Source organism: Rattus rattus, chromosome 6 (assembly GCF_011064425.1).
Source record: "Rattus rattus isolate New Zealand chromosome 6, Rrattus_CSIRO_v1, whole genome shotgun sequence".
NCBI classification, from domain to species: Eukaryota; Metazoa; Chordata; class Mammalia; order Rodentia; family Muridae; genus Rattus; species Rattus rattus.
The window spans coordinates 114,641,737-114,785,915 of NC_046159.1; the positions used below are offsets into that span (position 1 = coordinate 114,641,737).

Below are 144,179 nucleotides of genomic sequence, written 5' to 3' on the forward strand. Positions count from 1 at the left end.
CTCAAGGCTCACCCCCCAGTGACACACTTCATCCAACAAGGCCATACCTCCTAATAGTACTTCTCTCTATGGGCCTATGGGGAACCATTTTCTTTCAAACCACCACATTATTTAAGGGCAAAAAAATAAATTTTTACTGAAAATAAATAAAATCTAGACGTCAGAGATAAACTCCAAGTTTGTGATCATGAGTTAAGCAGGTAAATGTTTATCTCATTTGTCACGGCCTAGAAAAAGTGAGAGGCTAATTATAGAAGGCTCATATACAACTCTTCTATTCCTAAACTAGAAATCCATTAGCTAAAGAACTGTGTATTTTGCACTATTGTAAATGTGTCCTATGGAATATTAATAAATAGTGTACAAAAGGAGAATTACACCATGAAATAAATTTAGGAAACACAGAATTACCCTAAATTAAGCACGCCTATCAATTCTTTGATGCTGATACATACCAATTTCTACGGTGTAAATGGAATACGTTTTATTTCCTGATTTTTTTGACAATGTCCTTTCATCTAGAAGGCTCTTGTGAAGGATGTTTATATAATTTATTGCCCATACCAGTACAATTTTAAGAGAGAGAGAGAAGGGAAACTCCTATGAATTACGATAGAGGAACTGTTTCACGCTGAGACCGTGCGAGGGAAACCAGGATGTGAGGAAACTCTGCTCTTACAAGATTTGTTTACTTTGCAATAGACTCCAAAAAGCTGTACTAGAGTTATCAAGTTATAAAACTTATGCTAATCTATATCCAATATTTGTATTTATGGTAATAACAACAACAGCTGTCATGGTCCTAAGAACATTAGACATAATGCTGTACTTTTTTTTTTCAATTTAACTCTAGGGTCCTCAATATGTATACAGCTCTTTCCCTTCAACTATGTAATTTGAAGGATAAGATTATCCTGCTGGAGAGAATAGCACACAAGGGAATTACTCACTCAGCAGTTAAGATGATAATTAAAGAATGCTCTCTTCTTGCCCGAAAGACATCCCACTCAAGACGCTGAGACTACAAGACCAACAATAGTCTCTTTCTCTTCTGTTCTGAAGACGGACCACATGGTAACTGGTTCCAAGCAGAGAATGATAGCAGGTCTCAGGTTTTGATCTGAAGGGCAAGAAGCTGCGTGGCAGAATCACCACTTACAGGTAGCCCACGTTCCAGGCTGGCACTGTCCCTAGAATCCCAAGGAGAGGCACAATTCAACAGTACATGTTCAATAGACACCTTCTTTAAACAATGAGAGTTCATTTTAACGACAGTTAAAGCAGCATGCCGTGGGGCTATTACTTCAACAGACGGCAGCCCAGAAATAGTAATGAGATATTGGAGGTTCCTTTTCAGGCACACTTGTGAAACTTGGTGTGTGTTTTACATGTATAGCACATCACAGTTCTGGCTGCCTGTCTCCTGGCTACTGTACTCGAAAGAGAGGTGTAAAATCCCTTTGATACTTCCTGTTAGCCATCCAGATGACTTCAGTTGTTCTTATTCAGTAATCTCAAGAAACCTTTACTAGCTACAGAAGAAGAAGAAGAAGAAGAAGAAGAAGAAGAAGAAGAAGAAGAAGAAGAAGAAGAAGAAGAAGAAGAAGAAGAAGAAGAGAAGAAGAAGAAGAAGAAGGTGAAGGAGGAGGAGGAGGAGAAGGTGAAGGAGGAGGAGGAGGAGAAGGAGGGGAGGAGGAGAAGGAGGAGGAGGAAGGTGGAGGAGGAGGTGGAGGAGGTGGAGGAGGAGGAGGAGGAGGAGGAGGAGGAGGAGGAGGAGGAGGAGGAGGAGGAGGAGGAGGAGGAGGAGGAGGAGAAGGTGGAGGAGGAGGAGGAGGAGGACGAGGAGGAGGAGGAGGACGAGGAGGACGAGGAGGAGGAGGAAGATGCCACTGGGAAAAATAGTGATAGTTGACATTTCTTATTTTCCAAATGACAGCCACTATACCAAGTGTTTGCAAACATCATTTTATACAATTCTTTCCTTTTAAAACCTGCACCACTGGTGAAACAGCGCAAAAAGAGGCTCTGATACGGTTCTCAAGCTTTGGGGGCCGTGTTCTCCCATTTTGTAAAATAGGAATCTAAGGCTTCAAGAGATTCAATAACTTGTCCTGGGTTTTCAAATAACTGCCCAGATAGAGCAGGCCTATGCAATTGGTAAGAGCAAGAACCGTGTAGCTGGGGTCTTTGCTTCAATTGACTTGCTCAAATCCTCCTCGGAAATAATTTTTGGCAGCTTGTTTGACAAGAGCAACTGATTGCCTCAATGTAACAATACGATAAATACGTTAATGTAACAATCCGACTGGAAACCTGTCACAAATGAGCTAAATCAATCCGTGGGTTTATTACATTTGTTTTAACTTCAAAAACTTCTGTAAGATGTTTCCCAAAGGCCAAGACAATAAGCAATTCGGATCCCTGCTTCAGATAGGCAGCCAAGACAAATGAGTTTAAACTGGGTAGGAGATCATTACATAAACTATAAAAGACTAATTAATTCAGGCTTTAGGTAATTATGACAGTTCAGGCAATTAAGATTGATTGGCATCAGTAAAGCACACTTACTTTAAAAATGTCATGATGATGTCTAACACAGACTAATTTACCTTTTTAATTTAAAAAAAAAAAAAAGCTTGTTTGTCACCCCATTCCATAGTATTGGAACATGATAAAAAAAAAAAACTTGTAAAACAATTTTACTTTAAAACTGTTTTTAAAATACTCAAAACAAGGATCACTCAAACCATGTAGCTTCAAAACTAAAAGGAAGATGACAGTTCACTTGTTATGCCTCTCCACCTTACTGTGACACTTTAAAACGAATTTACGTTCTCTTATTATTTCGCGATTTGATATTTTGTTGTTTTTTTTGTTGTTGTTGTTGTTTTGTTTTTTAAAATATAGGAAAGAAAACTCTCAAGCCTATAAAAATGATGCTTTGGCTTTGACTTAGTTTGTGAACCTCAGTTTCAGGTCTTCTTCATTACCATTGTCCGGAGATATTTCTGGGATATAAAAATGTCAGCATTGCATTTGACCTTAAAAATGAAACTCAAGACGGATGATCAAATGTGAATGCAGATCGCTCCTGAGAGACACAGCCAGAATACAGCAAATACAGAGGCGTATGCCAGCAGGAAACCACTGAACTGAGAACAGGACCCCTGTTGAAGGAATCAGAGAAAGAATTGGAAGAGCTTGAAGGAGCTCGAGACCCCATATGTACAGCAATGCCAACCAACCAGAGCTTCCAGGGACTAAGCCACTACCCAAAGACTATACATGGACTGACCCTGGACTCTGACCTTGTAGGTAGCAATGAATATCCTAGTAAGAGCACCAGTGGAAGGGGAAGCCCTGGGTCCTGCTAAGACTGAACCCCCAGTGAACTAGACTGTTGGGGAGAGGGCGGCAATAGGGGGAGGGTTGGGAGGGGAACACCCATAAGGAAGGGAGGGGGGGGAGGGGATGTTTACCGAAACCGGGAAAGGGAATAACACCTGAAATGTATATAAGAAATACTCAAGGGTTGGGGATTTAGCTCAGTGGTAGAGCGCTGTTTGCCTAGGAAGGGCAAGGCCCTGGGTTCTGTCCCCAGCTCCAAAAAAAAAAAGAACCAAAAAAAAAAAAAAAAAAAAAAAAAAAAAAAAAGAAAAGAAATACTCAAGTTAATAATAATAAAAAATAAAAAAAAAAAAAAAACAGTTCTCAAATTCAGTTTGCAACCCCGGATCTGAATCACGGGGCCTTGTGCTTGGCTGGCAAGCGCTCGCCCACACAGCTACATCCACAGCCCAGCTTAGGTCTCAAATTTATTGAGAGGCTCCCTCATTTGGGCTGATGGGGTTTATACCTACCGATGCTTACACAGTGAAATTAATACAGACGGTTTTCTTTCAATTTTTATTTTGTTTTGAAATAATAACAGACCAGTTGAAATATGGGATGCAAAACCTTCCATAAGCCAAGTAAAAATTAACATAAATAATATATTTGTATATAAATAGCTTTCATTTTGACTATAAAAACAAGTTCCTGAATAGGAATGGTTTGTACTTCTTCATAATATGTCATTAATGTTTACTTAGTAAGGATTTTTGGGGGGTTTTATGTTTTTGTTTGTTTAAGTATCCATGGCATTTAATCTGTTAGAATATATTGTTAGAAATGTGAAGGAGTAATTTCAAGAAAACGTCATCAGTATAAACTGAAAGTATGGGCATGTGTTTGATGAGGAATTTGGTAGACAGGTTTCCTCAGTTGGTTGTTGCCTAGTTACAGTGAAAACTGGTGCATTTATGTGCCAAAGCCCAACGTACTTCACCTTCGCAAAATAGACACGGACACAATGCCTCTGATCCATGAACCCTGAGGTCTCCATGCTGAGGTCACTTCTGATATTCTGTCAAAAAGACTCCTTACCTCCACTTTATCAGTCACAAAGTAGCCTCAAAAGATGTGTAAGACCATTGTTCTTGACACAAAAATATCATGAAGGACAAAAGAAAAGGAAAACTAGAAACGAGTCCAGATTAAAGAAAGCTGGGGGAGTTGGAACGCGTTGCCTGGTGTGCTCCTGAGAGAGACACTTGCTGAGTGTTGACTGTGTGCTCTACAACATCGCCACAGATACTTACACTGTGAGTGCTAAGCTTTGTGAACGTTTTCAGTGCCTTAGGACTTTGCCGGAGAATATTCTTATTTTTAGCGAATGTGAGTTTTTAAGTAAAGAAATGTATCACAGCTATCTTTCAAGTGGTTCACAAAAACATAAATATGAAAATAGCTCGATAAGAAGAAAGAGAGGAAGAAAGAAGAAGTGAAAAAGCATATTTGTCCAGAGGAGATTAATTGGTATTTTTTTCTTGAAAAGTTTACAAGAATTTCATGCCATTGTCATGGCAATGTAATAATAATAATGTAATAGATTGTCTTCAGTAGAGATTTTACTTCAAACCAGGTGTAGTAGCCCATGTCAGTTTCCACTACTTGAGTAGCTGATGCAGGGAGCCTGCCACATGAGAGAATGAGCTCCTGTAGCCTAAAGATGCATACACATTTACATATTTTTAAATACATAATCTACATATTTTAAAAGTACCCAAACAATAATTGGTAATTTTAGCAATCAGCTAATACTTCCCCTTATTATTAAAATGACAAAGACTTAAAGAAATAAATGCAAACATTATTGACTAGATCTGTCTTTCTAAAATTTTCCATTTTAAAAATATAAAACAAGGAGATGGAAGTATGAGCCCAAAGTAGAATGAAAACAACCCTGTTATTCATTAGCACCTCCCCTGAACTAAATTCTTTTTATAACAATATACATTTGGCTTACAATCGAGGCTAAGCACAAGCTAAAAGTAGCAGCTCCCAGGTGTATAGAAATAAAAAATAAAATCTGAACAAATTCAAATATGTGTGTGTGTGTGTGTGTGTGTGTGTGTGTGTGTGCGCGCGCGCGCGCGCGCGCGCACTAAAATCTACCAGGTTCTACCAGTCACTCAAGCACCAAAAAAAATAAAAACAGAAGACCTTTCCTTAAGAAAATGTTAATATTAGCAAGTCAGAGTTTTATATTAATTAATTAAAAATAAAATAAGTGCATACAATTCGATGCTTGAAGGCTGAGTGTTGGTCAGCTTCATCCAGTGGAAGTGTCTAACACAGGTCATATATGAAATTTCTATTTTTCTAAGAGTCACATTGAAGTAAATTAAAGGGACATCTGAAGTGATTTATTAGTATGTTTTATTTAAACTAATGTATCAAAAATACTTTAAAATTGAATAAATGCAGAGATATTCCTATTTTACATGATGTTTATTCTGTCTTAAAGTTCTCACTTATACTTTATACTTAACTCAGAAGAGACACATCCTCAGTATTCAAAAAGTACTTGTGGCCAGTCCCAGTGTACACCATACAAACTGGACCCATATAGCCTTTTATACATTTAATCCAAATTCCCCATAGTCTAACTATCTTGTGGATACAAATGAGATTTGGTGGTTGCTTGAATTTTAATGGGCTCATAGTTCATCAGAAATATGTCTTATGGGAATTTCTGCTGCAAAAATTTCCCCTTTCTAGTTACACTTTCAGAATTTCCTGTGGATCTTTCTTTTACCAGCCATAGCTGAAAAGTCCTTTGGAGGTTTACATCATCCCCGACAAAAATTATGTCTCCAGGACATCCTAAGGACCAAAAATGGTACCACAACTCTCTGTGCTATCAAAACACATAGATCCAAACAGAGAAATGCCCCTCCCCTCTGTTGGATTCTACCCAACATACTTCTCCTCTGGGTTCTGGTTTAATACGAGGTCAGGGAAGAACTAAAGTCATCTTCCATCACGATTATTTCTAAATCTCAGTATACCGTAGACAAATCCTCTGTAGCCATTTTGTAGTCCAAACAAAAGTCTTCATTCCACCTGTCCCACATAAATTATCCCCCCTGCATACTCTGCCACTTTTCAAAAACCTGTCCAGTAATTGTACATATAAAAGACTGTAGTCCTACCACAGATATATTTGCACATCTGTGTTCATTGCCACTTCATTCACAATAGCTATAAGAGAGAACCAGCCTATATTATCCATTAACTGGTGAATAGATATACAGGGTGGGATTGTACTCAACTGTAAAGAGAAATAAAATTGTAAAACTTTCAGGTAGATGGATAGAATTGGAAAAGCTTTATACTGAGTAAGGTAACCCAGGCACAGAATAACAGATGTCACACGTTCTCTTTCATATGTAGGTCCTAGCTTCAAACCTTTAATGCTGTATACCTCAATTCGGAGTGCTTGTGGAAGCCAGGAAAAGCAGAAAGAGGCCATTGAGAGAGGAATGTTGTACTGGAGGGGGAACAATAGAAGGTGGGTAATAGGAAAGTGGAGATTGGAAGTTCTGGGGTGGAAAGCTTTAGGTAAAATGGGGAATGGGGAAGACAAAGTGGTTGAAGAAAGATAAACCAAGAAGAAGGGGGTATGGACAAACCGTGTGGAGACTTATCATGTTACCAAAGTTAATAATATAATTTATAATACAAAAACTAATGCCCTGCATGGCTAGAAGAAACTGCTCTAAGGAGCTAGAGGTTATTAAACAAAAATCCCAGTGTCAAGAGTAGAATGCCTTCTAATTGTTAGTCAGAAACGTCCCATAGGCTTCTACAACAAGACTCCTGCAGCGTCTCCTGGTTTCCCACTAGAACTAAAAAAGACCTTATTGTTATAACACACCTTGGTTGCATGATACAGAGACATCAGCTTGAACTGAGCAAGATGTTTTTTCTTCCTGGTTAGCTTTTGCAGTCCCAGAAAGTAGTAAGCAGGCAGCTGGGAAGGAAAGGGCATCATAGTCTTACCCAGCTCTGAACTCTGATCTTCAAGACCAACCTTCCGGAAAGATGTGCAACAGGGGCATTACTGCCCGTTAGGAACGGCCAGCTGTTCTCTGAGGCTGACTCCCAGGAGGGGAAATCATTTTTTTTTTTGCCATGAGGTGTGTTTATCAATCATACAAATAATTTTCTATAATATCCCAGGGCAAACCGGTGAAATTTGGCAGTCCGATTAGTTGAGGGGGGGGGGGGTCTCCTTCAGAGACCCACGGGCCGGTGGCATCGGCGTGGAGTGCCCGGGTTCACAGTGCAGCTTGTGGCTCGCGTCCTTCTTGCCGGTGGCTCTTCCTCCACATCACGAGAGGGTCTTGGAGATGAAGGGGTGGGGTGGGGGAAGTCTTCCTAGGCTTTTAGGAGATTTCACTCCTCTTTTCCTGTTCAATGGTCTCTTTGATCGACAGGGTGTTCTTCTGCGTCTCGGTTTTCTTCAGCTTGGCCTTATTGAAGCTGGCGATTTCCCCCATGTCCGTCTTGTCTGCCATTTTCTTACAACTCGTGGATTCTCATTCTGAGCTCGCGCTCCAGGTACTCCCACTCACGTTGCTGCAGCAAGAGACCAGAAATAATCTTTTACTATAAACCTGGTCAAAGACTCAATAGCAGGAGAGATTATAGGTGGAACTGAATAGTGTTGCTTAGCTGTATCAAACATAGTATCAAACTGCCTTCTAAATATATATAGTTTTACCAACAGATACAAATCTGCTTTCCGCCCTAATCAGAGAAGCCTGTCTTTCCTCTTATGCAGTGAGGACTCAGGGATGAACAAGATGCTGAGAATAAGTAATGTTCAGCATAAACAAGACATTTAGACTGCTCCCTCTAATGCTCAAGAAACACTGTGGAAGCAGCCCAGAAAAGATTGTTAGGCCCAGAGGACAGGGAGAAGGGCTGTGAAGTGGAATCTTCCGTACATCACAAACCCAGGATCTGCAGAGGCCTGTACTGAATCTGAGCAAGAATGGGCCTGCTAACAGTCAGGAATAGATGGAGGAGGTCCTCAGGGGTCCCACCCCTCACTGCTGAACCATTGCCACTGATAAATTTATGGACAGAGGGAAGCATTATCTTCAATAGTGTGTCTTCTGATGTAGTTTCAGTACAACAGTCACATGGCTGTCCCTGCTTAAACTGGATGGGTCTCGAAAGGCCTGGTAGGAATGAGGATGATTAATTGGTGTCTTAGTTAGGGTTTTATTGTTGTGAAAAGACACCATGACCAATTCTTATAAAGGAAAATATTTTATTGGTGCCGGCTTACAGGTTCAAAGGTTTAGTCTATTATCATCATTGCTAGAAGTGTGGTAGCATGCGGGCAGACATGGTGCTGGGGAAGGGAATGAGAGTTCTACGTTTTGATGTGGAAGCAACAGAAGGAGACTGCCACATTAGGCTTAGCTTGAGCATATGAGAGCTCAAAACCCAACTCCACAATGATAACACTTCCTCTGACAAGGTCAAACCTACTCCAGCAAGGTCACACCTCCTAACAGTGCCACTCCCTAAGGGCCAAGCATTCAAATACATTAGTCTATAGGGGGCCATTTCTATTCAAACCACCACAATAGGAGAGGAGGAAGATTTAAAGGGGGGAAGGAGTAACTAAAGCACATTATATACAAGTTTGAAATTGTCAAATAACAAACTAACTAAAGAGACCCATTAGGGAAATATACTCAAGACAAAAAAAAAAAAATGCAGACATTTATATAGCTGTCCCCTGAGAGACACAGCCAGAGCATTTCAAATACAGAGACGAATGCTAGCAGCAAAAAAATGAACTGAGAACGGGATTCCAGTTGGAGGAATTAGAGAAAGGATCAAAAGAGCTGAAGGGGCTTGAAACCCCATAAGAACAATTCCAACCAACCAGAGTTCCCAAGGACTAAACCCCTACCCAAAGACTATACACGGACTGACCCATGGCTCCAGCTGCATATGTAGCAGAGGATGGCCTTGTTGGGCACCAATGGGAGGAGAAACCCTTGGCCCTGCCAAGGTTGGAGCATCCCCCAATGTAGGGGAATGTCTGGTGGGGAAAGGAGGTGGTTGGGGAGGGGAACTCCCTTATAGAAGAAGAGGAGAAGGATGGGATAGGGGGCTCATGTCTGGGAAACCAGGAAAGGGAATAACATTTGAAATGTAAATTGTTTAAAAAATCCAATCAAAGAAAAAAAAAAAAAGAAAGAAAGAAAGAAAGAAAAGAAAAGAAAATGGGACAGCCCCCCACACACCAAAAAAAAAAAAAAAAAAAAAAAAAAAAAAAAAACCAAACAAACAGAAAAAAAAATAAAAGGAGCAAGCCAGGAAGCTGCAAGTCTCCATTGGTTTCTGCTTCCAGATCCTGCCTTAAGTTCCTGCCTTGGCTTCCCTTGATGATGGACCCATAAGCTAAAATAAACCCTTTCCTCCCCAGTTTGCTTTTGGTCATGGTCCTAATCACATCAATAGACAAAAGTGTGAATGACCCCTTATTCTTAATTGCATGGGAGTAAGACAGAGGCCTGCTGCTATTTTCCTGTTATAACTAAAATTCACTCTCTCCTGACACTCTAGTTTCCCGAGGTGAACCTGTAGGAAGAGTGTTTACCAGGAAATCTCCCCTGCGCATAACTAAGTCATGCCTGCTGCGTATGGAATCACAGTAAGGCTTTGCCTCTCACTCTGGATAACCATAAGGAGAATTTTTTAAAAAGCAGACATGTGGGGTTGGGGATTTAGCTCAGTGGTAGAGCGCTTGCCTAGCAAGCACAAGGCCCTGGGTTCAGCCCCCAGCTCCGAAAAAAAAAGAAAAGGAAAAAAAAAAAAAAAAGCAGACATGTGAAACTTACCTTACTTCGTAAAGTGTTTTCCTGAAAACCTTACAAAAATGGAAAGGTTCTAAATTGATACCTATGAAAATGTTTTCTGGGCCATTAAGTACTGGATATGCCCGGGAGAACGCTTCTGATTCCTTGTCTTTCATTCCCAAACAGATGACCTGTCTGATTCCTTGAGGCAGCAGCTCGTCCATCTCCTGTTCTAGCAGGCTTTTCATATGAGTGCTGGTGACCTTGGCTAGCTTACAAACTGAGCTGAAACAGTAATTTCTTTTGGTTTCTTGCTCAGTGGAGAGAACACACACACACACACACACACACACACACACACACACACACACACACACGCTCCAGAGATTTGAATAAAGGAAGCTGAAGCTAAGCCCTTGCCACAGACTGGTTGCTCTCAGAATTGTACATACAGAACAGATATGAGCCTGGCCTATTTTGCAATGTGATAGATATGAATGAGGAATAACAATAGAACCATTGGTTACTTTGAATCTGAAATATAACAAGAACATGGTCTCTTCTGGCATTTAAAAAAAGATGTGTAAGTGTTCTATTTTTGTTTTTCTATTTGGGGGTTTTTGTGGGTTCTTGTTTCATTTTGAGACTGAAATTCCTGTAAGCCAATCTGGCCTTGAACTCCATTATGTAGCTAAAGACAACCTTGAATTCCCAGTCATTCTGCCCCTACCTCCCAGATAGTGTGATTACAGGAATGCACTACCATACCCGGCTTTCTGTAAATGCTCCATGAAGTGTTCTCTCCTTCTGTCACCACAGCTGTTCCGTAGCACCTCCAATGTACCAAGAAGGAAGCTCGACTTCAGGAATGCAGACTTTCCTATTCTCACGGTGCTCAAGAGAGAGACACGAGAACCAATAAGAGACAAGTCTTTCAAACCTGTCCACTGCAGAAGTGTGCAAAGGGAAGAAATCTAACCCAGAGAAAGCTTCCTGGAAACAAGGACACCTAAGGCGAGACATTAAGTTTCAGCTGGAGGAAAGGATGAAGAAGGAAGCAGGAGTCAAGTAATGGTGTAGAGACCAAAAAGAAAACTTGTTCAAAGAACTGAAGAGTTTGTGGGAGGAAAGAATGTTGCATGTATGAGGGTGACACGTGTATGAGACAGATCAGGAAAAGATTTGAGGAATGCCAATGAACTTGGATTCATCATGAAAGGCACGGAAGCTGCTGAAGTGTCTGATACAATCTGATTGGCATCTCGGACTGCTCCTCTGACTGTAGAATTGAGTATGATTCGGAGGAAGAGGGACAATCCATTAGTTAACAGCTACAGTATCTCAATACAAGTGTTAGGAATCTCATACAGGTCTCGGTCACCAAGGCTCATAAGCAGCCAGGAAGAAGAGGCAACATGTGTGAGGAGCAGTTACTGAGGTCCAAACAAGGGAGCCCTTGAATACATCATAAGAGCAAGAGCCGGGTTTGTGAGGGAGGGTGCTGTTCACCCTCCATTTACCACACTGCCTGGCAGGCTGGCATGTGTGGCAGGTCTGAGGCAAACGTTTGGTGAATGAATGGATGACTGCGGATTGTTTCCTGAAACACTGACTACTTTTATTAAAGCATAATTGTGTAATGGTGTTTGCTCGAAAGTCTCTGCCTCTACAGTATTGTATGCTGAGTTTCCTGAACCCGATGGTCTCTAGTGTGAATTGTTAATTAGTCATTTGTCACCTTGTCATGACTTATGTTCCTCCTGAGCAGGGTTGCTACACGGCTCTGTGTCATTGCATCCTGCTTACCTCACTCCCTGTGCCTTACCTACATTCCTCTCTCACCCAGAAACCCCTGACTCACTACCCCTACCTTTCTTCCCAGAACAGTCCAGCCTGGTGGCCATCTCGTCTAGTAAGCCCTTTGTGGGTTGTTCTATTTCGTTTGGTTTCATGTAGTAAAGGATGATTTATCGGTCCAAATACACCTCTACGTCAGTGGTTTGCAAGTGTAACAGTGTTTGTTCCATCCCTATATAGCCTGCATCAGCCTCCCAAGGACTGCGTATATTACTAGCAGAGCCTTGTCTCTTCAAAAACTATGTTGGTCATTTTCGAGCTTCTTTCTTAGATGCTCTTGAGGCCCTCAGTCTCAGGACTTAAGGTTGAAGTCCTGAGACTTACTAAATATATTCATATACTTGATGTTGGAGCTGCCAGATAAAATATACAATGTCCAACTAAAATTTGAATGAAGAGAGCAGGTAGGGCTTAATAATCTAGGTGATTATTTGCAAAGGGGCTGTTCTAAACTGTAGCGCAGTCGGATGTCTGCACCTCAAAATGTCTCGTGGTAGATGATTAACTGCAGTGGACACAGGAATCCCTCACCCAACTCTTTTTTTCCAGGAGAACTTGTTGCTCCAGGTGATTGAAGAACCACTGGCAAACAGGTTTCAGTTGCCAGTTCCTTCAGGATTTTTCTGGTTGCAGAGTAAAGGCTATACCTCTCTTGGTAGCAGGCATTAATGACAGCGTCTGTCTTGAGAATGCTTTGAAAGGCCATCGTGTCCCCAGAAATCTCCCTGGAGAGGCCAAAGCTGCTGTTGCACCTGCTTCCTTACTCAAACCTGACTCTGGCCTCCTCCTGCTTCACCTCCCACCTCTGGTCTCCTCCTGCTTCACCTGCTGCCTCTTCCACAGTGTAGATTTTATAGCCACTCTTCTATGATGGCCTAATCATGAAACTCCATCTCAGAATTGACTTTCTAAGGAATACGGCCTGCTGTGTTAACTTTTTGAAATTGAAAACCATGTTGTTAATCATTTTAACTCCCCAAACCATAACATTGTAGTTTGAACATAGAGACAGGTTAACAAAACACTATACTCTTACTTGAGCCCATGGTTCTCCTTAAGGAAAAACCAGACTAAACAAAGATAAGTTTAAAACTGCATGGAGTGTCCTCATTGTGACTGTGTCATAGCAATGTTCTTCTGAAGCATTGCTCTATTGTTATGTTGGATTTATACACTGACATATAATTTAAAATGTCAAAATGATATGGCATATACTTAGAAAGGCTCAAGGAAAAACACTCTATAAAAAGGAAACTCGTAAAAAAGCTTGGAAAGATTATCCAAGTCTTAGAATAGAAATAAGGGTTCCTTTATTTGCTTAGTATCATAACCACAAGGAGCTGCAATATCCCCAGAGAGCTATCACTAAAATAAATCACTTTCCCCTTTGGTGATGGACTAATGTCCCTTTGTAAAACTCAAATTTCATGGAGCATGTTCTCCTTGGCTGACTTAGGTCACATGCTCACACATTTACAGATGAAAGCACCTTCTTTACAAACATTTCTTACCCAGACTACATGCAATAAAGAGTGTGGTTCCTCAAAGGACACCTCAAGTGTTCCTAATAAGATTAGGGTGGAACAGGTACATACTGGTGAATCCTCCTGCCTTACACAAGTTTGTCAGGTGACATGAGCGAAGGACATCCTGAGACTCTGAACAACATTCCAAAATGCTTGCTCCCAGGATGAATCAAGACATCATCATAGTAGCCAGTACCCAGGCGAGGCAACATAAGCTCTACACAGTGTCACATAGTCACCAGTGTGAAAGGAGTGGCCTGTCTTCTTACAACAGGTTTTTAAGACAAACTAAAACACAGAAAACAGAGATACCTAGATTTTTAGCAACCAAGCACGTGCTTAAATTACTGAGTTAGGACTTGTTAGTTTTGATCATGGGAATTTTAATCATAAACATAACACTTGTTTTTATTGCAAGAATACAATATTATATCTCTTATAATTCTATATGATCTAGGTGGATGCCTGAAATAAAATTACCTACTCTAATTTGCTTACTGAATTTACTTATATGCTTAATATTGGAGCTGCCACATAAAATAAACAATATTCAATTAAATTTTAGTTACAGATCAATAGAAAATGATTTTTTTAGTATAAACTCTCCCAAACAATGCAGAGGGCATGATTGATACTGAAGACTATATTGCTGTCTATTTGAAATTCAAATTAGGTATCCTGCTTTCTTCTTCTCAATCTATCACCCCTGTTTTATGATACACACATTGTTGTGTTTTACAAAACAGATAAGGAGAGAAGGAGTATATTTGATAGAAGGGGCAGTATGGTGTGCGGAAAGGGAGTGTCACTGTGGGCCCATACTGAGGCATCCCTTCCCCCTGAGGGTCCAGCCATTCATGCTATAGTATAGTAGAGTTTATTCAGGGCATGGGGAGGGGTGTTGAAAGAAAGGCAGAGAGATGGGGAAAGGGAGAGAGAGAGAGAGAGAGAGAGAGAGAGAGAGAGAGAGAGAGAGAAGAGGAATAGAGAAGTAGAAGCCAGCCATGAGCATGTGGAGAAAGACGGGGGAGGGGAATGGGGAGTGGGGGAGGAGCAGGAGGACAGAGCAAGAACAAGAGAGTTAGAGTGAAGGAGGGGGCAAGCAGCCCCTTTAATAGTGAGTCAGGCACACCTGACTAAATGCCAACACACATGACTCTTTTTGTTGTGTAGCATTCATTGTCCTTACTGCTGCTATGCCCCTGCCCTCGGGAACATCAGCGGAGACCCTGGAGAGGGGAGTGGGATGGATGGGACAAGAGGCTCGAGAAATGGAGACAAGACAGTATTCTGATCAAGTCTCACTTAATCGAGCAAAAAGCACTTGCTTATAAGCAGAAAAATATCACACAACACAAACTGGTAGTCAGGGTAACGATAAACATACGTCACATCAGAAACCAATGGCCTAAGTTTTGATTTCCCAGAAACGTCTTACCTACAATAAGTTTCAATTTCCTGAAATCTCTAACTAACAATAGAGTTAAACTCATTCTTGTGTAGAAGAAAGCTAGCAGAAAGTCTCCAGTATTCATGGCGGGTGGTAACCCCTAAGTATGCTACTTGGAAACAAGGGCCCACGAAGCAGAAAACACCTAGCTCAGGCAAAGAAAGGCATAAGCAGGCCGAGCGGACCCTGCTAGTCATAGTCTTCCTTCCCTTTAGAAAACCCTCTCCATTTATGAAGGTATTCTAAATGTGACCAAATGTTTGAAAGTGCTCATGTCACTGTGTATCAGATTTTGCTGTTAGCATCCTGGCAAACAGAAATAAGGCAGGCAATAGGGGAAAGACACAATACTCTCTGACGATTAACAGAAAAGGAGTATCTCAATGCTTCTGGGAGGTCCATTCACTTTCTACAACTCAACTTGAAAACAAGAGTCTTATTTTGTACTTTTACAGAGGGACATACTCTACAATAGTATTATTAAATTTTCTGGTTCCTTTTCTCCTTACAGCAATTATCTATTGAAATCCACAGTGTTTAAATTGTACCCTGGTGCATTTGCTTCTGTAAGGGATGTAAGTTAATATGGTACAACCATGTAGCCTTCCCAGGATGGAATTCAATGAATAAACAAACTGTGGTTACATAGGGGATCCAGTGGAGAGCACTTCTGTCCATAACCTTTGTAAATGCTTCATCTCTTACTGGGTTTTGAAAGTAGCTGAATAAGGTATAATTAGGGGGGTGCTGTTCATGACAGTCTTAGAATGCTGGTATTCTATATTGGTAATTGAGGACAGATCCATGTGCTTTAGAAATCAAGAGAACAAAAACAGCTATTACTGAAGACATGAAAAAGATATTTTTGTCAACTCAAAGAGTCCTGTGTCATGAGCCTTTCCTATTAAGTATAATATGAACATAATGTCCTCAAGAACAGAACATAAGTTGTTAGAAAGCTGTGTACCATGGACCTTTTCAACTAGGAATTATAGAAAGCATTGGAAAGAAGGAAAATAAGACCCAGTTATTACAAAAGTTATAAGAGGGAAACTCAGCAAGAGACAAGAGAGGGAACCATCAGGAGCTGACCTTGTAAGGCATATCTTTGGAAGGCAATTAAAATAGGTTAAGGAATAGAGACAGCAAATAAAATCTAAGTAACATAAAAGACTTATAGGATGTGTTAGAGTGGATAAGGCTTGAGGTTCCATGTCCTTGTCACAATGTTGCTTATAAAGGAAGCAGAAAGAATGCATTGTTTGTTACTTTTAGGTAGAAAATAGATCATTCATAGTCTTGATTTAAATAAGTGTGCTTATCAAAGGGAAGGCCTGTACTCCTGGAGTTACAAAATGGTTGAAGAAATGTTGACTATAGAAGGGCCCTTCACAAAAGCAGTTGCTCTTTGATTCCAATCTGATAAGTGAACTATCTAAATATATATATTTTCTCTTACTAAACAAGCATTCTGTTGTTTTCATTTTGAATGGATAAGTTATTTATAGCAGACATTATTTCTGAGAAATTTCTGTAAATTGAGGAGGGAATTACAGACCACAATCACAGCAATCTGTAATTAATCAGATACTATGATGTTTTGCATATGTTTGGCCCAGGGAGTGTCACTATTTGAATGTGTGGCCTTGTTGGAAAAAGTGTGTCACTATGGGGGTAGGCTTGGAGACCCTCTTCCTAGCTGACTGGGGATGCTCTGTCTGTTCCTGGATGAAGATGTAGAACTCATCTCCTCCTGCACCATGCCTGCCTGGATGTTGTGATGCCACAAGGCTCCTGCCTTGATAATAGACTGAATCTCTGAACCTGTAAGCCAGCCCCAATTAAATGTTGTCCATTTATAAAACTTACATTGGTCATGGTGACTGTTCACAGCAATAAGACCCTAACTAAGACAGAAGTTGGTACCAGGAGAGGGGTAAGAGCCTACCCAGCTAAGTTAGCTCCAGGCAACTTAGTACAAACCTTTAATCCTAGGAGGCAAAGACAAGCAGATCTCTGAGTTCAAGGCCAGCCTAGAACAGAGTAAGTTCTAGGCGAAGAAAAACTTAAATCCAGGTGTGATGGTATACACCTCTAATCCCAGGAGACAGACATACAGATCTCTAAATTCAAGGTCGATCTACAGAGCAAGATCCAGGACAGCCAAGCTTGGGCAGTGTAGGAGTTAGAAAGAGGAAGCTAGTGATAATGTAGTAGAACAAGTGGGCCATGTTCCAGTTCCTGCCAGCAGCAGAACTCAGCAGCTTCATCCATGTGTCCCTGGCTTTATATTCAAGAGGAGAAGGAGACTACTGGGACAATTGATGCTGGTTAGCTGGAGCTAAGAAAGGGATCAGCATCACTGAGGTAAAAATCTTCTGGTTTTTTGAGAGCTGTGTTCCAGAGATGCCAAGGTTGTACCTCGTGCTGTGGCTGGACTTGGTAATGTGAAGTCACCCAGGTGGTACTGGTTTTGAAGGTATGAAGGGGTCATGAAGAGCAGCTGAGGCTGGGCACTGTGAGAAGCCACGGAAGGCCATTGGTGAAGGTGCACCCTCAGTTGCAACTGAAGGGGTCATGCAAAGGAGTTGAGGCTTGGCACCATGAAGAGAGCCTGTGAGAGGCTACTGGTAAAGCCTAGTTGCAACGGAAGACCCCAATGTATTGGAGATGCCAGTACCAGGGGATGATCACCAAGAACAGCTGAGGCAGTGGAGTGGATCAAGCTGAGTGCAACAGAGGAAACCTGAGTGCAGAGATGGAAAAGTGAAGCCAGCCCTTTGTGGATCCAAGACATTGAAACAAGTTGTAACATCGAAGCTGCCTTGGAGACCCAAAGATGTTAAAGATGACAGAGCCACAGGCTACCTGCTGAGGAAAGCTGCTAACAGGGAGCAGAACCAACTCAGGAGAAAGAAGTTTGTTGTGGTCAACAAAGATGAAAAAGGAGTTGAAGCTCTGAAGACTGCTTTGACATCAGACATGGAGAAGGCAGAGCTTGAAGTTTGCCCAGCTGGTCGCCTGTCTTAATTCAGGGATTACAGTTAAGTGATTGGATGGATCTTGGAAGAGACTTGAACTTTGGACTTTTAACATTGTTGATACTGCTATAGACTATGGGGACTTTGGGAGTTGGACTAAATGTGCACTTTTATTATGCTATGTTTATGTATGACCTCCATGGACTTATGTGTTTAAACAAGACTTTGGAGGCCAGGGAGTGGAATGTGTTGTTTACATATGCTTGGCCCAGGGAGTGGCACTATTAGAAGGTGTGGCCTTGTTGGAAGAAATGTGTCACTGTGGGGGTGGGCTTGGAGACCCTCCTCCTAGCTGCCTCAGGATGCTCAGGCTGTTCCTGAATTCCTTCAGTTGAAGATGTAGAACTCAGTTCCTCCGGCACCATGCCTGCCTGGATGTTGCGATGCTGCCATGCTCCTGCCTTGATGATAATGGACTGAACCTCTGAACCGGTAAGCCCTTTATAAAACTTACATTGGTCATGGTGTCTGTTCACAGCAATAGAATCCTAACTAAGACAAATACCCTCTACTGATGTGGATGAAGACTAAAAACAGGGGTTCTAGTTAAGCATTTAACAATGCTTGAATGGGGGTATAAGTGTAACTGCACCCCAGTTCCCAAATAATAGCCTGTTATTTATTTAAATGCCTAGACCATAAGCTAGGCTTGCTCCCCAACTAGTTTTTAACTCATTTAACCCATTTAAACTATTCTCTACCTACCACATGACTGGTTAGTTATCTCTCCTCAGTTTCATTTATCTCACTTTCTCCAAGTCTGGGGCAAATCTCCCACCTCTCATCTCCTAGAGTTCCAATTTTTCTACCAGAACTTCTGTCTTCTATTTTTGCTGACAGGCCATCAGATTTTTATTGACAGGTGATGTTTCTGTATTGTATTGTATTGTATTGTATTGTATTGTATTGTATTGTATTGTGTTATATTGTATTGTATTGTGTTATATTATATTCAAGAGATTATCTTTACACATAAGAATAAATGAAAAGCTGTATTTGCAAAAAGCTTATAAGTAAGCTTTGGCATGATGTGGTAGCTAGCAATTAAAGGATAGGGATGGGGTGAGGATATGAAGACAGCATAATTTTAAACCTAATTAAAGGGCTTGGTGGAATTTGTTATTCAATAAGACAGAACATACTTGAAAGGGAAGATTTGGAATAAAGTCTATTAGTTCATATTTTTTCTATGAGGACATTAAAGAACCTATCAGGTTGTGGCTGCTGCTCTGGTCCTCAGGAAAGATATCTGGAGTGAGATCTGGGAATCAAGCTGTTAATAATTAATAATAAAGGTATAGGTTCTGCTGTCAACAGACCATACTTGAATCAGCTCTCTCACTGACACTGTGCAGGTTATTGTGAAATGTTACTAATAAAGCCTATAGAACACCATGGAAGAATAAATTCAGTGAGAGTGTAGCTAAGGCATTCAATGTAGGGTCTGGTAGATGGTACATATTTAGTAGTAATTGCTTATATTGTTTGTCAAGTAGAATGAACAAAATGACCTCTCACTAAATACTGTGTTTGGCTTTCTTATAGTCAAAGCCAAATAAAAGAGCAAGATGATAGAACTATATGGTTATCAATATTTAAGATGTAAAGCCACAGAGAAGACTGTGAGTTAACATTTAACTATCAGTGACAGACAACATTATTGATAAATACAAGACAGCATGCAAAGAAAAGGTTATATTCTCAATACCACATAACTGAAGTCTCAAAGAGTTTTAATGATCTAATAGTCATCATTAATGTTCTTAGTTAAAAGACTATTGGTGGCAGAAGTGAGACTTCATTGCTTAAAGAAAAAAATGGAAAACTGAAAGTGGTAGATTAGTCTTTAGAAATTGGCTATGTATAGAAAAATACAGGTAATAAGTAATCAAGATAGTTCATTTAATTATCTAAATTCCTTGATTATTTTAAGGAAAGCAATTTTATTTAATGTGATAGGTATTTGAATGACATTTATATAATACATTTACCACAAAAAAAATCAATGAATTTTTTAATGACATCAGGTAATGGAGGAAAGCCTGGATCTGTGGACAGAGCAAGATACAGAGAAATCTGGATTTAACAAAACAGAAGGTTTGAAGAAATTCGGTGTTTGTCCCAGTATGCCTGGAGAAGGCAGACCAGCTGGGGGCTGAAGTTTCTTTTATTCACTTGAAGAATTACAAGGGATCTCAAAGAATTATGGAGTTCTATCCTGGCAATGTTCTATTTAAAGCATGATATAGAAGATAAAATATGCCTGAGAACTGACTGAATTAGGGTTCTCTAGAGGAACAAAACTTTTAGAATTATGTATATTCTTGTCTCTATATAATATATCATATTATATATTTACATTATATACAATAGCACACATATACACAAACACACACATACACACATACACACAAACATATATATATATATGGGAGGGGGAGGGAAAGAGAAAGGAGGGATGAATTTATTAGAATGGTTTACAGGCTGTCGTCTAGCTAGTCCAACAATGGCTGTCTACCAATAGAAAGTCTAAAATACAGAAGTTGTTCAGTCCCTGAGGACTGGGTGTCTGAGCTTGTCTTCAGTAGACACTGGAATCCTGAAGAAGTAGGCTCTAATGCCAGTGAAGGAATGGACTTGCCAGTGAAAGGAAGCAGTCAGAGTAAGCAAACTTCCTTCCCTCATGTCTTTTATCTAACTGCCTCCATAAGGTGTGGCCCAGATTCCCAACCTCAAAAGATCTGTAATTAAAGGCCTGTCTTCCCACCTTCAAATATATGAATTAAAATAGGTCTTCCCACTTCAAATGACTTAGTTAGGAAAGCATTCCTCAAGGGTATGTCCAGCCACTTGAGTATTAGTTAATTCCAGACGCAGTCAAATTGACAATCATGGAGTAAGCTACCACACTGCCACACTGACTATAAGTCAGCCCACCACTGGAAAAAAAAACAAACAGAAATAGTGATATATGCAGTATATGCATGTATGTAGATATATTTCAGAGACCATAAAAAAATACAGATGAAAACTGACCCAAGCTAACTAGAGAAAAGGGGAATTTATCGGAAGGAAGGTTACTGTAAGACTCACGGGTCAGCTCATTTTGGTGCAGAGGTCATCTCTATTAGAGCATCTTTCATCTCGGCATCATCCTAGTTCAGTGCTAAAATAACATAACGATGAAACTAATTGTTAGGAAGGAAGTGGTAAACGTATTAGGCTCTTAGTCATATAGACGATTTCATAGGGAATATACTATAAATAGCAATAGATAGAGGACTCAGGTACCCCTCAACATTTCTAGAGGGCCAGTGCTTTGAAATACATAAAAATAGGTATAGCCCCTCTTTGGGTAGGTATGGCAATAGGTTGTTGTGCTTCAACCTGTTTATCCAATGATCACAAAACTGATATTTAAGAGTAGAGGCCACAGCAGAATAAGGCCATGCATTAAAGCGGTCTGTCGATATCCCAGAAGACATGGTAAATCTACAGTGCTTGAACAGTAGCATGGGCTTGGCCTAAAACCGAAAACTGTCAAAGTATGTCTTATGGTTTCATTGCTTTGAAGAGACAACCATGACCATTGTAATGTTTATAAAGGAAAACATTTAATTAGAGTGACTTACAGTTTCAGAGGTTTAGTCCATTGTTGTCATGACAGGGAGCATGGCAGCATGCAGGCTGACATGGTGCTGGAAATAGAGCTGGTAGTTCTACAGCTTGATATACCCAGCAAGGACAGTCTGTGTACCACACTGGGCATAGTTTGAGTATAGGAGAACTCAAAGCCCATCCTCCAACAATGCCACACCTCCTAATAATGCCCAAACACATGAGTCTATGAGGGCCATTCCTATCCAAACTACCACAGAGCAATATTCTTCTTGTATCTGTCAAACATTATAATGTGTATCTGTATCCGTCCTATAATTACATAAGAATTGGGTCAACATGTCCAGGCAGTTCTGCTGCTATGTTTGCTGTTCTTGCCATCCCAATAGAGCATAGAGATACAAAATCATTTCATTATAGGAGTAACTCCTTAGAAACTGGTTAATATTCAACACGTGTCTTCCTCACTATCTTAGAGAACGAATGAGATGTGAAAAGTGAGTGTAATTTAACTATTTAACTGTAATAAAATTCTTTGTGACATTAACTTACCTGTGTGTCTGTGTGTGGGTTCATGTGTGCCAAGGCCTACAACCAGAGGTCAAAGAACAACTTGCAGGAGCTGATTCTCTCCATCTGCCAGGTGGGTCCCAGTGACAGAACTCAGGTTGTCAGGCTTCGTGGAAAGTGCCTTTATCCACTGAGCCATCTTGCTGGCCCATAATTTAACTTTTTAAACTGTTCGTAAAACATTTTCTTGGTAATGATCCTTTTACTTGTGTGTAATAAAAAAAAAGCCTCTGGGAAAGACGAAAACAAAGGAGGGGGAATTTATGTAAGCTGTGTAGTATTTACATAGTTTTTCTCATAATCAGAAGGAGAAAGTGAAAGCAGGACTCCTGAAAACCCAGAGCCTGGAACTGTACAGCTTAGGGGACTGCTGGCTGCTCTTCCTTGACTTTCCATTCCTCTCTGTTTCTCCCTATAAATTTATTCCATTTTGCTCTATGGGTTAGAAACTACTTTATCATTTGCTCTTGTGTACAGAAAATAGAGCATATCGCTCAAGTTTTCATATCGTAACCTACTGCAATTAGTATCCGGCAACATAACATATATAGTGCGTGTGATTCCCAGGTCTAGCGAGACAAAATTGATTGACCCAAGTAGGGTTGGATGTACAGCCTCCTTCAGTATCCTGTGACCTGAGGGTGAGGCCACAAACTATAATGGTGGTTACTACTGTTAAGTATTCACTACATGAAATTCACAAGGAGCATCACATATGATATCATTTGTTATAAACAAATGATCTCAAAAGTTAGCTAAACAGAAACTCTTAAGAGGCTCAAGGAAATGAAGGAGATAGGACACATGCTACTCTCTCTGAATGACACTTAGGTCTAGGAACTCAGAACCCAAACTGTAGCCTCCCACTTCTTTCTTTAGCAATTATTGCCGTACCTGCCCTTGGCAGCTATTCCCGTTGAAACAGCTTCTGCCCTTCCTCTGCTCTGATGTGAACTGTAGAGAGCTGATTCTACAGAGCACATTTCCCAGTTTGTACTCGAGGCACGGTCAGTTGGGTTAAGCCCAGGAGAGGATCTAGCAGGACTCTGGAGGAGAAGAGAAAGAAAGAAGCTGGGAAACATTTCTGTCTTCTTGCCTGAGGTGCATTTACTTCTGTATGAGTCTACTGTATGGACCAGTAAGTTTGTACCTTCTATTCAGTCACTCCAAGTCTTCCTCCAGCTTCAGCATTGCAGTGACTTTCTCCTGATGCTGATCTCTGCTTTCTTCACAGTCTTTACTACAAAGTCTATCACCTTTGAAAATAAAGTTCTGGACTAAATCAATTCTTTTCCACCACATAAAATAGTCTGTAACTTTCCAATTGCAACCTGATCACTCTCACTACAAATGACTTCCCTTTTCTTTTTTCATGTCCAAGTTTCTCTGAGGCAGTAACTGGAGTTTTTAGGACAAAAGCTTAGGCTCCAGAAGTCCCACCAAAACTAGGCTAGGCTACTTGTCCCCAGTATGACAATCTAATGTGATGCATGATATAATGCAGAAAAGGGAGAGTTATCCAACTCGACCACTCTGGGAAGAGGAAAACATCCAAGTCCACTTTCAAGGTACTTTAAGAATTGTGTGGAAGGAATACATGATTGAGCAGTCCAGGCTAAGGTGTGGTCTGGCTGATCTTGTTGAAATTCTGGTTCAACAGGTGATCTGCCAGTCCTTATCAGTATCGGGCCCCAAGGGCATCATCAATCTGGTTCCTTCAAGATGACCCCACAGTATAGCCTCACCTTTGTAAGTAATTATCTCATTTAAAAGGTGGTCTGTTTTACAGAGTTGTGTTTGGATCTCAAGGTGACTCAAAAGGAAAGCTTACAGACAGCAGCCTAGCTCTTTGTTTGCAGCCCAAGTAAAGGAAATAGAGTTTTCACTCTGCTTTCAGTTGTACTGTGAGCCCACAGAAGGAGTCAATGTTCTTTTAGCAAACTCGGCTTCTTTCAAAACCTCGGATGTTAGAGAGCTAGGGCTGAAGGCAAGAGTATAAACCTAGATAGAAGCTTTGTGAACTCCATAGACCGTGTTCTACTTATCACTGGGAGCAAGCAACATCAGTTTCCAGTAACTATTGGTCTGAGGAACTCATGTTTTGATTTAGTGAAAGGACGCTGTCTATTCGGGTCTTCTTTTTCACTAAGCACATGTGTATGCTGCCATCCTTGCATGACTGAGCCACAGTTGACTGAACCCCTTCTTATTGCCTCAGGCTTCTGGATGTCACTATGCTACACAAAGTCTTTATGGGGACTAATAAAATTTACCCACTCCTGCCAGAGTTACTATGAGAGTCCACACTTTGGCTGGCATAGTTGAACATATATTCTGTCCCTATAAATTGTTCACCTTGCGTAGATTGTAACCTATTTGACAAAGTTCTGAGTGTTTCCTGCTTATCGCATGGCTGTTTCGGCCTTCCTGGCTAATAGGAGCCACCACCCAAGCTGATCCTCCCCCATACTGACCTTCTTGTCACAAGATAATTCTTCTGCTGAATGATTCATGCCAGAGCTACAAGAACGTATCCACGACCACATTGCCATTTGTGTTGGTTTTCTCTTCACTATCCACTGTCTTTAATTTCCTCCCTTGTGTTTTCTGAAGAATATTTACTCAATAAACATGTGTGCCTGAATCCCCGTCTCAGAGTTTGCCTCTAAAACAGTTGTTCTCAACCTGTAGGTTGCAAGCCTTTTGGTCAAACAGCCTTTTCACATGGGTCACCTAAGACCATCAGAAAACACAGATACTTAAATTAAGATCTCATAACAGTAGTAAAATTGCAGTTAGGAAGTAGTAGCAGAAATAATTTTGTGGTGGGAGTCACCACAATATGAGGTTGTAGCATTAGAAAGGTTGAGAACCACTGGTCCTAGGAACCTGACCTAAGTGTTAAATTTGATTCCTTTTGAAATTCTAGCAAAGGACAAAGAGAAAGGAAATATCAACTCATCAGTTACTCTTGGTAATCTAGGATTAAGATTCAGAGGTCTAATCCTAATATTGTAAGTTTGTGACTAGTGATAGGAACTGTGAGTTATCAGAAGGAGATAGGAGATAAAAATAGGAAAAAAATTTAGTTTTCTTTTTTTCTTTCCTTTCTTTCTCTTTGGAAATTAGTTTTCAAACTTGTTCTGTTCTCTGTTGGGCCTCCAGGTTCAAGGTAGTCGTGTGTTCATAGTACAAAGGTAATGGCGCAACATCTTTTATGTGGGAGGCTTTTAGATTTTGGTTACTGAGCACCAGCCAGGCAATGTAGCAGGTTACTATTTCATAGCAACTTTATGTCCCACAACAATCTCCCGAGATACATTTACATCCATGGTACTAATGGGCAAAGTCAAGTACAATGAAGTTTAGTAACGTGACCACTACAAAACCAATTTTCAAACCAGATCTGACTATACTGTCATTTGTTTCTCTATATTATGCTGGGCTTTTTTTTTAAAGAAAAATTTAAACATATGTAATCAGCAGCTTTTGTTATATAACAAACCAAATATATCCACATATTCCTACCCACTATTCTGTCTTTTCTGTTTTTAGGCACAGGTAAATGAGGAGTTTGGACTGCATAATTGCTAAGGTCCCTGCCCACTGTAATGCATTGTTTTTAAATAAAGATATCAAGTCAAGTGAGTTCCGAACAAGAATAAGGAAACTCCTCTAACATGATCACTGACTCTGGCTAAATCATGTTACTGCTGAATGTTTTTTATGTGTTTCATGTAGTCTTTTACTACCCTGCCTTAGTTTCAGGAATGGGCCTTGTCACCAGCCCTAGCCCAGTTTCCCTTGAATCCACGGATAAAAGACACACACATGTGCATGCACACGCACACAAACACACAGACACACAGACACACATACACACAGACACACACACACACACACACACACACACACACACACACACACACACACACACAGTTGTTCCTTTTCAACTTGCCCTTTTTTTCAATTGTTCTTTTTCAGTTGCTGGGTGCTACTATCTCCTGCCTGGAAAACCTTGCCCTCAACAATATTCTTATCTCTGTTCCTCTCATCTGCCCTAAACCTTAGAGGCTCTAACCACCTGCCTGTAGGAGTGGCCTGTGTTGTGCTTCTCCCGAGACCTCACATGGCTGCTTGGTTCTCTCTCCAAAGCAGGGGGAACTCTCCTCTCCACCATTGCATCTGTCTGTTTTTCCTCCAGTGACCCAGAAGTCCTGCCTATTCCTTCCACCCAGTAATTGGCCCATGGCTTCCTTGATGACAGATCAAGAACCAATTGGAGAACAGGACCTTAGCAGCAGAACCACCCCTACATTTATTTATTAAAACAACCACAAAAAAATAATAATAATGTTAAATTCTAGCCACAGCAATTGGCTCATCATCACTATTTAGTAATAACATGTAAGGAGGAATGCAAGATGTCATCAGGAAGACACAACTGGAAATCAGGTATTATTTGTGTTTGCTACTCTATCTTACTGCTCTCTCTGCAAAAGAGACCTCTTCCTAAGTCAGTCAGCCTCTGAAGCTCCATCTGTTTGCAATTAAATTAACTTGCTGTTCAGTCCCTTTTGAATATCCTTCCTTTCCCTTGGGAATTTCTGACATAAGAAACTGGAGATCCCTAATGTTAAGATGTAAATCTCCAGCTCTCTTGTAGTTAGGGCACAGGTCTGCACAAAAACTAAAACTAAATATACTTGACACACTTAATCAAGAGTTTCATGAAATCTTAGTCACCTAATACCTATTCATTCCTGCTCTGAAGTAATTAAGTGGAGGGCATTTAAATTTAGTAGACCGTAATTTTTACTACCCCATGCAACAGTAGAGAAAGGCTTAAAGTACAATTTTATACATTAAGTTCATACTGCCAAAAATACTATTTGTAATTGCAAGTGTTACAGCTCTGAGGGGAAAGGTATCCTGGCAGTCAGCAGCCAAGGAATTCCACAAAGTCACATGGCACAAGAAACCTCACACAAGAGATTTACTGAGAAAAACACAAGAGAGCGGCTGCCTCTGCTCAGGGGAGAAACAGCAGAGAACTGGAAGGAAGAGTTTATGTAGGGTCTCCAGCAGGCAGAACTTTCTAGGGTAGCCTGGGATTGGTGGGATTTTGTGGCCTGATCTTGAGGGGAGCTCAGGGACTGGTGGGATTCTGTACCCTGACTTTAAGCTTTTCACTCTGTAGGGTGGAGCTTGGGTGTTTTGTTCTGTAGGTAAAGTCTGGAAGTTGGAGGTCTTCAGGGATGGGGCCAACACTTGACACTCTCTCTCTCTCTCTCTCTCTCTCTCTCTCTCTCTCTCTCTCTCTCTCTCTCTCTCGGGGCTTACAGTAATCATAAAAAGCAATATTATCTATATTTTTCCATGCATTGTTCTTATCCAGTATGTTTCAAAATGTTGGCTATTTTCTAAAGGCAAAATGGTAATGTTGGTTTTAGCAATAAAATCTTGAGGTGAAAATAATCCTAGTGGTCATAAATTCATTCATTTCAAAATTATTAAATAGAATCACATAGTGAGTGTCTCAGGAATTTTATTAAGACTGTGGGGCTAGTTACTATCTGAACTTAGAACAATGAGTTCCTGTTCATTTTAGCAGCTGTTTTGCCAGATGTTAATAAAGAAGATATTCAGCATATAGATTCTACCCTTTCTTAAGTCTTGAACCAGACAAGAATCCCAGTTATTTATCATGAAGACCCATCCCACAAAAGTATGTGATTCAGACATGGCCAGTGTATAGCTATATGTTTTACATGCTTGGGTGGTATATTCAAGTCCCTGAAGTATCCTCTTCCAGGATACCATCAAAAATCTCCAAGAACCTTGCAGTTCATAGGTTAGTGAGTCCTTTATGAGAGTTACTAACTCAGGTCCAGTTTGCGCATATGCATTTGAATGTCTAGATGATGCTTATGGTTCTAGAACTATCTTATTTCAAAGCTACTCATCCATCTTCCCCCAGGCCCTGTTTTCTCTTTTCATTTTGTTTAATTTACTCATTTTCAATACTTTTGGGATTCCTATCTCCAATTTCTAATATTAGTGGTGTAGTTTCTATCTGCAAAAAGTGGATGAATTCAGGAAGTCTGAAGTTTGACCACCAAACATCCCAGACAGAAAACAGAAAAATAACATTTTTTTTTTTAGTTCTAAATGATGTGGGTTTTAGATAAAAGGAACCTATTTGATGCCTAATAAAATGAATTCCATGGCAAGGCTAAATACATTAATGGGTAAAAGTTACATACAAATATGCCTGAAACATTTCAGTCACTGTAACAAAATACCCGAAAAGGGTTATTTTGGTAAATGGCTTGGGAGTTGCTGTCCACAGTCATTTGGCCCAGTTGCTATGGACCTGAATTGTATAGCACACTGAAGCAGGGCCATATTACAAACAATGCTGCTCATCTTTTGGTGACAGGAGAAAGTGGAAGATCCCTTCTAGTAATCCTCCTAGTAATCCTTCTAATGCGATACAAGGAAAAAACAATACAGATATTGTAAGACACAAGAAACACAGAAAGGAAGTGAAGGAATTCCAGCCAGTAAGAAAGAATACAAACAGCAGCCAGGCAACCACAGTTAAGATTATTATGGGATGCTGGGGGACAAATAGAGTCCAGATAACAGTATTGAGAAATAATTTAGAAACGGACTTTCACAGCTTTTAAAAAATATAGAAATGTAAAAAGAAAATGTGAAGATATGCTTGGGCGAACAGCAAAATTTATTACAACATAATCACTGCAGGGCTTGACGTTTTTAGAAAATAATGTTATTCTCTGTGTTGATGCTTACACACAACTTCTAGCAAAACTCTAGTGGAAGAAAATAAATGGTGAAATGGTAGTGTCTGGGAGGTAAACCCTCATCCTTTTTTAATAGGAAGCTCACAGATAATTCTTTACATTGATTAATCGATTCACATCATGCTGAAATACTCTTAAGAAATGCATCTATAAATGCCAGCTGTATCACGAAGTTCAAAGCAGATGTCTCTGAGGACCATGGCTGGGAATTAGGAAGGAAGCACAGGTTTTCTTTCCGGCTTTGTGGAAATATGTAAAATCTCAATTTATTGGCATTTACTTTTTATGAAAATAGAAATTGACTTTTTCAAAGGTCTTCAGTGTTATTTGTCTCTCCCCATATCATCATACTCTCTTCTCTACCCTCCTTCAGATCCCTTACCCCAAAATAACACTTCCTATTCATTATTCCCTTTTAACCCTTCATACAAGAGTGTTCTATCTCCTCTCTGAATCCTTTCTCTGTGGTGGTTTCTTTCATGACCTCTATTGTAATTCATATGAAACACACAGTATCTGTGGTAAAGAGTCAAAGTTAGCACCCAGAGAAGAGAGAAAATGTGATATATGTCTATCTGTGTCTGGGCTACCTCAGAATGATTGTTTTCATCTTCATCTATTTGCCTGCTTATTTAATGACTTCATTTTTTAATAGCTGAATCACATCTCATTGTGTAAATGTATATGTTTTTATTAGCCATTCATCAGTTGATAGGCATCTAGGCTCTTCCATTTCCTGGATACTGTGAATAGAGAAGCAATGAATACGAATGAGCAGGTATCACTATCCATGAGTTGTATGGCTGGGTCATGATGCTCATTCAGTGTTAGCTTTTCGAAGAACTTCCACGTTGATTCCCATAGTGGCTGCACAAGCTTACACTCCCACCAGTAGTGAGTAAGTGTTCTCCTTCCCCTACATCCATGACAGTATTTACTGTTTTGTTTTGTTTTTATTAGTCATTCTGACCAGGATGAGATGAAATCTCAAAGTAGTTTTAATTTGCCCTGATGGCTAAGGATGTTGATCATTAAAAAAAAAAAAAAAAGGTAAAGTTTTTCAGTCACTTCTCCATCTTTTAAGAACACTTTAATTGTGCCTCATTTTTTAAAATGGGTTTATATATTCCAGATACTAATCTCTGTTAGATGTACAGTTGGTAAAGCATTTTTTCCATTTTGTATGCTGTCTCTTTACTTGAATGATGGCATACAGAAAGCTTTTAGTTTCATGAGGCCATTTATTATTGATTTTAATGCCTATGACAACAGGTTCCTATTTAGAACATAATTCCTATGTCAATGAGTTCAAATGTTTCTCTACATTTTTTTCCTTTATTAGAGTTAGATATAAAAATCTTATGTTAAGGTCTACTGGAATTGAGTTTTGTGCACAGAGGTGCAGATCAAGTTTCATTTTTCTACATGTACTTTTCAAGTTTAACCAGCACAATTTGTGAAGATGTGTATTCACATTTCTCCATTGTGTATTGTTGGCTTCTTTGTCAAAAATCAGGTGACTTGTAGGAGTGTGGATGTAGGCCTTCAATTCTCTTTCACTAATCAATGAGTCTGTTTTTATGCCAGCACCATGATGTATTACTTGAAATCCTTGAGGGTATGTGGTGGTTTGAATATGCTTGGCCCATGCTGTGGCACTACTAGGTATGGCCTTGTTGGAGGAAGTGTGTCACTTTGGGGCTGGCCTTGGAGACCCTCCTCCTAGCTGTATGTGAGACAATCTTCACCTGGCTGCCTTCTGATCAAGATGTAGAACTGTCAGCTCCTTCCCCAGAACCATGACTGCCTGGATGCTGTCATGCTCCCACCTTGATAATAATAGACTGACCCTCTCAACTTGTAAGACAGCCCCAATTAACTGTTGTCCTTTCTAAGAGTTGCCTTGACTGTGGTGTCTCTTCATAGCATTGAAACCTTAAGACAGAGTGGTACCTCTAGCCCTTGCACTGTTGTTTAGCATTGCCTTGGCTATCCCAAGTCTTCTGTATTTCTGTGTGAAATTTATGATTACTTCTTCAATTTCTGTAAAGAACTGTATTGAAATTTTGTTGGGGATAATGTTAAATCTGTAGATTGCTTTTTGGTTTCATAGTATATATTCTGTCAACACATGAGAAGGGAAGCTCTTTTCATTTCCTGGTATCATCAGTATCTTCTTCACTTTATTTTTCAGAACAAGTCTTTCACTGCCTTTGTTAGATTTATTTCAAGATATGTTTTTTTGAGGCTATTGTGAAGGGTACTGTCTGAGGTAGTGTTCTGTTGCTGTGAAGAGATACCATGACTAAGACAACTCTGTTAAAATAAAGCATTTAGTTGGGGCTTGTTTACACTTTCAGGACTTAGTCCATTATCATCATAGCAGGGAGGATGGAGGCAAGCAGACATGTGGCTGGAGAAGCAGCTGAGAGTTCTACAGACAGCTCTACAGGCAGCAGGAAGAGGCAACATCAGGCCTTCTCCCAGTGACACACTTCATCCATAGAAACCATAGCTACTTGAACAAGGCCACACCTCCTAATTCTTCTCAAGAAGTACCGCTCCCTAATGACTAGGTATCCAAATATATGAACATATAGGGGCCATTCTTATTCAAACAACCATACCCTATAACAGTAATGATGTCCCTTCTAGATACCAGATGTTAACAAAAAGTGCCAGGAAACCAGTTACTTTTTCTGAAGTTGTTGGCCATTGTGATCCTATAAACAACCAAACATCACAGGCTATTGACATTGTTCTTTGTTATGCCCTAGAGCTATGAGCCTATTGCTTAAGACACCATATATTTGAGTCATAAAACATGGAGTGATCAGGTTGGTACTGACCTGACTCATTACTACTGGTTAGCTTTCATAGTTCTATGCATACTAGTGCAGGAGAAAAATAATCATCAATACTATCCAGGTGACTCCTGTGAGCCATAGTGACTGGTTTGGCAAGACCCTCCATTAGTGTAATAAGGGAACCAAATCATGGGAGAATTCACTTTGTGACTAGATTTAAAGTCCACTCCATGAGATGAATCCCATACCTGATACCTTCTTCACTGGATCAAGAACCTATAGCTACTACACAAGCCATAGGCATGAGGGGTAAATCTTCAATTGTTGTTTTGCTAAATAGATATAGTATTGGACAATTCCTAATGGCTTATCTTTACATTTGGGTACTTTAGCTCTCAACCCTCATCAGAGAAGCTTCTATTTACCATAGACGTTGTTTAACATGGAGACCTACAACTTGTCAAAGTGCCAGAAATCAGAAACTACAGAACTGTTATCCCTCATCCTTCGCTTCCTCCAGCATTTGCTCAGTTATCCCTGTGATAGAGGGGATGGGGAGAGTGTAAGGGTCAGAGATAGTAGATGACAAGAAAACCATATGATTGGACAGCAGGGCATCTGCACATATAAATTTACAGTAATTGATACAGCATACACAGAATCTATGTAAGCTTAAGCCATGCCAAATCCCAGCATGGAGATAAGTGTTAGGCATAAAATCCTATCCCTAACCATTGAGCTATTAGCAACTGTTAGCTGCTGGGAGAACTTAAGAATGCAGCCCCTGGTAAGTTGACAATGCATGTGTGGAAAACTATACATGCAAGAATATTTGGGCAGCAAAATTTTGTATTGGTGGCTTTAAAATTAATAACTTTGAAAAGGACACAAAGTTGGGTGGGAATGACAGGGGAGGTAGAGGTAGATATGGAAAGAGTTGAGGGAGGGGTGCATATCAATCAAAATACATTGTATGAAAGTCTCAAATAAGTAATAAAAAATTAAAAATACAAAGTAATTTTTAAGTTATATGTAGATGAGACCATAAAGCTATCAGTGAAGCTATGTAGACATATGGCACCTTCACGCTATCTAAGAAACCATTTGCTAACTCACCTATAAACGCACATTATAATGGAGAGCTAATGTCTCTGTTCTCTCATTTGGAATAACTAAAGTAATAGCTACTGAATTTTCAATAAAGTTAAAGACCAGCAGCGGGAACAGATAAGCAGTATCCTGAGAGCTATAGCATGCCTAGTACTTCAAACCGCTTCTTGAGTATAAGCATGTATTAGGTATCTGGGGACTAGACCAGAGAGTTGCAATAGCTATCATAGGTAATTCACGAATATTAAGAATTCAATTTCTCATTAAAATCAATGAGGAATGTGGATGGGCTGCGATAACCTATCAATTCTTTACAAATAACCTACAAAATGACTTAGACTTAAAATGCGTTGGAACAGGAGAAAGGAAGATCCTCAGCTTTATTTTTTGATAATAAAACGCCCCGTATTTAACTAGAAAAATATGTACTAGAACAAATTCTCTTGGGTTTCCACATTTATACAATGCTTACATAGAAATGTGCAGATAGTGTACAGTGTGGACATTTTACACCCATGGCACTCAGAGGCTGCAGGGAAAGAAGTGGTATCCATCTTCTCTGAAGCACCTGTACCTGCTGCCCCTTCGGCTCTGTAAATCGGTTCTCCCACAGCTGGGCAACACGCCAGTACCAGCAGTTTTGGCCACACTGGCTGAATGCCTTGGAACCCTATGTGTTGCTGTTACCAGTTCTCTCACAGAGCAGGGTGTCACTATATTTTATTAACCTGCACCAGGGCAGTGGTGTGTTTCAGAGGACTTGGACATCCACAATGACAACTGTAAAGAAGAGAATTGGTTAACTGAAGAACAGATGAGAAATGGCCAAGTGTAGTCATGGTAGGATGGGCAGCATCTGAAAATATCCCCTCACTTCCATAAATACGTTACTAAAAGGTTTTCTGTCAATATGAGGGGCTCACCTTAAAGGATCATAGCAAAGAAAGCTGTAGGAAAAAAAAAAAGTTCTAGGATGGAGTTTAGTGTAGGGAAGGGAAACCACATGAAAAGTGAAATGCAAGAGTTACTTTTGTATTTGTTCTATGTCCAGACATTTTAATGTAGTAGCTATACTTTATATAAAGATAAAAACCCCTATTCTTTTTAGCCTAACAAACTTCAAAAACATCCAGCTGAAGAAGAATCAAGTGCTTATTTTTTGGGCCAAATCCAATCTCTCAAACTGGGCAAAAAGAATTTGAGATAAGAAAGTGACTTGCCAAAGAAAACAGTGAACTCTGTCTTGTGCTCTGCAAGAGAAGTTATGCTATCAAGAATAAACGTCAGAGGACTGGCTAGGCTTCTTGAAACAAATATTGCTGATATGTCTTGATACCGGGATGAATGAAGAAAACAGTATCCTTTGTGTATGGTAAGGAGGAACTTCCCCAGTACTTTGCTCGAATGTTCGAATGTGTAAGGAAGTCGTATTTCCAACAACATGTTCATGCTTACACTTTCTTGCTTTATGACTATCGAGGTATTGGGGAAAGTCCTGAGGGGGGGGGCGTAGAAATAAGAACTCAAGTTGAAATTTTGTGGACAAAGTACTATATTTAAAATTTGTGGAAGACATAAAGAAATAAGTTGGGATTAAGGGAAAAGCATGATGATAATGACAATTTTTAATCTTCAAGTCTGAAGAAACCAGGCAGCAGTGCATGAAAGCTGTACTTAAGTCCTAAAGATTTCGTGAGAAGGGAAAAAGCAGACAATTCAAGGAAGCACGGGCTGGGGAGTGTGTGTGAAATGACTGGAACTCCATAGGTCTTTCCTAACAGGTTCTGAACCCACACCAGCCCACAGCTTTGCTTTTCACAACTTTCTCTCACATCTGTCTTCAAAGCAGTCCGTGGTCTAGGAGAGCTGGTATTTTTAGTTTTTAAAAAAAATGTTCATTCTAATTCTGTGTACATTTTAAAATGAAAATAGAATGACATCACTTTCCCCTCCCCCCTCCAGCCCCACCCAGGTATCCTCCTCCAGCCCCTCCTATGTCACCTCCCTTGCACATTCTCAAAATAGTTTTAATTGCTTTTTTTTTTTTTTGGCTTGTGGTTGTGTGTGTGTGTGTGTGTGTGTGTGTGTGTGTGTGTGTAGAACCAAGGACCTTACACACATTAAGCAGGCATTCCCTGGCCTAGGTCCTAGCTAGCTTCTTGGGTTTTACTAATTAACAGGCCTGTCTAGAATTATAATAGCAGTTTGGGTATTTTAGCATAATGGACTAAAACAATCTGTTTGGCAAAATCTGTAGCCTGATCACTAAGAAAGAGAATATGTTCCAAACTTACTGACATAGATTTGAGAATTGTGTAAGGCTGTGAATTAAAAGTTTTTTTTTTAAAATCAGGCTTATATAAAATGAATGCAAAAATACATACTTCAGTACTTGATCCTCTAGACGAAGAAATATATAACAGACCACAAGCAAAGATGGTGAAATTTGAGACAGGACTTGGGTACTCACTATGTATCAAGTACATGGTTTTCTCTCTACATTTTTAAAGTAGTCTAACTGTCCCAACTTCCACTATACTACCTCTGTGAAACAGTGATTTCATTTTACAGATGAGGAACCTGAGACAGAGAAACAATTCCTGAATGCCTTTAAACGGTCTAACTGCAACTTTAACCTTGAGAGACCACAGCCTATGTTTTTGGATAAGAAAGTTTTTTATGTTTTCAAATGTCAGGGCCGAATCATTTCTTGAGAACTTGTGATGATCTCGGCTGACGCTGTGCTTTCAGTTAATAAGAGGTGCATTTTTAATAAATCATAAACTGACTTACCTTCCAGTTTTGTCAGCCCCGTGGCTCAAGCATTTCTTGTACTTCTAATGGTGCCTTTTACAAACCTATTACTTTATAAAGTTTGGCCACTTTTAAAGATTAGTTTTTCCATTCACATCAAGATTTGTTTAATTTGAATCCATATACTATGTGAGGACTAAGAGTAAACTCGCACATTCTCTGTTGTAGTCTTGTTCCTCATCCCCCAATTTCATTATGGGTATTACGAGCAGCTTTACAACTTTGCTTTCGGGCCGTTCATAATGGTTTACCAGTGTACTGAGAGCTATCAGAAATTTACCAGTTTGTCATAAAAGTTGTTAATAGTAGGTGTACATTATATAGAACTTGCTGTAATCTGATTTGTCATTTCTACAGTCCATTTTTTTAAACTAAAGCTTCTTAGTTTTCCATTCAACCGTACTATTTTAGATTAACCCTTAATATTATGAGACACGACGAAGTCCCATTATTTACTTGTGCTGAGAATATAGCTCAGCTGGCTGAGAACGCACCAGGCCCTAGGTCCCAGCACCTAGGCTACAGAACCATGAAATTAACTCATAAGGGGGAAAAAAAAAAAGTAAGGTATATTCCTATACGACATTCACAAACGCGTGTTTCATCTTGAATTAAAGAGACAACAAGGTGTTTCGAATTTGATACAGAGAAAGATGGAGAGGGATGGTTTCCAATTCACAAGGCAAGAAAAGAAAATGGTATTCAGGGATCATCGGAGCGTAAATACTACCCAAACCTATCCTACGAGATCCGCCAGAAGGGCAGTGGACGTATTTTGTGAGTCTGTTTCCAACATCTATGAAGATGTCTTTTCTGATCTCGGCAAACGCCTGTCCCTCTACGCCCCGGTGGCGGCCAGTACTAAGTTCGAGAAACCAGAGGCACCTGCCGCTCTGACCGAAACCACGCCGGCCGACCTTTCTCTCCAGCTAACCTAGACCTTCCTCACAGGCGGCCTGAGAGTCCCAGTTCGGAGCCTGACAAACACCGCGCGAAGTGGACGCTCCGCAAAGCGGAGCGGTGCTACAAGATGCAACCGGCCTCGGTCTAAGTCTGCGCACGCGCGAGGTGGCACGGGGGGCGGGGGAAACTAGGCAGTAATAAGACCTCAACCCTGCTGTGCCTTGTCGCTCCCGGAAGGGGGCGGGGCCTGGCGCGGACACGCCCCGGCGCGCAGCAAGCGAGGGGGTGTTCGGCCGTGCCGAGTTTCCGGCGCGCTCCCCCGCGTCCCGCGTCCCGTGGTCTCGTCCGCCCCTGCTGCCATGTTGGATTGTGCGGCTACTGCCGCCGCCGCCGCCGCCGCCGCTGCCGCCGCCAGAGGACTGGAGGAGTAAGGAGTTTAGCGCAGCCGCTGGAGTGCGAGGACAACGACCATCCGGCCCGAGCCAAGCAGGGCGGGAGTCCGGAGCTTCCCTGTCGGCGCGCGGCCTGAAGGCGCCCGCCGTCAGCTCCTTCCCTCGGCCTCCGCGCGCCGGAGGAGCGACGGGATGCTGCGTCTGTAACTGCCGGCTCGCGCCCCTGTCACCCGGAGTGGGACCGAGTGCTCGCCCACCACCAGAAGAGACGGCCCTGGACACTCCACCCCACCGGCGACACCATGAGCTCGGGCCAGCAGCCCCCGCGGAGGGTCACCAACGTGGGCTCCCTGCTGCTCACCCCGCAAGAGAACGAGTCTCTTTTCTCCTTCCTCGGCAAGAAATGTGTGGTCAGTGACCGAGACCCCTGTCGCCATCCCCAACGTCTCCTTGGCGGGTTCGGGCTGGGGTACTCAAGAGTAGGATAGAGAAGGGGGCGGGCTCGGCACCGCTGGAGTGCTACTGGGGGCCAGGCCTCCAGCCTCCCGGGCCCTGGTGCTCCCCTCACCCTGCGTCCCGGGAGCAGGCCTGTCCGGGCTGGGAGTCGCTTCCCCCAGCTGCTGGAAAACAAGGGAGTGTCACCTCCGTAGGCCTGCCCAGAAGCCCTGGTCGGCCGGGCCGGGTCCATGCCCTTGCTGCAGGTTCAAACTTTACTCTGGACCACAAGGGGATTTTCTTCGTGCATCAGCTGCTTAATCTCAGAACAGAATCCCAGCATTGGCCCTTGCTTCACTTCCTACTTCTGGATCTGGGTTATCTTCTTTAACAATGCTAGAGGTTTTGGGAGTGAATAGATGGGCAAAGAAGCGAAAAGGATTTTCCGTTCCCCTTAGGATTCCAGGAGAAGATAAAGTAGAGTGAAGGTTCACGGACACTTCGGATCAGAGCAAGGGCAGGAAATGCGCCTGCTCCCCATGCAAAAAAAACGGGGTTTATTTCTCCAGCAGAAACTAGGCCTAGTTTCTACTCTCCGCCCCACTGTTTTTTTGTGTTTTTTTTTTTTTCCTTTTTTTTTCTTTTTCTTTTCTCCCTTGCGGTGGTGGTGGTGGTGCTGCTGCTGCTGCTGCTGCTGCTGCTTTCTCCGAAGCCATGCTTAGGGAAGCGGCAGATTCTATTGGCCTTTGGGATCAAAAGTGGTTCTGAGTTTGGTGCTGTGAGGCCCATCCCAAGCCCAGATGGCGGATTGGGAGCGAGCAGTTCTGTGGGAAGGGGAATGGGTACTGTTGACGGAAGCATTCATTACATTGGCTGCAGGCATTTCTGCGGGTGGGGAGGTTTTCCTTGGTGAAGGCCTTATCTTGATCTTCCTGAGGTGACTGAGTTGAAAAGGGGATTGTTGAAATGCTGGCTGGCTCCCTTTCTGCCATCTGTTTGTTGGCTCTCTTAGAGCGGAGCAAGTACCTCTGGAACCCAAGAAACACCCAGAGAAGTTTCAGCCGAGCAGAACTATTTCATATCTTCACTTAGCAATATTAGATATGTCAAAATCAGACTACACTTGCTGAAGGAGTTAAGAGTAGACAATTTCTGGAAAGTTACCAGATTAATTGTTAACTTCATGAGCTTCTGTCCATGTCTACTTTTGGAAACCAAATCATTCCATTGGACTTAAGATTTATTTCTTGTTCTAAAATTTAGGTTTTAAAGAACATTGCATCCACTGACTAGAAGTAGAAAACAGTGGTTCAAAAAAGAAGAAAAGGAATTTGGGAGAAAACTTTAAAGATAAACCAAGTCCTTCTTCCTCTATAGTTCTTTAAACAAGTGAGAAAATGGAGCTCTTGGCCCCAAGTCACATAGTAATTTAGGAATGTAACTGGAACTATATGCCCAGTTACTTTGTACTTTCCACTACAGCATGTTGTTTTGTGAGGATTCTTTCCCCTTACTGATTTGTCTCTCAAAGTGGTGTTAAGTGGTGTTAATGTAAGTTTCTTAAAGGAGCATTAATTTTTGCATGTTTTTCAGTTCAGGGAAATCTCCAGGTTTTTTAATGTGAGCTGCCTTGTGAGCAGGGTAAAGGTCAGCTTTGCTGGTTTGGTACCTTTAGTCTACCGTCTACCAAATATTAAGTAGCTTACCGTTCACATACCAGGCCCTTGAACTTCAGGCATTGCAGACATTCGTGTTCTAATACACACATTGCTCAGAGCTGAACTGTAATGTTTATCCAGGGTTTCAAGGAAATGACAGATGTGGGAATATATTTCCATAGACAAAGGTAACATGGCTCACTGTAAGCACAAGTAGTCAGTGCGCAATTTCTCTACACCATATATTATTAATCAACTTTACCTTTTGAATTGCAGTAACTTAAAGCCACATTGTTGTTGCCTTCTCTTGTGAAAATTAACTGTAAAATATGTAGCCCTTGGCTTAATAGAGAGCAATGTGAAAGTTGGTGTTCTGGAGTCATCTTTGAGGCTTTGCTATCTTTTTTTTGAGCTTAAAACAACAGTGAAAAAGCATTCTCATAAATCGAGCAGTAAATTTATAGGTTAGACCTAATATAGTAAGCGGATACATTCAGAGCTCTATCTACAAAGTTAAGAAACGAAACCATTTTCTGGTGCCAGATTTGAAGCAAGTTCTTCATTCCTTCTTTCATCGAACAAACCTGCATTGGGTAATTGAATGTTGAGGTCAAAAATCAAGATTGATGCTTGCCCTCAGGGAACTTGGTGTCTGAAGAGGGAAAGAACATGTAAACTGATGAGTCAGTCAGTCCTTCACAAGACAGACGATAGCTTTGTAGTCTAGTCAGGCAACTTTGAACAAGCCCCTTAACCTTCCTGTTCTATCTTTTCCTACTTGTAAAATTAGAATGCTGTCTTGTGCAGTGGTTGTGTGGGTTGGGAGTATATATAAATATCTGAAAACTTGTTAGAAACAGAAGGAGAACTATAGAGCGATGGGAAAATAAGGGAAAGTTCGATAGAATGGGCAACATCTGAACAAGATTAACAGGTGCTCACTAGGTTAATAGATGATATGGAAAATCATTTATTACTAGTAATATAATTACGTGGAAATTAGGAGAGTTTGTTAGGAGACAGATTTTTGCCTGTATTTATGTATGTATTGGGATTATTGTAGAAATTATTAAACGTGTGTGGGTAGGTCCAATTCCTTCATAATTAGGTTTCTTAGGTCTAAGGTAGACCTTGATCATTTCTTTCTTTATTTTTCTCTATTTTTTTTAAATGAGGCTTAGTGGGGAGATTGATATATACTACAGTTTGAGAGCAGAAGTTCATTTCTGTAGGTAATTCTAGAATTGTCACATTGGAAACATTTGATGTCACATTGGCAGTCATAGGTTTTCTTTTGATTGAGTTTGTGTTTTGTGAGTTAAACAAGTTCTTTTAGTGCAGCATTTCTTTGTCTTAAGATGTCAAGGTACATTTCATAACTAAGACAGGTTCAGTTGAGGAATATGTGGGGGAGCCACATATAGGTCAGGGTTCACGTTGATAGTATACTTGGGGTAAGGCGGAGGCAGTGAAGAAATAAACTGTGGATGGTGAGAGGAGTGACAGAGGAGGTCCAGTAGGTATTTGTAGATGCCCCCATAAAATAAGAATGAGCCTGAACTAAAACAGTTAGAGGAGTCAAAGGATTCCCAGAATGGTTATGTCCCACTTAGATGTAGATGGTGAGTAAGGTAAGGGAATTGCAGTAAAGGCAGACATTAAAGGAGAGCAGAGAAGTATGTAGACACACACATTTCTCATTTTCAGGAAATAATTGGTTTTATGGAAGAAGTGACTCTTAGAAATGAATCTGTTGCTATGTATATATAATTTTAATAAATAGACTTTATGGAAATTCAGATTTCATTTAAAGTTAAACATAATAAGTGAATGTGTGTTCTAACTTACATGGAATTAATAGTTCAGCTATCTTTACCTGGAAGTATAGTTTCATAAACTTAAAGAACAAGATTCACTTACTGTAAAGTACTGTTGACTTTCAGGTAGAGTGACAGCTAACTTGTGTAAGGAGCGCGTGCATTCATCTTTGCTATGGAGTTTAATATGTGTAGTCCCACGGAAAACCTGTAGCTAGTCCTAGCCAGCCTCCTTTTTCTGAATGGTTTGAGGCTGGCAAGGGTTGGCCTGCCATACTCACCTGGGGTTTTTTTGTTTTGTTTTGTTTGTGTTTTTTTGTCTGTCTGTCTGTCTGTCTCTCTCTCTCTCTCTCTCTCCCTCCCTCCCCTTCCCCCCTCCCTCCCTCCTCTCTCTCCTCTCTCCATTCTGTTTCTTTCTTGTCTTGTTTTTCACTATTAAACTATTAAATTTCTTTTTATCAATAAGTGTTTTGCCTTAATTCCCTTTACTTCCTCAGCCCTTGCTTTTATTACTCATCTTCATTAGTTAAATTGTGTTTCCTCACTTTGTGTGCAGTTCTGAGAGATGGACCTAACTAACACCTTGGCATGTTTCTATAATTTTCACATCACAGGTGAGTGAATATTTCTTGATTGAATAATTATAATTGGTCGTTTGATTCAGACTTAGGAACCTAGTCAGCATTTCTCACTGCTTGATCAAATTGTAAAACCTTCATATTGTTGGCAGAAATTATTACCTAGAGTTCAGTCTTTCTTCATTAAGCAAAGTGGTTTCATTCCCTTGCTAAGCTAATATCTTCTTGCCTGAATTAGGGCAAGAGTGGTAGAAGAAAGTAGGATATGCCTTTCACTTTGAGCAATGAGAAAAGAAAGCTAAGATTCACTGGATTTGGAATATACAACCATGAAAAGTGACCTCCTTTGGCACAGGAAGACGGTAAAGACCAAAGTATGATAGTGTGAACTATAGGACAGAGAAGGGAAGAGTAGAGCCTACATTGTAAAGCCTGCTCATTCTTTGTTCTGTAGAATTGGCACATTTCCCAACCTTCGCATCTAGGTCTATTAAAAAGGTCTCACTAAGGGGTTTTAAAGAATTTCATAGTTAGGTAAACCATATAAGAATGGGTGCCACTATAAAGTACTTTAGGAATTTATAGAAGCATATGCAGAAAGTTGTTACTGAAATTACTGTGTTTGTTCACATTTTCCATTGATAGCAAACAGATTTTAGAGCACAGATAGCTCTGAGTTAGGTAAGTCAGTTATAGCAGTTTAAGTCACTTAAGTATGAAGTCTATAAAGAAGAACCTTTGAATAGACTTCTCTAAGGAGTTTTGAGCCTCCATACTTGTTTCTCTTAAGCCCATCCCTACCCCTTTGTTCTGCCACTGTTGGGCCAATTCTTTTTCTGTTGTGGACAGTGTTGGGTATTTTATTTAATATACTTCATTGCAAAAGTTATCCTTTAGCTTTAAAGTACTACTTACAATTTATACCAACTTGTTCAGTCGAGAAATAAAGTCTACTAGAATGATCCAGAAGACTTGGCTAGAACCCTCATTGTCACCTGTGTTAGTCTGTTGGCTGAAGTTCTGAAGGGATAAATTCCATCCTATAGTGCTGCTGAACAGTTTCGTGGTGTCTGCAGTATTTTTTGTATTCAGAAACAGAGTGTATAGATTTATTGAGGCAAGGCCTCTGTAGCCCAGACTAGCCTCAAACTTGGGATGTAGGTGTGGCTGAATTTTAATTCCTGATCTTGCCCCTCTAACTCCAGAGTTATGGGATTGCAGATGTGTAACTATGACAGCCTAACCTTTAGGGTGTAAAGTATGATATATTTCAAGTCTATAAAACCTGGGAAGAGTAAGATTCAAATGAAACACATGATGATAATATCCCATTTATTTTATTTCTGTCCATATTCCACAGAATATTAAATAAATGATTTTAATGGACATATGGTGCTTGCTTTTTTCAATTTTAGTTAGAAAACTATTTTAAAAGCATAGTCAGAGTTGAGCTTTGTTTTATATTATTTTATAGCTCTAAAAGTCACAGCTTTCTTCCCACATTTAACCTAGTATTATGAACACAATTCCATTTTTACTATAAAGATTCTGGAAGCAACACAAGTCAGTACATTCTTATTTACCTTTATAAGGTGTGCAGTTATTTGCAAGTGTAATTTTTATTGGCTTACAAATAACCTAAAATAGTAATTCTTTAACTGGTACTAGTTATCAAATAGAAGATTTTTGGTTTCTTCAACTGTGTTCATAAATAGTGCATAACAAGAATAAATCTCGTTTGTTTACTACATCACTATCAATACTTATAGGTGAGGATTCCATCAATTTAATAAATGGTAGTGAAAAAAATAAATAGCAAACTCCACCCTCACTTTTTAGTTTTGTGTGTAGGTATATGACACAGTGATAACTGGCCTAACATATGGAAAGGTTTGGGTTCTCAGGTTAGTCAGAAATAGGAAAACTTCCTTTGGAAAGTAGGGTCAAGTGAAAGATACGCAGTAAGTTTATAGTTTAATTTCATTACCATTTCAGTATTCTAGACTCTAGCATTCATTTTAGTAGTAATTTGTTTAGACATTCAACTTGTCATTGAAGATTTACTAAAGGAATCACATTTGTAAAAGAAATGCTCATTAAAGATTTGCTAGATTGAAGCAAAGGGGAAGTGATAAAGAAGTCCAGGCATACATGATAATATAGTAGAATTATCACAAAAACTATATGCTCAGTAACAGTTTAAAAGTCTTTATTTACGGTTGGGGATTTAGCTCAGTGGTAGAGCGCTTGACTAGCAAGCACAAGGCCCTGGGTTCGGTCCCCAGCTCCGAAAAAAAGAAAAAAAAAGTGTTTATTTACAAAGTTAAACATTTATCTTAGGGTTGAAAAAGCTGGGATTATTCACAGGCAAAATACTTACCAGTCCTGTAGTTCCAAATTTAAAAAATAAGAAAATTAAATCTTTACATACTATGATGATTGAAGTGTAGAAGAACACTCAGGGTTACAGAGGGGAACGGTGAGTCCTTGTTTGACTTGGCCAGCACTGGAGCAGGATGACATGCTACTTTTCTGGTTGCTGCGACAAAATGCCTGACAAGAGCAACTTGCAAAACAAAATATTTATTTTGGCTCACAGTGTGAGGGCACAGCTCATCTTAGTGCGGTGTGGCAGTCGGAGCAGGTTAGCTGTGCTAGCAGGCCAGCGGGAGTGAGGATGGGCTGCACAGATGTTACTTCTGCCTCACTTCCTCCTTTGTGATCTTTATTCAGTCAGGACAGGACACAGTGATAACTGGCCTAGCATATGGAAGGGTTTGGGTTCTCAGCTTAGTCAGAACCCCTTGGATGTTGCTCATTTAGGATAGCTTAGCCTTCTTCCTTTAAAGCTGTCTGGCACATAGGCATTCCCATAATCTCTCTCCTGTCATTCCAAACCCAGTGAAGAAACACAGGAGATAATGATCACAGGTGTTTTTCCATAAGCAGTTTGAAGGACTAGCGAGATGCTTAATTTAAATAAAAAAAAACCCAAAAACTAGTACTTTATATGTTACACAGATTATCTTTTTTATGCTAGAGGTTTGTTTCCTTGTCCATTTATACCTATTTCATTCTTTTATTCTTGCATTTAATGCCATATTACTACATTGTATGAAGGTATAGTTAATATAACAGGTGCTATATATAATCAAGTACCATAAACCAGGTAGTTTATAGAGCAGTGATTCATTGTTCTCAAGCTTGAAATCTAAAATCAAAGTACCAGCAGAGTTTGTTCCTTCTGGAGAAACTGGGAGTGAATCTTCCATACCTGTCTTCTAACCTCTAGTAGTTACTTGCAATCCTTAAGGTCCCGTCTCCATCCATTCTTTGCTTTACAAATAACATGGCATGTTATACTCATTTTGTCCTCTCCATTTACAAGGACACCAATCATACAGTGCTAGGATCAGCCTTAATGACCTTATTTTAACTCGGTTATACTTGTAAAGGCCCCCTTCCCAAATAGGATTACCTTCATAGGTGTGAGGGTTAGCATTTCAGTGTAACTTTCAAGAGGACACAATTCAGCTTGATATCAGTATGTATTTTGACTTTCAAAAGAAAGTTTCTGTAATAAACATTCAAATGTGTCCTCTCCAGTATTTATGTAGAGTAAGTTGTAAGAAATAAAGCTAGAACCACATAGGCAGACAACTGCCTAAATGTCCTGCAAACAGTTGTCACAAACTACCTTTCATCAGCAGGAGGGATTTTAGAAACGTCTTACTGGTGAAAGAACCTCTCTGCTGGATTTGTAGGTCTAGTGAAACTGAACAGCTTTCATATCTGTTGAGCATGCACATTCTTCTTAGGCTAGTTATTTTCTCTCAGTAATTTGGAAGAACTATTGATTGGTATTGGGTAGTAGTTCGTATCATACTGTTTTTAGTAATTTGTGGTTTACCTTTTGCTAAAATTACCTTGATGCTAATGGTCATTGAATAAATATTAAATTTTCCTTTGAGTGTTACTGTAATCTTACATCTTTTTCTCCCTTCTGTTTCAAAAGCTTTATTTTCATTTAGTTCAAGGTTTGGGGGCTCGGGGGCTCCAGGAGACTTACAGAGTTATTTAGTGGCAGGAAAGATTCAGGCATGAGCTGGCCGCTGTAGCGCAGGACCTCTGGTAGTACTTAAGGATGATGTACTTCTTAATCTTCCCCAGGGACAGCTGGGGCCTGGCCAACCTCAGCTTCTCAAGCTCACCTCCGCATCCTGGAAGTAGCTCTTATGGAAGTTGTAGAAATGAGAGATCTTTAGGTCAAAACCCAGGTCACGAAGATCCAAGCCCTGGTTCAGGTTCTCTAGCACATTGGTTTTACTCCCACACAATCTTGAGAAGGCTTCTGTACCTCCTGAACAGCCTATCAGGTACTTTGCATCTTGTATAGACAATCCTTGAGCCCTCTTTTCTTCTCAGGAGTTTAGGAAGAAGTGATCCATCACATTGCCTGAAAGTGTAGCCTAGAGAGAAGCATCTGTAGGTGTACTGAAGTTACAAAATACCCAGCAGTTTATTGTAAACTCCACCTCTGATCATAAGTGATCTGCAGTGTGGAAGATATCCACAACTAGATGCTGGCGACTGTTTCTGGGGTAGGCGAGAAGGTGCTGCTGGAGAGAGTGGAAGGTAGCTGAAAGTTTAAAAGGAGGGAGTCAGTCCCAAGTCTGTTCTGTACAAACATTGTTGAAGCAAGACACAGATGTAGGGTCTTGGATGACCTGCCTTGTTATATCAATATTTTTACTGAATATATTAACTAATTTATATTTCACCTTTTGAAAATGGTACTTGAAATTTGGGGGTTTTCAAGTGATCTTAAAGCTAACTTTATATTCTCTTCTGTTTCTTTCATTTGCTTGCTTGTCTATAGCTAGTGTAGCTTTACAGTGATGATGCAGCTCGATTAGAGTAAGGCTTTTATTACACTTCAGTGTTTCCTGTTACATTATTTTGCTTGTACTTAGTACCGAGTACTAAGTAGTCTTAGTAGAGAAGAGTATGCTCTTTCACTAGAAAATAGTGGTTTGATTTACAGTGGCATTGGATTTTAGGTTAATTACAAAGAATTGGTAACACTGAAGCTTCTTACTGGTTTTGCTTCCTGTTGCTGTGATAAAGGAAGACTTAACAAGAAGCAACTTAGGTAGGAAGATTTACTTTAGCTAACAATTTAGATTACAGTCCATCGTAGCAGGGAAGTCAAGTCAGCAGATACTTAAGTCAGTCAATAGATCCACAGTCAAAATCAGAAAGAAATTAATGTATGCATACTAACTGCTCATATTGCTTTCTCTATCCTAATTCAGGACCCAAACCCAGACGTTAGTGCCACCTACTTTGAGGCTGGTTCTTCTCAGATCAATTAACATAACTAAGATTTTCCCAATAGCCATGTCCACAGGCCAGTCCAACTAGACAACCCATCAGTTAGACACTCTAGTCAGGTGATCATAGATTGTGCCAAAGTGATAGTTAAAATTCATGTTTCCTTTACAGTTTTGTAATTTTCTTAGGCAATAGACATTTCTTTAAGTACAAAAGTATTGCTCAGCCCTACTTGTTTAAATAATATTTAAACATGCGTATGTGTACAAAGACACTTCACTGCCCAGAGTTAACAGAGCATTCTTCCTGGTTTTCCCGTGTGGATTAGGCTCCTCAGTGGCTTCACTCCCAGCCATTTTTACCCATATTACAAATATGTATGTATATCTACATTCTAAAAGCAGGTGTATGAAAAACATATCTATCCCATGCTTTTTTAAGAGTATTTTTTATTATGTAGTCTTAAATGGATGAACGCATACTAAAGTAACAGATTGACGTGTACCGTGGCTATCAACAGACAACCATCTTGATTGTTCTGTATCTCCACTCACTCTGTCTATCATACAGTCATTCTGGTGAAAGACTGATCACTATTACTATCTTTTGAAACAATCAGCTTTTTAGAACAATCAGCTTTTAGTTTCATTGATTTTAGTTTCATTGATTGATCCTACTGTTTTGTTTTTTATTCTATTAATTTCTATTCTGGTCTTATAATTTCCTTGTGCTTACTTTGCATTTTCCAGGTTTTTCTATAATAGCAGTTATTGAACTAATTGATGCCTATACTCTTATTTTTTACAAAGTGAGTATAGGGGTGGAAAGCTGGCTTATCAGTTAAGAGTATTTGCTACTCTTGGAGAAGACTTGGGTTCAATTCCCAGCACCCATATGGCAACGCACAGCTGCCTGTGCCTCTAGTTCTAGGGGATCTAAGGCCCTCTTCTGACCTTGGGCTTCTAAAGCACATGGTATCCATACATACATTCAGGCAAGTACACATACGATAACAAGTATTTTTCTTTTAGTAAAAATTTATTGCTACATGTTTTCTTCTAAGTGCTATATGGTAGGTTCTCACTTATGTTATAGTGTATCAAATTGGACCAATGGTGTTCAAGTCTGCTTTACCCTTGCTATTTTAAGGCTGCTTTATGTAATTTTTATTGCCTCAAATACTTTAGAACTATTAGGTGTATCAGTATTTACAATTGTTATGTCATGTTGACTTGGCCCTTTTGGCATTGTGAAGTGACCTTTGGGACTCAGAATACTTTTCTCTAAATCAGCTTTGTTTGAAATGAATATTACCCTGCAGCTTCCTTTAGCGTGGAGTTACAGTCTTTTCACGTTCTTCCTTAGTCTCCGTGTCTTTTTCCCTGGTGTGCATTTCTTGTAGGCATGCTAATAGCTGTCCTTACTATCTGAAAGAGTGAGGTTTTTCCCACAAATAATAGTCATTTTTCTGACTACTTTTCATATTTTTCTGCTATTAGTTGTATTTTTGAGGAATCTATTAATGATGTTCCTTTGTATAGTTTGTTTAATGTTTTTGTGCTGGCTTTTGTTATTTATTGCTTGGGCATATAGTTTGTACTAGTTTGTCAACTTTGAAAAAATTTCAGACATTGTTTTAAATGCCACCCTGCCCTCATGTATGTCAGTCACACATGTGTTATCTCCAGTAATATTTCATCTGGCCTTGAACTCAAAGAGATCTACCTACCTCTGCCTCCCAAGTGCTGGAACTGAAGGCTTTTGCCTCCCCCCCCCCACCTGCCTAACATGTCTAATCTAGTATATGGAATACAATATGATGTCCTTGTATTCTATTTTTCTTGACTGGCTTTGCTGTCAGGTAGAGCTATGTTCCTTTTTTTTCTTTTTTCTTTTTCTTTTTTTTTTTTTTCAATGCTTGGGAAATTTTAATTAATGCCAAGTATTCTAAAGTTTAACTAGCTTTATATTTTTGATAATGTTTTTAAATATTTTATGTTGGTACACATTCACATATACTGTGCGCATGTGCTATCACCCCCATATAAATTTGCTGCTGTCTTGGTTACTGTTATTTTACTATGAAGAGACACCATAACCAAGGCAACTCATAAAAGAAAATATTTAATTGGTGCTTACAGTTTCAGAGGATGACTCTATGATCATCGTGGTTAGAGCTTGATGGCAGCAGCTGAGAGGCCACACCTTAACAGACAAGTAGAAGACAGAGAGAGGGAGAGAGATGGGGACTAGTGTGGGCCTTTGGAATCTCAGACTCCACTCCCCAGTGACATAACTCCAACAAGGCCACACCTAATCTTCCCACAGCAGTTCTACCAACTGGGGTCCTAGTATTCAAATATATGAGCCTATGGGGGCCTTCTCATTCACACCTCCACGGCTGCCACTATTTTCACTTACGTCAAAAGCTATAATCAGTTTAAAAGCTGTTGTCATTGAATAGGTTTATTTTACTAATCAAATTATTAACTCTTGTTACATCAATTTAAAAATATATTACATTTTCCATTTAGCATCCTTTGTATATATTTGAATTTCTGCCTGTCTTGGTTCCTTTTCCTTTTTAAAAATAAAAGTCACATTATTGAAAATAATTTACAAGTATAGCATATTATGTAGTTGTATTAATGTAGCTACTCCAACAAACTCTTGCCCAGATTCAGAGTCTATGTATCTCAGCATTCGTTCCTTTTCTTGTGTCTGTAATCATAAGTGATTTACATAAGGAAAGGTTTATTTAGACTCACTCCATTAGGATGTAGTCCTGCATTGGAGGGGAAGTGTCATGGCAGCAGGACCTCAACGTTGATGGTCATGTTGCATTTTAACCAGAAAACAGTGCTGCATATGCTGCTGCTCATCTCTCTTTGTCCCTGTTAAATTGGAGACCCAGAGCCATAGAATTAAGGACGACGACTCCTGTGTTGAGGGGTGGATAACCTATCAGTTACCCTGATCTAGAAAATACTTCACAGGTATGCCTCGAGATAAGTTTCTGTGGAGAGTCTAAGTTTTTATGTTTACTTACTTTGTGTGGGGGTTGGAGAGGGCACAGTGTGAGTGCCACAGTGGGTGTGGAGGTCAGAGGACAGTCTGAGGGCGTCAGTTTATGCTTTGTACCATATGAGTCCCAGGGATGGAATTCAGGTCCTCAGGCTTGGCAGCCCGGGCCTTTAACCCACAGAGCCAGCTACAGCTCTACACAGCTCTCTGCAGAGATTCTAAATTCCAGCAAGTCGACAACCAAAATTCATGATCTCAGTGATCTTAATTACTTTCCTACTCTGAAGAACTTTTGGCATTTGGTAAATCAGTCTTACTGGTAGAAAATTCCCTTAATTTGTGTTTGAAAAATTATTTACCTTTGATAAAACAGTTTGCTGAATACAGAATTTTAGGTTGAGGAAGTTTTTCCTAACATTTTAAGTACTTCTTTATTCTGAATGTTTGCATGATTTCTGAAGACAGTTCGTTTTAATTCTTGTCCATATCCTAGAATGAGAGAACAGTTCTTCAATGAACTTGTCTTCAATATGTGCTTCAGGAACCCATTATTGGAATATATGGAGATGGGAATTAGCTCGTGCATGCACTCATGCACATTCTTACCAGAGGACTCATGTTAGTGTAGCATTTTATGCTGATTTCGGTAGTGTTCCATAAGCTCTCTCAGCCCAACCTGTTCCTTTCTAAAAACAAGCTTCTTCACAGAGTGCTAGGAAACAGCTGAAAGTAATCCAGAAAGTTATGCAATACGCAGCTGGGAGGTTTTGGAAAAACTCTGATAGCAGTCAGGTGACTTATTTTAAAATCACTTTTCTTATTAAAAACAGCGCTCACTATTAAAGATTTACTATTGTAATGGCTATATAGTGCCTGGTAGCACTAACCATGCAGCTTTAGACAGTTCAAAGGTTATTAATTCAAACTGAGATGTTCAGTATGATGAGGTATGCTCTGAATTTCAAGAATGAGCACAGAAAGAATGCATCATGCTACATCATGACACCTTATTAATGCCGACATGCAGGAACTTTGCTTTATTTAAATAAAGTCATTTCACTTCTCTGTTTACATCATGACTACTTAAACATTTGAAGCCTTGTTTAGCTACCATGAACTGGGTGTACTCGGGCAGGTTACAGAGTGAAGTCAACATCAAAGCCGTAACAACCTGGGACTCTTACACAGAAGTAGTGCTTATGTTTTTGTTCTGACCTTAACAGGCTTTGTTTTCTATGAATTACTAAAAGACAGCCCACACATACTCACTCTCAGATGACACACCCTGCAGGCACACTCGTCCTTTCTTTTATGGACATTGTTTCATGTCGGTGAGCGTGTCATTACCAAAGGACATAATATGTGGACTGAATGCTTCCTGAGGGAAACATTAAGTCCGTGCATTCAAACACAGGGTTGTGTTACAGGAAAGTGGCTTTTTTGATTTGGTCTTCTTATTTTGTTTCTGTTTTAGGGGTGTGGAGGTAGGGGTGGGGCTGATAGAAGTGGGAGATAGAAATCAGAAAAACAGGATCCCTGAGGTAAACTGACTGCTGAGTCATTAAGCTCAGGGTTCAGCAGGTAACCCTGCCTCATTACCAACAGTAGAAAGGGATGAAGAAGGTACCCAACTGTTAGTGTCCATGTGCACACACATGCAAATGTGTATACTACATGCACATGTACAACATTTTTTAAAGTATAAGTAATAAAATGTAAAATACACAGATGACAAATGATATACTATGGAGCCATTACCTTTAAAATAAGCTTAAGGATATCTGATGGCTCAAATAGAGTGTTTCTATCCAATTGTTTTCTTTTCTTGTCATTAAGGCTTTGTTTTGCCTGCTTTGACCTTTTTCACTCAGCATATTTTAATATTCATCTATTTTACTACCTAGGCTTTCATTCTTTGCTCAGTAATAGTCCATTGATGAATATCTTATGGTATGTTTGTTTATTCTCATATTTAAATCTGTGGTTTTGAGTGGGGTTGCATACAATGTTTTTGGCTGTTACAGAGCTGCCATAATTATTTCACAGATTTTTTTTTTGTACATCTTTGTTTCTAGTGAATACCTGAAAGAATTCCATTACCAAAGGGTGGACAAATATTTCTCTCTATAAAGAACTGTCAGCCAGAGGCCTTGCCAATTTTGGCCTTCCAGTGAAGTTCATCTGTTTTCTCTTCAACATTTGGTGTGGTCTGTGATTTGGTTGCTGGTAGTGAATATGGACTATGGAAGTGATTCTTACTTGTTCCTTCTTGAGGACTGCTGAAGTCGATGTCTACTGACCATTTGGGCGTTTTGTTTTTTATTCATTGGCTTGTCTGCTGTTTGTAATGCTTTCTAACCGTGTGTGTGTGTGTGTGTGTGTGTGTGTGTGTGTGTGTGTGTGTGTGTGTGTGTGTGTGTGTGTGTGTGTGTGTGTGTGTGTGTGTGTGGCAGCACTTAGAATGTGTTTAACTTTGTCTCACCTAGGTTGTTCCAGTGATGTCTTGTCTTTTGGTTGGCTACTCATTTTAATAACATAAAGACTACTCTTCTTTTTAAAAAATGGCTTTTGATTTCTAGGATGTGTTGGCCTATGCTGAATTCACAGTGACAGCCTCTTAAAGTTTAGTGGTTCTAAGTTTGTCTATTTAATTTTATTATTCACCTTTTTGTTTTCATACAGAGTGCAGAAAAGAGTCCTGTGGGGTGATTTTAGGAATCTTTCATTGCAGATATGTTTTTTTCTGTTTACTAATTGAGTAGGGCAGTTTGTAAGGCTTTCCTTCATTGAGTTAGAGTACTTTCTTAGGGCTTTTTCTCTTGCTTAATGGATTTTATTGGTCCTGTTAATTTGTGTTTTTAAATTTTTTGTTAGTATAATATTGATTTGATTATTGGATACTTATCCTAAATCTTAAAATAAGTTATGATAAGTCATTTTTTTTCTATTTAAGGTTGTCTTAGCAATTCTAGGTGATTTGAACATTTGTCTAAATTTTAAAATTTGTCTCTCAGACTTTTTCAGAAATGGGTGGTTTGATCGCCATGATAATCTACTCATCAGTTGGGAGTCACTATAACATTGTAGAGTCTTCTAGTTTATAAACATAATCTCTCAGTATCTACTTTTAAAATTGTTGATTGCTGCTGGAGATGACATTTTATTTAATATATAATATATAAATACACATATATACTGCATATACTGTATTGACTTCGTATCCTTTAACCTAGCTAAGTTCTAGGGGCTATAGAGATGGCTTACTTACTGGTTAAGAGAGATTACACCTCTTAAAGAGGAGCTAAGTTTGATTTCCAACACCGGGATTCAGTTCCCCTTTCTGGACTACAAAACTGCACATGCCCCCCCCGCCCTCCCCCACAAACACACACACACTCCCCTAAAGTAATTAAGTGTAATAGGTTTTAGTAGACTATAATTTTAATCCACATAATCATGTCTTCTACGAAGAATGCAATTTTACTTCTTTATTTTCTAATCTTTGTGACTTTCATTTATTTTTCTTACTTGTATTATGGACTTGTAATAACAATACAGGTGGTACGAGTGCACACTTTCTTGGTATAAATGGACAAAGCAAGGTGTGTATGGTTTTTCCATCAAATTGAAAACTCCCTTTTGTCATGAGTAGCTATTAAATTTTGTCACATCATTCTCTTGTTTCTGAGATGACCGTACTCATTTTTTTCTTCATCCTGTTGTTAAGCCAACTTGTCTTCCTGGGTAAGTAAATTGTGTGTGATTATGATTAATATTTTGTGTTGGTACAGAATTGTGGGGTCCACTGTGAGGCAGTTTGGTTCTCAGGTCCACGTCCTTTAGTTGGTACTTCTATCAAGGACTGAGCAGATTAGTAAACATGATTTAATTTCTTCTTGTTTAAACCAGTTTTTTCTAGTGCTAATAATTAAGAAGCACAAGTAAGTTTCTCAGCACATCTTGATATAAGTTCTAATCTTGTTACAAATTCCATTCTAAATAGTCGTTAATAGTTTTATTTGGAATTCTGTAGAGAAAAAAATCTTAAGGTATTTCAGAGAAGTAGTTTCATTTCTGTTTTAGAAATACCAAAAGTAAATAAAAAGCAGGGCTTCATAAGTGTAAAATGGGTGTAAGCCTCACCTTCTGCATCTGCACATTCTGTGCCTCTACCAGGGCATGGCTCCTCCATGGCAGTGCACTCGCCTAGCAGGCCTGAGACCTTATGTTCAATACCTAACACCTCAGGGAGTGGGGAAAGGGGGACGAGGGCAGGTTACATGGTTTCCTTTTAACTCATTTCCTTCCTTTACATCCATTTTATCAAATAAAAAACCTGTTGCATTTTTTAACATGAATTTGTATATTAATACATATCAGGCAAGAGAAATTCATGAAGCAGAATAAACTGGAGGCAGAAGGGGCTATTATAATATCTCTGGCAAAAAAGTGTAAATTTCAGGTCTTGTTGGTACAGTGCTATACTCCTTACGGGAGAATTGCAATCTCCTCCTCATCCCCTTTTAGAAAATAGCAGAACAGCAAATACTTTCTGTGTTGATACAGAGCAGGGCTGAGCATTGTGGGTTCCATCCTGCGGCAATTTGAATATCAAAGCTACTCCCTTCTGTGACAACAAGCATATTATTAAACATGTTTGATTTCCTCTTGTATGAAGCTTGATTTTTCTAGACCTGCTCGCTAAATAGAAAATGCAAGTAAAGTTAAGCAGCATATATAGAAGGTGGAACGACATATTGTTGAGCACTGGTTTCTTTCAAGAGTTCAATGAGTGTACTTTAGAATGTCTTTAAGAACTGTAGTCTTAGCTAAAGTATTTTTAAAAAAACACACACACACAAATAATGAAACTGACTATGACTGGCTTAATCAAAAAGGAATTTATTGACCACAACAGGGTCTAATGGAATCCAAAACAAAGTAACAGCAAATCTTGAGCCACAGCAGGAGGCTGGGACACTCTGAACAAAACCGTAGGAATCAGTGGAACCTTGCTCAGCTCTCTCATGATTGTTCATTGCTGTCATAAGCCATTGCTACTAGCATTAAGAAGTTACTGGGAGCTGATCTGAGTTGAAAGAAAGAAAAGAAGCGAAGAACGCAAGCCCTTACCTTTATTCGGGACCATTAAAGGTTGTCTTTCTGTGGTTATTTGCTCTCAGATTAACATTACTTCTCTATGTCCTTCCACTTGGACTTTCTGTGGAAGTCCAACAAATTAAACATGGTTATAGATATATGTAGGTACCTGTCTGTGGCTATATTTAAGGGCTTGAGTAATAGAGAGTTACAAAACATGGAATGGCAAATAAAGGCAGAACTTAAAGCCAATTACTTTTACCTTTCCCTATTCTGGGTAATCACATTTACGAGTTGAAAAGACTTGGCCTTCATTATAGATAGGCCTTTTTACCTACAGTAGACAAAGCTTGCTTATAACTTTAGTCTCTGTGGCTACCTAGCATGGTATTAAGCTATCCTTTTAATTTCTAAGCATGTGGCTCAAATGCTACTTAACTTTTTCCTAGATTGTAGTTTGTCAGTAAGATGATCTTTTCTTTTGCAAGACTAATACCATGATGTGACTTGAATAGGTCATTAAGTTTTCAAACTCTAAACATTTGATTCAAAAGCAAAATTTCTATGTAAAAATTAACAAAAGTTTTTCTATTAGTCTGCATTTCCCAGTTGTTCTTCCCTCTTTAAACCAATCACACACAAAAGGACTAGGATGTGGCACTGGTGACTAGTTTTACCTTCATGCTTGCTTAGGGCAAATGCATAGAACTTTCTTCATCCTTTGCACGTTTGTTAATATACTCTTGCCTTTCATTTTACATCTTGTTTGACTCACATAACCTTTGTCATTACTTAAAAAGCATCTTTCCTTCCTTTCTTTAAAACCACGTATAATACCGTTATCCTGCTAAACTGGTTTGTTTAATGGATTAAGCAAATTTTTTTTTTTTTAGTTATAGTGAAAATTTCAGTTGTATATAATTTTGGATAATTTTGAGGTTGAAAGATTTAAACTAGTGTAGGAATTTTAAATCCCTAATGATTTTGCTAAAAGTATTTCTTTTCTAACATGGGTTACCCTTTATTTACATTTGCTTAAATAGACCAAATACTTGGTGTTGAGAGTTATTTCATTCAGTGTGATTTGGAAAATGAATTTAGTTCATTTTACCTAGATAAAAAAATTCTCATTTTCTAATTGCATCCTTTTTGTTTTAAGGCAGTGTAAGTGTCTTTTGTGTCCTGAAGTTTTAGTTTGGAGGGACTCCCCTCAAAATGTATCAACGTTAAATATATTAAATATTTATTTACCAAAATTCAGACTCATAATGTTATAATGCCTTGCTGCTCTTATTAAGTGGACATGTATTGTGTACTTGATAACATGTATGATGAGATGACAGGAGCACTTTGATTCTGGCATCCTGCAATAATCAGATCTTTCCAGCATCCACCATGCCTGCCTCTCACCTTGTTGTCCCAAACTACTGTGCCCACAGGGAGTACATGAGAAAAGCAATAGTAGTTACCTCCACTACCACCCCATCCCCACCCCCACCCTCCCCTCAAGGCCTTGGTATCAGGATTTAAATTCTAACTGGTAATGTTAACCTTCGGTGAGTTGAGTTGGAAACCCTTGGAGACCACCTTTATTTCCTGAAATTTCCAATCCAAACTTGAGGCTTTACCATAATCCAACAAACCTGCCTTAGAGCACTTAGTTCCCAGATAAAAGACAGCATTGGATCTGAGCAGATATCAACCCTCTATGGCTATTTTGTCTGCTTCCTTGTAAATAACCCCGAAATAAGACTTGCCATGTTCCATCTGGGCCATTCTTCTGTTTGCCAGCTCTCATGGTCATGTTTCCATGATTCATCTACCCCACGGTGCCTTCTCTCAACCTCTTTTCCCCCTCTGGTCTCTGTGTCAGACCCAGCTCTAGGCTGTAGGTATCTTTATTCAACCAGTAGTTTTAAATGAAGGAGCAAGGTTGCATAGCATCACTTGGTATATGTGAGAATCCCCTAGTCCCTAGGGGCAACTGGGCTTTACACATGCTCCACTATGTTCATAGCAGCCTTATTTATAATAGCCAGAAGCTGGAAAGAACCCAGATGCCCTTCAACAGAGGAATGCATATAGAAAATGTGGTACATTTATACAATGGAATACTACTCAGCTATCAAAAACATTGACTTTCTGAAATTCATAGGCGAATGGATGGAACTGAAAAATACCATCCTCAGGGAGGTAACCCAATCACAGAAAAACACACATGGTATGCACTCATTGATAAGTGGATATTAGCCCAAATGCTCGAATTACCCTAGATGCACAGAACACATGAAAATCAAGAAGGATGACCAAAATGCAGATGCTTCACTCCTTCTTTAAAAGGGGAACAAGAATACCCTTGGGAGGGGATAAGGAGGCAAAGTTTAGAACAGAAGCTGAAGGAACACCCATTCAGAGCCTGCCCCATATGTGGCCCATACATATACAGCCACCAAACTAGATAAGATGGATGAAGCAAAGAAGTGCAGGCCGACAGGAACTGGATGTAGATCTCTCCTGAGAGACACAGCCAGAATACGGCAAACACATAGGCAAATGCCAGCAGCAAACCACTGAACTGAGAATGGGACCCCCGTTGAAGGAATCAGAGAAAGGACTGAAAGAGCTGAAGGGGATCCCATATGAACAATAATGCCAATCAACCAGAGCTTCCAGGGACTAAGCCACTACCCAAAGACTATACATGGACTGACCCTGGCTCCAACCTCATAGGTAGCAATGAATATCCTAGTAAGAGCACCAGTGGAAGGGGAAGCCCTTGGTCCTGCCAAGACTGAACCCCCAGTGAATGTGATTGTTGGGGGAGGACAGTAAGGGGAGGAGGATGGGGAGGGGAACACCCATAGAGAAGGAGAGTGGGAGGAATTAGGGGGATGTTGGCATGGAAACTGGGAAAGGGAATAACATTTGAAATGTAAATAAGAAATACCCAATTTAATACAGATGGAAAAAAAGAATAGAATTACAACACATACAAAAAGACCAAACCTCAACAGTACCCCTCTACGTGTGTCTAAGATGACTGACTCTAGTGGAAACCCAGGAGACAACAGCAAGCCTTGCCATTGGTAGTTGACAGTGACTCTTATTGTGGGTGCAGGTAATTTAAAAGTCTTAAAGGTGATGTGCAATTTGTTATAAATTTGCATTTTCAGAACCTCCTGAGACTTGAGTAAGGGTTGTAACTTTTCAGTGATCACGCTCTATATAATAGCATACTGCTATCAGTGAGGCTTTTTGTCTATAAAGTGTTTCTTTAGAAATGTCTTCTCACGTCAGATTTGTTCTGGTAATGGTAGTAAGGCCAAGGCCTGAAGTTTTTGTGATTTATTGCAAATTGAAAGTACATGTCTGTTATAAGCAAGATAGAGAAAAAAAGCTAGAACTATTTGTTAGAGGTGATAGGTTCTCTAGTATAAGTGGTCTTCAGTGTCCCTTACCCATTGCTGCAAACAAGCCACCTACTTCTTCATGACTTGAAACCGTGCCAGTTGATTTCTCACCATTTGGCAAATGAGCTCATCTTTGATGGCACCTAGTTTTCTTTGATCCCAGGTTTTTAGAGCAACTCTGCCTTCCAGGAAAACAAACAGATCACAATGTACAAATACTTTCCAAACATTTGTGCTCAAAGTACCCAAGCACCTTCCTCTTCTGTCCCCTGATCCATTGATTTACATCTTTTAGGTGAAACAGTACTTTGGGAAACCCTTCCTTTTATAGTTAGGTTTTTATGTTTTTCTTGCACAACCACATTTCTCCTCTGTAACAGTTACAGTGTTCTTAGACTACATGTTCACAAGGATTACGTCTGTGCAGTTTGCTTCTGTTTTCAACTCCATTTGGAATACTTAACCACTATCCTGCATATGTAGTAGATACTTAATTAGCAAACACTTGGTACGTCAGTATTCTTCCATAGTAGTTTTACATAGTTGATATGCAGTGATGGAGTGCTTGAAGATCATTTAGTGGCTGTTTCGTCTGGCTCCGTTTTCCTCACTGAGATTCATTTGTTGTCAGTTTTGCTTTTCCTCTCCCGCCGCAGCTTCGGCTTCACTTTTGTTGCTCTTGCTGTTTTTATGTTCTAAGTTTCCAGATTCTATTTTGAGGTCGATGTTAAACAAAATGTAGTGTCTACTTTAAAACTTCTCCACTGAGATTGATCACTTTATAAGAATTCGACCAACTCTTTTGTATTTGCTTAGTTTTCGGCTTCTTTTTGTATTCTATGGGGTAGTATTTCATTCCCGGTAATGATGAGTTTACTTCATGTATAGGTGTGGAGCATAGTATCAGTATCAAAATCAGAACATGCTATTTTTAATTAAATATGTCTATGTTTACGTACAGAGTATGGCTAGACTATAAGTATGGGTTTGCAAATATATTTCAGGTGCTATGGAAAATTACAGTCTTTTACCGGATACGAAATCCCTGTGGGAAGTTATTCTATCTTGGAGTAAGACCTGCGACATAACAGAGGAGTAGATACATAGGGAAGTTGTAGAGAAAGAGCTGTGATTGCAGCCTGCAGAGCCAGCCCAGGAAGGGCAGTGGGAAGAAAATCTCCTCACTTCCCGGGGTCCACCTCTCCTCCTCTTTGTTTCTGACATGAAAGTTCTCAGCAGGAAGGCTTCGCTGACTTAACTCAGTACTGAGTTATCTGGAATACATAAGGCTCCAATGGTTGGGTTCTGTAAACATGGTTGTAGTGCATTTGTCTCCTGCTTAACAGATTCATAATCACCTTTCTTAGATTATTAAGACTTGAATGTCTATCCCAAAGTACTAGTCCCTAGGTTGTTTTTCATTAATAACCTTGATCGTGAAAGATAAGCAGGAGAGTTGATTACCTTCAATTACCTTAAAAACATGGAAGGAATCGTACAGATTTAATTAAAGTGCTGTTAATCTAATTCAAGGGATACTTGCTTTATTTTATTACCTGGAATTTATATATTAAATATATTGTATGTGCTAGCATATGGTTTATTATGAATAAATGAGGAAAGGTTTTATAAAATGGTATAATGTACCATTTTAAGTTTTGACAGCTTGAAGTAGAAAATGGAGTGGATAAATTTATACTGATAACAAATTTTTGAAAATATTTCTGAAAATTGCTTATTGTTGGGTTTTTCATAGAGTGTGCGTGTGTGAGAGAGAGAGAGAGAGAGAGAGAGAGAGAGAGAGAGAGAGAGAGAGAGAGAGACAGACTATGTGGAAAATTAAAGCCTTGAGTCTTCATTGCATATGCAAATGTTTTAAATTTTTTGTTGCTTTTATTGTCTTTGCATTTGTATACACATCCGGGTAATGTTCTATAGTCTTCGTATTGATGCTTTACAAAGGGACTTCTGCCAATAGAGTTTCAGCTTCTAGAAAGAAAGAAAGAAAGAAAGAAAGAAAGAAAGAAAGAAAGAAAGAAAGAAAGAAAGAAAGAAAGGTTTTAGTAAGATAAATAGAAAGATTGTCGGGTGTCTTGGTATCTTGTGGCTTGATTGTTTTTTGGTTTTTGTTTTTCTCTTCAGAAATATATCTGGGCAGCACTGCATCGAAAATCTTTAATCTCTAAAGTTTCACTAATATACAAATTCTAGTGGCTTTTGCCCCCTTCCCCCACTGAGTGGTATTTGATGCTGTCTTTCTTTCTTTGTTGAAGTTTTCTTTTAATGAGGATGCAAGTGGTTCTCACTCTTCATAATGCTGCAGTTCTTTAATACAGTTTTTTATGTTGCGGTGACCCCCAACCATAAAATAATTTAGTTGTTGCTTCATAATTGTAATTTTGCTATTCAGTAAATAGTAATGTAAATATCGGATGTGCAAACTATCTAAAATGTGACCTGCAAAAGGGTCATGCTGCAGGTTGGGAACTGGTATAGGGGCAGGCAGTACAGGCCTGGCTCATCAGTGAGTGTGTGAGTGTGTGCTCACATTCTTCAGTGTCATATGTACACTGGTGTCCCAGCTAACATGCTGTTCATGTTCAAGGCTGTCTTCATAATCTTTAATAATGTTTCCTGTGGAGATCTCCCCGTTCTCTACATGAAGCTTAGGTGAATTTTTTTAATTAAAAATACAGCATTGAACATAGTAACCTAGAATGTCTATATAAACTTGTAGTTCTTAGTTGTCTACTGATCTTACATTCCTGATTTTGACATAATTAAAGATTTATTTATATAATAGTTAAAAGAAGTTCTTTTGCTAGAAGGAAGTTTCCAGATGTAATTACATGGTACCAATATAATATACCTCCAAGTCTCCTGCTTTATACAGTGCCCATTTTTTATTGAACTTACATATCATAGTTACTTAATCTGATCCTACTTGCGATCATTTAGATTGTATGTGTTTAAAATCTCAGGATTCATGAAGTGGAAGGGAACTGGTGGAAAGAAAAGGATCATTTGGGAGGGAGAACAAGAAAGGGTTATGGGAAGTACATATTATCAAAGTACATTTTGTGCCTTATGAAAATGTTATAATGGAACCCACTACTATGTAATTAAACTGGGAAATGACTCATGAAATAATTTACTTTAATATTTACATTTAAAAATAATTATTTTCATAGCTGGTTCTGTATTTTGGTTTAGGAATGAGATTAGTGGTCTAGAAGCTATTATTGTTATTTTCAGATTTGTTAGTGCCGTCTCTGTATGTGAGTGCCACTTTAAGAGAAATAAGTAGCTACCTTCAGAACTTTAACATTAAAAACTGTCCTATTGTTTTATAGAAGTCGGCTTTTCCTGATAGGATTGCCCCACCATTTAAATGTCCATGCCCTCAAAATGCAGTATAATTAAGGGGGTGTGAGAATATATTATATAATATAGTATAATATTGCATATTTTAGCTTTCTCACTTAGAGTTTATCTATCTGATTCATCATTTGTCTGCCCTTAGTGTTGTGATTCTTGAGTGTAATGTGAGGTTAAAATGGCAGTAACAATGATGATTACATGGGCTTGGTATTTGTAAGTGCATATTTCTAGATAACAGTTTAAGAATCAATAAATGTGACTTTTCAGTGATTATTGGTATGGGTATTAAATTAGTTATAACTTCAAAAAGAAGCGACTTAAGATAATTAGTGTTCCCTTTCTGGAAGCTAGCACAGTTGGGTGGTCCAGGCTTAGTGCTTCAGAGGGTTGTAGTCAGGATGTCCACAGGGGCTGTGAGCATTGTTTGGAAGTTAATGGCTGTTCACTTGATCTTTTGCAGACTATGTCTTCAGCAGTGGTGCAGTTATATGCAGCTGATCGGAACTGTATGTGGTCAAAGAAGTGCAGTGGTGTTGCTTGTCTTGTTAAGGACAATCCTCAGAGATCTTATTTTTTAAGAATATTTGACATTAAGGTAAGTTTTGTTTTCATTTCATTTTAACATTTTTGGTGGTTAAGTTGTTGTCTGCCTTGGTTATAGTTTAGTGTAGATGTTCTGATTGTCCTCTGTGTGTTTACATTGGTATCATTAAGAGTGAGGTTTGTTGTTGATACCTAAATATGAATATTGGAACAGAGTTGGAGCCCAGATAAGAATATTGAGACATTCTCTTACCTAAAGTCATCTGCTTTAAGACACAGTTTTTTGTTTTTTCTTTAACATTTTGTAATATTCAACATGATACTCTATGCATTGCTCGCAAATCTAAATCTTAGCAGTGTTTCCTTTGAGTCGGGTCAGAAAAGAATATAGAATATGAAGAAGTATCTGCGAACTTGACAGGTTTTGCTTATGTTAGTCTAAAAGGTGAGTTTTTTTGTTATATTGGTTTTAGGGTTGTTTTTTTTTTTTTTCTGACTTATGAGACAGGGTTTCTCTGTGTAGCCCTGGCTGTCTTGTAACTCCCTTTGTAGACCAGCTGGCCTTGAATTTACAAAATTGGCAAAATTTACTTGCCAATTCCTCCAGAGGGTTGTGATAAAAGGTGTGCATCACTGCACAGCTAAACTTGGTTGGTCTGTCTTCCTTCCTTCCTTCCTTCCTTCCTTCCTTCCTTCCTTCCTTCCTTCCTTCCTTTCACTTTATCTTTTACTTACTCACTACATCCAGCTCACTGCCCACCTCCCAGGAACCCCCCCTCTCACAGCCCTTCCCCCCTCCCCCTCCCCTTTTCCTCTGTGTAGGTGGGGGACCCCCTGGGTATCTCTCCACCCTGGTGCTTGAAGCAAGGTTAGGCTGGGTTTCTTTCAGGGTAGAGTGACCTTATCTTTTCAAATGAAATGATCACATCCTGCAGACACAGTTTTAAAAGGAAAAAAGATCCTGAAACAAACCTTTAGTTTTGCATAACTTTTATTACACATTGTTACTTTATTACACATTGTTGGTTTGTTTATTACTGTTCTTACTATACTTCAAGCATACATTAAACTTTATTGTAAATATTTTTCTACAGGGAAAGCTGTAGATAGGTTCCAGATATCAGTGGAATGCCTTAGATTGTGTACCTCTGATAAACGTGGACTGCACTAGTGATGTATTTTATCTTCTCACTGCATCAAATATAATAGTACTTTTTACTTAGGCCTTTTTGTCTTGGACTTTCCTCACAGCCTCTTATTCATCTTGCTCATAAGTTAGTCCTTTCAGGGAACAGCAAATATTTTAGCTTTGTATATACTGTTACTTATAAAGTGATCATTTTGCTAAAGGGAAGTCTCTGTGCCTGTAAAAATACTAAACCTCCTCCATAGTTAGTATGTAAATGTGGCAATAAGTAGAATAGGACAGAAATAAATCTGCAAATAAAACCTGACATTGAGCCTGCGCACTGCTACTGTGTGGTATTTCTCTGGATCCTAACTTGTTTACCTTTTAGAAAGCATTGCATTGAATGTGAAATTTAAGTTATGGTACTTTAATTAATGCTTCTTAAAATCTGTGACTCCTAACACACATCTGAGAGATGTGGCATGTTCCCATCACCAGCACTGACTGACTGTGACAGTCCTTTTAGGGAAGAAAGAATATGGTGCATAGTCTGAAAGAGAACCTGCAAGTAGCTTTGTATTTCAACAATCGTATCAGCAGTAAGACGCACTCTTCCACAACAGAGTAACTATACCACTGCACTAAAAAGAGAGATGCCCACTGTAGCAGTCATACATAAATTTATAGCAGATTTCTTTTGGTTCTTTCTGTCTTTTTATTAAATTATACTTTATCTACTTATTAGAGTTTATCAAAGAACTTCCAAAAAGATTTAATCTCCATTCTTTAGGGACTGTTCATTTACAGAGTAGGACACCATGTCATAATCACAGTTGTGGGCCGCATGCTTTTTTTCCAGTGATGCATACATTGCCCGCTGCCTTCATGGTTTCTTCTCCTTGGCCTCAAGTAGGGCAGGTCTTGCAGCCTCCAAATCTAGCACTCTTCTCAATGAGCAGTGATGTGTGTTTATGAGCAAAGCTCCTCAGTGCTGACAACCTCAGCTGTTGATTTTTCATATTTTAAATTTGTGATGTAGTTGGAGTTTTGGGTTTCAAATCGGCAGTGATTACATTTTTCTCACTATTTAATTCTGATTGGAGGTAGCCATTGCTTACTAATTATAATTACCCACCTTTGGCATGAAGAATAAGTAGATTTCTTACATTGTGTCTGTAGATGTGGTAGTATATAGAACTCTCATCTCTTGGTTAAATTTGTTATGTTTCAATCACCTGCCTTGCTGCTGCATGGTTGATAGTACTTGAACTGATGTCTCCTTAGGCCACTCTGCAGAGGTCTAGAATTCAGAGTATTACCGAACAGCCCAGAGACAGTGTATTGGATTATTCTGCATCTGTAATTGAGGAAAAGGGTAACAGTATTACTGTGACATTTGGTAGAACATGACCAAAAGCTTAGCTAACGGAGCTACACAGTGGAGCATCTATCTCACTTGCTTAGAGTGATGTCCCTATTCCAGTGAGCCTAGTTCTGTACTCCGCTAAGTGCTGTACTTGGAAATGCTTGCCCTGCTGATGAAACCACTTATAAACAGGTTCCATTTAGTTATTGTATTGTGTATGTTATATGTATATGACAAGTATATGTTCCTAAAAGTCTTTGTTTATAAAAACAGTTCCTTTAAGGAGTTGTCTCCTTTTAATCCTAGAATTTTTTTAGTAGATTTTAACTTTTCTTCTTTTTCTAGGATGGGAAATTACTGTGGGAACAAGAGCTATACAATAACTTTGTATATAATAGTCCTAGAGGATATTTTCATACCTTTGCTGGAGATGTAAGTCCTATTTTCTTTTTATCTTGATAATTTTCCTATTGGCTGCTGTCTTAATTATTTTTCTGTTGCTGTGAAGAAATACCACAGATAAGGCAACTTACAGAGGAAAGGATTTCTTTGGAGCTAACAGTTTGAGAGGGTGAGTCTGTGACCATCATGACAATAATCACAGCTACAGTGAACTCAGGAGCAGTAACTGAGAGCTTACCTCTAATCCACAAGCATGGGGCAAAAAGAGCTGACTGGGAATGAGTCCGGTTTTTGGAACCTCAGGGCCCACCCACAGTGTGCCTAACAGTCCAGTTAGGCCACATTTCAACTGGGAACTAGGCAGTGAAGCCAGTGACCTTACAGGGGCCATTTTCATTCAAACCACCACAGTTGCCTTTGTTCATCTATGTTGTTTATAAAGTTCTGTTGAAATCAAATGTAATTTTTTTTTGCTGAAGACAAAGTATTTAGTTGTTAAGTTTTTGCCAAGTAAGGAAGCTTTTCTGATAGTCTTACTTTACCTTTTCTGAGCTTTTTGCCTTGAAGTTACTTAAAATGTAACTTTGCTCCTGTGTGCTTCCGTGGATTGTCATTATTTTTGGTTTATAAAGCTAAGTTCATGAACTTTCTTGTTTGTTCTTTTTGATGGAAATACTTCAGACTTGTCAAGTAGCTCTTAATTTTGCCAATGAAGAAGAAGCAAAAAAGTTCCGAAAAGCAGTTACAGACCTGTTGGGTCGACGACAAAGGAAATCTGGTAAATACCTCCTTGCTTTTCCTTTTGCATTCTATACATCACATGAACCAGCAAACTAGTTATCAGGCAGATGTGATTCTCAAAGTCAAATCGTGGTCCAAACTGGCAGCCTAGGTTCTGCTGAGGTGGCTTCCCAGACTGGGAGCAAGGCTCATGCAGAGTACGCTCGCTGACCAAAGTCAGAAAAGCTGCTATAAAACATTGGATCCTTCTGACCAAGTCAGAAATCCTGTTTAAAAAAATTATCGAAGAAGAACTGTTTTCACTCTTCGACATCTTCAGATAATTCAGCTCTCACTAGAGAAAATTCTAAAGAACTGCTATTGCTTTCTGCCAGCGCATCTCATGCAAGCCAAAATCGGTTTTCTATTTACATATCAATGAAGTTATTTATTCTAGGTTCCCTTTTGATTATTCTATGAATCAGTATCCCATGACCCCCCACCCCATCCCCAGCCCTTTGATTCTTAGGAGACAGCAAGCATACATTTTTTCTTAACATTGCAAAAAAATTTAGAGACCCTGTCCCAAAATTACCATTTCCACCATGACTGAGTATAACCTTGCTCTATCCCAAGCTGACCTTGAACTCAGGAATCTGCCTGCATTGGCATCTGCCTGTCTGTACCTTTCTGACAAGCTGGCTCATAGCATACATAGCACTTGTTCCTTTAGATTCTTAAAGCACCTCATAATTCATATTGCATTTTTTTGCATAGTTGAGAAATTACATATTTTGTAACTCATGTATTTAGAGCTCTTTCCCATAGCTGTAAGGGCTGTCTAGAAGGTCCCAGCCTGTATCATTTTGCTGAGACATTAGCTACATCTTCAACTCCTGGACTCATGCTGTTACTAACCTTTATGGCGTCATTAATGTTTACAGGGAGGACATTTCTTTGGGGGGGGGGGTCCTCCACTGCTAGAACTGGTTCCAGAAAACCTGTACATTATCACACAAACAAGCCTTATGCTCAAAGCAGCCATCGATAGTCATGGAGGCTCACCCCTGTCCCAGGGGCAGGAGCCATCTCACTCTGTCCCGGCCAAGGCCACACTGGTTCAGCATGTTACTGTGTGAACTGTGGGCATCTGGCTTTATCATCCATATGCATACAGGCAATGGCTAGTGTTTGTCCCGGCACAGTTAGTGTTGTGGCAAAGCTCATATAGCCTGAATATTTATTGTCTAGCTTTCTCTACAACAAATTTCCATGGTACCTACTTCAAAAGAAATATTTTAATTTCAGTAACCTTTTTTACAAATAAAATTTTATGTTCAGCCACTCCTAAATTTGCATTAATGGCATTCAAAAAACATATTTAAGTATATTTTGCAGTTTTAGTCTTTTTTAAATTATTACAAGAAAAAATAATTATTTAATATTGCCAAATACTCAGTGTTCAAATATCCCAATATATTATCAGTATGTTTTTTAAACTTTTTATTGTGAATTTCACATCATGTACCCCAATCCCACACATCTCTGTCTATCCAAAGCTGTTCTCTACCCTTGCAACCTCCCCCCAGATGAAAACAAAGACTAAAAAACAAAATGAAACAAAACAAAACAAAACCTCATCACAGAAAGTGCAGCACGTCACACAGGTACCCTTTGGTCCAAACAGCTTTCCTTGCAAGTGTTCACTGCAGTGAGTCATTGTTCCGGTCTGAGGCCTGTGGCTCCTGTGTGTGCTCTTAATACTGGATCCTCACTGGGACTTCTTCTCTTCCCCATCTCCTCTTCCCTTTCTTCCTGTCCCTCTTCTTCTCCTCCCTCCCCCTTCCCCTCCCCCTCCCCCTCCCCCTCCCCTTCTCTGTCACCTGCAAAGCCTTTTCATGAAATCTGGAATCCTAACTCCAGACTTCACACTTGCCAGGCAAGCACCATTATGTACTGTGTTGTCTCTCTGAATCTCTAGGGTTGGGTTTAGTGACATTTTGTGATGAGTATCTAGTGGACCTTTGTGAAATGCTTTAGTCAGAATAACTGACATTTTTGAAGTAGAGGAATTGTCCTGCATATAGTGGCTGTCTAAACTTTTAATTGTTTCAGCTGCAGAGAACATGGCCTTAAGGGTACTGCTGAGTTGGTCACTGTTGGCTGACTCTTCATACCTTGTCTCTTCCTTTTTTTACCTTAGTCACAGGGTTCTAGCTAGTAAACAACTGATGTGTTTTCTTTTTCTCACTATATACCATTTGTAACCTTTTATCTCTCTAAGGCTGTCTCTTTAGTCTTACTAGTTCCACGTTTTTGAAGTAGTTCTGGGATACAGTTATAGATTTAATTGTCCTAAGTAATCGCTTGCAGTTCACTAAGTTATATGTCCTCTTCAGTATGTGTTAGGATTTGAACACCACTCCTTGTTGCAGTATGAGTCGTCCTATGACACTAAGACATCCCACCCTCCACATATTAACACTGTTGTGTTAATAGCGCTCTGCAAAGGTCTCACAGGAGCCGCAGACTCTTGGTTACTCAGCCAAGCCGTTCTGATTTGTTTCACTTACATGCTTCTAACTCAGGTTATAGTCTGCAGAAATTGCTCCAGAAACTTACCTTTTATTTATCTAAGCATATTTTATATTTAAGTAATAACCATTTTGCATGCAGAGATTAATGTCACTATGAAAACTAAATATTAACAGTATAGAAATTACTCCGTTAAATGATCAGATTTGTTGCTTCATCTGATCATGAGATGGAATATTATGTCTATATATTCCATTAGTAAGGACTTTTAATTTAGCCACCAATTGAGCATTACTGATGGGGTTTGTTATTTATGAGCTCATTATTTTATTACACTAGTCACTGATATTTCTTATAATTTCAGAAAAGTTTATATTAGAAAAATATGTAGAAATTATATTTGTTTAAAATTCTTTAACCCAGTAGGTCATGGTTGTGCATGCCTATAACCTGAGCACTTAGGAGGCAGTTGCAGGAGAATTGTTTATGGATATAAAGGTCAGCCTGACCAACATAGAAATTTCTACGTCAGCCAGTGCCACCTAGCAAGACCTGCCTCCAACAAACAAAAAGTTGAAGGGGGTGGGGGGCCTTTGTCTCTTGCATTAATTTGGCAATTTCACTTTCGATCCTCTGTGTGTGTGTGTGTGTGTGTGTGTGTGTGTGTGTGTGTGTGTGTGTGTGTGTGCGTGCGTGCGTGTGCGCGCGCACGCGTCTCAAATGCCCCTTAATTTTATCTGGCTCTCCCCATGTTCCCTCCCACTCCCTTCCCATTTCCACTGGATCTTCCCCGAAAACCTCACCTATCCATCCATAAATATTTATTGTTTTCCTTTCCTAATGAGATCTCTCTGTTCGCTTTAGTCCCTTACCCAAGACCTACCCTCTGTGGTTCATTGTATTAACTGTAGCTTATTTCTCATTAGCTTAACAGCTGCTCTCCACGTGTCATTGGTTTCCTAGTCTGTTGTCCGTTGCTTCCCTTGCTATCTCTGCACACAGTCCTTTGAATGTAGGTTTCATCATGTCACTTGTCCTCCCAACTGAGACTTGCTCCAGCTCACAGACTTACACTGTGAGGCTTATCATGACAAATCCCTGACAGATGTGTTGACCGGCTCCTTTCCCTGTGTACCCCAGTCCAGCCTTCATGGCATCACTCACATTGTAATCTTAAGTTCTGAGTAAGTTTTTTATTTTATTTGGATATCTTCATACTTGTCTGTTCTTCAAAAGGATTCCTTAACCATCTACACATTACCTCAAGAGTAAGAGTTTAATGAAGTACATTACAAAGTTTTTACTTTTATTAGATATATATATATATATGTCTGTTTTTAATGCTTTTTTTTATTCTAACAGAAAAAAGACGAGATGCTCCAAATGGTAAGCTTTTTATGATTATTGATAAAAAAGTTTTAAATTACAGTTTAATTCTTGTAGACTGTATATTTATTAATACTGTTTTATTTTCGGGTAATAGATGAAAAATAAGAATATATAATAAGTTGCTCCACTGTTAAGATGGGAGGGGGATTCTTCCCCAAGTGACCTGACTCATGAGTAAGCCTTAATCACTATTATGTTAAAATGACTTTAAAGGAGAATTCCAGGCTTAGAAGATATGTAGCAGAGGCAAAAGAAACAGCTAAGTCCTGGGTCATTCATTCATGTATGAACCTTTAATGCAGTTTAGATTTTTCCTAATACATGTCAGTATTGTAATGTTTGGGATGTTTATTATATTGTGTTTGGTGAGCATATATTGAGTACTAGTTGTAAAGACTTTGTAGGGGGAACCATCTAATTTTGAGAAAACAACTTGAAATATTAAAATGCATGAAATCATATAATTAAAATTTTTGGAAACATTTATTTCAATATCCACATGTATTTATAAACAGGCACCTAATTTCTGTGAATAGATACAATTTGAATATTCCTACTGAGAGACTCATAATTTTCATGTCTTTCTTGGATTGTTTGTTGGGTGGGTGGTTGATTTTTGAAACCACCTCTACACAGCCCTGACTGTTCTAGAACTCACTATATAGATCAGGCTGGCCTTGAACTCACAGAGATCCTCTTGCCTCTACCTCCCAAGTGCTGGCATTAAAGGCTGCTCTTGGTTTTAAGTCTTTAGTTTTATAGTTTTAACCTTTTGATGTAATAGTACTAACTTGTTTTTATTCAATAAGTGAGGAAGGGTTTTTGGTTTTGTTTTTTCATAGTATTGTTAAAGGGCAAAATTATGCTGCCAGTATTGCCGATATATTCATCCTTTCAACTTATAAAAATATACAGTGTACCAACATATCACATATACAGTAGTGAGTGGTGAGTTTTAATGTTTTTTTTTTTTTTTTTTTTTCCAGTCCAGCAAGTTTTGCACTCTCCACTGTGAGCAGTAGCTTTGTTTTAGCATTACTGCATTTTGGTATGTCACCACTAGGTGGCAGTGGACACCGTAACTATGGTTGCTCTGTTAGCTTATCAGCTCTTTTAAAACTAGAACTGTCAAAGAGACACTTTATGTAGTAGTTACATATAGTCCTAAAATGTAGTTTGGTTATCTGCCTCAGTAGGCCTCTGTGCCACCTCTTTCTCAGCCCTGTAACCTTAGTACAATGCTCTGTTTTCATTATAATTAAAAGCTTGAGTTCCTTTAGATTTGAAATTAAGATTATGATTAAAATGAACTGTCTGCTGTCCATAAACATACTGAAACCTCTTTTCTTGTGACAGTTGTCTTGGATTAGGAAGGAGTAGCTCATATCTTCCTGTCCTCCTCACTCGCTTGCTTTTGGTTTTCTGTTTGTTGTCGTTCATGCAGACCAGTCTGATCTTAAGCTCAGGTTGGCCTTCCTAGCTTCCTGTTCATTCTTAAACTTTCTTCAGAAATACATGAGCTGCTTTTCCAAATAAGATATAAATCAGGAATTCAGATACCTTTAATGATTCCAGTACAATTGAGACTTTAAACATAATTGAAGAATTTTAGTCAAATGATATAATCACTTGTATATCAGCTAATAATTTAGCAGCTCTCAACCTGAGAGTTGTGACCCCTTTGGCAATAGTAGCAAAATTATGATTATGGAGTAGCAACGAAAATGATTTTATGGTTGGGGGTCATGAGAATGAGGAACTGTATTTAAAGGGTTGCAGCATTAGGAAGGTTAAGAACTACTGCTATATTTTATTAGGGTTTCTACTTAATACTTTATAATTGTGTTGGGGGTTCCTAAGGTGACTCCCATAGTTAGAGGCTCATAAGGGGAATTCATGAGACTCACTAGAGAGTCGTTCTTATTGAAAATATCCAGTGTAGCGAAGAGATGGCAAGCAAAATAAGCACAGAAAACTAGACGGGATGGATTCCATCGATCTCTGTCTGGTGCCACAGACAATGGGCTGCAGCTTCCTGGAGTCTTAATTGTGGAACTATATACAGTGTGGTCTAAAGGAAAGGCTCATTAGAAAAGCTTATCAGATACAGTGCCTTGTGTTCATGTAGCAGATTACCATGATTCCAGGTCCTTCCTGCAGGAAGAAAGCAATAGTAAGTGTAATTGATTGTTGGCACGAGGTTTGAGCACAGTGAGTCCGCCCGCCCTCTCAGGGAATGAATGGAGAGAGAGGTTTCACAGTTTTATGTCCTCACTAATCAGCCAAGATGCTGCCTGTCCTAATTAAGTTTTTATTGCTGTGGTAAAACAGCATGACCAGGCAACTTATAAAAGATACTTAATTTAGGGCTCATGACTGTAGCGTGAGGTTAGAGTCCATGACCATCACAGTGGAGAACATGCAGCAAATAGGCCAGCATAGTGGCTGGGGCAGGAACCGAGAGCTTACATCTTGATCTGAGGGCAAGAGCCCTCTTGAAATCTCAAAGCCCTCCTGCAGTGACGTACCTCCTACAACAAGGCCATTCCTCCCCCCAACAAGGCCACACTTCCTAATCAACCCCAAAGAGTTTCACCAATGCAGACGTAAGCATTCAAATGTATATTTCATTCAAAACAATGCAAAAGTCTCAACTTTGATTCCTATCTATAACTAGTAGCGATATTTTGAAACATTTTGAAAATCGTCATTAATATAATGAACTTAAGGGAAACTTGGCTTCAGAGAAGAATTTGTCAGAGAATTGTGTATTAAAGAATGTGCTGACTTAAAGTTTGAGAGATACAAGAATTTTTAAGTCGAATACATTATACAGCAAATTATAAATTATGATTCTATAAGATTATTTTCTTAATGTGTCTCTCAGACCATTTTGGCTCTCTTTATAGGTCCCAATCTACCCATGGCTACAGTTGACATAAAAAATCCAGAAATCACAACAAACAGGTTTTATGGCTCACAAGTCAACAACATCTCCCATACCAAAGAAAAGAAGAAAGGAAAAGCTAAAAAGAAGAGATTAACCAAGGCAGATATTGGAACACCAAGTAATTTCCAGTAAGACTGTCTTCTGTGTTCTCATCATTAGAAAAAGAAAAGAGCGGCCTTGCTGTGTGCCAGGCTGGCCTTGCATCTGGGGTGTCCGCCTTAGCTTCCAGAGCAGTAGGTGGTTACGGGGTGCACTACTGCACCCAGCTTGACCTTCATTCTTTTATGTACGCTGGGCTGTTCTAGACTTTTAACTAATTACAGAATTTTGGTTTAGGAGGTTCTTTGTTAATAGTTGCCATAAAATATCTGTTGTGGTAGAATATTCCAACAAAGAACAACTTAGAGGAGGAAGTTTACTTTGGTTACTTTTCTTACGGGAAGGTCAGCCATCATGATGGAGAAACTTGGCTTCGTACTGGAGTGTGAGAGCAGCCTGGCATTTGAGATGCAGAGAGAACAGGAAGTGGGGCCATGCTAGAAAACTTCAGTCTGTCACCAGAGATGTACTCCTCTAGCAAGGCTCTGCTCATAAAGGTTTTGCCACCTTTCAGATGATACCACTAGCTGGGTCCGATACATGAACCTTTGGGGGGCATATCATATGTAAAATATAAGGGAATGACGTGTATGCTCATCAGTTTGGGTTTTTGTTTTGTTTGTTTTCCTATTTTGCACAGAATGAATAGATTAAGAAAAAGTAAGAACTCCAAAGGAGCAGGCTTCCAGGGAAGAACACCCATGTCTATCCCTTTTTAATAGTTAGAGATATTTGGGGGTTTTATGTTGTTTCTTGAGACAGTTTGGATCTTCTGTGTCACCCAAGTTGGCCTAGAATTCCAAGTATACAGTGTGTACTAACAAGCCAGTTTTGTTCCATAAATCTGACAGTTTACTTCTCTATCCATTTGAAAAAAAAATTAGATATAACTGTTTTTTAAATCCTTGAAAATAATGTTTTTTTTTCACTTTGATGTATAAGTAGCGTGAAAGATGTCTGCAAGAATTGTCTAGAAACAAAAGAAATTGGGCTGTATACAACAAATTTCAAGTATTTTTATGCATTATTTCACAAGTCCTTGTTTGCGTTTACTTTTCTGATTTTATCTATTTTCCATGCTAGGCACATTGGACATGTTGGTTGGGATCCAAATACAGGTTTTGATGTAAGTATCTTTCTAAGCTGTATTTCCTATTACTCACAGCACACAGATGTGCTATGGCTTATCCTTGGATTTTTATTTACAGTTTTTTAAATACTATGTATTAGAATTTGAATGTTCTGTGTTTGTATGCTGCTGAGGTTTGAGTTCATAGTATTGTTTTGTCATAGTTGCTAAGTCCCTTAAGGGAAAATTTCTGTATTCCTTCATTATGTGCTTTGAATGCAAAGAGAAAAAAGTGAGTTTTGTTAAGTAATGATGTCAAAAGAATATCTATCAAATTATTGGCAAAATAGTACCTTCAGATTCTTAGTATGGAGTTATAGAATAGTCTAGTTTGTTTCGAAACCGAGTATTCTTTGAGATACTGTCAAGAACCTCTGGAATACCACAAAAAGGTCCTTGCCTTCAAATTTTCAGACTGTGGTAATTCAGGATTAAAGCAAATCTTGTTTAGGATAGGTTGGAATAGATGAACACAAGGTCTAATCTTGAATGCACTAATAAAAATATGAATAGAGTGCCCTCTTTGAAAGCATGGAAGAGATACGATAACATAGAAAGTCTTTTATCTTTCATAATAGAAAATTTAGTATTAGCATTTAAATTGCATGACCATTTTAAAAGTCTATGAGTTTAACACAGGTAAATTTTAAGTTTTGCCGTGATTGTTTTGAACACAACTGCCTACTCAGAAGTTGTTTTATCTGTTGTAGCTAAATAATTTGGATCCAGAATTGAAGAATCTTTTTGATATGTGTGGGATCTCTGAGGCCCAACTTAAAGACAGAGAAACATCAAAAGTTATTTATGACTTTATTGAAAAAACAGGAGGTGTAGAAGCTGTTAAAAATGAACTCCGAAGGCAAGGTAACTTTTTATTTTGACTTTTTTTTTTCTGTTTCTTTTAAATTTTCTAAGATTATCTTTATGGTGAAAAACTAAGCACCCCTCCTTGAGCAGAGTCTTTGAATTTGTGTATGACAAATTCAGCTCAGCGTCACTGCATCTTTCATTATTTTGGTGTAACAGAAGCCTTGAGCTAGACATGGGAAGATGACCTTTACCCAGCACCTGGGAGGTAGAGCAGGCAAATTCCTGTCTTCGAGGCCCACCTGGTCTACATAGATAACTGCATAGAGAGACTTGTCTTCAAACAAACAAAAACATGAGTGATTATTAGCCTAAAAGTCACCATGTAATCTCTATAACACATTTTCAGAATATAAATTATGTAAAATCTTTCTAATTTGAAACATAAAATTTTGCTTTGTTTTGGCTAGGGTATAATAAAAATCTCTTGGCTCCAGAGATCACAGTTTACACCTGGATGTTGAGTAGTTTAAAGAACGTTGTGTTTTGGGTGATTCCCAACATTAGGACAGCCAGATGCAAGGACAATAGGTAGCCTTTGCTGTCACAGTCAGCACGTCACACCATCTGCATTTGGAACCAAGTTTCTCCTCTTTGTACTGACACTAGGGAGCTGAGCTAATGCTCCAGTTCAGTGTCCTTACATCTGACTGTCATTTGAAAGTGGGTATTTAATTACCTTTGTCTGCTTTTTAACTGCTGGCCCTCATTTTAATGAACGTGATCTTCCCTTTCGTAGTCAGTAAGGTTTAGAATCTTTAGGGCCAACTCTGAGAGCAAACAACTTCCAGGTCATATTGCTGCTGTATAACCACAGCCAGTTCAGTAGATACTTGGATTGAGCTGATCTATCTGACTAGCAGGCAAGTCACCCTTCAAGTGGTGTAGATTTAAAACATCTGTGGTTACATTTAGTCGTTTTCCAAGCTGTACAGTCATGACTTATATCCAGGTAAAGGACGATAGATCCTAAGGACTAGACAGACAGACAGACAGACAGACAGACAGATCTCTCTGCTGCACCCATGGTGCCCTGGGTTACTCGCCTCTGTTAGCATGTAGTCACACTCAGCATTATTGGACCATCTACATCGCTGTCTTATGGTTTTTGTACCTAAAGAAAAGTAGATCGTACTAACTGGTGTGGGTTTTTTAACCTTTTTAAAGGTATTTTAGAGACAGTTTGTAAGGCCTTTCCTTAATTGAGTTACCCTACAAACAAAAAGTCACAAGCTTTAAAACATTGCCACCAAATGTCAAGAGGAAGAGATTTTTATATTTCAGGAACCTGTTACATACTAAAGGGTGGTTTTATTTTGTTTATATTTTATTTGTAATTATGTGTTGATGTATTGTGGTAAAGGGTGGTTATGCCTGTAAGTGCAGGGCTTGCAAAAGGCAGAAGAGGACATTGAATCCCTGAGAACCAGAGTTTCATCAGCCAGTTGTAAGCTGTCCAACATGGGTTAAGAATTGAGGGGTTGGGAATTTAGCTCAGTGGTAGAGCGCAAGGCCCTGGGTTCAGTCCTCAGCTCCAAAAAATAAAATAAAATAAAATAAATAAATAAAAAATAAAAAAGAATTGAGCTAAGATCCTCTGAAGCAGTTCACAACTCTTTAGTCAGTGAACTCTCCATCCCAGGGAAATTTTTTTTTTATAGAGAGATAAATTAATGATTTATTTTTTAGAGTGAGCACATTTATAAATTAGTATTCAAAGATATGAAAAACAGAATGGAGATGTTAATAAAATTTGTTTTAACCTACTTAGTAAATCTTTTATCATTTATTTTATAGAATCATGAAATCAGATTTATAAAGACAAGCAAATTTGTGATTTCCATCATATCCCCATGTGTAGCTCTTACGTATTAAGTCCATTATCTTATAACAATCTGTTCCTCAGGTCCACCACAGTGGAGCGGTATGTATGTGGAATGGTATTTGGACCACTACTCTGAATTTTGCATGATTTGCTGTGTTGGTTTTTGGAGTAGCTAGCGTTTACATGTGCTGCCTTCAAAACTAATGTTTTGATCATAAAGGTGTTTTTGTATGTAGTTTTTTTGTTTTTGGTTTTCAAAGACAGTCTTTCACTGTCACTGTATACCCCTGACTGTCCTGCAACTCCCTCTGTAGAAGAGGTTAGCCTCGAACTCATAGAAATCTGCCTATTCTGCCTCCAGTGTACTGGAATTAAAGGTTCATGTCTCCATCGCCCAGTACATAAAGATTCATGTGTAATAAAAGAAACATTTCTGGGTTGGGGATTTAGCTCAGTGGTAGAGCGCTTGCCTAGGAAGCACAAGGCCCTGGGTTCGGTCCCCAGCTCCGAAAAAAAGAACCAAAAAAAAAAAAAAAAACATTTCTAGAAGTATAAATATCTTCTATAATCTTATATAATGTAGATTATTTATTGAAGTTCTCTACTAGTAAACAGCTCTTGCTCACAGCACTCATGTTTTACTGACACTATACTATTTTATAATTGATTACACATTTGCTTTTCAGTAACCTGTATAGATATGTTTATATTGCCTAGAATAAAGGAAGATGTGCAAAAGAATTCTTATTCACCACATGGAATTGTCATCTCAGAGGCTTACTGCTAAGCTCACCCTTTCTAGTTTTTTCTGAACTCTGGCTGGCTGGCTGTTTAAACTCAGCTGAGCTGGCCCTGTCTCCTCCGAGCTGACTGATCCAAACTGGCTTCCTACAGAATTGCTCTGCTTAGCCGCCTCCTTACTTTGGCAGTGTACTCCACTCTTCTGGCTCTTTTACATTCTCTGGCTTGTTGTGTCTTCACCTGTGTCTAGTTTGCTCTCTTTGTAACTGTCTGTAAAACTGTCCTGGTAAAACTGCTACCCACTAACTGCTCTGTGCTCCTCCTCTCTCCCTCCCCCTCACTCCCTCTTTCTCTCCTCTTCCTCCCTACTCCTCTCTCCCTCTTTCATGAGAGGCGCTCTTAAGTAGACTCTCTTCCCTGTGCTGTTCACATGAGAGTTGGGAGAGTGGGCATATGCTATCTCTGACTCATCTGTCATATTTTCTTCTTTGATTTGTCACTTTGTCTGCCCCTCAATTAGACAACATTACTGCTTCCTTCTATAACCTAGCCTTACTTTCATTGTTGGGGATTAAAAATGTGTACTAAGGGTATGTCTGCATTCTCGCTGGATCACATAGACCTAGAAAGTCTTCGGATATGATCCCTTGCCAGAGCAACCATGCTACTGGATTAAAATTATCTACAAGGGTGGAGCAATATTAGTGAGAACAATATCATATATTCATTTAAGCACTTGACAATATTCCCATAAATTTATACTAGATAACATTTTTCTGTTATATTTTTATGAGATAACTTGGCATTGGTTCCTAAAAGTATTATGAATTCTTTAATACTATATGACCTTGTAATATTAAATAAGAAATTACATAAGAATTATTACATAAGAAATATAATTACCTACTGGTATTCTTAATAATACTGATGTTGGTCTGAAATAATAATTTTCAAATATGTCATCTTTTTATGTGCCATGAACACAAAGGTATTTTTCCCTTCCTATAAGATTGAGTGTTCTGTAGATTAATCAAGGATATTTATTTATATTTATGTATGTATTGTATATTATATATTTTATGTGTGTGTGTGTAGATTAGAAGCATACTTTTTTGTAACATTCATGTCTTCCTCTTTGTTCATTTTCTTTCTTTTAATTTTAAAAATACCAGTTCTCATTCTCCTTCTGGTATTTGTGAACATTTAAAAGATCCTCACACTGGCGGCTGCTGCTTGGGTAACTGGCATCTTGGTGCATCTGACTGTCCTGACTGTGTGTCTTTACTCTTCTGTTAATTCTTTCACAGTTGTCCCTGTGATGTGGTGTGTCTGTAATAAATAGAATACAAATGATAAAAAGTAAGGATTGGTGATAGATTATTTTTAAAAATGCAGTGAAGTTTTCTGTCAGCTAAGACAGCAGAAGTGGAGAGATGGCTCGGTAGCAAGAACACTGGCTGCTCATGCAGAAGACGTAGGCTTGATTCCCACCACTCTCATGGCGGCTCACAGCTGTAACTCCAGTTCCAGGGATCTGATACTCTTCTCTGACATCCATGGCAAACAGAATACATGCAGGCAGAATATCATACACACGAAACAGAATATGAGTGGAGAAATGATGTAGTACTTAATGTTATATTGATTTGTATATGTCATTGGTAAAATCATGTCTCTAGAAACACAAGATTTAATCCTTAATGGATTTATTCATATTTTCCAATATATTTTGGTATTATAGTTCTTTTGGATTTGTTTTCCTAATACATCTTACATCTTCACTAAAGTAGACTAAGAATAGAAATATGACCACTGGGGTGGTGATAGTTTTTTTTATTAATAACTACAATATAATTTTAGTTTATAAAAAATTAGTTGATTTAGTTTATAAAAATGTTTCCTAATAATCAATCCAGATCTAAATAAGTAATTGAACATTTAACCAAACAGCCATTGTCTGGTGGTAATATCATGCCTAGGCTCATGTCCTGTTTTTGGTAATATTAAACACAATATTATAAAGTAAAAGGATATATGTAAATTAGATAATGAAATTATGTTTTGACAGAAAGTGTTATGTTTGGGTTAAACTCTGATTGATGTTAATAAATTCTGATAAATTTTGCCATACTATAATTTTGTATCTAAATTTATTTTATGTAAAATATAAATAATCTAAAGGGAAGGTTATCGTTAATTACTATCAAAATGTCATTAATTACTATCAATGTAAGCTAATGCTTATAAGCAAAGTGTTTAATTACATTGTTATATAAAGTAAAATGTATATTTTCTTAAATATTTGTGTGTGCATGTGTGCATGTTGCTGGGATCAACCCTAGCGCATGCTAGACAAAGTTTTACCAATTAGCACTATCACTTTGTTATACAGTTGTGTACCATGTGCATGCCATGCAGGGCTGTGACTCTACTGCAGAGTCTCACAGGCAGTTGGGAGCTGTTTGATGTAGGTACCGGAACTCAACTGAAATCCTAGGCAAGAACAAACGCAGCTTATTACTACTGAGCTCTCTCCAGCCGTGTGTGGTAAAGTAAGTTGCTTTATTAAATGTTTATGCTTTCATTCTTTTCTCTGCTCTTATTTCAGCACCACCACCTCCTCCACCCTCAAGGGGAGGACCTCCCCCTCCTCCTCCCCCTCCTCACAGCTCAGGCCCTCCTCCCCCTCCTGCCCGTGGAAGGGGGGCTCCTCCCCCGCCACCATCAAGAGCTCCTACTGCTGCGCCTCCACCTCCACCTCCTTCTAGGCCTGGTGTTGTCGTTCCTCCACCTCCTCCAAACAGGATGTACCCTCCTCCACCACCAGCTCTGCCTTCCTCAGCACCTTCAGGCCCACCACCACCTCCGCCTCTGTCTATGGCAGGGTCCACAGCACCACCACCTCCTCCACCACCTCCCCCTCCACCAGGGCCACCACCTCCCCCTGGCCTGCCTTCTGATGGTGACCATCAAGTTCCAGCTTCTTCAGGAAACAAAGCAGCTCTTTTGGATCAAATTAGAGAGGGTGCTCAGCTAAAAAAAGTGGAACAGAATAGTCGGCCCGTGTCCTGCTCAGGAAGGGATGCACTTCTAGACCAGATACGACAGGGCATTCAGTTGAAATCCGTAAGTAATGTGACCTTTTTATTTTTGATTTATTTGTTTGTTTTTGATATTATGGGCTTTTACCACAACTCATTATAGGGTGTCTATCTTAGAGACTTACTCTTACCCTTTTATAATTTTTACAATGTTTGTGTACAAAGAAAGATACACATTTTGGACGAATATCTATAGTTATATAATCCATACATAACATAAAAATATAAAGTATCTGTTACCATAGAAAGTTACCTTCCAACAGTCGCTGATCTGATAGCTTTGGGCTAGCTTTGTCTAAATTCTAAATTTCACAAAGATGGAATCTTACATTGTGTTTGCAATTCATTGTTCTAGATTTTTAAATAAAAGATCTTTTTTAAGAAACTACCTACTAAACTAAGGAGAATTTATAACAGCCCTGTTTGGAAATCAGACTCCACAGAAAATTGAAAGAGTTTTCAACTTTGAAATTCACAGCAGTGATGGTGTCTGTTTGGATTTAGCGAAAATAAGATCATTTTGTCATCTTTTAAAGGTTAAGAGAACTTCCCATATTGCACTTCGATCACAGATAAGCTGTCTTACCTTGCTGTATGTGTGCTAGAGGAGGTCCTAATGCTTCTGTGACAAGTACTCTGCCCTCTGAGCTATCAGCCCCGCACAGATTTTTGCCAAAGATTTATAATTGAGTTTAATAAGTTTCTTCTCCAAGGTGTCTGATGGCCAAGAGTCCACACCACCAACCCCCGCGCCCACTTCAGGAATTGTGGGTGCGCTGATGGAAGTGATGCAGAAAAGGAGCAAAGCCATTCATTCCTCAGGTACATCCACGTGACCTCAAAGGAGCAAGTGGGGTGCTTTTCTATGATATAAACAAAAAGGCTCTGCAATTTCTTTTTGTTTATGATTTTCTTTGTGACTATTTTGTCTGCTAATTGTGCAGCTCACTGATAGGAGTTCACAGCATGATTAATCGTATAGTTTCCTCATTGTCTGGTCTGCCTAAAATTTGATAGATACCAGGACAACATAGCCATACATAAACTAGAAGAAAGACTGTAAGAAGTGATGAATTCATTTCCTATACTGGCCAATGAAATCTTTGATAAGCAGGGTAAACACAGTGATGGACAGAAATACCCAGTGGAACAAGGACAAACTACTGAATAGAGATTCTGACCTGCAAAAGAATACAGTTAAACTCTTGTCATTCATCCTGCACAAAAGTCTTTTAAATCAAAAGACCTTAATTTAAAACTTGGAATGCTAAGCCAGGCTGTGTGGCTAATTTCTTTAATCCCAGCATGTGGAAGAGTCAAGTGGATCTCTGAGTTTGAGGCCAGCTGGTCTGTTCCAGGGCAGCTGGGGCTACAGAGAGAAACCCTGTTTTTGAAAGAAAAAAAAATGCTGGAGAGAGGAGCTTAGACTTCTTTTGCTTTTCTCTATCTTCTGTAACGTTTCAGGTTGTGACACTAGGCAATCTGTGTTGTAGGGGAAGAGCAGATACTCTGTTCTTGTCACGCTCACACACACAGTGTCACACCTGCGCCACTTTCTGTCTCTTTATTGTTTTAATATCCTCTCTTATACACTTGGCCTTCATAAGTTTTATGAGGTATAGATATTATGGAAAATTGATAGATGGTGGACATGTGCTCATAGAATTGGATGCCATCTAAATCTGAATTCATTCAGAGAGTAATGACTGTCCTCCTGCTGTTCAGGATGCTGTGGTACGTAGCAGACCAAGTCTTAGCTGTCATGGAGCTTGTATTTGACTCTGAAGACACAAATTCATAGACAGGAAGGGGAAATGAAGGAGACTGTGATTCTGGGGAAGATTACACAGGATGGTCAGGAATAACCTCTCGGGGTGGTTCTGCGTGGGATCTAAATGATAGGACAGAAGAAAGAGCTATTTCCAGTGATGAAATGTGAAAGAGAAGTTCAGTGGGGGTGAAGGAAAAAGAGGGAAACGGTCATACTAGAAAATGGGTGAGGACGACGGGGTGGAGGGGGGGTCGTTAGAGAGGGCGGGAGGACTGGGCAAGTCATGTGTAATCTGAGGTAGATCTACTGGAGAAGAGCAACAACTGGGGCAAAAACCGTGACAGTAGGTGTGGGCTGTGGTAAACAGGGAGAGACTTGATGGAAGGAGAGGAAAAAAGAATTATTAACAACTCATATGCCTGTTCACCTGAAAGAATGGTGATGTCATTAAAATGGAGTAACAGAATTCAGGAAGAAAAACAGGTTGTGGGAAGAGGACCAAAACTAAAATTGTAGGTTTGCAAATTAATGTGTGAACCCAAAATTTATAAAACTAACCCAAGTTTCATTTGACTCAATAAAAAGGCACTAATTGAAATCTTTTTCACGTACGTAGTTAGGGGCTAAACCCCAACCAGTGGATCTCCTGTTCTCATCTTTGATCACCATCCATAGTCTATAGATTGATTTTATTGGACTAATTTTAAACCATCTTAGTAAGTAGATAGTTAAATGTTTGTTAGGAGTTAGTTAGTTGGAAAGATGACTTGAATTATTTATGTGTGCTTTACTCCTGATTTTGGGTTTACTTTTAGATGAAGATGAAGATGATGATGATGAAGAAGATTTTGAGGATGATGATGAGTGGGAAGACTGATCTATATATTATATATATATTTTTAAGGTGAAATACTAAACACTACTTCCTGTCTATTGATCTGTAAAATTATCATGTAAATGTTCTACCAATTTGCTGTATATTTTTGTTGCCTTTTTTGCTTTTTTTTTTTAAATTAATCTGTGCAATACCTCATTTAATCTGTAAAGGTTTGTTATAATCCTATATAAAGCTACTCCCTGTTGCTGTGTGCAAGTTTACAACAGGATGCTCACGTGATTTGTGAATATTTTCATTCTATCAACAAGGGAGTTTAATTATGTGTGAGACTGACACAAACCTTAATGTAATTTAGTTAGAATGCCAGAAGGAGAACACTATTTTCATACCCTACTTTTTCTGTACCTAAATTTTCTTAATAAAATTTAGTATAGCACTACATTCTTTTTCAAGTGATGGAAATTTAGTTTCTTTAGCCCCTTCATTTTGAATATGATGCCACATATGAATGTTGAAGCTGATACATTGCACAATACCCTAGACACCACTACACTGATGCAGTTTTTCAAATTCTAGTATTATGTGTTGCTTAACATCACTACAGAGATGCTGCTGAAGAGAGACGGCAGCGGTGGCGCACACCTCCAGTGCAGTAGCGCCTGCCGTTGGTAAGCAGTGGCATCGCATCCACAGGCAGGAACCCTGACGAGGCCTCACTCATGTGCCTGTCCTTGACCAAAGTGATTTTTATGCTGTGGCAAATGTGACAGGCTCTTTTTAGCAGAGTTTAACACTCGACATAGTTTCCGGTAGCATTTTTCGAGGTAGTTTCGTGCATCTAAACAACTGTCATGCCCATATTTGACTCAGAGGGGTGTCGGAACAGTGCTGCAATGGAATGCAGTTATCTTTGTATTTTGCACTTTGTGGGCATCGCTGTATTCAAAGTACCAACCGCCAGAGTCGGAGTTTTTGGCAGAAATATGCACGAATGCTAACCCTTGCGTATACCATATGTTTTTATTTTGATGGCCGCTCCAAGTTTTTGTCAAGTACCACGTGTATGTAGAGTTTACATTTTTCTTAAAAGATTGATTGTCCCAATGGCAAATTTCTTAGAATACATAACTGATTTGATAGATTTTTTTTAAATAAAACTTTACAGCCTGCACAGTTGTACGCATACTATATGGTATGTTAAAATTAGGGTTTCCTTGCCACTTTACAGTACACTAATCTGCCTAAAGGTTTCATATTTACAGTGATAATTATCTTACCTACCTACTTTAAATAAATTTTAGGTAGATGATTACCTGATTTAAGTGCAGACATTTTTCTCACATTGAGTTGAATGCAGAATGTAGCTTCAAATGTATTCATTATAGTCACAATATCCAACTAAAAATTATGCTATCTAGAAATATACCGACCAAAATCTAGTATTGACATGATCTTGACAGGCTGGACCTGCGAGATATGGTTTGAATTTTAACCAGTTTATCACATAACCTCTAGAGACCATGCATATAGTTATTGTCAGGAATAATTTAAAAGGTTGAGTTGCTGAAAGCAGTTAAGTGGTGCAGTAAGATAGTTAAGTTATTCAAAGAATGTTCCCCTCCTCGCAAGAGTAATTAAAGCACATCTGAAAGATTCTCAATGCTGTGTTTCCTGTAAAAACAGTGCTCTCTGCTGCTGGGAACTCTTTCTGCTTACTGTCTTTTCATGTGGCTTGAGCTCTGTGAGACCGTGCGGATGAGGCTGGACGGCTACTACCCACACAGTTAGGGGTCTATAGGTCGGAACTACTTTAAATAAATAGCATCGGACGTTCATATTTCTTTTTCTTTTTGATGTGAAGAAAAAAAATTAATGCCTAAAAATGTCTTTGAGATAATGCCAATTCCGATGGCCCTTACCTTTTGACCAAGAAGAAGTTTGGGATTTTTCCAGCTAATTTGCTGTTTGATCAGAAGCTTGTCTAGAGAGCTTCTGAGTTCTTTGAGTTGCATATACATTGGGGGGATATTATTTGCCAAAGGTAAAATTGAGTTTATTCTTTTTCATACAGAAAAGGCTTTTGCTTTTTACTTTGTTTAAAGTCTAAATTACAGGAGCTGTGGGGTTCAGTCCAGGCATGAAGACTAATCCACTCTGAGTCAAGTGTCAGTTGTACAGCTCCGTCCCCCACGTCTTGCACTATGGATGCCACTCTTCCTGTGCGTCATCTGGAAGTCTCATGGATATATCCAGCTCTGTGCTTGTCTGGTAGCCTTTGCGTTTAACAAACTAGCATGAGGCCTTTTATATCTTAAATGCTATGTGATAGACAATTTCAACTAGCCACATATTGTATTATGAAATTCATAAAGATTTTCAATCATCCAATTCCATTTATCAACTGAAATTTTGTTTAGTATGTGAATTTTTTTGAAATGTATAGTAAATAAGATGTTGCACTGGTGGCAATTCATCATGGAACATAATAAAATTAATTTGACTCAAATAGTATAAAATAGTGTGTCTCATTTGTTTATTAAGACGTTCAAATAAGTTGACAGTTTTAATTGTGGAGTCTAGCCAAGAGTGCACAGAAGTGCCAGGTAATGTTTGAGGTCCCGGTACTGCATGTCCTAAGTAAGAGGTAGTGTCATTAAGTAAACCTGCTGAGTAAAAGAATTTTGGGAAACCTGGTGGCAGGCAGTTCAGCACCTACTGTGAAGCCATGTGGTATAGTAATTCTACATAGAACCTTGACAGTGCAAGCTCACACTGTCGGGACTCTTTCAAACCAAAGAAGTTGGAGTCTTCTAGACAGAATGATACTGGAGTTCACTAGGAATTTAATAAATGCCAATCATAGTGGTTCATGTGGGATAAAGTTTTTAACAGACAGTACTAAAGGTGATGCACACTTAAACAAGAAGCTTAGTTTTTGGTGTGATATTTTGTTCCACTGACCCTGGCCCAAGTTGGCGTCTGAAGGTGAAGTTATGCTGCGATCCAGAGTACAGAATGTGGCAGAACACCTTTCAAGAGCTTTGTTCTCTGAAGATGTTTTTGTGGCACAAATGTGACCACTTAATGTAGTAAACTGTTAAAAGAGTTGTGAGAGCAGTGTGCCTCAGAATTATCCTGTCCTGTTATATTTATCTACAGAAAAGGTGAGAACTTCTCCAGTGCTTGGCACACATCTCCACTCTACAGCAGAGTTTTCTCTCATCTCTTGTCCTTTAATACACGCTTTTAAAAAAAAGAAAAAGAAAAAGAAAATTGCTCGGGGTTGGAGTGGCGAGAGGCTAAGAGCACGGCTCTTCTAGAGGCCCCAGGTTCAGTACCTTGCTCACAGCTGTCTGTAGCTCCAGTTCTAACAAACAACTGGCCTCATTTGTCCTCCTCACGCGCGCACCTGACTCATGTGGCGCACAGACATACATAAACCAAAAACAACGAACACATAAAATATTTTTAAAGAAATTTAAATCAAGAGGTGATTAGAGAAAGATTTAGTAAGCAGCTCATTACAGATCTGATAGGTATGTGGTTAGAAATTTCACTTCATCTAACTGAGTGCTGATAGAAGCCACTAGCATCTGCCCAAAAAAGCTGGAGTGAGCCTTTGCCTGGAGCATGTGCTAGTGTTTTGGCTCAGAGATGACAGTCACCCTACATTGCCCAGACACTTAGTCATCATAAGGTTCTTAGGAGTTGAAATGAGGTTGAGCTTTTGATTGTACGTCCAAATTATTTCATTAGTGTTTTGTAGGCCATAGTAGGCAGTGTTTTTACTTAGATGTAAGTATTCTATAAACTCTTATAATAAACCTACCTGAAAAAGAACTAGTTTGCAAAGTATGTATCTGAATAATTTTTAATCAACAGAGGCACTGTCAAAGACTGGGAGTTCTTCCAAGGAGCCCAGGAACAACATGGATATTTGATCCCAATGTCCTAGTTTTACTGAGAGAAGGGACATTCTAATTTGATTGCATGCACTTCATTCAAGTTTATTAGAGAAGAAACCGGGAAGTAAGTGAAACCTTGTATGTCATGTTGAAAGAAACAATTGGGGTAAAAGGGATTATACTGGAAAATGTCTACTGGGAAACAATACTGATTATATTTAGAGGTCTGTGGAACCCCATTAGCCAACAGGCTAAAGGCTTTTGGCTTAGGGCAGCATACGGTGCCTACTCGGGGTATTGTCCCCCACTTTATAACCTCCATTTAAATAACTTACACATATGTGTATATTTTAGGAAGCTTCTCCAGAGGTAGGTTTCCAAATGGCATTCTCAAAAGGCCTTTAGTGTTACCCTTCCCATATTTCCTCTCTGCACTACCCTCCCACTGCTTACCCATCTACTACTACCTATTCTAGTCCCCTTCCTACCTATAACATGGTGAACTTGTTAAGTTAGTAGGAAGAAATAGACATGAGAAAACATGCTGTATCCTGTCTTCATAACTTCCCAAGTGTCTGAATATCTTTTAAATCAAAGACAAATGTGCGTGAATACACATGTGACTTACAAGCCATTAGAAGTAATTACTGTTACTATAAGCTGAGAGTAAACACCAGAATTAACTCCCTTCATTCCAAGAACTACCCCTTAAAACAGTGACTCTCAGCCTTCCTAGTGCTGTGACCCTTTAAATACAGTTTCCATGTTGTGGTGACCCCCAACCATAAGATTATTGTGTTGCTACTTCGTAACTATAATGTTGCTACTGTTAAGAAATCATAATGCAAATATTTGATATGAAACCCCCTGTGAAAGGGTCATTTGCGGTCCCAAGCGGTCCTGACCCACAGGTTGAGAACCAGTGCTCTATATGATCATGGTAATAGGTCAAATCGATATGACCATATATAATACTAATCCCATAGGGGAACTTTTTTGAGGGTGAGAGGGTTGAGTCTAGGACTAGGCTGCCCTTGAATTCAGAGATCTGCCTCTACCTCCCAAAAGCTAGGATTAAAGGCATGAACCGCCACACCCAGACTACGAGGAACTTTCTATAAATTGCTTCAGGCTCTTAGCATGTTTTAGTAATTTAGTAAATTACCTTGACCCAGGATTGCAGGTGGGCTCATGATCAAGAAAGAGCAACAGAAAGACATTGATTTGTGACGTGAGAACCAGGTGATTGACACTAAATATTAGGTATACATTAACAAAGATAATTTCTGGTGGACATTGTTCTCTCACAGTCCCTGAGGTGGTCTATCCTATTTTAGCCATAATAATGAAACTCGCCAAAGTTAAATAATAAATCAGTACAAAGCCCAGTCCTAAGGCACAAGTGACCTTAGCTATCATCAGTAATCTAGGTAAGGGATGGGAATGTCATTTCAGCACCTTTAGGTGTAGAAGCTTTGAGGTTTTCGTGCTTCTGGAAATAAAAGATCTGAGGGAATTGCCTTCACACTCTGTTTGCAAAATGAAACAAAATGCACCAGAAAGCCAAACCCACAGCCTCACAAAGGGAAGTGAATTCTAAGGATGGCCCAGGTTATTCTGAGTAGATTGTTTGCCTTTGTAATTATCATTTTTTAATACTTTTGTCTTTGATCGTCCCTGACGCCATTCCCTTTGTCACAGTTAAAGCATTTTTCCATTTGCACTACCAGATGAGGTAACTCAAATGCCTAATAATCGGTTACATAAGAATTGCATAAGAATATATTTGAAATTGCCTCAGGGTCCTTTTGGGGAATTTAAAATAAACCCTGACAGTATCTCTTAAGAATTTCTTACCAATTCCATATTCTTCTAGCAACTAAATGCCAGTTTTTAGAGAGGTTTGGTTTAATCTGTTTTAACTAACAGTTACTTAATTCCGTTTTGGTTGGGGGTTCTTTTTGGTATGTATGTATGTATGTATGTATGTATGTATGTATTGAAAGTCAATTTTTACTAGGGACACTATGGGAAAATAACTTAATTCATCTCAAGTTCTGACAGCTTAAGATTGCAGTTGGTATATATGTATATATGTATGTATGTATGTATGTATGTATGTATATATGTATGTATTGAAAGGCGATTTTTATTAGCAACACTCTCTATAGGAAAATAACTTAATTCATCTCGAATTCTGACAGCTTAAGGTTGTAGTCAGGTGCTCTGAATTCCTGGGGAGTCACCAAAGCTTCATGGCAGCATTCAGAGAAATAATGTTGATATTGCCTCGATTCCCCTGAAGTGAGATGTTTTTGCTGTCTGCTGGTCTGCAGCCCAAACATCTCTCAGTTAGGAAAGTGTTGAAAAGTCAGAAGCCATAGAAGGCTAAAGTAACTTCTAGGAAAACATTCACAAATATGTATAAACAAATGTAGATTTCCTCTGACTTTTCTATTTTAATGTAATTTATTTGCTAACTCTATATCTGGGTCAAGGACTACTAGTTGAATTTTCTGGTCTCTTAATTTCATTGTTGTTGTTGTTGTCTAGCCTCTTTAATTTCATTATTGTTGTTGTTGTTGTTGTTGCTGCTGCTGCTGCTTTTTAATCTTGTATAATGTCATGTTAAACCCTACTTTGGATGAGGATTATTCTGTGATAAACCTTCAGAAGACAACTTGCAAAATTGTAACCTAAAGTGACTCTAGACCATTTGTCGATGTTTATGTAACAGTGAGTAATGGGTCATCAGATTTCATTCAGGAAGAGTTTAGTACTCATGCCAATGACTTACTCTGATGAGAGTGGATTGGAATGCTATTCAATTGGGAGCCTAACTGTTAAAATTTAATTCTATGACTCCAAAATGTTTATGTTGTTAACAAACATTCACTTGGGGGTAATTAACCCTACAGCTAATTACACAGTTTCAGTTGGGAACAAAGTTATTGTCTAAAATCCAGTGCAGAAAAGCCAGTCTCAAAAGCCTCCGTCTTAGGTGCAAATTTGCTTAATGACCTTGAACCATAAGGCTTTAAGGATTAGGTAGCTTACCTCGGGATGGCTTCTTTTGAGAACTAGGTTTTCACTTTCCAGTTGTAAGGACTGGAGTCAATGCAGCATCCGAGCTGTATCCCGACCACTGCCACAGGCTACACTTGGAAACAGGGTGGATTCACTGAGAAGGACCCTGAAATGTACACAGAAGTGCTTTCCTGGCTGCTCCCTAGTGGCAGTCTCTGGAAAACTTAATGGCCATCAATAGACTTTACCCTGTTTGGGACTATGACCAATCCTATATCCTCAGATTTCAGCCACTATCCTTTTCAACTAGCAATAACAACTTTGAATTTGTGAACTGAACACAGCTCACCTGTTTTCAGCTCGTACGCCATGTGCCGAGACTTGGCTATGCCCCCTTCCTTTTGGTAGCGATCTACAATGCTAACCTTCACTGTGAGGAACCAAGATACTACAAGGAGCTCAAAGCTGCTCCTGAACAACCCAATCAGTGATGGCTTTGCTCTGGACATCCTTTGTGCATCCCCATGCCTGTTAGGAATGTCCCTGTTGGGACCTGGGAGGTACTGGTTTAGCTGGGGTGGCTGACTGGCAAGCCTCCAGGATCATGTCTCCCACTCTCAGTGCTGGGATGACCACAACAGGCTTTTGTGCAGGCTCTAATGCCAAGCCACATTCCCAACTGAACCCTCACCTCAGCCCTGAAGCATCTACGTGGGGGAAATTCCACTTAAATGTTGACTTTAAATCAAACTGTTGCTTTACAGAATAACGTTAAATATTGATATCTGGCCCCATTCCATACCACCTTCAAACTGAAGTATCATCTCACATCATCGAACTTTCGGGGTGTTTGCTTGCTTGCTTGCTTTTCTCTAAAGACTGCTAACATGTATTTAAAAATCCAAATTTATCGTTTTCTCCAAGAAGCTCTCCTTCATTCATGTCTACTGCAGGTAAAGAGTCTGGTAAAATGTGGCTTACTGACAAAAGCTATCCAATGCCTGGTTTTGAACACCTTGTCAATTAAAGAAGGGCTTGACCCTCCTGAAATGGTTGATGCCCTTGGGATTCCCACAACTTTGATGTCGGGGATTCTTCTGACTCAGTGATATTCCCAGCACAGCAGAGTACTGCGTGCTTTTAACTTTGCATTGGGTACTTATGTGCTCAGTGGATGAGGAATGGCGAAAGCACCTCCTGGCACTGGAATGCAGGTTAATGAAGACCATCGTCTGGCTCCGTGGTTTCTAACTCCAGCGTTTGGAAGAATGAATGGAAAATACTTGTGGAAGTCAGCATGGACGGAAGTTTCAGAGCAATCCTTAGCTTTTTATGTTATGTTATTTGATGATTAACAAAAATAAAAAGTCTGCCTTAAGACCGTCACAGGAATGTGATTGTTGTGGGGAGGGCAGTAATGGGGAGAGGATGGGGAGGGGGACACCCATAGAGAAGGGGAGGGGTTAGGGGGATGTTGACCGGGAAACCGGGAAAGGAAAGAACAATCGAAATGTAAATAAGAAATACCCAAGTTAATAAAGATGGAAAAAAAAAAAAAAAGACCCTTACAGAAGGATTGTTTTCTCTCTCTCTCTCTCTCTCTCTCTCTCTCTCTCTCTCTCTCTCTCTCAAAGGGATTGTTTACTAACTGACTCACTCTCCCTCTCCTCCCCCTCCCTCTCCACTTCCCCTTCCACCCTTTCCCCACTGCCTGCCTCTCTCTCTCTCTCTCTCTCTCTCTCTCTCTCTCTCTCTCTCTCTCTCTGTATGTCTGTGTGTCTGTGAGTGCATGCACACACCAACATGCACCCAAGATGCTTGTTTATAAAAGGAAGTTGTTGGGAACGCTTTACAAGAACGTACTGGTTTACTCTGGTCTTTGAAGCCTCTCAGTGTCCACGTGGCACAGTGTTCCTCCTGCCTTTTCTTGCTCCTTGGTAATAATCTCAGGGCAGGTGATAAGTCAAGATCTTGCTGATACAGAGTTATTAAACACCTTCGGCCATGGAGCACTGCCTGGGAAGCAGCTTGGTGAGACTTTGGCCGTGTTTCAAATTAGGATGAGGTGTATTTTCAGAGACCAACGTGCACCTATAAATCACCATCTAAATACTTCATCTGAGCTTGGGCAGTCTTTCAGTGAGCTGAATGCTTTTTATAGAAGATGAACTAATTAGTTTTCACACCTGCTTTGTGAGTTTTCGGACTGTTGAACGATGACTGCCGTAGTTCCCTGGCCTTTTTGCAGTACTGGATGGACCCTGATAGAACATGTCCTTCAAATGTTTCTCTGTAATAATTAACGTGCTCACTGGATACCTGACTGCATCATACTTGCCTCTATTCTCAACTTTGCGATATCCTGTTTGGTGAGCTGTGAGGATCCATATCTATATCCTGCTTTTGTGACAAGCCTTGTGAGTCATTTTGTCATCCTAAGGTTCGCAAAGATCCAGCAAGGCAGTGTTTTGCAATGCAAAGAGGAAACTTGTCTTCTAGGCACTTGCTTCCAGGGGGAAGACTTATCCAGCTTCCACTCCCCAGGGTAAGCATTTTCTGGTAACACAATCACCATCAGATGCTCCTCTTCCTTCAGGAAGTCCTAACTAAGTGGTTTAATAAGATCCTTTCCTCCTCTGCCTCTTCCCTCTCAGTTCTCGCCTTAGGTAGATACTACAGCCTGTCTGCAAGCAAAGGTTAGGAAAAAGGAGGGTCTGGTTTTCTGTTCTTGATTTATGTCCACAGGAGTACAAACGTACACACACCTTTAACCCTATATAAAACGTGATTTTGCACACTAACGGAAAGGGCGAAAATAGTGAAGCCACCACCACGGGGAGCGGCAACTTAGACTGAGTGTCTGGGAGTGAGGGCCATCGGGAGGCTAGCATCTGGGTAGCAGCAATGAGGAGTAGTGCCCAGGAGCCTAGGCTCTGCAGTCAATCAGTGCCCAGCTTCACAGGCTAACTCTGCTCCTCCATTTCTCACCTACCAAATGGGAATCGCACCTCTTAATGCCGTGAAATGTACGAGAAATAATTTGGTGCAGAAAATGACCCTCATCTACTGCCTCCTAACGTGAATCCCAGGCACTGACTAAACGTACAGCCTCTGGAATCTTCTTCGATTCCAGGTGTTCTTCATGAGAGATGGGTTGAACAGAAGAAATAATCCCGAGAATTACTAGAGATATTTTAAAGCAAAGCATGATCCCCTTGGTTGAAAAGAATTAAAAACTCTGGCCATGAGTCAGAACACAAGTGACTAGGTGTCTCAGAGAACCTGCAGGGCATGTGAGACCCCAGGAATCGGAGTTCATTCAACGGAGGGGCGGAGATCTGGGAAGCGTGTTTCTCTTACTTGAATTCAAATGGTTCTTGAATGGCAGGGGGAGAAGCGGGGTTGTAGTTGGAATTGTGAGCACACAAGCCTAAGTCCCCAAGTATACTTTTATGGACGTTAGCATCACTCAGATTTGCCTGGGGCAAGCAATGAAGTGAAGGAAGAGGCAGTGATGTTCACGGGGAGAGTCCAACGGGAGAGCCGCAAGTTCTTCAGCATCTGCACCAGGATACCCTCATTTTTACCTTCCAGCATCTCCTGAGCCTCCATTTGTTCTAACCACAAAGCTTCCTAACATCCCTGCTACCCTTTCCAGAAATCGCCGATTGATACTGTCATTAGACTGGCTGCTGGCTGTCCACTGGACTTAGGAAAGCACAGGGGCCCCTGCTGCCGCATGACTTTCACGTCATTGAATCTGGGGAAATGACCACACACACAGGGATCTTTTCCCAAACCTGTCTCGTTCTTCCCAAACAGCCTGTTCAGAAAGTTCTTTAATCTAGTCTTCTAGAAAGAGATTTGGCCAGAATTTGTTGGACGGGAAGAAAGAAAGCAAATGCTAAAGGCATGAACCCTTTTGGTGTAAGAACGTAAGGATTTTAATATTTAGCAATATAACACATACCCAGCAGATATATTAATGCACAGAAAAATATTAGTTTCTCTTTTAAAAAAAAACTTTAATCTAAGGTTATTGGGATTACAAAAATAATAGCACATTTCTCTAAGTGACTTGAGCTCAGTAACTGAGATACCAGAGAGGCAAAGAGATCTTCTGAGGCTTGCTGCCTGCCCGGATGAATCTTACAACATACAAAAGTTTATTTTCATATTTACAGAAGAAACATGCTCATGGCTTCTTAGAATTCCCCTTGGAACTCCATCGTGACTAGTGTCTGAAGCTGGGAGATATTTCAAATTAAAGAAGACATTTTGGAAACAGCTCACAATGCACCTCAAGTCACACCACCAAACACTTCCGGGTCCTCTTCTACAGATCATTCTATCTCAGGGCTTCAGGAACCTCCACCTATAAAAGCAGGAGATTGTCTTTCAATGAAGCCAACATGTATATTAAAGCAAGTCACCGCCCTTATCCCCACCACCTGTAACGTTTACCTATGGCAGTATTCCGTAAGGATAGTTTGAATGTAGGTTATGGTCACTGTGTGGCATCTACATTATAAATTTGGTGGCGAATCACTCTCAGTCTTCTGGTGAAAATTCTGACCAAGCGATGGATCCTTTTAGAAGGCAGGTGAATACTCCCTGGTTTTAGTTTTGGAAATTTGAATTTTTATGTTTTACAGTGATCATAAAAGGATCCTGGCTGAGACGGTAAGTTAATTTGGCACACATGTACTGGTCCAAATGGAGATGTAATCATTCTCCCCCCTCAGTGTACCCACCCCTAATGCTCACACGTGGCATCGTGCTTGTTCACATACACAATTATTTGAGAGTCACAGCTGGGGTGACTTACCCTCCGTAGCTGTCTTATACTGCTCCCCCGAATGGCTTCCATGAGGTTCTCATGAGCTGATCTCTGTGGGGTAGAGGGTCGGGAGCTTTCTTCCATTTTCTTCTCTTGCACTGACCTCAGAGAATTCTTAATTTCCTTTAGGATATTGTTGGGTTGTTTCTTAACCTTTTTCCCTTTTTTCTTTCGCTGTCCATTTTGTAGAGCCCGCTGGGCGCTTTCCTGTTGTTTAATGACTTCTGCAATGTTTCTGGTGATGAGCTTTTTCTCTGGGAGTGGAGGAGCAGGGGGAGGAGGAGGAGGAGGCAGCATGTGGGGAGGAAGGGGAGGTGGGGGAGGGGGTGGAGGCGGGGCCACAGGAGATGGAGGTCGGCTCCTCCCGGTGTGCACTTTCTTGGAGACTTTAGGAGATGACCAGGGAGACTGCCTCGGAGATGCATACGGAGAAGAGCCAGGCGTCCCTCTTTGCCAGACTTTGGTCCTAAGAGTAGCTCCTCCATCATGCCCCTCTTGCTGTTTTTGCTCCTGCATGCGTTTTTGCCTCTGTTTATCCATATTCCTGGTTAAAATACTCGTCATACTCATTCTTGGTCCTGGGAGCTCAAAATGGTAGCCCAGCCTCAGCAGCGTGGTGTTCTCCTTGAGCAGCTTGACAATCTCCATCTCGACCTGGGAGCCCATGATGTGCCTCTGGTTGTGGAAGCGCAGCTCGGTGAGCACTGTGTTGTGCTGCAGCGCTCTCATGATGGCCAGGATCCCCTTGCCGGTGATGAAGTTGGACTCCACGTTTACGCTGGTAATGTGCTCGTTAACCTTGAGCATCTCCGCAATGGCAATCGCCGCGGCGTCGTCAGCGTGCGTGTTGGCCAGACTGAACGTCTTCACTACTGTGTTCTCCTTGAGAGCTTCGGCAAATCGGGATAAGGTCTGGGTGGTGATGTTCTCAATATTGTTCAGATTAACTTCTGTTGTGTCGGGGTCATTGTTTTTAATCTTTTCCAGAGCATCCTCGATAACAGTGGGATTCCCACAGGGGTGAATGGCAGCTGGCGACTCTGTGTTCCTCTGTGTTCCTCCACTGTTGCCGTTGGTTAAATTTATATTTTCTATTTGGCTTTTAAATGTCTTTGGCTTAGAGTTATCAGGATTAACACCATTGTGGCTTACAGTTCCGTTAATATGTTTTGTGACTTCCGTCGTCGCTTCCTCTTCCTCACTGTCTTCTTCCTCCTCTTCTTCCTCTTCCTCTGTAGACTCCTCCTCCTCTTCCGTACACACCTCCTCAGAGACTTCGCTGTTGCTCTCTGTGAAGATTAGTTCCTCCTCACTCTCTTCCTTGTCTTCTTCTGCAAGCTAAGGAGGGTAGGGACAATCATTAAGCTTTTCCCTTGAAGCACGGTTAGCCGTTTACAAAACGAACACAAGTACCACAGAGGTCAGGAGTGAACAGGATTAGCAAGCCCTTGTTTCTGACCTTCTAGTTCAGATGGCCAAGGTCAGCATTTTGTTGCATAACCACTAACAGCTTTTCTGTAAACATTGGTCTTTTACCAAACAGCCAGCATTTACTGAACAAAATATATCTGATAATTTTTCTAAGTTGAATGCACAAGTCAGAGAATCAACATTTGAAAATGTTGGGAACAAAATATATCTGATAATTTTTCTAAGTTGAATGCACAAGTCAGAGAATCAACATTTGAAAATGTTGGATACATTTTTTTTCTACATTTGAAGCCTAGGGAGATGTCTCAACAGATAAAAGGACTCACAGCATAAGCCTGATGGAGTCCAATCCCCGGGTCCCACATAAAGGTGAAGGTAGAGAAGTGACTGCACAAAGCTACCCTTTGATCTCTACACTACCATTGTAAATAAAATGAAACAAGGACATTGTAGCAGGTTGACTTCTCAACTCACTTTGTTCCAGTTTTGCCAGTCTCTGCCTCCCTCTGGAATGAGTTCACCGCCCTATCCAAACAAGTGCAGTGAAAATAAACAGTACGAGATTGACTTCTCTTTCCTTAATGTTCAAAACTTTACCAGGTCTGTTGGTGCACACCTGCACTCCTGGCTAATTGGAAGACTGAAGGAAGAAAGTGAGTTCGAAGCTTGTCTAGGTTAGAGAGTGAGTTCAAGGTCCAAGGCCAAGGCAACTTAACTCTATCTGAAAGTGAGGGGCCCGGGCTGGGGACAGAACTGAGCAACAGAGTTCTCAGTCAATTGCAGATGTGACCAAGCCAAGTACCCTCTGTCCTGTTTGTCTCCTTGTTGAGAAGCAGATGTAGTTTGCTGCTCTGGCATTTTTCTGTTATGTGATGGCACCGAGCACAAGAATGTGGAAACTCCACACTCCCATAGAGCTGCTGCTGATCAGTGCAGAGCAAAACCTGTTCTCTGGAAAAACAACAAACAAAACCATCGTGGAAGCCATGGTAAACTGTGACAGTCTCCCTGATTCCTACGAGCAGCAAAGCAAGTCCTGGCCGGGCCTGATGCTTTAAACTTACTTAGCATGTATCAGTTGTAAAAAGGCTTTCAGGCAAACCGGTTTTGATTCTAATGTCACTTCTGTTCACTAGTCCCTCTGCACAGACTCCTAAAAGACTACTTTCTCTGCTCCATGTTATCTTTTATTAAACAAGGTCTTAATAGGACTCTTGTGAATCCTTGTCTTTTTCAAAGCCCTGTGGCCCTTGCTGCCCCCACAGCCTGAATGCTTCACTCTACATTGGAAGCACTTTTTTTTTTTTTTTTAACTTCTGGGGGGTGGGGGTTGGGGGACGTTGTCCGTGGCCTGTGGATGGATGGAACTTTGGAAAACATTATGTTGGACTCCAGGCTTGTCTGCCCAGTTGCTGTCACAGAATAGCCTCCAGTTAGCCACACTTGTCTGGAATGGCAGGCACCAAGTGATGGCCTTGGAAAGGGTCAACCTCTCCTGGGATGACCTGTCCAGTGTCAATTTACTTGATGTATTAGGAGAAGAAGTGTGTGTGTGTGTGTGTGTGTGTGGTCTGTCTGTCTGTCTGTCTGTCTCAAAGGGTTGGTGGAGGGACAGGAGTCATAACTCAATGATACAAAACACCCTGCAAAGAAGTAAATGGATCAGCTAGACAGAGTTCTGACACCCCTTGTCCCAAGTCCCTTTGCTTTGTGTAAATTCTTATAAGTGGAGCCCCCATCAGCTACCCAGAGGTGTCTACTGGCCTGTCTCAAAAATTCAGAGTATTTGGAAACCTCCAAAGCCTTCATACAGCCATGAAATCTCATCTCCTTTAGTATTTAATGATCTCGAGTCTCTATCTGCAAAAGCTTTTCCCCTTCAAAATACATCTGAAAACAGTGTCAGCTCTCGAGCAACGTGAGCTCTTATGTAATATCTAATAATGCCTCTTCCTGAAGTCCCTCTTTAGCACTTCCTGAGTTTGTCCCTGAGATGCTGGCCAATGACACTTCTCCCAGTTAGCTCCCACTTTAACCGTTTGTTTGCCGTTTTCCCAGTAGACGATTAAAATGGGTGTGGGCCCGTATCTTTTTCACTTAGTACAGTGATGAGCATGGTATAGAGCTCAGCACACATTGTTTACTGGATAGATGGTCTAAGTTGGCATTAATTAACGACATCTCACAGTCAGGACTATATAGCTAGAAAAAATACTGATAAGGTCCGGTAGGGCTAAGTGACCAAGAGTCCTGGCTATTTGCCTGAGCCTGAGAGGTTTACCAGGATTCAGGACTTTTCTAAAGCAGTCCAGGGCAATCTAGATCACCCCAGGAGGGGAGCATATGAGAGTAAAATAGCAGCAGGGGGAAAGGGAAAGATAGAACGGTCCACAGGGCAACATCTGCTCATTTATGAATCAGTCCTACACCGGAGGGATGTGGGTAATGCCTCCTACATCGACTACTTTGGAGTTAGGTTTGATCCTTTGGGGATCAGAGGTGGAAAGGTGTGCACAGAGGAAGAGCTGGAAGATGGGGTGGGAGGGACTAAGCAGACAGAATGCAAATGCTGGTGAACCTGGAGATTAAATAGAGCAACGATGAGGAGGCAGCCAGCCAGCGCCAGCCTCTTCTGATCATCTCCACAACACCATCACATCTACACAGAAGCAAGAGGCCTGGCTGTCAGCCCTTGTCCCAGCTCTCCCTATAAATAGCTGGTTGTCTTTAGACAAATCACTGAACCTTTCTGGGTCTCAAGGAATTGAACGGTTCTTACAGTCCATGTTAGCATGTCCTAATGACTGGGCGGAATTGATAGGCTGCAGCAGATTGGTTCCTGCCCTCAAGAGTTCCTCATCTACAGATACTGAAGAGGCTCAGAATTTGTGCTTTTTGTAGTACCAGGTGAAGTCTATCCTGCTGTCCAGGCACCTACAAGTCTGAAAACGGCCTCCGGGCCAAGAGTCTCTAGTTTCGACTACAACTTGACTGACAAGCTGCTATTCTCACGTAAGTTCCCTAATTTCTCCTCCTCTCGGCTCTCAAGTGACAAACAGTAATACGAAATAAGATACTGTGAGGAAAGTCATTGGCACCTGTGCCTTAGACCCAGCCACTACTCTAATGAGGAGAGCCACGCTGTCGCACGTCCAGGGTGCCTGGAGATGGTGTAGTACACATTTGGGTCAACCTAGATGGACAGAGAAAAAGGCTGTCCCTCAGGGGACATAACTCAGAATATTCTGAAACTGTCACAAAGCCAGTAGCCTGATCCCACAAGCCCCATTCAGACCCTAGCTCCTCCTCATGAAACCTCTTTGTACCATCGTCAGGGAGACAGGCACCTGCTCCCGTCGCCCCTCAGCTGCTTGAAAGTTTACCCTACTGGTAGGACTGGTTTACTCCCTCTGCTCAGCACCCTTGTGACTCCAGGGACAGCTGGCTGGAACAGTGAAGTGGGAGAAAAGTGAAGCAGTTGAGAAAGGCATCAGAGTGGGTAAGAAAGACAGCCGCTCTAATTGGACCGATAAGCCGTTGGCAGGATCGGCGAAACCTTTGGCAGCGTGAGGTAGGGCTCAGCAACAGCTGACAGCAGGCGTTGCCCTTTGGTTTTGCTGTCATAACATTATGACATTAAAATGCCTTTGTCCCATTATTGTTGTAGGTGCCTCTGTGTCCTGGCTTCTAACGGACAGTTGTATTCTTATTCTGAAGGACATTCTTTAGTAAGTATAATACGATGCCATTCTGTTTCATCAGGCTGTTGATTCTTATTTCCATTCCAAACCAAAAACAAACAAGGAAACCAAGTAAAGCAAATCCAAGTCTGATGTGCTAATTTCAGGAGAACTGATTAGCTCAAATCTTGCCTGGTCATGGGTGTTCCCTCCTTGTCCCCTCCTCTTGTCCCTCACTACTGCAGCCATAGTGGCTGGCCTTGGAAGATCCTGCCTTGGGCCCAGTGGCCCTTCCCATGATTGGGACTGGATGACACAGGCAAAGCTCTCCCATATCTAGCCACAAATGTGGTGCATGACACTATCTTTCACCACGGCTCGCAGATTAGTACTGGAGAAAGCTGGCCACCATGATCCGTTTTGATTATAAGTGACTTCAGTCACTTCAGCACATGGGCTTTTGAGCAGTTGTTCCCGGCCTGATTTCTTCCGTGAACTCAGAGTTTCTTTCAATGCTCTATTGCTATAATGACTTTCCCAGAGACCAGTCCTCTGAACTTCCTTTCAGAGATGAGTCACTGGAAGATTCAAAATGGCTCCTCCCTGGGCAACACACAAGGGCTTCTTAGACCTGAGTTCTTCAACACAAGCCTGTTTCCTAGTCTCAGAGTCCCCATCAGGAAGTAAGATTCTCAAGAGATGGGTCTGTACGTGCGTTCTTAATCTGATTTCATCCTTTAGAATTCTATGCAAAAGTGTGCATTTTTTTGTGCATAACTGTAGACCACCTTGAAATCTCAAAAGAGGGGATCTTGGCTCACAAAAGAAACAAGAAATTGAGCCCCCTCAATGGATAGATGGGAAGAGAACCCTGAAGAAATGTTTGTCTGTGCAAACTCTAACAGCTTAAGGACAGAACAGGACAAAGAACAAGGACTCCTGACTCTCCTCCCCACCTTTTTCCCCATGGTCTTGAATTTGTGGGCATTGGAAACATAAAACTAATTTTTCTACTGCCATTATTACTGTCAAAGAATCAGGAAATAAACGTATTTCTCTGAAAAAAAAAATGTATCAGAAACATGCTATGCACCATCAGTGCCTTAGATTATTTGGCGACTCGTTCAAACCCAGGAGGTTTTTACGTACAAAATTGGTGAGACCATTTTGGCCTGGAAAATACTACAGTAATGGATACAACTGGGTTATAAGAAAGCTAAGGTGATGAAGACCGAGAAGCTACAGAAAACGCCACCGTCTGACTTTGGAGTGGGGGTGGGGATAAGGATGATGGACACAGATGGGTATGGTCCTCGGAGCCTACCTTTCCACATTCCCCCAGCCGTTCCTTCTCCAAAAGTTTTTGGGACTCCTTTTCCCAGTACGCCATCAGCGCCTCTCGGCTGAAGTTTCCGGTTGGGGTTTTCTCTGTCAGACTCTTTTGCCTTAGCCCCACAGGAAGGTTTCGGTCAGGTTCAATGTCTTCCAGCTCCCTCTCAAGCTCCTTCAGCTCTTCAGCTGTGAGGGAGGCCAGAAGTTCATCCTCATCGATGGATTCATATTTACTAAGTCCCCTTCTGTAGCCAAATGTAGACATGGTCCCGGCCTTGTCAGACTCCCCAAGAGCTTAAAGAACCAGGCATTCAAGGCAAGCAGGGGCAGACAGAGAGGCGAGCAAGCTTCAGGCTGGTCGGCAGCTGGTGTGAGGAGTGGCCTCGGGAACCTTTTAAGAGCGGTGATGCAGGGCTGTGACAATGTGGAGAGGGTGAAAGCATGGGCTGTTTTAAGCATCAGACGTCAGCTAGACATTTGAACACAAAGAATGTCACATCAGTGGTGGATGGAGGTCTCAGAACCCGCAGGGATTATTCACACAGTGGCCAGAGCCATATTTAGCTGAGCCTGATAGCTGGTGAGGACAGGCAGAGTGTTTCAGATAGGAGGTGCCATGGTCCTCCTTTTTTTTTTGCGTTCAAACAACGGAGGGTAAACTTTGTTTCGAGAATGTCTTACCGGTGGTGAACAGACCCTTTCATTATGAACTTAGGGGTTGAGAAACAACCCTACATTGTCCTATGGGTCGTTAGTCTGGTTCTTCTATAAACATAGCCTCGGTGGTGTGATGGGGACGGAAGCTATGATAAAACAGGAGTTTATCATTTATTGTGCTTTGCAGTGTCTGTCCTATGATTCCCTAGCTGTCTGTACTTTAGACCCTCGTTTACAGATTTAGGCAATCGAGATTGAGAGACTATGGGGAAAAATTGAAAGCCGACAGCTGGAAGGGCAGGAGTCTTCTCCGCGTCACCAAATGGCTGCCTTCTCCTTCCTCTGTGTGAGTAGAAACATGCACAACATGTATGTGTGCATTCAGCCGCTGGTGATATTTGGGTTGTTTCTAGGATTGGTCTGTGACTGAAGCTGCTGCACTTACCTGAAAGCCTTCGATGCTCACACGGTTTCCCCTGCTCTGCAGTAGAAGCACGAGGTTATAGGATGAACTCGAGTTCAACGAGGTTGCAAAACCACGTTCTAAAATGGCTCAACCGTGCATTTCCCACAGCATTTCCCGTTTCCTTACATCCACCGTGATTATTGGTTTTCCTGGGCACAGCCATGTCCGGTGAGAACCAATTAGTGGTTTTCAGTTTCCTATTACTAATGGAGTATAGTTTCGTATGTTTAAGGCCCTTTGGTAAAATATTCAAGTTTTGTGCTTATTTCCGAACTGAGCTGTTGCTTTTACCCAAGTTGTGGGTTGTTTACCTATTCGAGAAACAAAAACGTCAGTGAGACAAATGGTTTTTGGTCTGCCGTACAGTGTTTTTAGAAGAGTAATTTTTTTTTATTTTGATGAGGTTCACCTTATCATTTCTTATTCTTTTGTTTTAAAAGCAATTTCCTAATGCCAGGCTACAGAGATTCACTCCCGTGTTTTGCTCAAGAGTTTTTCAGATTTTGCTTGTTAGGTTTAGGCTTAATAGCCCATTTTGACTAAATTTCTGTATATGTAGAAAGTACGATTTACATTTTTATGTGTACATATTTTTTCTTCTTAACATTATTTGTCAAGAAGACTCTCTTCTGGTAAATGGTTTGGCATCTCTGTGGAAAAGTAACTGACCACTGGTGTAAGGACCACTGGTGTAGGGACAGGCTTCTGGATGGTTCTGGCCTGCTGATGTGTATCCGCCTCTCTGCCAATGCTCCATACTCCCAGTCCCTGTGGCGTTGTAGTGCAGTTAAGTTAGGGGTCTGAGTTCTCTCAATTCATTCTTTGGCATGAATGGTTTGACTAAATGTTTCATTTTTTAGCTCACAGAGCTTTGCCTTCAGAATCAGTCAACGCTATCGAGAGATGGCATTCACAGAGCGACTACTGCAACTAGAAGTGATTAATTAATTTCTAAAAATTACTTTTGTGTTTTGGAGATGCAGAAGAGTTGTTCAGATTTTTGAGATTCAATGTAATTTGGGTTTACTAACACGCTGAGTGCTGAGTAAGTCTAGTTATTAGCATCATTGGGTTTTGTGTTTGACCTCGAACCAGTAGCCTATGCTTTCATGGAACACGTAAACATATTCACCACCATTTGATACTAGTGGTTGACATTTTAATTAATGGAACAACTGTAGTCAGTCAAGTCTAAGCATCTTTTTATAATGTTTTTTAGATTTATTTATTTATTTTACTTATACGAGTACACTGTAGCTGTCTTCAGACACTGCAGAAGAGGGCATTGGATCTCATTACAGATGGTTGTGAGCCACCATGTAGTTGCTGGGGATTGAACTCAGGACCTCTGGAAGAGCAGTCATCACTCTAAATTGCTGAGCCATCTCTCCAGCCCCCTGGTGCTTTTTTGTATTTTAATTAAAAGGTAAATTTGAGTTTTGATAGTTCCACTGAGTTAGGATAGATATCGAAATCTTGTGAATGAAATAAGTTATTCAGCTTAACAATGACATTTTACATAAAAATAGTAACAAGTATGCTAAACAAACCTGCTTTTAAGAGAAAATGTGCATAAATTGTAGCACAACCTTATAATTAATTATGCAGTATACACATGGCACATTGGTCAGTGCAAATATTTGGGAAGAAATAATTATGTAAAATTAGGAGAAATATGCTTGACTCTTTTCCTTGTAAGTTTTTGATACATTTAACTCATTTTTTTGTCTTAAAATTTATTCGATACACATCACATGTTAGATCTCAATTGAATTACATGGATTACAGCAGTGAACAAAACCAACCAAGTTCTTCTCTTCATGGAGAACTACACAAACGTATCAGACAGGAGGTCTGCAGAGAAGATCAGACAGAGTAGGGAGAAGCATGAAGATTTGGGAAGGGTAATATTTCATTTCGGAAGGTTTTTGTAATAAGATAGCATTTGAACATAGATCTGGAGAAGTGTTCTCTGCACACAGATTATAACACACATGATGATATATGGCCATGCATGTAGTTGCACAGATATTATTAGAATAATATACTTGGACTTCAAAGGATCTTTTACAAATATTTCATTTTGTATGCATTGATGTAAGGGTGTCAGGTCCCTAGGAAGTGGAGTTACAGACAGTTGTGAGCTTCCTATGTGTGCTGAGAGCTGAACCTGGGTCCTTTGGAAGAATAACCAGTGCTCTTAACCATTGATCCATCTCTCTAACCCCAACAAAAAGTCCTGAAAAACTCAGTAGCCTGCAATTTCTATCCTTGTTGAATTTGAACTTCATCAATAAAAGTATCCTTTGACAAATGGCTCAGATGTATAGAAAACTCCTTTCTATGGTAACTGAAAACAATTAGAAAACCATTCCAAATATGTATACCCCATTGGAATGACCCAGAATAAATATAGCCTTGCATTAGTTTCTTCTGTCAAGTCTTGAGTGTCTCATGAATGACTCTGAAAATGTCTCCAAAGAGTCAGCATTAAAAGGTCTTCCCATGTGGCACCATCGCTGAAAAAAAGAATCTTTTTTTGATAATACCTGCTCTTAGAAAGAAAGGCCATCTGAAACATCCCAGTATCTATACTGCCTGGTGGTCTGTCTGATTGTTAACCACCTCAACTTACACCCACCAGACTTCATGATATCTACTCAGAAGCATTTTCTACAAACTTTAAGTCATTTCTTAAAATTCTCCCATGCGACTAAACACTGCTTCCCACACCAGGCTTTGACTAGCGTATAGTGGATAATGTAAATATTCTTGGAACTTTTTCTTACATCAAAAAAAAAAAAAAAAAAAAAGGAAAGAAGAAGAAGAAGCATCCAGTTGTATGTGTGTTCTTCACTTTGGGTCTTTGTTAAAAATATTTGGAAATTATTGTAGTATAAGATAATACAAAGCCGGGCTGGAGAGAGTCAGTGGTTAAGAGCACTGACTTCTCTTCCAGAGGTCCTGAGTTCAATTCCCAGCAACCACATGGTGGCTCACAACCATCTGAAATAAAGTCTGATACCCTCTTCTGGTGTGTCTGAAGACAGCTACAGTGTATCCATATACATTAAATAAATAAGTCTTAAAAAAAAAGATAGCCCTTCAGATTTAGCGTGTTTGTTTTTAAAAAATAGCACTCCCTTGTTGAGAATTTTTTGTTGTTCTTGCTTCACTGATTCACTAAAATATATAATGTCTCATGATAACGCCAATTCCTTGTTAAGGGGAAACTGAGTTTTCTCTTTCAGTCTGTTGTTGGGTTTTTTGTTTGTTTGGTTTTTTGTTTTATTTTGCCCCCCACCCCCCTTCGTTCCTCCCTGAAAAGGTCCCTGGCTGCTCATCCACAGTCACTCACTACTTGTGAGATATGGCTGTGCTGCAAGCTAAGGCTGAAGACAGGAAAACAGAAACCGAGTCAGTTTCTGCCCTCAAGGAGCAGAGACTAGAGGGTAGACAGACTGGCAACAGCAGTGCAGAGTCACCCAGCCAGGCGCCGGAGGAGGAGCTGGAGCCGGCACAGAGGGAGATAGGGACCAGGGCAGAGAAGGCACAGGGGTGGGAAGAGGTTCCAGACAGAGAGAGCAGCCTCAGAGTAAGTGCCCAGGAGAGAGAAAACAAAAAGGAACATTGTTTGACAGAGAAGGGGTGTAGGTGGTGACCAGGCAGAAACTTCCCTGACTCAGAATTGCTTAGGAAGGTAGCCCCTCCCCCAGCACATTCTCTACCAGTGCTGCGCTCTTGCTGAGCGCTCATGGATGTTGAGTATTTGATATGGAGAGCTGTAGGCCATGCTAAGGGGTTCTCAATGACCATCTAGCGCTATGCTCATCTCCATCATTTCCCCACATAGCTGCCATGTGTCATGTTGCCTCCGAGTCCGTTTTGGCAAGTGCCATGATACCAATAGGGACTCCAGGAAATGGGGAGCAGAGGTCACCAGCACCTGGAGGTCAGTAGTCCCAGTCTTTCCAGCAGGCTACTTCTCCATTTATGTTTTGTTTCTTTACTTTTTGTGTTTTGTTTGAGTATATTACACACGTGATGCAGTTGACTGTGACTTTTTTTTTCTTTTTCTATTTTTTTTTTTTTTTTTTGAGCCACTGGGAACTGAACCTGGGTCCTTTGCAAGAGTGGTTAGTGTTCTTAGCCACTGAGCCATTTCTCCAGCCCCCATCTTGACTTCTTCATCCACATACACACGGTGCTTTGCTTGTATTCTTGCCTCCCCTCCTGCTTCTGGATACTCCTCCTATCTTTGCTCTTTAGTGTGGACTCCTCATGTAAAGGGTGGTAACTAATACCCATGGAAAGAGAGCTACCTCAGCCTAACACTACAGAGAGAGAAACCCCACTTGTTAAGGACTATTTTGGCGATGGTTTCCGTATTGATGGTTATTATTTAGAACTGTTAAGAGGCCATGTAACTGTCATTTTATTTAAGCTCAAATTCCAAGAAGTGCTTGGTCACTTCAGGAATTGTTCATCTTTCAAGACGTTGACATTCCTATCTGAAACTACTAAAGATGGCTCAAGATATGCAGTATTTGAATTTAATTTTAAATCATATTTCATATTTATGTTATATGACATATACTATCTACTAACTAAAACCCATTTCTATGGGTCCTGTGCTTCATTGTACAATAGACCCCATCACTATGAGATGTAGTAGACGGTATTTAATTTCAATAAGTGAAAGGGATCCCGATAGTCCAAAACAGGCACCAATGTGTCATCCTACTCAGCTGAAGGATGTCTGAGCTGAAGGGCGTTCTGTGAAAATACCTTAGCAATCTCTGAACGTCTCAAACTGCCTCAAATCAGCCTCTTGCTTTCTCTCTTTTCAGCTTCCTTCACCTCAGTGTTCAGCTCACACATCCTCAGCCCCCACTCGCTAGGGCCTGGGTGTTTCAGGTGCTTCTCTCACAGGGTTGTGCTGTGTAAGGATAGGTCTAGGCGCCTCTGCTCTTCACCCTCGAATTCCTGTTTTATTTCTGGTTCTTTGCCTTCGTCTCAATTTGACTTTATGCTATTTCCATTTTCTGAAGCCAGCAATGGACTAAGTCTCTCTTATGTTTTGCCTATTGTCCCCTCACCCCCACCCCACCTATCCTTCCGCCCCCATCTTCAGTCTTTTAGAACAAGGATCTCACCAGGTCACTCTACCATAAAGTGCTCAATGCCATCTATTGTTCTAAAAGCAGAACCTTTAGCCAGGAGCTCGGCTCACTTTTCCTGCCTGGATCTCCTGCCAGAACCCCATACTTGAGCCATGCTAGGGTGAACAAGAGCCACACTGGACTGCTATGCCCTTTAGCCGCTGTACTCGATCGCTCTCGGTACGTGAAACATGGCCTCTTGAGCTGCACTCAGGCCCGCGTGCGCATGCGCTGCAGCCCTAGGTCAGGTGCGTTCTCTCTGTCCCACAAACTGTGATTTCTGGTCGCATTGTACTTGGGATTGCTTGTTTTAATCAGGTCTTAGAAGGGAGAATGCTAGGGTTGGGGATTTAGCTCAGTGGTAGAGCGCTTGCCTAGCAAACACAAGGCCCTGGGTTCGGTCCCCAGTCCGAAAAAAAATAGAAAAAGAAGAAAAAAAAAAAAAAAAAAAAAAAGAAGAAGAAGAAGAAGGAGAATGCTTTTCCAAAGGCAGGAATAGTGTCTGCTCCACTTGCTGTCTCTGAGGCCTGACATGGTTATTAAGCATCACAAAGCAGTGGAACGGGAACAATTCAGTCACGTACGTGAAAGTGGACTTTTTAAAATGGCAGAAGTCATGACAGCTACTCGATGTGAGATTGAAGGTTCTTGCTTTTTTCTGAACTATTCATTTTTTCAATTCACTGTGATCAAACCCAAGGCTTCGTGCATGCTAGGCTAGAAACTGTGACAAGTTTCCTACACTGGCTTGAACTCACTCTGTAGCCTCAGTGAACACTGAATTTGTGAACATCGTACATTAGCAGCCAGTGCGGTTGGAAATACAGGCAACTGCCACCAGGCCTGGCTAACTTTTTATTTTTTTTTTTTTAAAGATTTATCTATTTTATGTATGTGAGTACATTGTTACTCTCTTCAGACACACTAGAAGAGGGCATCAGATCCCATTACAGATGGTTGTGAGCCACCATGTGGTTGCTGGGAATAGAACTCAGGACCTCTGGAAGAGCAGTCAGTGCTTTTAACCGCTGAGTCATCCCTCCAGTCCTAACTTTTTTTTTTAAAAAAAAAAAAAATTGTTTCTAAGTTGCTGAAAAGAACAGAAAAGCCATCTGTTAGCTCAGGAAAATGGGAAATTCTTTTATTCTCACAATGATTTAGGATGTTTTACCTGCTTTATACTCACTATTATTTTAAGTTTTACCTAATCCCTCCCTGTGCGGATGCAAAGCTACCTCCTGAAATAAATCTAACATGTTTTCCACTTACACAGAAGGGCTTTCGGCGTCCCCACCTCTTACAGACGGTTTGTGACAAGGCTGAAGCGGTGTAGTAGTTCCTAAGGAAGCTAAGCTTCCGACTTTGCTCAGTCTGTTTACTGGAGCCTCTCAGCAGACTAGAGAAAGGCTCCCAGGGGAGAAGGCCAGAGATCAGCCAAGCTCAGGACAGACAGCACACCACAGGCCCTGGGGATCAGATGAGAACGGGCCATCCCCTTATCAAGCCTGCACTCTCAAGCTTGGCAGACAAGCGAATCTTCCAGCTATGCCAACTTGTGGCGGAGAGTGTGAGTCAAATTTAAAATTATTAGGGCTATTTATAATAACACCACACAATTGTATAACGTTCATAGTTGGCAAAATAGTTTTTGTATAGCCAGCGTGCCAAGCAGTCTCCCTCTGTGAGTGTGTATTCTAACACTGCATGAGGTAACATTTGATGAGTAAATATAATTTATTCCTTTACAAAAGATAAAAACGGTTCCTGAGAATTTAAAAATATCTTTGCATTCACCCAGCTAACAGGCGATGATTATGTTCTGTAAATCCAAGCTGCTTCTCACACTGGGGTTGCTAGTGTTTCATTTTAAAAATGTATCAAAATGGAAGACTGAACTTCGCATTGGAACCTCTCTGGTTGTCGGTCCTGTATAGGTGATCCTGTGTTTCCCTAACTTAAACACATATAAATAATTGTAATGTATGCAAATGAGAAAGGTGAGCTGATGGTGTTAAAACTGTGAAGATAATATAATTTTTGAAGGGAAAAAAATCCAATAGTGGGAAAGAAATAACTGAGTTCGATCGATCAAGCCTTTCTTCTTAATACTGCAGACTCTGCGTGTGGAATTCCACTCATGAGACAGGAAACAGATTTTATATCCATCATCTGAAATGCTAAAAAACAAAGTTTTCCTTGGGGTGGAGGAGAAGCTCATTCATTCCTCAGCTAGGAGGGCTATAATCAGAGTTGTGTCACCAATGGGGGCGGATTTGGTCACTTGTGGTGTTAGGACCCATTATCCACAGTATGAATACTTTCCTTGGGCAGCTCCCTCAGCTTCAGGACTGCCTCTGCTTAGAAGCTAGTCCAGCCAGGAAACAGCAGCTGAAGTGCTTAGGTCCTGTTGTGAAGAGGGTGGGAGGGCCGCAGGGTCAGAGCAAAGCACAAGAACGCAGGGAATGCTCCTTCCGCTCCACAGACACTGGGGCTCTTTCTTCAGCGTTTCTGTCAGAGAAATCTGAAGCATTGTACTTCACAGCTGTAACTGACCTTTCCTTCCAAAGTTCCCCTGACTAATTGAAATTCGCAGTCTTCCATGAGTCTCCCAAGATGCTCACTCTTTTCTGCAATCCCCACCTTCCCTTGTTGCCTACCCGGAAAGCTATTTCCGAAGGTTAGTGTATGATTCTTTGCCAATTCGCACCCTTCACAGGACAAGAAACCCTCTCAGCTCTTCAATTTATACATTTGGATTTCTCTCTCTCTCTCTCTCTCTCTCTCTCTCTCTCTCTCTCTCTCTCTCTCTCTCTCTCCCCCCTCCTGTGTGTGTGTGTGTGTGTGTGTGTGTGTGTGTATGTAAATGCCCTTTGAGAACCAGTATGAAAATATCAGAAGCTGGCAAAAAGCAAGCTCTGTCGATCTGGGATTTGGGGCCAAATGGAATTGGTGAAAGCAGCAGGCAAGTCACATGGTGCCCTGACAGGTCTCATCTTCCGCTCTTAATGGTCTTATCAGCATAGCAACAACAAAATAAACCAATCACGCTACCAGCCCAAGGACCACATACTTCTCTAAGCCAGAAGATTGCTACAGTTTAGACAGGAGCACCTGAGCAGGCTACAGACACTGTTACTCCTTGTCAGAGAGAGACATATCCCCTCTTCTTTCTTTCAAAGTGACTTTTGGGGTTTCAACTTATGTACTCTAAAACTAATCTATTGTAAGTTTAAAGTTAAATAGCTTTAAAAAAAATAGATAAATTTACCAACTTGTGTCACCATCATCAAAAATCAAGTTCTGAACGTTTCCTTTGGCCCCCAAATATTTTTTATGTCCATTTGCAATTAACCATCTTCCTAACACACAGACCCAGACACCCACTAATACAGTTTCTGTCTGTGTGTATCATCCATGTTTGAATAGTTTAAATGACTGTAACCACTGTCTGTGGCCACCTGGTTTTTCCATCTCACCTCATGTTTGGAGAGTTCACATGCCTGGGGCACGTTGGCTGAAGGCTTTTTTCACCACTTTGAGTATATCCTGCTGAAGGACCTTGAGCTGTTGCCACTCGAGGCTCCTAAAGTGGACACTCACCCTGTTCTTGACGAGCTGCATTATGCTACCGAAGAAGCTTTGGAGTCAGAGCCAAGGTTCTACGTCTTACATCTAATCTTCACAACCTTAACTAATTGGAGGGTGTATTTTAGGGAGTAAATGAACCCTGTCCTGCTCTGCCTTTAAAGTCATAATATAAATCAAGGGAGAGGTGCATGTGAAGTGCTCTGTGGACTGTGACACACAGGACAAGTGAAGGGTGTTGTACCGAGGTGGTCTTTCCATGTGTATTAGAAGGGCTAGGTATTTCTCAAGGTCCTGTTCCCATTTCTGGGACAAATGGTACAACTGAGGTGATAGAATCATTTAAGAACTTCAGTGGCTTCCGGGTTCCCACTCTCCCTTAGCAAAGCCTGTTATTTTCAAACGTTCTGAAATCATTCACTTTTTAAGAATTGGTTATTTTCCAAATTATTTTTTAATCTTATATTTAATATAAACATTTGAAAAGTTCTATTTTATATATAAACATATGTAAACTGTTTTTCACATATTTAAATTTAAAAAATATTTTTAGTTTTAATATCAGGATTTTAGAGAAAGTACAATTGCACAGACCAGCCCGGCACTTGGTGAGCAAGTCAAGCTTGTCTCAAACTCATGACCCTCCTTATTAAGTTCTGGGGTTATAGATAAACACCACCACTCCTTCTTTAAGTTTTCTTTTCGGCTGTCAACTAAGAGGACTTGTTTCCTTTCGAGCAGACATCTGGTGGTCATAGACATATACAATTCAGCCTCAATGAAACTCAGCTTTAGCCAGTCATATACCACCAACGAGGGGACAGAATGCGGGTTAAGGGTTCCCACTGAGTCTACAGCACAAAGCCTACGCAGCTGTTAGCATCCTCCCGTCAAAGTGCTTACAAGTATTGCTGCATCTGAAATAATTTTAAAGAGATTAGTTTCAGGTGCACAGAGGTATTCAGGCATTCAGGAACACAGATTGGCCACCCCTCAATGCCACACCTTAATTTTCAGAGTATGACAAATGCCATGAGTGGAAAGAGAACAAGGACTTTACCTCAGACGGACACTAGTGTCTCGTATTCAACTCAACTCATGTTCCCCATTTTTTCTTACATAACAATATAGATGACCTCCAAAGCACTTTAGCTGAAGTCTCCTTGGGAAACCCAAGTAGGGACAATCCAAGAAGCAAAGGCTGTCCTCTTATGAGAATCTGAAGTGCAGAATGCGTGTTCCAGTCCAGGCCCCATGATGGAATCGCTGGTCAGTCCAACATTAGAACTCAGACACTCCCAGAGCCCGATTCAGATTACTAGACTGTCTCTTGTTGAAAACAGCAAATCCCCAGACATCCCCAGCACTCCCTGAGGTTACACAACACGGGCTAGTGAGGTCAAATGAGTCTATTCTTCCTTTTCCTACACAGTGCTTCCCCTAAGAAGTGCCTCTCTTCTCTTGGCAGTAATAGATGATGAGGGTTTTGTGTGCTAGGTTCAAAAGTTCTGTGCTAAGTTTTCACTCTGGGAACGTTGTTAAAAAACTTAGAGATGACAGTGAAATGCCACATAGGGCTCTAACATAGGTTTGAATATTCTCAAATGTCATCATGACAGTGTGTGGTCCCGTTCCTTAAGGTGAATATTTTAATTTCTGCAGCTTAGTCACTAATTCCATCACTCTGTAATAATAACAATGGAAAGGGGTTTCTCATGCTCCTATTTTATTTTTGTATAATGATTATTAAGCTCATATCAACCCAGAAGCGAAATCATCTGCAAAGTAGGTTCAATCTCTTTCGGTGTCAATTTTAAAGATCAGATATTTTTGCAAGCTTCATCTAAGAATGCTAAAGCAATCCAGTTTTCAATGTTTGTTAGTTGAAAAGAGTATATACATATATACGATATAGAACGTGCTATTTTAAAATATGTATATATTGTAGAATGGCTAAATCAAGCCAATTAGCATATGCATCACCTCATATATGTATCTTGTTTACAGTGAGAATACCTAAAATCTAAGCTATCCTTTTCTTTCTTTTTATATAGGGGGTAGGGTGTTCTGATTTACAGTTTGAGGGAATGTAGTCCACCATGTTTAAGAAGGTTTAATGGCTGTCAACATAGCAGCTGGAGCACACAGGAACTGGTTACATTGGCTCAGAAATCATGTAACAGATACAAGTTAGGAAATAGACCTGGTTATGATGTCTTAATGATGCCATATTTCCTCCAGCCCAGTCTCACCTCCTAGTGCAGTGGGTTTTAACCTTCCTAATGCCGCTATCCTTTAATACAGTTCCTGTGTTGTGGTGGCCCCAGCCATGAAATTATTCTTGTTACTACTTCATAACTGTAATTTTGCTTTATTATGAATCAAATAATACTAATTTTCTTTGGAGACAAAGGTTTGCTAAAGGGGTTGCAACCTAAAGGTTGAGACCCACTGTCCTAAAATCTCTACAACTTTCAAAAACCAGCAAACATCAGCTGTTCAAATGTCTGTTCAAACATAACAAGTGTTCAAGGGCACAAATCTGTAAGGCACATTTTACATTCAAATCAGAGTATTCTATCCCTGCCGTTCATTGACTATGGCCATCTTATCATATAAAATCCACTAGTCTAAGAGTTCTGTTACTCTAAGACAAGTCCAAGGCCTATTCTAAAACACACGGTGATCTCATAAACTGTGAACCCATGTAAAATTCATAAAATAATTCACACACATGTATCCAACCATGGAAGAGTAGACATACTCATTCTAAAAGAGAAGAAGGAAATACAACATAAAAAAGATCAGACCAAAGAAAGACTGTTACCCACTAGGCAAGTACCAGGCATTACCATTCTTGGTCTACATCACATGGAATCATGTGGGAACTAAGGGGCTTAAATAGTTCTTCCATTACTAGTTAGTTTGCATCCTACATGGCCTCCCTCAGGCCAGCACCACTTAGTGCTTTCAGCTTTCCTCAGTCTGTATTCAAATTCCTGGCATCTCCACTACCCTATGGTCTCTACTGCAGCATAGGCTATATATATGTATATATATACATATATATCCATAGCTTCACACAAAGCCTACTCAAGAGGTCTTGCCGCATATCGTTTGGTCTCAGAAGCTTTCTGAAGTTTGGAGTAAGCTTACAGGACCTCTTATACTTGCATCTTGCATGCCTATAAACACACTGCTACATCAAGTTTTGGTGACAGTTCAAGATGTAGCATGGGCCTCTTAGATCATGGCCACTGAGGCTAAAATCTGTAATGATTGCATCCACTTTATCAACACTGAACGGTCCTTAACTCGATTAGATTTGCATTTCTTTTTTTGTTGAATTTTCCTATTTTTCAGCTCTATTTGCGCACCATAAATCTGGCTATTGGAAGTGAGTACAAGCTGTGCCACAGTATGGATATTACCCTATCTTTAGATTTCTTCCTCCAATATACCTAGTTGATTACTCTTCAATTTAGCCTCGCTCTGAGACACGGGCAGAATGCAGTCAGACTCTTTGCATGAAAGACTCTAGTCCTTCATTTTCCTATAAAAGCTCGTGAGCAAGTTTGCATTGTCTGTCTTTTTACTGACATCTCAGCTTTCAATCTGTCATCAGAATCAACTCTCGGCTACTCTTGGATGTTTTTAGCCTGCAGTTCCGGACTTCCTCACTCCTACAAACCAGTTCAGAAAGTCTATGACCCATACCATTTTCTTCAGCAGGACAATGACTTAAGATACCAATTGCCTATATCGGTTCCTCCGTCATGATGGAGAAGGTATGGCAGTGGATGACTTCATGGAGGATGAGTGTGCAGGTGCCACACCTCTTATTATTTTGGCAGATCAAGAAGCAGAACATGAAGGTTGTCTTAGTTAAAGTTTTATTGATGTGAAGAGACACCATGACCAAGGCAACTCTTATAAAGACAAAGTACATTATCTTCATAGCCGGAAGCATGGTAGCATGTGGGCAGACATGGTCCTGGAGGAGCCTAGAGTTTTACATCTTGATCCAAAGGCAGTCAGAAGGGGATTGTTTTCCACAGGCAGCCAAGAAGAGAGTCTTTTCTGCACTGGGCAAAGCTTGAGCACTCAGAGACCTCAAAGCCCATATACAGAGTGACACACTTCCTCCAACAAGGCCACACCTATTCCAATAAGAACACACCTCCTAATAGTACCACTTCCTGTGGGCCAAGCATATTCAAACCACCACAGTAGTTTTACATTGTGTTGCCTAATCTTCATTGTCAATTTATATAAATTTAGAATCACTTAGAAGATACACTTCTGGGCTTGTCAATGAGAGTATTTCTAGAGAAGATTGATGTAGAAGGGAAGACCCACCCTAAAGTTAGTGAAACTCTCCCACGGGATATGGATCGGGACTAAATAAACAAGCCAAAGAAAGCCAGGTGAGTACCAACCGACCTTCAACATTCACTGTTCTCTTCATTCAGACAGATGTGAGAAAACAACCTCGTGCTCTTATGGCCATGCCTCTTCTACCACAATGACTGGAACCATTTCAAACCAAACCGTAAGCTAAAATAAACCATTCCTTCCTTGAGCTGCCTAGTTTCAAATATTCCATTATAAAAAGGGAACTAAAAATACATAATATATAAATCATAAAAATATATACTTATGTATTACATAAATATATAAATTACAGAAATGATATATGTAAAAGGTGGCTAAACAAATATTAAAACATTGTTATTAATGACAGCCACCATGTTGAACAACATTTTAAAGTTATTCAAGTCTCATTGATGTTACTTAATGGATCCCGCTCCCTCTTCTTGGCTACCAATTTCAGGTAATTACCACTTTCTGCTTCTGCTTCCCTCTTTCGATTCTGCATTTAAGTGAGACCCTGTGATTTCTGTCTTTCTCGTCCTTACTTAGTGCACTGAAGCAAACAGCTGCTTAATGCAAAGTACATGTCCCTGCTTTGTGTACACTATTGGTTGGGTTTGGTTCTGTTGTAGAACTTGGCATAGACTAAAGGCATTTGGAAAGAGGAACTCTCAACTGACAAAATGACTCCACAAGATTAGCCTATAGGCAAGTCTGTCAGTCATTTACTTAATTATAGATTGATGTGGGAGGTTCCAGCCCAATTTGGGCGGTGCTACCCCTGGGCAAGTGGTCCTGGATGACATAACTATGAAAGCTAAGTAATCCACAGAGAGCAGACCAGTAAGCAGGACCTCTCCATGGCTTCTGCCTTAGGTTCTGTCTTGAGCTCCTGCCCTGACTTTCCTGAATGCCTATAAGATACAATAAACCATTTCCTCTCCAGGTTGCTTTTGGTCATGGTTTTTTATCACAGCAACTTTAACCGAGACAATATGGCATTGTAGTGGTATGATATATGAGTGTGTGTGTGTGTGTGTGTGTGTGTGTGTGTGTGTGTACAGAAGTGTTGCCTTAAATACATATACCATACATGCATTTTATGTATATATGTATATACATATGTATTGTTTATGTGTAATGTTAATTTTTAATGAATAAATTTAAGCAGATATAATTTTTTATATTCTAAGTGATTTATGATTTGGGAGGTAGATGCATATGCAGAATAATAGGACTTAAAACCCAGATTTGGATAGAAATATGTAATAAAAGTTCGATGACTATTAAGCATTTTTCTCTGTGTCATACATACATCTCTTGTATTTTTCATGGTTCCTGATATATGTATTGATTTTTTTAAAAGACTTTTTTGAAGGGTGTAGTGCACATCTCCTGAAACCAATTTAAATTATTAAACCATATTCTTCAAGAAGAACATGGTTCCATTGCTGGTATTGAATATGTTTAACCCGAAATCAAAGTATGAATTGATGGTCATCTATAGAAACATTAACCCAAACCCACTCAGCTCAGAGGTCATTTTCACTCTTTCCACCTCAGACTCTCTGAATGACACAAAACAAGAGCTAAAAACAGCCACAAGCATCTTGGCAGCCAGGGGAGAAGGCATCCACAGTCTACCTTATCAGTGCACATGGAGACATTAGCCCCTCTGTAGAGTGTTTGGTTTCTTAGCCTGACTGTAGGGAGGAGATACACAGGAATCCATTCCCCCTTCCATTTAGTGCTCTCAAAACCGAGAACCTGGTTGGAAAAGTCTAAATTGTAATGGGCTTCATATACAGTATCATCTCCCACTGTTAAGAGGGAGATAATTTTGTCCTTTTAAGAACTTGAGGCCATAACTTTACAAACCTTTCCCGTGTGCATCCAGTTAACATTTTGTATCCAAGTGGTTCTTGTACTTATTTACTCTAAATACATTTAATATCTAAAGTATCAGACAGCAGACATCTTCATTTTTATTTTTCCTTTATTTAGAGAAACATTTATAAGCAATGACTTTAAGCACAATGAAGAAAGCAACACAAGAATTATGATATATTGTACATGAAACATCACAGTCACAGTTGGAGTGAAACACATTATCATATAATTTGTATTTAAAATATCCTCAAGGAGATACATTGAAACCATAACTCTAATTAAATAATTTTCTCCCCAGACTTACTTATCTTTCAAAGATAACTGAAAGTAAATGAAAATTTACAAACTAGTAAATACTACTACCAAAAGAATATTTACTCTTATGATAAAATAAATGCTAAACAACACACTATTAAAGTGGAATAATAAGCAATTTAAATATTATTAAATAAGTACATTACTAGGTTATACACCAAGGCAGAAACTCTAACCTATCATATTACCACCAAGTCACTGATTATTTGAGTCTGGTTCTTGTATAACATTCACATTCTAGGGCGTGTCTTTGGCTTTGAGGACATACTGGGAAGTAAAGCAGACACGGTCCTGCCCCCGTGGAGCTTCCAGTCTAGCGTACCAGAGCACTACAATACCACATGGCCTCCACCCAGAGGAAACAACAGCTGAGCCAGGATCTGCAGTGTAAGGGTTAATCAGTGGGCCAGGGGCATAAAGGAGAGGAAAGAAAGCTTCAGATAGAGAGAGTGAAGGAAACGTAAAGCTCCTGAGGTTCACAACATTTTCTATCGAAGAGACTCAGATACTTGGGGACTACAGTGAAGTTTTGCTTGTCAGCGAAGAGCTAACAGCAAGGTCCGTCTTTTCAAAGCTAACGTCAATCCATTTTTTTTTTTTTCCGGAGCTGGGGACCGAACCCAGGGCCTTGCGCTTCCTAGGTAAGCGCTCTACCACTGAGCTAAATCCCCAGCCCCACGTCAATCCATTTTAACGAGTGAGCCTATCACCGTCCTGTTTTCTAGCCTTCTAAGGAATAACCCCCTTTTAAAACTGAATTGGTGGTAATAGATGGTATCCTTTAAAAAGAGGACCTCATTTTTTATTAATAAAACGAAAACCTCTGGTCTTATAAAACCACAAAATCTGGGAACTGCTGTAGAAAATGTGTAACCATGGCGTTGCCAAAGGGGGGTGGGGCATGCAGAAAGGCTACAGAGGACCGGGTCGTTAAAGCAAGGCAGTCCTGAGAGAGCTTGAGATTTTTATCCCAAAACGATGGGAGTGATTTTCAGCAAGGGAATGAGCTCTAGTAAAGTCTCTGACAGTTCATTCTGAAATGCTGTGGGTGGACTCTGTAGAGAAAGGCCAGGGGACCCAGATAAGCAGCACTGGATTGCCTCAGTAAGAGGAAGAATGCAGTCAGATGTATAGTGGAGTTTGTGGGGCTGAGCAGGAAACGGTGGGTGTAGTAACAGAGAAACCCAGTGGCATTTGGTGAGTTGGCACGCTGGGTGAGAAAATGGGGGCGAGGGTGCTGGGACCAGTGCCAAATCCTTTTCATTTGGAAACAGAATTGACTGAGCTAATCTTGAACTGCAGAATGTAAGAGACAAGTGTTTTGTGAAGGAAGGATTTGAGGACGCGTTGAACTACAGATATCTTTGTGTTTAGAGGTCTGTTAGATCAACGTCGACCAGGAACTGCTCTGAAACATAGGAGACAAAAGGTTGAACTTCAGCTCTAACGTTATGGTCCCAAGCAAAACCGATCACAACCACGATTATTGAATGGAATTTCCCAGAGAACACAACGTATCAGAAAAGGAAGGAGGATGTGACACTGCCTGCGGGATGTGCCTGCAGGAAGAGGAGCAGCATAGAGAAGCAGAGGCAGAGAGGTTGGGGAGGAGGGCTGAGAGGGAAAATAGCAGTATCCGTATCATAAAGACCAAGGACAGAACTGGAAATGGAGTTAGATGCCACAAGAATCAACAGGAAGGGGAGCGAAAGTAGTTTATAGAATTTAGCAGTGAGGAAGTTGTTAGGGACTGAGCCAAGAAGCTCAGGAGAAGCTGGATCACAGGGTGGGTCTGCAAACACAGATGAGCTCCTCTAGGGCTGGCATATGCATATGTGCGTGTTTGGGGGTGGGTGAGAAAGGGGTTATTTACCTTTGACGCCTAGACTCTCAAACATTGAAAGGGAGAATCTGAAGACTCGTAACAACTGAGGACAATCAAATACAGCCTGTTACTTATCTTAGAAGCCTAAACGTCTTTAAGAGTGTACATGTTCTTCCCGTAGGGACATGACACAGCTACAAAATTCTCAGCGGTGTTAAATACACTTAAGAATACAAAATGATTCCAGTGACTTCTCCAGGGGAATCACAGTTTTTTTTTAAAAAAATACTTTAAGAATCACATTTGAAAATATAATTGTAAGGTTATATTAGCTTCAGCTATTGTCCGTAGAGATCGTATTCTTTAAATAACAAGTATCTTTGCAACGCTGCTGGGAGAGGAAGCTTCTCCATGGAGGCTGGCTGGCAGAGTCGCTGGAGTCCTATAGCTCTGCGAATTTTTAATCGGCACAGATGCTTCAGTGAGCAAGGATTCTCTAAAATAAACGGGGAGACGGGGAGAAAGTTTTATTGGCTTCACACATGAGACGCAGATTGTCCCAGAGTAGCACGAGGTACATTTCTGAAAATACGAACTTTAGCAGCTGATGACCCTGACCTCGATTCACATGTCAATGAAGTACTCTAGCCTCGCCCCAAAAGCTCCCTGAGGACAGGAATTCCGTCTGTGTCTGCGTCTGTGTCAGGAAGGAGCGAGTCTGGTTCCTGATGGGTGTCCAGTTTGTTAATTAAACAAATGGATTGGATGGTAAATAGGAAATGGCCCCACATTTCTCCTTTGTTTTATTTTAGAACTAAATATTACATGGACATATTTCTTTATTTCCTCTCTTCTCTACTAGTTTTTCTGGTGAATATTTATCAGTAAAACATCATTAAGACCGTTTCACAAACCGTTCACGAGTCAGTCTGAGGCCTGTTTCCAGTGTCTGCCACATACCAGATACTAACCTTTACATATCTGGTGATATGTAAATATATTTTTTCCAAATTCCTACTCTTTATTAGATTTGTAACACGGGTATTTTATACCAACAAAAAGAACCAGTAAAGAGGCAGCATAGAAGTGGCAGGGTAGAACAAGTACACAAGTAAATGTTGGCTCTGGACTCAGTCAGCCGGGATTAACACCCTGTCTGTGTTACTTTGTGTGACCTTGCAGAGTGGCTTAACCCCTATAATTAGTATTCTGGTTTATGTAAGATGGGTAACAATAGTATCTGCTTCATAAGATTGTCTGAGGGATAAACAGTTCAAACAGACTACTAGAAAAATCTTTGATACACTGGGCTGTAACGTTCAATAAATGTTGGGGGAGGGGGACAGCTCAGTAGCTAATATGTTTGCTGTTCAAGAGTTCAGTTTATTAGGGAGGCAGAAACAGATAGATACCGGAAGCCCACTGGCCAGCTAGCCTACCTAATCAGAAACCCCCAGAGGAATGACATCTGATGTTCACTTTTGATCTACATGTGAACATACACATTCCTTTGAACTGCTACACTCATGTGGCACACACACACACACACACACACACATACACACACACACACACACACAGACGCAACACAAAGAAACATTAGGGACTATTCACTTCAGTGATGAACGTGATCCCATTCTGCTATATTTGATTATAAAATTTCAAACTACATTCTTTTAAGTATTAAAAGAAAGTTAGCCTTGGTGTCATAGACCTATAATCCCAGCATTTGGAGGGCAAGGCAGGAAGGTCATAGGTTTGAGGTCAGCCTGGGATACATACAGAGCTTCAGACTAGCCTGGGCTGCATAGCAAAATCCCGTCTCAAAAATGAACGAGGCCAGTTTCTACAAACGTGAGGCACCAAAATAGGCACCTTGCCACAGTCTGTAAGATCGCAATTTTATTTTGTGCCTTAACGAACCAACCATCTTACTTGTAGCTGGAGGAACCCTGACATCCAGTGGTTTACCACGCTCACAGCAACCGACTGACAAGCTGCTGCAGAAACAAACGGCTGACATCACAGAAAAGCATCCCAACTTCACTCTTACCCGGAGTATCTTTCCAAATCTACCACAACTAGAAATTCATTTACAGTAGTAACACGTTCTCATTTCCTAGAAAAACCTGTTCTGCTTCTGACCGAGATAACAGGGATTACTACAGAGAAAGCCACTATTATACCAAGCGATACACACAAGGCTCAACCCCTGGCTTTGCTATTCCCTGTGCCCAAGACTTTAGGAAATTAATTTATTTGTACTTTGGTGGTATTCTCATTTTGAAATAGACAATCCGTTGAAGCCTTTTGTTTTTGAAAATTTAAAACTCGGCACTAACTACATACACATAGTTTCACGCATTGGAAGCATTAACCAGACAAACATGGTCGCCTACCTCAGTAAATAGAACTTCAGTCAGCCACAGAAGATGGTTGCTCAGCCTTCCAACCTGCATTCCTCCTTCTCCCATAAACCACCGTGATCCCCACTTGTCCAGCAATCACCCCTTTTGAAGTCTCATCTTCTAAGTGATCCGTCCCTACACTAATTACAGGACTGACAAAACAATGTGACCTCCCTGCCTTGGCCTCCAAATGCTGGGCTTACAGGCATATGCCTTCGTTTTAGTAGTAAAAGAATATAACTTAAAATTTAACATCAAATATAACAAAATGTGACCACTTTTATCATTGAAGTGAATAGTTCCTAATGTTTCTTTTGGTTGTGTGTGTGTGTGTGTGTGTGTGTGTGCCACATGAGTGTGGCAGTTAAGTGAATGAGTGTGTGCATATGTAGGTCAGCAGTCAACATCATATGTCATTCGTCTGAGCCTTTCCTTTAGCAGGAGGCCTAAAAAGTTACAGAATATTCTTTAAATATCTTATGACCTTCAAGCTTGTTCTCATCCATTTTTATCCTTACTCAATAAAGAACCCAAATTCCTATGTTTTCCCATGGTGTAGCTCCGTGTCCCATTGTCTCCTCCATTGTTTTGAAAGCTGGCAGCTGAGTCCAGAGATTGATCCTACTTATCAATCACTGTTCGGCCAGTGATTTTCTCTCCTCTGGGACCTCCACGATATGGATATGACACTGGCAATAGCCAAGGTTTAACAAGCACATCCATTTGTTTATTCAAGGTATAGAATGATAGTTACGTAAGTTTTCATTCACTATTTAAGATACGTCATGAAGAGATTTGTCGCTCATCTATTTTCGGTTACTTGTGATATGTTTCATATAAAAAAAGGCAGGAAAAAAGGCTTACATGTTTTTAACGAATTTGAAGGTAGGTCGATTCTCTATTAACCCTTCGAAATGATCCGGTTTTAAGGTATCGTGTATTTAGACACTTTGGACGTATTAATAATACTCATTGAAACAACTGTGTTTTTGAAACTTGAATGGTCCTGTTTGGCCACTGAGGGTCTCGTTAGGGTGGCTCATGGACTCTTCTGACCGGGTTCTGATAGTCACTGAGTTTCTTGGCTTCCTGACATGAGCAGATGCTCCAGGTTCAGTCTCACAAAGTCCCTCCCATCAGTTGTCACTTCTTTTTGTAGGAATTGGCATTTCCACACCAAATTCCGTGCGAGAGGGATGCTCAAAACTAGTATGGTCATTGCTAATTGTAAGCGTCTCTAAGGATAGGAAAAACTCACTCGTAGTCACATTCACAACACACACGCGCGTGCACACACACACACACACACAATAAGCAAATACAAATTTAAAGTAAAGGAAATATTTGTTTTTACCTATTATTTGGCGGATTTCGGGCCATTCTCTCTGTACTTCTAGCACAGACTTCAGTTTTGCACACAGAGGGACATAATCCATGTAATCTATCAGTATGCGGACAATGTTGCCCACCAGGTGCTTCATCCACGGAACTGTAATGAACTCACAGAACTGAGAAAAATGACAACAGTTAATTTAGTGATACTTTAGTATATTAAACACATAATTGGTATTATCTTTTTATGGGAATGAAAACATTCATGATTATGATGAAAAATGAAAAAGAAATGTCATTTGAACTATTATTACTTTGAACAGATAGTACTAAATGCATTTTTCATGTTTCTGTTGGGATCATAGTGAACATGACATAGAAGGTTTTTTTCTCTCTAGCCCCAATATTCCACCAAGTGGGTACAGGTGGATAATTTCATTTTAAAATTGTTTGACACCCTGTTTCCAACCTAAGAAAAGAAATAGCCTTTTTTCCTGGCCCACTTTATGTATATCTGTCTACAGTAATAAGAAATAAAAAATGAGAAGTATATAAATTAAATTTTCCATGCCGTAACATCCTTAATTGAGTGACGTTTCATGGGTTAAACTGGAAGATTGTGTATTTTATTTACAATATAAAATGCCCTCCAGAATAGGTTATAATTTGGCTATAAAACAAGACTTAATACCATTAATTCTAAAGCCATTTCATTTATATTTTAGGACCACAGTGCTATATATCTAGGAATCTGTAACAGGAAGAAATTTGGATATTTTATAAATAACTAAACGTTAAATGACATACTCTTGATCAACTTTGGCAGTCCACGAATAAATCTAAAGGGTTAAAAAAAATTAAAACGTAAAGATTCCTGAAGAGAAAAATGAGTTGAAGGACTGATCCAAAACAAAGACGGAAAGGAGCTCACCGGATTATCTTTTATTACGCAAGACGTCCATCCCGGCAGTCCCTCCTCCTCTATCTCTGACCACACAAATGAGTTCCCAAAGATGTCTCCGTGCATGCAGTCAAAGCACAGCTCCACTTGGTAACCATTGTTCAGCAGCAGTCTCAGCATGATCTCATCATTTAGGGCGTACTGAATGGCACTGGGGAAGCGCGTGTCATTCACATGCATAAAGTAACAGTTGACGTTAGCCCCGTAGGAGAGGAGCAGCCGGACAATTTCATGTCTATTGGCCCTCACTGCCACGAGGAGACAGTTGAGGGGATCTAAGTTAGGGTCTGCCCCTGCAGCCAGAAGGACTTCAGTGCAGTGGACATCATTATTAGAGACCGCAAAATACAGCGCAGTCTTTCTCTCGTCATCGTAGCTCTGGGAAATGTGGTCGGCGAGCAGGGCGTTGACATCAAAACCATTTTCAATGAGCAGTTCGAGGCACTGGGCATTTTGTCCATCGGCTGCTGAGTGAATTGGGGTTAGGCCACTTTTCTCAATTGCGTGTTTGGATGTTACTGGGATCAGATATTTCAGAGCACTAGAGGAAAAAACAAACCTCCTATAAACTCCATTGCATAAAGAAAATCAAACAACTAAATAAAGCTTGTCTCGTTAGACAAGTGAATTTACTTTGTTTAGCTTTCCATATTTCCTCTACATAACTTTGTGAGACTTGTTTAACCTTTGCGAGTCAAGAGACTCCTGTTTAATTTAATGGGATTTAGTTGAGTTTCAATTTAGTTTCCTATCCTAAAAATCCCCAGGGAACATCCCGTATCTTGCGTGTTTCGTTCTAGGTTTGAGTCCTCAGGGCTCTCCCCACACTTCTGCCTCTTGACAACAAAGTTTATAAATCAATAGATGTGATTGCCAAATTGCCAAAGAGTCATGGCATAGAAGCACACTGCATAACCCTGACCACTAGAAACCATGCAGTCTTGGCAAATGACTTGCACAGCATACACATAACCCTTTCATTTAAAGATGAACAATATAAAGGCTTAAGGGGAACAGGACTTGTCCAAGGTCCTACCTTGCATGTGAAAGGAAGAGATGGAGTTTTAATCTTTCGATTCTTATTGTTTCTATTTCATTGATTCTTAAGCCACCTGTTAATATCGCCCACATACATCCTGTCTCCTATACAGCTCACAATGAATTCTTAGTGAAAAGCAGAACCTTCCGTATTCCATCAAACCTGTATTGGTCCAGATGAAATAGCTGTTCCCAAGCTCATGTTTCTAACTACATGTGATGAATGCTTGTGAATTTCACACTTCACTCACCATGTAGCCACTCAGGAGAGCCACAACCAAGGATAACTTGATCTCCTGTGCCTAACTCAGAGCTATCATGTGTGAATTTATGAACACTGGGAGTAAATCCAGGTAAACTTTAACAACATGTCACTTCGCATCAATTATGCGTCACTGGTCCCTTAACTTGGCCAGTGTGGCTACCAGAAATAATAAACCCTAGCTCTCTCAAAGGTTTTGAAAGTGTGACTTATTTTTTAATTTCTGAAAATCATCATCGTTCGGTGGAGAGTTTAATGTTGTGGTTCTAGGCTTCTATTACTGCATTGCTCATAACATTTTGTGGTGGAAAATTCTACTCAGTCTAGGATATAATGAATCTTTTCTATTTAACAATATACTCATCGTTAGAGTATCATATACACTCTGCAATGCTAGGAAATAGCTGAAGTACAGCACAGCATGATTACAAACTCTAGTCCTTGGTCAACGGCAAAAAGTTCAGAGACTTCGTAGTCATTTGTTGAACTTTTAAAAAAAAATGTAGAATTGTCAAATGGTGAAGATTTCTCAATTATAACGTTATTCCTTTACAAGGAACACTTTTTACTATTAAAAAGAATATTACAAATTCATTCTGTGAAGGTTAAGAGTATAGAATAAGAGTGAAAAAGCTATGAAATAATTTCCAAGCATCGAAATTAAAAAAAAAAAAAGTGTGGCTATTTCCCTTGGAGACTTGGGGAATATCACATATTGAGAGATTATACTGTACACATGCCTTAGTGTTTTTTGTTTTGTTTTGTTTTTTTAACTTAAAGTGATCGCCTTGATATCTTACTTACAGATAATGTCCCTCATAGGCAGCTCGATGTATGGGAAGATGCCCCGCCCTGTTGGGTACGTTGCCGCTTCCTCCGTATTTCAGCAAGAGGGAGATGCAATCAGGGTTTCCACCTCCTGCTGCCTCAAATAGCACAGATGCCCCATCATCCGCCAAAGCAAACACATCACCACCTGGCAGTGTAAAGCACGTGGCTTAGATGGCTGAGCAGTGTTAAGACTGTCTGTTAAAGCAGTCTGTCATTTTTTTTTCCTTTCTGATAAAGGCTTAACCATTCGATAACAGGCAACATGCTTCATTTTACTAAACTCTCAAGGAAAGGGAGTCACAAGAACGTGAATGAAAACAAGCCAGTCCTGCTTCGAGAAATATGATCACGAGACTTTTAAATTTGATAACAGGTAGCAGTCTTTCAAAAATATATATGGATACCTACAGGGCACAAAACTGAATAAGCCTGACTCACAGAGCTTAAAGAGCAAATGAAAAGGTAACTAGAGAACACACAGTGTAGCCAGCTTTGGGGACAGCTTTGTAGAACATGTACCATAAAGGGAAGAGAGCCATCTCTGATAATGGACCTGCTGCTTACTTCATGGATTGGAATTCATTTTTTTTTATGTGTCTCTGTTTCTCCCTCTGTAAGCTAATGTAGCTTATTCCTCTGTGATTATGTGATAATTCAATGAAGTTACATTGGGAAACACAAAAAGTTGCTAATTTTCACCCATACAAGGTCCTTTGGGGGATCGTGTGGTTCACTTATGGATGAGGAGTCTGGGGCTTGGGCATATAAGTTGACAAGGGTCTCGTAGAGAGGAGGTGGAGCTAGGAGCTAGCGGTTAGAAATTGAGTTTCTTCCTGGCTGTACAGTTGAAACATTGGAGGTCTGAGGGGTAGGGAATGACACCATCTGTTGGAGAGGTTGGGAAAGGATTTATGAGAATATCTCGAGAGACTCACTTTGAATTTTTACTGAATATTATCCTAAGTGAGAGCAAGGATCTTGACCTAAATTGACGCAGAGAGAACAGCCATATTCTGTTTTGCCAGATATGCAGATTGGAGTAGTGAAGCTCAAGGCCTGGAAGAGCCATTCTAATTATCAGAAGCCATTGCAGCGGTGTTTGGAATACAACACATTATTGATGTTGCACTTGAGCGAGAGGAACTCAAGCTGTAGTGCATGGTATGGGTTCCCTGACAGGAAGAATAGAAATCTGGAGAAGAGTTAGCAAATGATCATACTGGTCTAGGAAACTCGGGAAGGACCTGACAAAGAAGGCAGACACATGGCAACGTGACGATAAGGCAGACTTTGGTACTTTGCAACAGTTGGGTTTGGGAAAGAAAGTGATAGAGATTTAGAGATAAATCCAACCTCTCGGTCCCAGTTAAGAGGGATTGAGACATCAGAAAATGGAAGGGAGGAAAGATTCAGCCAAGATGACAGTTAAGGCCTTCCTAAATCTATGTGGAAACTGGGCTGCCTCTAGAGAAAGCAATCAGGGCTGGTCTTGCAGATCTCCGTTGGTCATGATGAATAGAGGTTAAGTCGTAGAATCGGGGTTCAGTGGGGGTCCAGGATAAAGCCCCACCCCTTTATACTCAGGAGAGAGAGGAAGACAGAGTAACTCCCTTCACGTACCTTTGTGAATAAGATGCTCCAGCACATCACAGTGGCCATACTCAGCGGCGACCCCTAAGGGCGTGACTCCAAAGCCATCTCTCAGGTGGACATCGCCTCTGTGATTCAGGAGCAGAGTGATAATATCTTTGCGGCCTTGCTTCGCTGCTTCATGCATTGCTGACCACCTCTTGACACAGGGCTGGTCAAGGCTGGTGTTGTATTTAATCAGTGCAGATACTATGTCATAGGAGCCCTGTTTTATAGCTTGAACAGAACGTTAACATGAAGTTGCCTTATTAACACGAGGACTTCAGATGGAACTGATTTATTTAAACTAACATCAAAATAGCTAGCAGCCATTCTCCCTTCTTGTAAAAAGATAGCGTATTCCTCGTGTGCTTTAGCTTTCTCATGCCCAGATTTCTAGGTATGCAGTCCTAGTCTGTAGGACTCAGAGTGGGTAAGAATTTCACGACAAGTGGTCATCACCAAGATAGAATTTTGTGGGTATCCATTCCCAACTTCAATCTCTTTACCAAAAATATGGGGGCATACTATGTATGTTGTACAAATTAAATAATGTATTTAAGCATTAACTATGGTACCCAGTATAAAATATGAGCACAATAAATTATTCTTAGTATTGGTATTATTCCTAGGAGGCTGGTCTCCATGGAAACAAGTATTTTCCCTACCAAAGATACCGTTCATCAGCAAATTGTACTTCAGTCGAGGAACAGGTAAAGAGCTGGACCCTACCTCAGAAGAGGGAGGTGAAGTGCCTCTCTTCTTATTATTATGTTGCATGCTGATAAACGCCACTTCCTGAACTCCCCACCTGCCACTGTGGTTCTGAGGTGCATGACCTCATCCTCTTAGCTGCTGTCACTGCTAAGAGGGGTGAGCTTGATTTTACCTTATTGCTATTGTTTCTGGTTTTTAAGTTTTAGGGGCAAAATCTCATGATAATGGGTCTCTTTCCTTTACGATGCCACCTGTCTGCTTCCCTCTGGAAGATGCTATTAGCGTGACTGACCTTTCTTCATGGAAAAAAACAAAACAAAACAGAGTATGCAGGAAATGTTCAATTAAAGTAATTTCTTAAAATTTATACTTTCATTTCTTATTTAATTCTTTGGAAGAATGTATTTTCCATAGAAATAATAATTCCATTGGTGGGGATTCATCCTTTACAGGTAATCTGTAAAGACTGTCTAAGCTAATAACCAACCGAAATAATTAAATCCATAAGGCGCATTATGAGTCAACATAATTGATAATAAAATATGAACTTATGTGTAGTTTTATACATAGTCTTTTATGTATGGGTATTTAAATATAAATTCTATAGAATTTGAAAATCAGATTTTCAATTTCTTTATTAGAATTTATATGGTTTACATATTCAGATTTCTAATTACAATTTTACTTAACTAGAATTGGTATTACTTAAGATACCCTTGGAAATCTGCAGTTTGCTGGCTTCCCCTGTTTATTTCTGCTTTGTCATTTTCTTCCCTCTTCTGAATTCATGAGTTTCATTAGTAATTTACATAGCATCTCCAAGTGATTCTCTGACTCAGAAAACTCACAGAGAAGGGAGCTCTGAGACTTCTGGGTAAGGACTGAGAAAGTGAAAGAGGAACGAGCTGAGGAAGGTACATTTTGATTTGTGAGGTAGACTGTCAGAAGTGACATGGACTGTGAACGTGGAGAGTCATGGAGAACGGAGACCAGTGGATCCGAGACCCCAGGATCTCAGAGCTTCCACACCCAGCTGTGCTGGCTACGGTCAGCATGAAGATCCAGCAGAGGAAAGATGGACACCATGGCCCCTGGATGAACACAGAGTGCATCCAAGGGCAAAAACCATCCTAAGTGTCAGATCGCCACAAATCTGATACTTTACCACTCATCAGGAAACGCTAACACGACTGTATTCCATCGAGCACAGCAAGTCAGAGCCAGATGGCTGAGCAGGAGGAGGGGTCCTGGGTGGTCTTAGGCTTATTTCATTTTTGCCATCTGAGCATACGGCATGAGTAGGCACAAAGATGAAGGATTAAGTCAAGAAAAACATTAAAATGGGGTAACATAGAGAAAGGACCTTTCCCCGTCTTCTCTCTCCCTTGTGCATTAATGATCCATGAGCAGCAAGTTTCAAAGAACAAAACATAACCTCACCTTGATGGTCCATTTTTTTTTTTTAAAGTCCATTGATGCTGTCTCTATATTTCTCAAGAGATTTCGGGAAATTAAGACTCTGAGTTTTTGCTGCTGCAATGACTTTTTATTAAATTCCCTTAATTCACTCTCCGTATGTGCCTTCCTGGTAGCATTTGCATTAATTTTCCACTTATGTTTATCTAGCTTTTCTACAAATTGCAAGCAAAAGAGTAATCGATGCCTTTAAATCCAGAATGCCCAGCAAAGCATCTGACTTAATATGGCTTCTCTTTTCTCGGGGAACTATCATAGATGAGCCCTTACCACGGTTTCGCAGACAGGATATAAGTCCACAGAGTTCAGGTACCAAACCCCAAATTCTTATTCCACCCACGTGTCCCTCAGAAAAGCCAATGTTATCTTGGGTCATACACAGTCGATCTCACCTCTTTCTTTAGTCATCAGATTCTTTGGGTTGTTACCGTTTGTTTTTGGTTGGTTTGTTTTTGTTTGTTTGTTTTGTTTTGTTTTTCAAGGCAGGGTTTCTCAGTGTTGTCCTGGCTGCCCTGTTCCGGAAATCAGCCTGGCCTCAAACTCAGAGGTGCGCTTGCCTCTGCTTCCTGAGCGCTGGGTTTAAAGGGCATGGACCACCACTGCCTGGCCAATCGTCATATTCTTAGTCAGCATTAGTAGGAGATGAAGGTTGAGAAGCTGATGCATAACAAGGTTCAACTGCCACCCTTTCTGCACAGTGCCACAGCTGTAAGCTCTTAACCGGGACCAAGCTCAGTACCGTCCACAGCATCTCCTCTCCTCTCGATTCTCACGTGACTATCCTGACGTAGAACTGATGCTCCTCTTTCCCTCATCCTCCCTAGCACCTTCTCTGGCAGCATCTTGCACACACAACTCTCCCTTCCATCTTGACCTTATCTCGTGGGCATTCCTTTAGACACCCATGGTGTCACTGAACTAATTAGCACCCTCCTGCTTTTCTGTATACTAAGAGTTAAACTCCATGGCAAACTTCCATGATGCCTTTTGTGGGACGGGAGAATGAAATTCATGGGCAGATGACGTAGGGCTGGGAGCATAGAAAGGTTGGGGAAGGGAAGGCATTCAGACAAAATTTTAGCCATTTCTCAGTGGTTCCTAAAAAAACACTTATTAAGGGTTGGGGATTTAGCTCAGTGGTAGAGCACTTGCCTAGCAAGCGCAAGGCCCTGGGTTCGGTCCCCAGCTCCGAAAAAAAGAAAAAAAAAACACTTATTAAATATTTATAATGGTTTCAAATTATCAAAATTCTAGGAAAAAACCATTTACCAATCAGAAGAGGTGTCTCTCCTTTGTCATTTTTGGTGTTGGGCCATACCCCTTTTTCTAGCAACGTCTTGACATTTTCCACCAGACCAGCTTTGATTGCCAGAGTCAAGGGCGTTTCTCCATCACAGGTCTTGAATTCCCAGAGTGTCTTATAGGATGCTGAGATGTGAAAGCATTTCGTTGAGAAGTTAAAAGCCACACCTGCTTTTGTGATTTTGTATAAATCAGAATCACCTAATACTATACACATAATATCGAGTAAAATAATAAAAAAAATTACCAAAGGACAGTGAGGATCAGCAGACACATAGATTGGCTAATCCAGCTGACAACCAGGGAAACCAACATCTATGCCTCGACTTATTTATCTTTAAAATAGGTTATCAATTCTCATTTCTTAATGCATTGTAAATTAATTCCCCATCTTTTAAATATGTAAATTGTATATGAGATTGGTTTTGTCAAATGAAGAATATAAATGAGAAATATATATGAGTAGACATCTCTTTGTGCTACAGAAGAAAGGTCATCAATGCCATTTATATCCACCAATCTGGCTATCTAATTCTCTAATCGTCTGGCTAATTATCAAATATTTCTCAACTCTCGAAGCAAAAATTAGAAAGCAACGCTGAAGCTTAAAGGTAAGACATTCTCAATATATTTTATACAATGCAGAGATGTGGAAAAATACCAAAAATAGAATGCTGTGTTGATTTATCACAGCGATGTTTACATTATTAAAATATTAATGTAGTATAGGGACAACCATTATTTGTTGTAACATATGTATATATATATATGTGTGTGTGTGTGTGTGTGTGTTGTGTGTGTGTGTGTATAATTTTGGAAACTAGATCAAGAATAGTTGAAAATGAAAAATTTTAAATTAACTCTTAGAAATCTTTTAGTTTTTCTCTACGTGTATTTGTGAGACTATGTGAGTAGATGCCACCTGTGTGCAGGTGCCCACTTAGGCCACAAGAGGGCGTCGGATCCGTTGGAGCTGGAGTTACAGGTGTTTATGAGCTGCCTGATATGATATCCTAACTGCTGAACCATCCTACCAGCCGCCGACCCCAACTAACTTTTAAAAGAAAACCAACTTTCTATTTGAATAAACTAACTTGTGACCTATGACACACTTTTATCCATCACACGTGATGACCGTAACTTTCTGACGGCCTGCATCTTGGGTGAGCAGATGCAAAAGTTCAATTGCAGAGGCCACACGCTGCGCTAGTCTTTCATGTTCGCTTGTTGTGTTCAGCTCGCACAGCTATAACATCTACAGTTTCGCTCTAGGTTTTTGTGGGTTTCCTTACCGTCCAGAACGGTCTCAAGTATCTGCTGAATGGGTTGAACCACAGCCTCATGCAATGGGAACCACCCCTTCTCGTCCGCTTCTTCCAGGGCATATTTATGTAGCACATACTCCTGGAGCTCAAAAATGTGACCTACGCAAAACGTGTGGACGCGTTACACGCTGGCCCTGACCAGGGGGACGGACACTCGGCTCCACCCCCTTGTAGCATGCACGCCCACTCACCTTGCCTGATGGCCTCCACAAGCTTTCTGTTTTGGTCACTTAGTTGGACCGATCTGGCAGAGAATAAGAAAAATAATCAAGCCTTATTTGTCCTAGTGATGCATTTCGAGGATCTGAACAATAGACTTTAGTTTTTATAAGTATATATGTAATAATACTAATTTTCAAGAAAATCATGTAGCTGGTATGCTCCACTTGGAAAATTTCTCTGAAGTCTGACACAGAGTGCACTAGCAAAGTACAGGACTAAGAGGTTTTGTGGGAGTCTCGCGAAGTAATAGATGTGGGATAAATGACTGGAGTCAGAATCACGGGCTGCAGGTCATAGGCTGAGTTCATGACTCGGGAAAAGTGGGGTAGCCTTTCTGGACGTTGTTTTCTTCACCTGGATGGGGTTAGATAACTTTCAAAACTACGTGCACAATAAACGTTACCTGGCTCTTAGGAATTGCTGAGAGATAGTGTGAGTTTATGTCCCGTGGACATGTTAGATGTATTTAACCAATTGGTTAACAGGCCGAACATTGAGTATACTCCCAGTCAGTGGTCTGGCAGTCAGGAGTTAAGCTCACAGGACAATCGTGTGGCATGGTGCTCGTTAAACGGAAACAGGAACTTCCTAACAAAAGTATTAGCTCTGTTAAGCAGAAGCTCTTGCTAGCATTACGGGTTTCTGAATGCCTTGTGGGGAGCTCTCAGAGTCGAAAATCTGTCAGAGGTTTTAGCAACTATGAAAATGTTTAAAGACCACACAGTTTTATGTAACATGTACCCTTTTAAAAGTTAAAAGATCATGTTTACTTTCAAGAGTTGAAGAGGAGGTGTTTGGAGAGGTAGTTAGCTGGTAAAGTGCTTACTGCCTGGGCATAAGAACCTGATTTCTGATTCCCTGGTCCATGATTGTAACCCCAGGCAGAGAAAAGACAATGCCTGGGCCTTGTCCAGCAAGGCAGTCTAGCTAAATGCCAGATACGGTGAGAGATCCCACTCAATACTGACCTCTGGTCTTGTCAGAGGTGTGTACAATTGTGCTCATGAGTGCATGCACACACACACACAAACACATAAACATACACGGCACACACACACACACACACACACACACACACAAGTGCACTTCACACACAGCTCAGAAGCAGTAATTTCATAGCAACGAGTAGACTCATAAGCACTAGTAAGTTCCAGACTAAAATTTGAGACACAATAATAGAATGTAAAGGTTAACCGAGGCCTAATGTTTCATCGTGTGTCATGCATAGCAGGCACTATTTTTTGCAGTTTTAGATTCTATCATCACTATGTTTACAACATCAGTTTTATGTATGTTTTAACGTGTCTACTCACAAGGGTTAGCGGAGAAGCCGGCAGCTCGCATACATGTAATAATGGACCGTCTGTCAGTCTGTTTTACACGGTTCTCACAAATGTATTCAAACTTTACTCATTGTTCTCCTAAAGGCCACATTAACTTAGGTCATAGGCAATCTCCGAACAAATTCATCTATGGATTTCCCACTTAGGAAATTGCCATTTTCTACCTGAGATGCAGATTTGTAGAACGGATTATTTAAATATCTGCAAAGTTGGCGTTTTTAAGTTGCTAGGCATCCCAGCAGAGAAAGAGTGTGTGTGTGACGGGCGAAGTAAGCATTTTATAGAGGAGGGCTGAGTCTCCCGGCAAATGCCTGCCACAAAGAAGTTTGTTGAAGGTAGTTGGTGAGAACGCTACCTTTCAGGGTGGAACACGGCCTGACTCGCTTCAATGGATTCCTGAATACAAAGCTGGATGTCATAACTGGCAAGATGCTCATCGTTAGGATCATCGTGAATATCCATATCTGCAAATAATTTTGAAAGAGTCGATTTCTTAGTCTCAACAAGGATTCAAAACAATAGGCGCGAGTAACGTAACAAATGCAAAATGAAAGCCTTCCCTTGGTAAACACACACAAATACCTAAGATCTTAATCCATGCATATGGAAACTCCACCCTATTAACCTCAGAGGTTCTATTGAAACTGTAATTACCTGCCCCTTGAGTGTCTACATCTTCTAACTTTGACTTCTCTACTGCCTCCAGAAGGCGCCGTGGTCTTTCATCATGCTTCCAGTGGATAATAACTGGGGCCCGTTATTTCACATAGTACATTAGAACCTTAGAAATGAGCTGGATCAAAGAGGATCCGTCAACGTCAAAGAGAGATCCTTTCATCTACAGTCCTCTGCTGCTCTCAGAACACCATTGGCATGTTTGAGACGAGACTCATGTTATACCTGGGACTGGCACTTCTGTAGATGCCCATTAATTCCTCTGACCATTTCTATCTATCCATCACAAGCCAAAGCTTTTGACCAGCCTTTTTCCCCTGCAGATACTATACAAAATGAAAATAAGTGCTCACTATGCTTTTTTTTTTCTAAAAAAAAAAAATCTAATTAGAAAAGTAAATATCTCTCTTTAGTGTTAAGTCAGCTCCTTTGGTGATAGGCAGGAAATTTAGTAAGTATAGAAGCTGAAAATAGTCCTACAGCGGGGTGACCAAGCAATATGAAATTATCATTAGTCAACAGTTCTGCCAAGCCCAATGCATTCCTTCTGACATTGGACACAGCACCGAGCCTTTTCAAGGAGAGAAACAGAAGCAAGGTCTGCAAGCAATTTCCAGACACAGTTGACTTGTGCTGTGCATCTATCGTCTCTGTTCTCAAGGTCAGATAATCTCGAAAGACAGATCATCTAAATATGATGATAGGCAAGGTCCCCCGTCTCAGGACAGACTGCACAGAAACTATAACATTGTGAGGATTTTGTTCATTTGGCCTGGTGGTATATCCTTTGTAGGACCAGCACTCAGGAGTCTGAGATAGGAGGTTCACAAGTTTCAGGCCGCCTTGAACTCCAACGATGAGTCCTTGTCTCAAAACATCAGAATAAGCAAAACAGCAACAACAGAGATACTGTTCTGGATAAGCAGCCTTACAACTGTTTTAGAACGGGACAGAGAGGGGTGCTGCTAGGAGACAAATGTGAGATGGTCCCACGCTCTACTGAGCATGCTCCCTAAGGCTGACATGACTGTCTTCTTGCAGGCCAGGCCAGTGTGCATGTCTGGGATCTTCTTCATTAAATAAATTCAAATGGTACATATTTATTTATTATAAACTAGCCCATTGCCGGTTGCCCATCGACTGTAAGTACACAAGATCAGAGTGTAACGGCAGTGTCTGGAGAAGAATGTCTGCATGATCTGGGGTCCCCACATGTACCTTCAATGATGAGTGAAGGAGATAATAAATGGATGAGGAGTATCTAGCTCTTCCTTGTTCTTACAACTGACCATTTCTCTCAGGAACGCAGTTCTTCTCCCAGCAGAACAAGCCGACTGCTGAGTCTGGATCTGGCTTCGTTTTCCTCTGCTCTGAGTTTTTACATCTGCTGCTTTCTTCAGAAGGCTGTCTTGGCTGCTCTGCACCCCGGTCCCCACTGCCTCAAGCCTGGCACAGGAGGCTTCCTCCTACAGCAGCCCTTATTGGAATTCTCCACTTCCTCTCTCGCCCCCTTTCAGTGAATGTCTCTTCTTATGCGACATTTTCCTGCCATTTGAATGTACATGCATTCCATATTTGCTTTGCAAATTCTTCACATACTTGGGTTTTTATTCTCATTGGACCATTGCTTTCCCCCGAGAGAGAACAAACCATTTTCTCTCTGGCAGTGCTGGGGACCCAGGGTTTCACAATGCAAGGCAAGCACTAAACCCCACCCTTTCACTTTTATAGCATTTTCTTGGATATGTCCACCCCTAATTTATCTGCTCTCCAAAGCGGAAAATGACTTCTCTCTGGGATGACATGAAGAGTTCTTGATACATTTTTTTTTAAAGTATGCACTGAGTTCTTCAGACAACAAAATTAGATGACCCAGTTAACCCTTAAGCACTGCTGCCTTTCTTGCTGATGTGACTGCAGACATGCTTGGCTATGGAATTAGTGTGGAAGGCAGCTTTACCTGTTCAAATACCCAGCTGATATCTAACCCTGATTGAAATGTGGGCAAGCAGTGCATGAAACACTGCTTGTTTCTTAGAGGCGAGAGTTGGCCTGTGAAAGAGACCCTAAAATTTTCAATAGTGTTTTAACCACCATCAAGAGGGATGCTATTAGCTGGGCAGGGTGATTGGTCCACAACTTTAGTGCCAACGATTGGGAGACAGAGGCAGGCAGTCTACATGAGTTCCAGAACAGCCAGGACTGTTACCCAAAGTCAATCAATCAATCAATCAATCAATCAAACAAACAAACAAACAAAATAGGGGAATGTTATCAGTATTCTTAGCTGTTTTATATACATAATCAAAATCCTGGTAAGATCATGAGGAAACCATGACAGAACAGACTCATCCTACAGGCTGTCTCCAGAAAAACTGACAGTTTAGATGACCATAAGGTCAGTATAAGTGCAGTCAGGTGTCAGAATGGCCATGAAAGGGTGGCAATGGAATGGCCTGGAGGTATTCATGAGGAAGCTGAAAAAGGCAGGTAGAGAGTGATGGATCTGTATTGAAAATTTGAATGACTAGGCTAATAGGTCAATTGGAAACTATTAAAGGTTAGAGCTGCTCGAGGATATGAAGAAAAAGCCTGATGCCATTTTGGCATCAAATATCTTACTTCTCAGTCTGGAAAAATTACTTGGCCCTCTATTAAGACAACTGTGCTGTAGAGCACTTAACATTGTTGTAGAGATCTCTGTCTCTCCCCAATGCATGAGTGCACATGCCTGCATGCCTGTGTGTGTGTGTGTGTGTGTGTGTGTATGTGTGTGTGTGTGTCTGTGTGTAGGCCAACAGTTGGGTATCTAAGTTGGATATCTTCCTCTGTGGTTCTCTCACATTAATTTTGAGAGAGACCCTCTCACTGAACCCGGAGCTCAGTTTCTGACAGACTAACTGGCTAGTGAGCTCCCAAGATCTTGATGTCTCCTTTCTCTTCAGCATTAAGGCTGCAGATGCTCATAACCATGCTTGGTGTTTCATACGGGTTCTGGGGATGTGAATTTGCACCTACTGCCTACTGATTAATTTTCCCAGCCTCAATAGCATGAGAATTTTATGTGACTTGATTTCATTTATAATACTTGTTAACCTTGCTAAGGGTAGAAACCCAGTTAATGGCAAATTATGGATTTCTTCTCTGAAGAGGAAGGTCAACTTTGAATATAGATTTAACTCATGAACATGCTGACGTTCTTCTATGTTTCAGACAAAAACAAAAAAACAGCTGAATTCCATATTTCTAAATGCTAAATCCATTGAAACTCTCACAGCTGATAACAGAACCTGAGGAGAATGCGTTCTTCCAAAGCCTTCAGAAGCTACAGTCTGTTGCTTTGAACAGAAAACACTTTGATCCTGTTCTTGACAGTCAGCTCTCAGTGACAATAACTCCCAAAAATAAACACCAGCTTCCAAAGGCACACAAATCATTGGCTTTGGCTCTCCACAGGGAGGTTTTATGTTGCAGAGGGTGGTCTGAGGTTTCCCAAGATTGTCTTCATTCCGTACTTTTTGTTTTGGAATCAAAACATCACTGTCCAAAAAATAGGATCAGCACACCAGTTGGTGCCTGACTGAAGCTGTCAGGAGGTTGGGATGGTGTTGCATGGCACAATGAAGGAGAGAGTACCAGAGAAGGATACTCTCCTTGCATCAGACTCTCTAAACTGCCTCCCATTCGCACTGACAGCTTACTGTCAAGACCGTTGGTAGGTTTGTGATACCCCTTGGAGCATTCCTTGAACCGTGCTAACTCCTCTGTCATGACGTCACGGCTTTCCCTTTCCCCAAAACAAGGATTAAAAACAGTCACATTTTTTCATGAACTATTTCGTAGGTTCGCTCCTGATTACATCTGAGTTTGTTGCCCCACCTGTCATGACTCTGTCTCGGGCATAACAAAACAAAAACTCTATCAGTTCGTAACAAGGGTAGGATGAGAATCAGCTGAGTGGACAGTTGCTTCCACTATGCAAGGAAAGGCTCTGACCATAAACATCACACTGCCCTCAACACCTGTCAATCAATATCATTCTGCCCATTAGTGGGAAAGTCTGTATTTTAGGGCACACTGTCCCCTCTTCCAGTATCCTTTCTAAAATGCCAATAGCAGCTGGACCTGTGGTACACTCCTCTACTCCTGAGTAGCATATAGTTGACTGAGGCTGAGGTGAACCTGAGCTACATAGCAGAGATTACTTCAAAACACACAGACAAACAAACCAGAAGTAAAATGTCTGTGGCACCACGTGGGTCTCCACTGTAGAGCCAGGATTTCTAGAGTTTCAGGAGGGGCACGTTTGGCAAGGTGACAGACGGTCACAGGTTGAAATATTGTGGGAAGGGTAAATGGACTAAAACAAGGACAATCCTAAAAAATTACGTTGCCTTTCTTTTATGCAAGTGTAGTCCATTCTCAGACCCTGAGTCTCCAAAAGAAGTGCAGATGTCTGCTGTGGGAGTGCTGAGCCTAGTTTGTGGAGGGGTTTCCTGAGCTGCTCTCCTGGTGTCCCACAGATGATCACGGGCATTTACCCTACCAGAGGAAAGGCAAGAGTTAAGTAGAAACATTTTCCAGTTCTTTGGCTTTGTTAAGAAAAGTTATTATAATTACCCTAAATCATGCTTATTTTTGTTTATCTGCATTATGTGAGTTGTATTTTTACTTTTAAGAGCACAACAAAATAAAAATACTTTTATGACTTTGATGCTTACTAGCGGTAATATACTGTTATTGTCTCAGGGTCCCTTAGTGCTAAGTAGCAAACCAGATACATGGTTTTAATCACTGATTTGAGCAACAGAGGTCACGAGTCCTGAAGAGTTAGCAGAGACGGTGATACCTATTAGGATTGGGCTTCCCTTCATAGTCACATGTGATCCTTGTTTACGATGAACACAGTATAACTAACAGCTCTTTCTTCACGGCATTTGCCTCTTCTGTAAAAGAAAGTCTATGGATGATGGGAAGAAATTGATAGGTCCAAATAGTGTCTTTATTTCTTAATAGCACAATTCTGACACATGTAACACACACACACACACACACACACACACACACACACACACACACACACACACACACACACACGTAGACATTGGTCCGGAAAACAAACACTGTTTTCATGAAAACAATGATTGTTTTCATGTCGCCTCAAAGATCTATAACTTTATATTTTGGAAAAAGAATAAAAAAGTCAGATAAGACAATAAATCCAATATGATGGATAATATACAGTGAGAATTCAGTGAGAATTCTCTAGAAGAATGAATATGTAGACAAATGCCTTTAAGAAGAGACTGGAAGTAGATTTATCTTGTCCTTTCTTTGCATCACACATACTTTTTTTTTTTTTAATCGTGTCAAGCCAGGAGAGGAAGAGAGGAAGAGAGAGGAAGAGAGAGAGAGAGAGAGAGAGAGAGAGAGAGAGAGAGAGAGAGAGAGAGTGGAACACACATACCTTTTTGGGAGGGGGCCCAATTCACATTCAGTTTGGGGGCTGCACTGACTAACATTTGATTTCTGTGTAAATTCTCTGTTGACAGGACCTGCTCCACCAGCTTTATGCATATCCAGTTTCACATAGCTGAAGTGGATATTTTCTTCTCCTTTAATTTCCAAGTCAAAGTCATTTGTGACAGAAAGGTGGGAGGAGGCAAACTAGCCTTAGGAAATGACTCAGAGTGAAGGAAGGAGCTCTCCATGCCTACACACATGGGCTTCCGGAAGGAAACAAGCTCACAGGAAAGGGAAGAGCCCCGAACGACGGATGACCGATCAATGGATTAGCTTCCCTCACACGCAAAAATGATCACAGTTAAAAAACTTTCCTTTGTAACTCTCCATCTACACATCTACCTTATAAAAATGATCAGGGTCGGAGGAAACGATATGTATGTGAGAATGTTTATATGAATTTAAACAGCCAAAACTTCAGAAATGACTCAAATGACCCATGTTAATGAACGAGGAGGAGACAGTGATGCACCCACAATCAGTAGAATACAATAAAGTTATTAAAACTAATACATGAGAAGAATCCTAGTGTCATACTCAATAAACATCTTCATTTGACCAAATACAATCAGATGCTTTTAAGAAAATGAGATTTTTTTATTCCCTCAGTTTTAATAAGGTAAAAGAAAACAAGACTTGAAATCATAAATCATATATATATATATGATTTCATATATATATATGATATCTGAGCCCATATATCTTAAGGGCTCAGTATTACTTTTCTACTATTGTGATTAAATACCATGACCAAGGTAACTGTCTTAGTTGGGGTTTTAATGCTGTGAACAGACACCATGACCAAGGCAACTCTTATAAGAACAGCATTTAACTAGGGCTGGCTTACAGGTTCAGAGGTTCAGTCCATTATCATCATGAAGGCAGGAACATGACAGCATCCAGGCAGTCATGGTTCAGGAAGAACTGAGAGTTCTACATCTTCATCTGAAGGCTGCTAGGAGAAGACTGGCTTCCAGACAGCTAGAATGAGGGTCTTAAAGCCCACACCTGCAGTGACACACCTACTCCAACAAGGTCACACCTCCCTGGGCCAGTCCTTGGGCCAAGCATATACAAACCACCACAGTAATTTCAGAAGGAAAGGCTTATTTGGGGTTTATAGTTCCAGAGGAATAAGAATCTATTACCATCATGGCAGCAAGGTGTGACAGCAGGCACTACACATGGCAGCAGGAACAGCTGAGAGTTCACGTCTCAAAGCACAAGCAGAAAGAGCAACAAACTTGAAGTCGAGCTAGGCTTTTAAATTTTCAAAGCCTGTCTCCAGCAACACACTTCCTCCAGCAAGGCCACACCTCCTAATCCCACCCAAACAGTGCCACAAGGTCTGGATCAAGTATTCAAATGCCCAAGAATATGGGACACATCTCAGGTGCACAAACCACCACAGGTACAGAACTTTGAAATTCAGTATACATATGCATTGTGATTTACTCACCATAGTACAGCTAATTGAAAAATGCCATCGTACGTACCTAGTTTTATTTTCAGAACAACTATACTAGGAACAGTATAGGAATTACTCAAAGAAGTTAAATAGAGATAAATGATGATCTATTCTATTTCTAGGAATTTCTGGAGCAACTGATTTCTGTACTCTCATGTTCACTGTGACAGCATTCACAATAAGCAGAGATAGAATCAAGTTAAACATGAATGCATAAAGAAAATGTGCTGTATGTTACTGTGGAATGTTGTGCTGTCACAAAAAGAAGGGAATAGAGTCATTTGTGAAAAGAAAGATAAAGTTGCAAAGCATTATATTGTTATATTATATTATATTAAACAAATAAAACTCAAAACATGGAATCCAAAAATGTTGACTCACAGAAACAGAACTAGATGGGACTCACCAAGGGCTTTGAGGTGGGTATTTAGGGAGATGTCTTTAAAAGGGCCTAAAGTTTCTATTATAAAGAGATGCAAGGATCTATCACATGGCAATGGTCCTACAGCTAACATACAATATCCCACACTTGAAATGCTTGAGTTTCATTAAAACAGGTGAAGCCCAGTGGGGACATTTCTTGGTGTGGGAAACAACAGAAATCTGACAGATTAATCAGTTACATGTCTCATTCAAGCACAGGTGTCATTACCTTAGGTAGTATATCTGTCTGCGTTAGAAGAAATGCTTATATTTCAATAATTAGTGAGAGGCAGCTGCCGAGGGAGATGATGTCAATTTCAAATAACTTAAAACGTGTCTTTGTCTTACTCTTCTGGGAAAGGTGAATAAATAAATCAGCTACAAACACAGTAAACACATTATAAAGAATATTATGTATCATGTGTATATACATGTGTGTGTAGGGGTGTGCATGTGTGTGGAGGTTAGAGTGTTTTATGTGATAGTCCTCTACTTTATTTAAAGAGGCATGGCCTCTTTCTGAGTCAAGAGCTCAATGATTTAGCTAGTTTAGTTAGCTACCTTGCCCTAGGGACCCCCTGTTCTGCCTCTAGAGGTTTGAGATAATAGGTGGCCTCCACGGCCACTTTGATCTTATGTAAGTGCTGGGAATCTGAACTCTAGTCCTCACACTGTATACTCTGAACCATTTCCCAAACCTCTTGTTATTCTTATGCAAATATACATCCACATGCAAATATGAGTGTGCATACGTCTTGCTGGAAGTATTTGTTCCTAGGCATGGTTCATTTCATTGGGCATAAAAATTCCAGTGCAGTACTGAAGTCTATTCCAGACTCACTCAAGCAAGTCTGAGGTATTGCATAACTTAATATTTTGTGTTAAAGCCATGCAAAAGTCATTAATTTTTTCCTGTTGGAGGCAGTGGAGAATAGAGGCTGAACCTCTGCTCCAGTCCTGGCCTGTCTATATCAGCTGCCTGGTTATCAGTAAACACTTGCAGCCATTATTGGAGGGCTGAACTTCTCTGGAATGAGGAAGTGTGAATTTATGTTTGAGCATTTTTGATTCATCCATGGATGGACAGATCCTCTAGCATTTCTAAGATTTTATTCTCCTTCCTTTTCCAAGGAACCAGTTCTCTTCATCATTAAACTTCACCAGGTAGGTCACATAAATGTCCCATTTCAACTATTCCCAATCCATGTCTACCTTCAGCTTAGGTCCCGTGCCAGGGGCTCATTATCTCCACAGAGACCCTGATTCCAAGTCTATGTTTATGTGTTGTGAGGAACCTAAAACTCCTATCCCTACCTTGAAACTGAAATTAAATAGGCTCAACTTCTCTCTGTGTTCTTCAGAACTGTCCAAGAAACTGTGACTCCTCTGGAACACTTTTCAGTATCTCCTTAGGAGCTGTCCGGACTCCTTGAGCGTTCTCCTCCCAAGGCTGTCTAGTTTCTCTTACTGTGACCTTGTTATCT

The 144,179-nt window shown here is 40.2% G+C and overlaps 4 protein-coding genes across 5 annotated transcripts; 1 reads left to right on the plus strand and 3 right to left on the minus strand.

The window, feature by feature from the left end:
• Window positions 1–7,537: 7,537 nt before the first annotated feature.
• On the minus strand, window positions 7,538–21,846 carry LOC116902926 (thymosin beta-10-like). Its single transcript, XM_032905250.1, has 2 exons — window positions 21,718–21,846; window positions 7,538–7,965 (listed from the first exon to the last, which is right to left on the minus strand). Exon 2 carries the CDS (start codon window positions 7,902–7,904, stop codon window positions 7,773–7,775), a length of 132 nt encoding a protein of 43 aa, XP_032761141.1. The 5' UTR covers window positions 7,905–7,965; window positions 21,718–21,846; the 3' UTR covers window positions 7,538–7,772.
• Window positions 21,847–37,042: 15,196 nt separating this feature from the next.
• On the plus strand, window positions 37,043–85,782 carry Wasl (WASP like actin nucleation promoting factor). Its single transcript, XM_032906868.1, has 11 exons — window positions 37,043–37,539; window positions 62,327–62,461; window positions 65,250–65,336; window positions 65,988–66,084; window positions 69,924–69,947; window positions 72,860–73,028; window positions 74,083–74,125; window positions 74,839–74,992; window positions 80,170–80,687; window positions 81,376–81,484; window positions 83,249–85,782. Exons 1-11 carry the CDS (start codon window positions 37,432–37,434, stop codon window positions 83,308–83,310), a joined length of 1,506 nt encoding a protein of 501 aa, XP_032762759.1. The 5' UTR covers window positions 37,043–37,431; the 3' UTR covers window positions 83,311–85,782.
• Window positions 85,783–94,123: 8,341 nt separating this feature from the next.
• Lmod2 (leiomodin 2) lies at window positions 94,124–101,892 on the minus strand. 2 transcript variants are annotated; one of them, XM_032905251.1, is made up of 3 exons: window positions 101,479–101,892; window positions 95,032–96,381; window positions 94,124–94,578 (listed from the first exon to the last, which is right to left on the minus strand). In XM_032905251.1, the coding sequence occupies exons 1-3, from the start codon at window positions 101,749–101,751 to the stop codon at window positions 94,552–94,554; spliced, it is 1,650 nt and encodes a 549-aa protein (XP_032761142.1). In that variant the 5' UTR covers window positions 101,752–101,892; the 3' UTR covers window positions 94,124–94,551. The 2 variants fall into 2 exon arrangements, with proteins under 2 accessions (XP_032761142.1, XP_032761143.1); XM_032905252.1 differs by having other exon boundaries at window positions 94,552–94,578; window positions 95,032–96,374; window positions 101,475–101,751.
• An 18,122-nt stretch (window positions 101,893–120,014) lies between these two features.
• Window positions 120,015–135,068, minus strand: Asb15 (ankyrin repeat and SOCS box containing 15). Its single transcript, XM_032905253.1, has 9 exons — window positions 134,962–135,068; window positions 133,233–133,285; window positions 133,009–133,140; window positions 131,684–131,842; window positions 128,213–128,458; window positions 126,566–126,737; window positions 124,432–125,002; window positions 123,523–123,676; window positions 120,015–120,256 (listed from the first exon to the last, which is right to left on the minus strand). The coding sequence occupies exons 1-9, from the start codon at window positions 135,066–135,068 to the stop codon at window positions 120,099–120,101; spliced, it is 1,752 nt and encodes a 583-aa protein (XP_032761144.1). The 3' UTR covers window positions 120,015–120,098.
• Between the last annotated feature and the right edge of the window lie 9,111 nt (window positions 135,069–144,179).

Coding starts and splice junctions, on each gene's coding strand:
- LOC116902926 (XM_032905250.1), bottom strand. CDS start 7,904: ATGGCAGACAAGACGGACATGGGGGAAATCGCCAGCTTCAATAAGGCC.
- Wasl (XM_032906868.1), top strand. CDS start 37,432: ATGAGCTCGGGCCAGCAGCCCCCGCGGAGGGTCACCAACGTGGGCTCC. Junction 69,948..72,859: donor AAGACGAGATGCTCCAAATG/GTAAGCTTTTTA, acceptor CTCTCTTTATAG/GTCCCAATCTACCCATGGCT. Junction 74,993..80,169: donor AAATGAACTCCGAAGGCAAG/GTAACTTTTTAT, acceptor CTCTTATTTCAG/CACCACCACCTCCTCCACCC.
- Lmod2 (XM_032905251.1), bottom strand. CDS start 101,751: ATGTCTACATTTGGCTACAGAAGGGGACTTAGTAAATATGAATCCATC. Junction 96,382..101,478: donor GGCTGGGGGAATGTGGAAAG/GTAGGCTCCGAG, acceptor TACCCTCCTTAG/CTTGCAGAAGAAGACAAGGA. Junction 94,579..95,031: donor GTATAAGACAGCTACGGAGG/GTAAGTCACCCC, acceptor CTGCTTTTATAG/GTGGAGGTTCCTGAAGCCCT.
- Asb15 (XM_032905253.1), bottom strand. CDS start 135,068: ATGGATATTCACGATGATCCTAACGATGAGCATCTTGCCAGTTATGAC. Junction 126,738..128,212: donor GGAGCATCTTATTCACAAAG/GTACGTGAAGGG, acceptor TTACACTGCCAG/GTGGTGATGTGTTTGCTTTG. Junction 123,677..124,431: donor GCGTAATAAAAGATAATCCG/GTGAGCTCCTTT, acceptor CATTTTTCTCAG/TTCTGTGAGTTCATTACAGT.